Raw genomic sequence first — 144,179 nt, 5'->3', positions numbered from 1 at the left:
GCTTAATCATTTCTAAATTTAGAGCCTTGATCATATAAAACCTCCCTGGAGTATGAGTTGCTCTTGTTCCAACATGCAATGGCATGAACTTGCTGAAGTTTAATTTTCAATTACATGACATGCATTAATATTGTTAACAGTAGTTGATTTTGCAGTTAGACTTGATGACCTGCAGCCATCTTGTAAGAGTTGATGACTTTACTATCAAAATTGATGAGCAAAAGAAACTTGTGGATGATACACTTTTATAATGCATTGCCCATGTCTGATACTTGAGAAAACATAGAAAAGTAATAAATACGAATTCTCATTGCGATTAGAGCTACTTATAATTGATTAGGGATATAAATAGAAAATATCAGTCATGTAAGTATGATGACCTACATTAAATCCAAGAATTTAGAACATAACCTGTGTCAACAATTTTATCTTTTTTTTTGCTGGTTTCTATTTACTTGGCCAATAAACAAACTTAAAGTGAATGAATTTCTTGTTGTTATTGGGAACAAAAGAGATACACATCTACAATAATCAATTTGTAAAGCAATACATTGAGTCTTCTTAATTTTTTTATTTAAATTTCTTTCCTTACTTTCTTGATTAGTTCATAAATAAGAATTCATTAATTTTGGATGATGAATCAAAAATGTGGTGATTCCTGTTCTATCAAAGTTGTACAATATTTGGGATTTTTCCTCAATTTCTGCAGGCAAAAAAAAAAAAACCTCGAACTTGTCAAACTTTTTGATGCTCAAAACTACCTTGTGTTTCTGCAATTTCACCCATTTTGTATATCATTTCACATTTGTTGAAATGTAAAAATATTGATTCAAATTTTGAATTCATTAACTCATAATTTAGGAATTGTGAGGAAAAGTTTCCTGTAACTTTGTTCTAAACAACGATTTTTATTGTAATTGAAAACTCAGAAATTTGTTGAGTCTGAAGTTCTTGGTATCATCAAGTAGTTCTTTTGCTTCTATTCAAAAGTATGTTGTATATAACGATTGCTTCATTTAAAAATGTTCCAAATTTAATTGAATTTGGGCAATTTTGTTGTGCGAATGTGAATTATTATCTAATATGCCACAAGTGCAAGTGCCCTACGTATGTGAATTACAGTGGTATAAACACAACCCTCTCTACCACCAGTCTTTGAGAACGGATTGTGGAGATGTATTATGCCTTCACTCAAAACAAATTGTTTTCCATCAAATCGAGGTACAGATCTTCTCCAAGTCTCCTCAGTAATGGAGCAGCAGGAGGGGCATGTGCATGGCTAGACCATGCGCTTTGTCTGCATTCAAGACAGGTCTTCCAATGAGTGCGAAGAGGAAGAAGAAGCAACACATATAAAGACATCGTCTGAGATAGATATAGGGAGGAGATGGAATAGGCAGAACTGAGGTGATGCTCCATAAGGAAGCCACAAAGGATACATCGAGAAACCTCAAAATCAAGAAATTTGGATTGTCCTTAGAAAATCTGGTAAGTGAAGTGGCCTTAGTTGAAGTTCAAGAATTGTGTAGTCAACCATTTATTACCAATTTTTTATAGAAAAAATTTAAAAAAAACCCCAAGATTATACTTTCTATGCAACTTACCCCCAACCTAACTTTTTATCTCACTTTTTTTTTTTCCAAAATACAATTTCTATGCAAATACCGCCCAACCAAATAAAAAAAAATTAGAATGCCTAAACTACCTGCCCTTACTTTTACCTTACCCACACCTCTCTCTCCTTTATCCCACCAAAACAGGGGCTCCGACACTGTGAAAGTGCGGTCCGGCAGTAAGGCTCCGGCACTATGTAAAGTGTTGTCCGGCAGTTGCAAAGGCCGGTTCGGTAGTTGCAAAGGGCGGTTCGGCAGTTGCAAAGGGTTGTCTGACAGTAGATGTTACTGGATTCCAAGGCTCCGGCACTATGTAAAATGTGTTCTGACAGTATTCAGTTTTGCTCTGATAGTTGTCTAAGAGCAGTCTGGCACTTGTGCGCTCTGGCAATGTGATGGTGTACTCTGGCAATGTGCTACTGAGGTCCAAAAGTCAATCCAAAATGATTTTTGTGTACGGGAAGGGAATTTCCATCTAAAAAAAAATGAACTTTTTCCCTTGGGGGTAATTGCATAGAATGTTTGTTTTAGGGAAAAAACTGAGAGAAAAAGTTAGGTTGGGTAAGTTGCATAAAAAAGGGTGATCTTGGGATGTTTTGTAATTTTCACCTTTTTATAGTTAAACTAAACTTTAGTTCTACTTGTCGGTTTGTATTATCTTGGTCATTGTCAGTGTTAGAGATCTCATCAAGAACATTAAGAATTCAAATGAAAGGTGCCCATTTGTGATAATGTTATGTTGTTTAACCTTAACTACTGATTTGTAAATTATCATGTGTGTTTTGGCATTCCATTCTATAATACCTTAGTTTTTATGTTGAAAACGGGGTTATAGTGATTTGATATTTTCATTATTGCTTTAGATGATTGAAGTTTGTAACCTCTGTCCCTGTGCAGTCTATAATGTCTTCGTTTCGAATTTATTGAAATATGGAAAAAAAGTTGATGAAGGAAATCTTTTTAAAAATTTACCTCCATTTTGGATACTGATATACATTTTGAATAGCAGTGTGGGTTGAGTGATGGCCTTGACTGCTACTTCGGTTTTAAAGTGGCAATAAAAGGCACCGCTTGAACTTCAAATGGTCCCATAAAAAGCTCCCCCAGAGCGTGTTTTGGAACAGCATATATGTGAGGTGGTCTAACTTTGGCCAACAAAATGAATATGAATTAGAAAATCTCTTTTATGGAATTTCATTGACGCAAAAAATTCTAGACATGCCCATGAAATTGTATCCAAGACTATTCTAAAGAATCTGATTTTTAATTTGTCAAAAAATCAACTTTGATTGAACTTGAAGGATGCTTTGTGGGGGCTATCTATGCATTTCTGTTATTGATATTTAAAGGGAAGGTGTATCATGCAAGAAACACGTTTTGTGCAGGTAGATCGTGTTTATCCCTTTCATCAACTGTCGTTGGAATTCTCATGCAGCACCTTTAAATTTTGTGCTGCACCTTTAAATTTTGCTTGGTTTGAGCGTTGGAAGTTTTATGATAGTTTTAATAACTTACTTTTATCTCCAGTAGAAATCCAAAATTTAAAATATATCATACATCAATTAGATCTATATGCACCTCAAAATCTTGAAAATATATGGTCTAATAATATGATACAAAAATGCACTATCTCCAGGTCAAGAGGATCAGTTTGATGGTTTTTCTGACATGAGAAAACTCTCTTCTAGAGGATATTTGAGGTGCACTTTACTTCAATGGTATAAGCTTGACCTCTTACGTAAATTTTTTCCTTGAAAATAATTCTTTCTTTCTCTTTTTTTTATGGCCACAAAACATGTGTCTCCTCATACATCCAACATCGATCTTAGATATGGGAGTGGTGCTACAATTATGCCAAAAAATAGATGGTGGAAAAATAAATTAAAAGAAAATTTATTTTATTTTTGAAGAATTAAAATTTTCAAAGTCAAAATTAGAATGACAATTGAGATTAACAAATCTAAAAATTTTGGATCCGAAATCAGTCTTAAAGATGGGTTTTGAAGGGGACCGCACATCTACATGTGAGTCGTCTGACTCACCAAACACTTTGCCTTTTTTGTATTTCTTTCTCTTTTAGTTTTCTTAAATAATAAAAAATATAAACTTTTCTTATACTTTTTGGTAATTAAATTGAAAAAAAACTAACTTTGAATTAATGATAGTTTTAATATTTTTATATTTTACGGTGAAGTCCCATTTTGCTATCAATTTTTTTTATTTTTCCTCAAAATTCCTCAACACTTGAAGTACCAGAACCCTTTCGAAATTCTTTTAATAAGTTAGTTTAACACAACGTACACAACGACCAACTTGCCAACAATAATATTGGTCGGACACTATAAGTGCATTGGCCTTTGACAAGCTTTTTGTCCAAAAGTCTATCTTTCTCTCTAACAGACTTTTGGTAAAAAAAACTTGCTAGTCGTTGGTCCACATGACCAACAATATTGCAAAAAAATTGGTCAAATACTTCAAGTATTGGACCTACTTCTCAAAAGAATTTTGGATGTTGCATGTATTTCAAGTATTGTACAAGGGTATTTTTGAGCAAAAACAAAGCAAACTAACAACAGAACGCAAAGGGAATTTAACATAAAAATGAAATCATTGGAATTAGTTGTAATATTAAGAAATGGGATTTTTACGTTCACCCAAAATCCATTTTATTTTCAATCCAAAGTATTGGGCCTTGATAGTCTCGACCATAGTAGCTACAAATATGAATAAATAAATTTATAGATACTCCCTAATTTGTACTTTCTAGGAATCCTCCTTCCCTACCTTTTTTATACCACACTATTATTCTCAACACTATTTTTCTTTGCAACCAACCCTTGGGTAAAAAAGTTGATCTATTGGAACAAAAATATCCCATTTAAACCCATGTTTCTAAAACATGACGGCCAACATGTCTTGGTCTGGTACAAAAAATGTGTTGGACTGACTAGTGTCGGACGGCACAAGTTGAATATAGAGAAAATCCGGCACAAAAAATGTGTATGTTCGGCTTTGTACAAGTCATGTCGGTCTGGTGCAAAAATGTACCGGACCGGCACAAGTTGAATATAAAGCCGGTGAGGCACAAAATATGTGTAGAACCGGCTCTGTACAAGTTGTGTAGGTCCTGCATAACCAACTTAGAGAGAATGCGAAACGTAGCCAAAACTAGGGTATTTTGGGAAAAACAAGAAAGAAAAGAAGAGTCAACTTTTGTATTTTGCAGGTGGTTGGAAACAAAAACAATATTTGATTAATAGTGTGGCACCAACAATAGTGGGGGAATGCTTAGAGGTACAAATTAGAGGGTATCTATAATTTTTTAAAAAACTTAATTTCAAAATTATATTTATGTACATAAATTTTTAGAGCAACAAAAAAGATGGATCTATTGTTATTAGTGATTTAAGAGGTGCTTTGCATTCTAGATCCAAGTCAAGGGACTCATAGCACAAGGATTGACAGTCGATTTCTCCCATTTCGAACATTGACCTAGTAAGAATTGAAAAGAGGTTTTAGATCATATTTGCCCTAAACCCTTTATCATTTAGGGCATATTTGTTTCGCATGACAATATTTTTTTGGAAATATTTTTACGTGAAAGAATTCCCTCATGTGATTTTCTGTGGGATTTTCATACCAATTGGTTTCAATACATCTTTTCACCCCAATTAACAGTTAATTAATGTGAAAATATTCCCATACCTAATCACACACAAAATAAAATTCATGAGAAAATATTTTTTTAGAAAATATTTTGACACGAACCAAATGTGTCCTTACTGTTACCGGCCTTACCTTCTTTCTAGATCCCTAAATTTGCTATTTTTTAAAGTAACATATATCTCTTTTATATAATTTTCACTCTTACCATAATAACAATTGCCCACCCCACTTGATGCACTAAAACCCCATCAAGTTCTTTTTAGTAATACGGGCCCTTTCTAATTTAATACCACGATCTTTGTAAGTACAATTTATTTATTTATTTTCAACAAATAGGTCTGTAAGTACAATGTAACACGTAGAATTGAATAAATGTTCATAACATGCAAAACTATGAATAAGTTCTTCATATGACTTAATATATTTATTCCAAAATATATGTAGAGTAAAATATTCACACGATGCAAGGGTATTTACAAATGACAAAATTCATATTAGGTGGAAACCTTAAACTATTGAAGTAAGGTGGACCTCAAAAATCCTCTATAAGCGAGCATTTTGGTTTTGAGAAAACCTCTAATTGACCATCTTAACTTCGAGATATATAGATATGAAGAAAAGAAGAATTTTATGTCCTAAAAATGATGCATCTTGTATCAAATAATCCGGACTATCAATTTTCAAGATTTTTTTATTGTTTATAGATTAGTTCATTACGTACAATTTTTAGGATTTTGAATTTCACAACTAAGGATGAAAAGAGATTTTCAAGCCAACATAAAAGTTACTCATTCCTAGGCAAAATTTAGATGTGCGCCTTAGTCCTACAGTATATGAAAGACGCTTGTATAACCTTCACGCAGTAAGAAATCCTCACATTATTGCTATTAATAATGGAGCGACTAAGGAAGTTATCTATATTCTTATGCCAATGCAAAGATCTAAACAAGTCCTACAACATCTTTTTCCACAAAGAGATATAATAAAGGGTTTAATATTTTTTTATATAAAAAGATTCTAAGGAAATCTTTACAAATGCGAAGAAACAAGCAAAGAAACCTTAACAAAAAGGGAAATGTATACAAAAATGGCTAGAATTAGAAAACCCCTTAAAGAGATAGGACCTATAAAAATTAGAACATTTATACAAACTGAAAAGACTTTCGTATGCACCAATAAAGGGTGAAATTTTTTATTTTAAGTTTTTCCAACTTCGTCATTCAAGTGTCTCAATGATAATTATCCTCAATATATTTAATTTATTTAGTTTTTATCAAGATATCTAATTGTAAATTTTAAACACAGATCAAGAAGATCTATAAATGTATGAAAATCTTGAAAATTGATGATAATATATTGCAATATGCACTATATTTGAGACTTGAAAACGTCATTTTTCTCATATCTATACATCTCGATATTCAGATGATCAATGAGATGTTTTTTCAAAGTCCAAACAGCTTTTTTTTAGGCCTTTTTGAAGTGTACCTTAATTCTACATTGTAAGGTGTACATTTTAAGGAATCGACTTTATGTAAAGTTTTTTTTCATTTAATAAAAATACATACGAAGAAGTACATTTTTGTACATAATTTGCACCAGGTTGATTCTTTACATTGTTCATGATTATCAATGTTGTGTTTGAATAACATGATTTCCATGCAATATTTTCAAAATTTCTTACACAAAACAAAATGTTAAGTACTTAATAATTTACTTGAATTTTATTAAATTAAATATTTCAAAAATTAATTAAAAAAAAAAATTTCTATGTCTTCCTTACTTTTTAAAAAATTGTTTTAGATAATTTTTGTATTTTATGAATAATATTTAGACGTTCCAAATTATGATATCTATGTTGTAACTTCATTATTAATTTATGTTTTTTTGTGCCTCATAGAAATTTATGATTTATTTTTATTTCAAAAAATTTCAATTAATTGAAGATAATTATGTTGCTCCATAAAAAGGAAGCCAATGTCTTTTGAAATTTGATTTGAAGTGCAAAACATTATGCTAAAACATGATTTATGGCTTATTTATAGTTTTTCATTAGGGATTTTAATTTTTTTTAAGAATTATATCCATTCATTTTTTTTCTTCTCACATGTATTCGTGTTTTTCTTTCTATTTATAATTTCAGATAATAAAATCTATTTTAAAAAAATTTAACCTTCTAAGTGATGAACTTTTAAGGCTTTTAAATTTCACTTGTGAACCAATTTTCGAGTTCTTTCAAATAAAATTTAATATATAAAATGTTTCAATCTATCAAAATGGTTTATGACTAATTTCTACAAACATCATTACATTATTTTAATTGTTGAGTTCTTTTAAAAAACTCTACTGACTCTTTTTTACCAAAAAAAGGCAAAGAAAGTCATATTTTTTGCATTTATTTTATTATTTAAATAATACTATAGACTTACTTATTAATATTTTTAAAAGCATTTTCATACAATGAGACCATTCACCTATTACACAAAGAGGTCATAAAAGGCCGTAATTATTGAAGGTAAAGCTGTACCTTATAGGGAATAGTTGAAATTAGGGGGCCGAATAAAATACTTAACCCAAAAAAAAAAGGGAATGATTGAATACTACCCAAAAAAATAGAGAAGATACCAAATGAATACTTACCCAAAACATGGGGGCAATACCATATAACAGATATATGACATTTGGGAGATGAATGAATACTTACCCTAAAAAAGGGGGATGAATGAATACCAACCAAAAAAAAAAAAAAGGAGAAAAGTAAATGAATACTTACCAAAAAAAATTGGTAATGAATGAATTTCACCATGATTAACCCTAGAGAAAGATCAGTCATCTCTGCTAAACCGTAGTAAACCATGGTAAATTGCTCTTTTCTCCTCATGTTTCCATTACCCCTTCTCTCTCTACCTTTTACTCTTTCTCTCTCTTCCTACTTAATCTCTTCAAAACTCTCGGAACAAGTGGACTCCTCCCTTCTTTCATAGAGACAGCGAAATGCGTTTTATGTTTTCCAACCTTCCGGATGATATGAAGAACAGATCCTTGCGGCATTGCCTGTGAAGTCCATCTTTATATTCTAGGTGGTATGCAAATCACGGGAAAGGTCATTCTCCTCTCACTACTTTTCTATGAACCACCAATCTCTACATTGAGGTATTTCTCAATCTTTGTCCATTATGTAGATGATGAGCCTCAAATAGTTAGTGTGGATACTCACAGATATACCAATCCGTAGTCCTATGACACAATGGGATCAAGATATAAGAAGGGTAGTTGAAAATAATGGCATTATGTGCTGTACTTTAGATCAAGATCTGGACAATGGTTGTTGCTTTTCCATTGGAAATGCTCTAATGCAAAAGAATATCATTCCATAAAAAGCACCGCTTCAAGTGCATTACTTTGCATTTGTTTTTACCCCATTAAGCAGAACTTTAAGTTATTGGTAAAGTCCATGTGTCATTCCATTTATTGGGATGATCCTTTTTCTAACGCCTGTTACATATTTGATTCATCAATGGGGAGATGGAGGTCACCAAGAAATCTAACAAAACTTGAACCCTATGAGTTGTCGATGCTAATTTGCATTGGCACCAATTGCTATGGAGGTCTTTTAGACCGAAAAAAAAAAAGGGTGTTTTCGAGCTTGTTTTGACATAGAGAGAGAGAGAGAGTGAGAGAGTGAGAGGAATGCAGATCGGTCCACATTCTACTAGGAATAGGGCTTAGGCTTGTGTTGTTACCAATTGATCTTAGCAATATTATATCCTCATTATTAGAGCCTTTTTCCAATGATTTGGAGTTGGTTAGTTTGTCATTCCGCTCTATCAAAAGCCATACCCTCAGTGAGGTCATTAGTCCCCATAGCTCTTCTCATTGCTTTCAACTATGCCCTTTTGATCTTAACCATGACCCTTTTTAGCATATTTGAACCAACTTGCACCTCTTATTTTAGCGTACTAGAACCAACACACACATCTTAGTGTTATACAGAGCCTACACCGCATATGCCCTGCCACCTAAGCCTACTTTTTCTCATCTTGTCACCTATTGGGGCTTTAGCAATGTGACATCCCAATTTTAATTCCTGCAGTTGAGCTATCCAAAAAAGAATAGAAAATTCATACTCAATTAAGGCTTGTGGATGACTACTATTACAAAATCCAAGAGAGGGATGGTGGGCTCCGTCTAATACAAGTGACAAGAGATGTGCAAGCACAAGCATAGATTTGGGTTAAGTGGGTGAATGCGATGAAAGCTGATTTGAAGCAGTTGGATTTCAACAATTTGGAGCAGCTACGGCTGGGGTTCATGGATTTTCATTGTATTGGATCTTTGGATTGGTGACACACTATTTTTGGGCATCCACGTTACAAAAGAGGTAGTTTTGAGGAATTCATGTAGCTAGGACTTACATATAGAATATGATGTAAAGAGTAGTCAGTTAGGCAAAAGGGTAATTGATGCTAATGTCCACTGCATTTCAATGATCGGCCAACTCTATTCACTTACAAGATGAAAATGAAGGTAAAGTTTTGGTAGTAACTATGGTGGGGTTATTGATCCTTTTGTATTTTTTGTTCTAGTGATTTTATGGAAGTATTGGGTGTATCACTTGTTTAGGTCTCAACTTTTGTTGTAATTAATTGGGCTTCAATGGTTAGTAGTCGATATTTACAACGCTACAACTCAAGTTTGTGCAATTCCTACCGCTGAACTACTCAATAAAAAAACCTTTTTTGCAACAAATAAGTGCCTTTTGTTTAGTTTGGTTTCTTTTTTATTTGAAATGTTGAACTCTTTGTTGGTGTTTGCCCAACATGTATATTAATTTAATAGTTCTATTAATTCCTTCCATATTTTAGTGAGGATTGACTATTTTGAATTTGTCAAAAAGTGTTATTTGTAAATTTTTAGTTTTTGTCGATGATGCAATACTATATATATGATTCATCAAGGTTGGTCAATCAAGTTTTGTATTGCTTGTGATGAAGTCTACATAAATGCAGCCTATTTTTATGAAAACTATGTTTCTGAAGTGAATTAATGGTACCTTTCCTGCGTGGAGAGAGATGGATTGATTCATTATATTGTCAAATTTCTCAAATTAATGACTAAGCAACTCACATTAGATTGCAGTTAAGTTTAATTCATAAATGAAGAAAAAAATTTACGTTAAGTTTAATTCATGTTTCCATTATTGCTTTAGATGACTGAAGTTCTCAACCCCTATCCTCGTGTAGTTTGCAACATCTTCGTTTGGAATTTATTAAAATATGGAAAACAATAGATAAAGGATATCCATTTAAAAAAGGACATGGTTGGCATGAGGCCAAGCCCGCATAAGTACAAATGCAAGCTTGGCAATAAATATATTTTTTAAATATAATTTGATGCTAATTTTCAGAGAAGATATAATCTTTAACATGGAGATTATGAATATTAAAAAATAAAATAAATTTAAAAACAAAAAATAATAATTATATTAATAAAATATTTGGACCATCAGTTATAATTGTTTTTAGATGGACCACTTATTTGCATCCATCTTTAAGATGAATGTTTTATACCTTTGGAACGCATATTGTAGAAATGCCATCCTGCCCGCATGAAATAATTGTTCTTTAAAAAATTACCTCATTTTGGATACAAATATACAATTTGGATAATCGGCCACTTCACTCGCATTCGGCCTTAAAAAAACCCAAAATTTTCTTAAAATCTATTTTTCTTGGGTTTTTTTTTAAAGATTGGTACTAAATTATAGTTTTTTATTATTTAATCTAAAATATGTAAATAGTGAGAACTTGTCCCTTGTCTGGATGTTCATTTGTTATTAATTTTACTTCACAGTCTAATCATCTTCCCTATCTCAATTATCGAAATGAATATATAAATATGTGACAATAAATACCCAATTTGACACTAAAGTTATTTCTTGTGCCATCTCAACAAATTCAAAATATATAAAAAAGTCATCCGAGGCTTTATTAGTTTTGATAGGGCTGCAGCCCTATCAAATCGTTTTTCTTTATTACGTATGCCAGCCTCAAAATTTCCGTTAAGATTTTCATAGCAAAGTTTGAACGTAGAGAGAGAGTTTTTGGTTTATCGAGTAAAAGGTAAGAAATTACTGGATGAATATTTGAAAGGTGAAGTTTAGGGCACTTGAAGCTGCACCTTTAAATTTTGCTTGCTTTCAGAGTTCGAAATCTTATGATAGTTTTAATAACTTACTTTTATATGTAGTACAAATGTAAAATTTAAAATATATTAACACCAATTGGATCTATGTGTACCTAAAAATAATGGAAATATATGGTCAACATGATACAAGATGCGCTATTTTTGAAAAAAGAAACTTGTTTTTCTCTTCAAAACCATATATCTCTAGGTCATGATGATCAATTTAATTGTTTTTCCAACATGAGAAGACTCTTCTAGAGGATCTTTGAGGTGCACATTACTTCAAGGGTTTAAGGTTGACCCATTATGCAAATTTTTTCGTTGAAAATAATACTCTGAAAGATTATTATATGCTCCAGGCTTCTTTCTGTCTCTTTTTATCTTAAGGATACGAAACAGGTGCGTCTTCTCATACATCCAACATCCATCTTAGAGATGGGAGGGGCGCTTCCACTATACCTCAAAATAGATGGTCAAAAAATAAATTAAAAATGAAATTTCTCATTTTTTACGGATTAAAAATTTTAAATTCAAAATTAGAAGATAATTGGGAATAACAAATCTAAAAATTTGGATCCAAAATCTACTTTGAAGATGGATTTTGAAGGGGACTGCATATCTACATGGTGAGTCGTCTGACTCACCAAACATCTTTCCTTTTTGTATTTCTTTCTCCTTTGGTTTTCTTAAATAATAAAAAAGTTAAATGTTTTTAATTGTTTTCAGGTAATTATTGTGAAAAAAACTAATTTTGAATTGAAGATAGTTTTAATATTTTTATATTGCTATATTTTTATATTTTACGGTGAAATCCCATTTTGCTATCAATTTTTTATTTTTTTCTAAAAATTCCTCCAACACTTAAACTATGAGAACCCGTTCGAAATTCCTTTAAGAAGTTCGTTTGACATAATGTACACGAGGACCAACTTCTCTACAATAATATTAGTTTGACCCTACATGTGCATTAGCCTCTGACAAGTTTTTTGTCCAAAAGTTTGTTTTTATCTCTGACGGACTTTTGGTAAAAAAACAAACTCGCTAGAGATTGGTCCAACTCTTAGATCACATGAACAACATTATTGTAGAGAAATCTGTCAAATACTTCAAGTATTGAACTTATTTCTCAAAAGAATTTTGGATGTTGTATGTATTTCAAGAATTCGGACTATCAATTTTCAATATTTTTGAAGTGTTTATAGATTTGCTCGGTATTTACAATTTTTAAGAATTTGAATTTCACAACCAGGGATGAAAAGAGATTTTATGGACAACATAAAATTTAGCAATCTCCATGCAAAATTTAAAGGTGCACCTTAGTTCTGCAATATATGAAAGACACATGTATAAACTTCACTAAGTAAGAAATCCTCAAATTATCGCTATTAATAATGGAGTGACCAAGGAAGTTGTCTATACTCTATGCCAACACAAATATCTAAACAAGTCATGCAACATATTTTTCCACAAAGAGATGTTATAAAGGGTTTAATATATTTTTTATATAATATGATGCTGAGGAAATCTTTACAAATGCGAAGATACATGCAAAGAAACCTTAACAAAGAGGGAAATGTGACAAAAATGGTTAGAATTAGAAGCCCCCAAAAGAGATAGGACCTATAAAAATTAGAGCATTTATAGAAACTGAAAAGGCTTTGTATACACCTATAAAGGATGAGATATTTTATTTTAAGTTTTTCCAACTTTATCATTCAACTTTCTAAATGATAATTATCCTCAATAGATTTAATTTAATTATTTTTTTATCAAGATATCTAATTGTAAATTTTAAACACAGATCAAGAAGATCTATAAAGGTATAAAAATCTTGAAAATTGATGATAATATATAGTAATATGCACTATATTTGGGACTTGAAATCTTGGTTTTTCTTAAATCCATACATCTCAATATTCAAATGATCAATGAGATGTTTTTCCAACCTCAAAACAACTCTCTTTTGAGGGCTTTTTGAGGTGTACCTTAATTGTACATTTTAAGGTGTACATTTTAAGGTATCAGCTTTATATAAAAACAAATTCATTCAATAAACATTCATGGTATGGAGAAATACATATTTGTACTTAATCTGCACCATCTTGATTCTGTACATTATTCGCGATTGTCGATGATGTGCTTGATAACATGATTACTGTGCAACATTTTCAAAATTTTTACTTAATAATTTACTTTACTTTTTGTAAATTAAATATTTTAAAAATTAATTAAGAAAAGTTTTTTCTATGTCTTCCGTTCTTTTTAAAAAGTATTTATGACATGTTTTGTATTTTATGAATAATATTTAGATGTTTAAAACTATGATATCTATTTTTTATCATCTTAATTTTTAATTTATGTTTTTTTGTGCCTCATAGAAATTTGTGATTTATTTTTATTTTAAAAATTTTCAATTAATTGAAGATAATTATGCTGACTACAAAAAAGGAAGCCATTTTTTTTTTTGAAAGTATGATTTGAAGTCCAAAAAATTATGCTTAAATAAGATTTATGACAGATTTATAGTTTTTAATTATGGATTTTTATTTTTATTAAGAATTTTATCCATTCATTTTTTCTTCACACATGTCTTCGTGCTTTTCTTTCTAATTATAATTTTAGACAATAAAATCTACTTTAAAGTTTTTAAAACTTATAAATTATGAACTAAGGATTTTAAATTTCACTCTTGAACCAACTTTTTAGATCTTTCAAATAAAATTTAATATATAAAATATGTTAATGTATAAAAATGGTTTATGACTAATTTCTACAAACATCCTTACATTATTTGAATTGTTGAGTTCTTTTAAAAAACTTTGCTCACTCTTTTTGATCAAAAGGGTTTTCATACTTATTAATATTTTTAAACATACAATGAGACCATTCACTTGTTATACAAGGATGTCATAAAGGGTTTAATATTATAGATTTACTTATTAATATTAACCCTAGAGAGAGATCAGTCATCACTGCTAAACCCTAGCAAACCTTGGCAAATTACTGTTTTCTCCTCACTTTTCCTTTACCCCTTCTCTCTCTACCTTCCACTCTATCTCTCTCTTTTTACTTAATCTCTTCAAAACTCTTGGAACAAGTGGACTCCTCCCTTTTTTCATAGAGAGAAAGAAATATGTTTTAAGTTTCGTAACCTTCCAAATGATATGAAGAACAGATCCTTGTTGCATTGCCTATGAAGTCCATCTTTATATTCAAGGCGGTATGTAAATCATGGGAAAGGTCATTCTCCTATCACTACTTTTCTATGAACTACCGATCTCTACTTTGAGGTATTTCCGTATCTTTGTCCATTACGTAGACGACGAGCCTCAAATTGTTAGTGAGGATGCTCAAGGAAATACCAATCCCTAGTCCTATGACAAAATGGAGACTAAGAATCAAGATATCAGACGGATAGCTGGAAATAATGGCATTGTGTGTTGCACTTCATCTAGATCTGTTGTTGCTATGCCATTGGAAATGCCCTAATGCAAAAGAATATCATTCCACAAATAACACCACTTCAAGTGCATTACTTTGCATTTTCTTAGACCGCATTGACACAAAACTTTATGATATTGGTAAAGTCAATTTGTCATTCCATTTATTGGGATGATGCTTTTTCTAGGCCCTGTTACATATTTGAATCACTAATGGAGAGACGAAGGTCACCAAGAAATCTAACAAAACTTGAACTCTATGAGCTATCGATGTTAGTTTGCATTGGTACCAATTCCTAAGGAGGTCTTTTAGATAGAAAAAACAGGTGTTTTCAAGCTTGTTTTGACATAGAGAGAGAGAGAGAGAGAGAGAGAGAGAGAGAGAGAGAAAGAGTGTGAGTGAGTGAGAGGAATATAGATCGGTCCATATTCTACTCGGAATAAGGCTTAGGCTTGCGTTGTTACCAATTGATCATAGCAATGTTATATCCTCATTATTAGAGTCTTTTTCCAACTATTTGGGATTGGTTAGTCTGTCATTCCACTCTATCAACGACCATACCCTCAGTGAGGTCATTAGTCCCCATAGCTTTTATCATTGCTTTCAACTGCCCTTTTGATCCTAACCGTAGCCCTTTCTTTGCATACTTGAACCAATTCATACCTCCTATTTTAGCATACTAGAAGCACTTCACACATCCTAACAAGTGTTATACTGAGCCTATACTGCGCATGCCCTACCACCTAAGTCTTCTTTTTCTCATCTTGTCACCAGTTGGGGCCGTCAGCAATGTGACATCCCAATTTTAACTCACGCAGTTGAACTATTCAAAAAAGAAAAGAAATTTCATTGTCCATTGAGGCTTGTGGATGACTGCTATTACAAAATCCAAGAGAAGGATGATGGGCTCTATCTAATACAAGTAACAAGAGATATGCAAGCACAAGCATAGATTTGGATTCGAGAATAAGTAGGTGTGATGAAAGCTGATTTGAAGCAGTTGCATTTCAATAATTTGGATCTTTGGATTGGTGACACATTCTTTTTTGGGCATCCACGTTACAAAAGAGGTAGTATTGAGGAGTTCATGTAGCTGGTACTTACATATAGAATATGATGTAAAGAGTGGTCAGTTAGGCAAAAGGGTAATTGATGTTGATGTCCGCTGCATTTCAATGATTGACCAACTCTATTCACTTCCAACATGAAAATGAAGGTACACTTTTGGTAGTTACTATGGTGGGGTTATTGATTCTTTAATATTATTTGTTCTAGTGATTAAGTTCATGGAAGTATTGGGTATGTTGCTTCTTTAAGTCTCGACTTTTATTGTAATGAATTGGGCTTGAATGGTTAGTAGTCGATATTTGCAATGCTATATCTCGAGTATAAAAAAAACCTTGTCGTAACAAATAATTGTCTTTTGTTTTGTTTCGTTTCTTTTTTATTTGAAATGTTGAACTCTTTGGAGGTTTTTGCCCATCTTGTATGTTAATTTAATAGTTCTATCAATTGCTTCCATTTTTTAGTGAGGATTGACTATTATGAAATTTTCAACAAATATTATTTGTAAATTTTTAGTTTATGTTGGTTATGCTATACTATATATTTGATTCATCATGGTTGGTCGATCAAGTTTTTTATTGCTTGTGGTGAAGTCTATATAAATGCAGTACTCCCAGGTTTTAAAAATTGGGTCGGTCACCGAGATTGTCAATCTGGAAAGTTAGGTTTGATCGTCGGATTGGCGGTCCGGATTGGAGAATCGGCCAGATCACTCGCATTTTTCTTATAGTTTGTAGTCCATATTGGAGAATCAATTTGGATTGGAGAATCCAAATTGGCGGTCCGGATTGTCAACCTGAAAACTTTCTTAAAATCTATTTTTCTTGGGTTTTTTTAAAAAATTGGTACTGAATTATAGTTTTTTATTATTTAATATAAGTTAGGCAAATAGTGAGAACTTATTGTCTATTAATTTCATTTCACAGTCTAATTCATCTTCCCTATCCCAATTATCGAAATGTATAAATAAATATGTGGCAATAAATAACCAATTTGACACTAAAGCTATTTCTTGTGCCATCTCAACAAATTCAAAATATATAAAAAAACTCATCCCTACTAATTTTGTTAGCGCGGCAGCTCTATCAAACCGATTTTCTTTATTACATATGTCAGCCTCAAAAGTTCCGTTAAGATTCTCATAGCAAAGTTGGAACGTAGAGAGAGAGTCTGTTTTTCTTCAACGTAGAGCGATAAACTTTTTGGTTTACTAGTGTAAAAGGCAAAACTTTTTTTTTTTTGATAAATGTAAAAGGCCAAACTTTACTCGATGAATATTTGAAGGGCAGTTGAATCTGCACCTTTAAATTTTGCTTGGTTTGAGCGTTGGAATTCTTATCATAGTTTTAATAACGTATGATGCAGAGAAAAAAAAAAAGTTATTATTGTTACTTTTTTCGAGTTTAGTTGGAATTCTTATAATAGTTTTAATAACTTATGATGGAGAGAAAAAAAAAATAAGTTATTATTGCTTATCTTTTAACTCAAGAATAGGAGGTGTCTAGGGATAATTAGGTGAGCATTATTTGTGTGTGAATTGATATTCATCAATTGGTTGGTTAATTTAGGAGTATACATAGGATAAGATTAAATAAGTGAGATCCACCCGTTCAATAATAAGGTAACGTTTTGCCTCTAGGGGAGGCTTTGGATAAAACGTGCACTATCTAACCAATTTTTGCAGTACGTGATGTTAAGAAATAGGGATAAGAAAGAAAATAGGTTAAGAGAGAGAAAATAGGGAGAAGAGATAAAATAGGAAAGTGTTTATCTTCTTTTTTTTAATTTATTTAAGGGAGATTTCCTTTTTAATTTATTTAAGGGAGATTTCCTTTCATTGCAATGAGTGAATGAGTTTAATAGAATTTGGTCTCGAGATTGTTTTTGGGGTGGATTCCCTTGCAGACCTTTGAGATGGGATATATTCTCTCAACCTTTTTTTTTTTTTTATTGTTGTTATTCCCGTCTTATTTTATCTGTGCATCAACTTAGTTTTATCTATAGTAGAAATCTAAAAATTTAAAATATATTATACATCAATTGGATCTATATGTACCTAAAAATCTTGAAAATATATGGTCAAATAACATGATACAAGATGCACTATTTTTAAAAATTGAAACTCGTTTTTCTCTTCAAAACCATATATCTCCACTTCATGATGATCAATTTGATGGTCTTTCCAACATGAGCCGATTCTCTTCTAGAGGATCTTTGAGGTGCACTTCAATGGTATAAGGTCGATACCTTATGCAAATGTTTCTGTTAAAAATAATAAGCTGAAAGATTATTATATGCTCCAGGCCTTTAAACATGTGCGTCTTCTCAACATCCAACATCTATCTTTGAAATGGGAGTGGCACTTCTACTATACCTCAAAATAGATGGTGGAAAAATAAATTAAAAAAGAATTTTTTTATTTTTTGTGAGTTGAAATTTCAAATTCAAAATTAGAATGATAGTTGAGAATAACAAATCTAAAAAAATTTGGATCCAAAATCTATATTTTATATTTTTATATTTTACGGTGAAGTCCCATTTTGTTATCAACTTTTCTATTTTTTCTCAAACTTCCTCCAACACTTAAATTGTGAGAACCCTTTTGAACTTCCTTTAAGAAGTTCGTTTGACACAATGTATATGAGGAGCAACTTCTCTACTTCTCTACAATATACAAGTGCATTGGTCCAAAGGTCTATCTTTCTCTCTGACAGACTACATACAAGTACATTGGTCCAAAGGTCTGTCTTTCTCTCTGACAGACTTTTGGTAAAAACATCTTGCTAGAGGTTGGTCCAACTCTTAGATCACATGACCAACAATATTGTAGAGAAATTGATCAAATACTTCAAGTATTGGACTTATTTCTCAAAAGAATTTTGGCTGTTGTATGTATTTCAAGTATCGTACCATGAGTAGTTTTGAGCAAAAATAAAGAAAACTAACAACAGTACAAAAAAGGACTCTAACATAAAAATGAAATCATTGGGATATGTTGTTATATTAAGAAATGGAATTTTTACGTTCACGCAAAATCTATTTTATTTTTAATCCAAAGTTTTAAGCCTTGATAGTCTCGACCATAGTGGCCAAGAATATGAATAAATTAATTAATAGCTTACCTAATTTATACTTTCTAGGCATCCTCCTTCCCTATATTTTTTATATCACTCTATTATCTCCAACACTATTTTCTTTGTAGTCAATGCCTAAGTTGAAAAGTTAGTTTATTTGGACAAAAATACCTCTTTTTAACCCATTTTTTTAAACAAGACAGCGAACATGTCTTGGTCCAACGTAAAAACTGTGTCGGACTGACGGGCACAAGTTGAATATAGAATAGAATTAGCACAAAAAATGTGTCGGTTCGGTAATGTACAACTCACGTTGGTCTGGTGCAAAAATGTACCAGACTATCACAAGCTAAATATAGAGCCATTCAGACACAAAATATGTGTAGGACCGGCTCGGTACAACTTGTGCTGGTCCAACACAACCGACTTAGAGTGAGCGCGAAACATGGCCAAAAAGAAGGTATTTTGATAAAAAAAAAACGAAGATGAGAGAGAGACAACTTTTGCATTTGGGGGGTGTTGCAAAAAAAAAAAAAAAACAATATTTGCTAATAGTGTGGCACCAACAATGTTGGGGAATGCTTAGAAGGTAAAAATTAGAGGGTTCATAATTTTCTCAAAAAAATTAATTTTAAAATTATATTTATTGAATCTACTGCACAAATTTTTAGAGCTACAAAAAGATGGATCTTTTGTTATTAGTGATTTAAGATGTGCTTTACATTCTAGATCTAAGTCAAGGGACTCATAGGAGACTTATCCTTTTTCGAATGTTAACCTAGTAAGAATTGAAAAGAAATTTTAGTAACGTATTCACCCAAAACCCTTTATCAATTAGGGTATATTTGTTTAGCGTGAAAATATTAATTCCCTCATGTAGTTAGGTATGGGATTTTCATATGAATTAGTTTTAGTACATCTTTTCACCCTAATTGGTAGTTAATTAGGGTGAAAATATTCTTACACTTAACCACACAAAAAAAATTTATGCGAAAATATGTTTTCAAAAAATATTTTTATATAAACCAAATGTGCCCATAATGTTACCAGCCTTACATTCTTTCTAGATCCCTAAATTTATTATTTTTTAAAGTAACATACATTTCTTTAGTAATAGGGTCCCTTTCTATTTTAATACCGTGACCACTCTGTGAGTACAATTTATTTATTTATTTTTGACAAATAACTCTATAAGTACAATTTAACATATGCAGAATTGAATAAATGTTTATAATATACAAAACGATGAATAAGTTCTTCATATGACTTAATATACTTATTACCCAATATATGTAATGTACTTATTACACAATATATGTGGAATAAAATAGTCACACTATGGAAGGGCATTTACAAAGGAAAAAGTTCATATAAGGTGTAAACCTTATACAATTGAAGTAAGGTGCACCTCAAAAATCCTGTATAAGAGGGTGTTTTGATGTTGGGAAAATCTCCAATTGAGTATTTTAACTTTGAGATATATAGATACGACGAAATAAAGAGTTTCATGTCTTAAAAATAGTGCATCATGTAAAGAATAATTTGGACTTTCAATTTTCAATATATGTTAAGTGTTTATAGATTTGCTTAATATGTAAAATTGTTAGGATTTTGAATTTCACAACCAAGGAGGAAAAGAGATTTTACGGCCAATATAAACTTTAGTCATCTTAAAGCAAAAATTAAAGGTCCACTTTAGTTTGGCAGTATATGAAAGAAGCATGTATAAACTTCATCTAGTAAGAAATCCTCAAATTATCGCTATCAATAATGAAGCGACTGAGGAAGTTGTCTATACTCTATGGTAACGCAAAGATCTAAACGAGTCCTGCTATATAATTTTCCACAAAGAGATGTTATAAAGGGTTTAATCGTTTTCTTATTAAAAAAGATCCTAAGGAAATCTTTACAAATGCGAATAAACAAGTAAATAAACCCTTACAAAAAGAAAAATGTGTACAAAAATGGCTAGAATAAGAAATCCCCAAAAGAGATGAGACCTATAAAAATTAAAAAATTTATAGAAACTGAAAAGCCTCTTGTATTCCCATTTAAAGGGTGAGATTTTTTCTTTTAAGTTTTTCTAACTTTATCATTCAACTGTCCCAATGATGATTATCCTCAATAGATTTTATTCATTTATTTTTTATTTAGATATCTAATTGTAAATTTTAAAACTCAGATTAAGAAGATCTATAAATGTATAAAAATCTTTAAAGTTGATTATATTACAATGTGGGACTTGAAAACTTTGTTTTTTTATATCCATACATCTCGATATTCAGATGATCGATGAGATATTTTTCCAATCTCAAAACAACTTTCTTTTGAGGGCTTTTTGAGGTGTACCTTAATTGTGTATTTTAAGGTGTACATTTTAAGGTATCGACTTTATATGAAGTTTTTTTCATTGAATAAACATACATGGTATGGAGAAGTACATTTTTGTATTTAATCTGCACGATCTTGATTCTGTACATTATTCATGATTATCGATATTGTGCTTGAATAATATGATTACTGTGCAACATTCTCAAAATTTCTACTTAATAATTTACTTTAATTTTTGTAAATTAAATATCTCAAAAATTAATTAAGAAAAGTTTTTTCTATGTCGTCTTTTTTCTTTAAAAAATTATTTATGACAATTTTTATTTGTGCTTTTTGTGCCTCAAAGAAATTTATGATTTATTTTTTATTTTAAAAATTTTCAATTATGCTTACTATATAAAGGAAGCCTTTTTTTTTTTTTTTTAATTATGAGTTGAATTGCAAAAAATTATGCTTAAACAAGGTTTATGACTGATTTATAATTTTCAATTAAGGATTTTCAATTTTATTAAGAATTATATCCATTCATTTTTTCTTCTCACATATCTTCGTGCTTTGCTTTCTAATTATAATTTTAGACAATAAAATCTATTTTAATGTTTTTTAAACTTCTAAAAGTCCATTCATTTTTTCTTCTCACATGTCTTCGTGCTTTGCTTTCTATTTATACTTTTAGATAATAAAATAAATTTTAAAGTTTTTAAAAATTCTAAAATATGGACTAAGGCTTTTAAATTTCACTCATGAACCAACTTTTTAGTTCTTTCAAACAAAATTTAATATATAAAATATTTCAATCTATCAAAATGGTTTATGACTAATATCTACAAACATCCTTACATTATTTGAATTGCTCAATCTTTTCAAACAAAAGTAGGCAGAGAAAGTCATATATTCGGCATTTATTTTATTATTAAAAGAATATTATAGATTCACTTACTAATATTTTTAAAAGGGTTTTCATGCAATGATACCATTCACCTATTACACAAGGAGGTCATAACTGGACGTAATTATTGAAGGTAAAACTTAATCATATAGGGAATAGTTTAAATTAGGGGGCTGAATGAATACTCACCAAAAAAAAATAGGGGTGAATACTTACCAAAAAAAAGTGGAATGAATGGATACTTATCAGGAAAATGGGGCAATAGACATTAGGGGGATGAATGAATACTTACCTAAAAAACAGGATGATGAATGAATACTTACCAAAGTAAAAAGAGAAAATAAATGAATATTTACCAAATAATTGCAAATTGCTTTCTTGTCCTCGCATCTCTTCTCTTCACTTTTCCATTATCCCATCTCTCTCGACCTTCCACTCTTTCTCTCTCTCCCTACTTAATCTCTTCAAAACTCTTGCAAAGCCTTTTGAACCTGTTTTCAAAGCTTGCTAAAGTGCCAATGTTGCAAAGTTGGCACCAATTTTGCAAAAATAACGGCCAAAAATAAATTTCATGGAACAAGTAAACCTCACGGCCAAAGCAAAATACTCCGATATAGTAGTTTGCAAACCTCTTCCAGCAACGATATCAACGTCTGTTGCGCTCCGGTATACTTAATTCTCTTGTGAAGACGGTTGGTCTCTCGATCATAGAAGCGACATTGAGCATTGTGGGCGCACACATGATTATTACGGCCGTTACTTTTGCGGAACCCAATACTTATCACATGACTATTGGATGCAAGTTGTGCGCCATTAACGGTTCAGATTTCAAGAGTCGCAGCCCTTTACTATTAACATCACATAAGATGAGGAAATTCATATGGGTCATGAATTTCCTTAAGCGTCTTACATGAAGTGTAAGTCAAGGAATGAAAAAAGAAAAACAAGTTAGATTAGAATAACCAAGGTCCTGGTGACATGTTACCAAACTGACACGGCACGGCACATGTTACCAAGGTAGCGGTCGAATATATAACAGATAAACTAGAATGAGATAAAAACATGTACATCATGCTTTATCATTAAAGATAGGTTTGAATATATATGAATACAGTATAAGATGACGGCCTTGAATTTTCTCTCTCTAATTGCTTTCACTTTTAAATTTGCTTTCTACTCTCCCCAATGATTCTGTCAGAGAGAGAGACTCTGGAGTTTATCCAAAATTTTGGTCTTTTTTTTTTTTTAAACAAAATTTACAGTATGCTAGGTAAAATTTGCATTTATCAAAACCAAAACTTGTTGGAAAAAATATATATATAAACTCATGAAGAAATATAATGGCAAAACAATATGGAAGATGAACTTGGATTGCTCTGATACCATTGGTAACGAAAATTGATGGAGCGTGAGACCAACCCGAGATCGGATAAGAGGTGCCGTGAGGCTGGTGATCACAGAGCCCGGATTTTATATCCCTTCACTTTTAGAGAGAGAAGAATAGTACGCAACTGTATGCTTTTTCTGTGTTATATATTTTCATCCTCCCTTTGGCATCCCTTTTATAGGGAGAAGTATGGGTAACTGTTGTAGTTCTCCAACAGGTCTCTGAGAAAACGAAGGTTTATGTACATATGGATATATTGAATTCTCACAAATGTAGGCTAAGACCATAAAGCCTCATAGCCATACAAGGCCTCATAGCCATACATGTCAATATATTGAATTCTCACAAATGTAGGCTAAGACCATAAAGCCTCATAGCCATACAAGGCCTCATAGCCATACATGTCAATATATTGAATTCTCACAAATGTAGGCTAAGACCATAAAGCCTCATATAGCCATACAAGGCCTCATAGCCATATGTGTCAACAATTTCAAGGTTGAAATCCTTTATGATAATTTTAATAACTTACTTTTATCTCTAGGAGAAATCTAAAAATTTAAAATATATTACACATCAATTAGATCTATAGGCACCAGAAAATCTTGAAAATATACAGTATGATAACTTGTTACAAGATGCACTAATTTTATAATTTGAAACTTGTTTTTTTCTTCATAATCATATATCTCCTAGTCAAGATAATCAATTTAATGGTTTTTCCAACATGAAAATACTTTCTTCTAGAGGAACTTTGAGGTGCACTTTACTTCAATGGTATAATGTTGACTGCTTATGTAAAACTTTTCCTTGAAAATAAGAAACTAAATGATTATTATATGCTCCAAGATATCTCTTTTTTTTATGGATACAAAACATGTTCATTTCCTCCTACATCCAACATCAATCATAAAGATGGGAGTGGGGCTTCGACTATACCTCAAAATAGACGGTGAAAAAATAAATTTAAAATTATTTTTTATTTTTAAAAATAAAAATTTTCAGATTCAAAATTAGAATGACAATTGAGATTAACAAATCTAAAAACTATGAATCCGAAATCTATCTTAAAGATGGGTTTTCAAGGGGACCGCACATCTACATGTGAGTCGTCTGACTCACCAAATACTTTGCCTTTTCGTATTTCTTTCTCTTTTGGTTTTTTTATATAATAAAATAAAAGAACTTTTTTAATTATTTTCTGGAAATTATTGTAATAAAAACTATTTTTTGAATTAAAGATAGTTTTAATATTTTTGTATTTTATGGTGAAGTCCTTTTTTGCTATCAATTTTTTTATTTTTTATTAAAATTCCTTCAACACTTGAAGTAGTTGAACCCTTTTAAAATTATTTTAAGAAGTTAGTTTGGCGCAATGTACAGGAGGACCGACTTCTCTATAATAATATTAGTCAGACACTACAAGTTTAAAACTGGCCTCTAACAAGTTTTTTTGTCCAAAAGTATGTCTATCTTTCTCTCTAACCGACTTTTGGTAAAAAAGACTTGCTAGAGGTTGGTCCAACACTTGGATCACATGACCAAACATTATTATAGAGAAATTGGTCAACTGCTCAAGTATTCCACATACATCTCAAAAGAATTTTGGATGTTGTATGTATTCAAGCATTGTACCAAGGGTATTTTTGGGCAAAAATAATGAAAATTAACAACATAACACAAAGGGATCCTAACGTAGACGTTTACCCAAACCCATTTTATTTTCAATCTAAAGTTTTGGGCTTTGATAGTCTCAACCATAGTGGCCATGAATATGAATAAATAAATTTATAGATACTCCCTAATTTAGATACTCCCTAATTTGTACTTTCGAGGCATCCTCTTTTCCTATAGTTTTGACTCTACACTTTTAACCCAACACTGCTTTTCTTTGCAACCAACACCCAAGTAAAAAAACAAATTTATTTGGACAAAAATTACTTATTCTAACTCATGTTTCCAAAACATGATGCCTAACATGTCTCCGTCCGGCATAAAAAATGTGTCGGACAGACTTGTGCTAGACCAGCCCAACTTCAATGTAGAGTAATTTTAAAATAAAATAACTACATACCTTCAAGTGACAAGGCTTTTCTAGAAGAATCTCACTCTAAAGCTTGTTCTACTATGCACATGAAGGAGTATCATTTGAAAATTTATGAAAAATATGACAACTTGCCTCAAAAGATGAATATGTTCCTTTAGCTTCATAAACTGGTGAGTAATTTTACATAAAAATAATTACAAAAGGTAAGGTATGAGATCAGCCCACTAGTTGATAGCTACAGTAAATAACCAACGGCCCGAATTGAATATGAACCGATCTAATGGTCACTATTGTATTTTGTTTTTGAATTTTAATATTTTTTTTACAAATCCAATTCACTTCAAATTGTGATCGTCTACTCTTGACAATAGGGGAACCTAATAAAAATATTTAAAAAATAATTTATAAAATAAAATTGATCAAAATACCCTTAAAATATTGATTAATTTATTTTTATTAAATAATTTTTAAATATTTGTATTAGTGTGCCTTGATGAGAAGAATGGATGACCATTAGATTGGCTGAAATTTTATCTTGGCCTATGGACTTATACTATTCCATTAGCTAGTGGATTGACATGATCTTTTCCCATTACAACAATATGAACATAGAGAACAATAAAAAACAATACATACAAGAAAATAAAAAATAAAAATTAATAGAAAAATTTCATGATAACATATTCAAATAATATAAAACAATTCATTAATGAAAGAAGTATAAAATATAAACCGAGGATGCTGAAGAAAATAGTTAAACCCTATGTAAATCTACTTTACATATATGGGCGATTGGAGATGCTTGCTCTCTAGAATTCTTGGATTCTTATCTCCATTCATACTTCACAATTCACATATAATGAAAGTGCCCCATAAGTTTTAACATGTTAAAAAAAAGAAAATTATTTATTCCCTTGGATGACACAAATGGAAATTTTAGAAAAAATATTTCTTAAATTTGCTCTATGCGTGGGTAATCTTCTCTCTTTATACTTGTATTCTTTCAAAGTAATTTACTATATTCAATTATATATAAGATAAATAAATGTATCGTCTTTATTTAAACTTAAAAGGAATACCTAGATGTTCTCCCAAAGTCTGTCTCCCTTAAGTCTATTTACTTCCTTGATTTTCTTTCTATTTTTCTCTCTCTTCCCCATGTACTTTCTCTCTCTCTACCCATGTACTTTCTCTCTCAATATCCTCTCCACATCTCTCTTGCCCATGTACTTTCTCTCTCTCTTCCCATGTACTTTCTCTCTCAATATCCTCTCCACATCTCTCTTGCCCTTAAAGATAAGGATTAGGTTTCTCTCTCTCCATTACAAATGGAAAGCTATCTATCCCCGTTATTCTCCCTCTCTCTCCCTACTATATATAAAATATTTCTCAAAATGGTTTATGACTAATTTCTACAAACATCTTTATATACTTTGAGATGTTGAGTTCTTTTAAGAACTATGCTGACTCAGAGAAAGTCATGTTTTCTTTATTTATTTTATTATTTAAATAAAATAGACTTATTTATTATTATTTTTAAAATGGTTTTCATAGAACGAGACTATACGCCTATTACACAAGGAAGTCACAATTACTTATAACCTTCAAATGTGAAGCTTGATAGTTTGGGTTTCATACGAAGTTCGAAAAATATTTTGAATTTTGAGCTGGGTCAATAGAATAAATGCACTCACTCAATTTCACATCCAATGGTCAATATTAATTGTGATTACCTTATGCAAATGGTCACATGTGCTTTTGGGTTTTCATTTAATTTTACCCTAAGGACTTTTTGGTCATTTATTTAATTAGATTTTTCATTTTATTTTTATAATTTCAACACATTTAAGGTGACAGGATATGCCACATGTCATAAAAAAAAAAGAGAAAAATTTCAGATAAGGTTGACACCTTCAAATGTAGAAATAAGGTGCACATCTAAAATCCTTAAGAAAATGGATTTTGTAATATTGATAAATTATATAATGGATCATCTCAATAACAAGATGTATAAATATGGGGAAAAAAATGAGATTTGAAGTCCTGAAAACAATACATCTAGTATAATATAATGTCTGGACTATCCACTTTCAAGATTTTCATATATTTAAATGTTAGCTTGATTTGAAATATTTTTGGAGTTAAAGCTATTAGAGACCAAAATAGATTTTTGTACCATCTTTAAAATTTTCTAATACCAAATTACCTCTCATAACAAAGTCTCAAGGTGCACATTACTTGGATTGTTTAAGGTTGCAACGATAAGCAAACATCACCCAAAAATTAAAAATTATAAACATTTTGGCATGATATGACGAGTGAGACCATCTCAACCGTCCATCCATAGAGCCAAGTTACATGTGGTTTACACGTGGATATGCCATTTCGTGGGTGTCACCCATGTAAAGCAGTCACATAAATAAATGGTCACAATTATGTAAGATCAGAGCTTCACCATATAGGGAATAGTTGACATTATCCTAAATGGATGCAAACATTACTTTGATTGTTCAAGGTTGCACATAAACCAAACTACATCCAAAAATTAAAAACTAAAATTTTTTTGAGTGAGACCATCTTAGCTGTCCATCCATATTACCCAGTGATCTATAGTTACACGTGGATAAGCTCTTCGCGTACATATGGTGTTGCCCCCTACAAATTTTTTGCATAAATAAAGGGCCACAATTATTCAAGGTAAATGTGTTACCATATAGGGAATAGTTGGCACGGGGGATGAATGAATACTTACCCTAAAAAAAAAGGGATGAATGAATACTTACTCGAGAAAAAAAAAAAGTGATGAATAAGTACTTACCAAAAGAAAAAGAAGGGGATGAATGAGTACTTACCCAAAAAAAAAGCAATGAATAAAGTTATTCTTTATAAACCCTAGAGAGAGATCTCTGTAAACCCTAGGTCATGCAAACTATAGAAAATTGACTCTTCTCCTCACTTTGCTATTACTTGTTCTTTCTCTGCCTCCTGCTCTCTCTCCCTTCCTACATAATCTCTTCAAAACTTTTGAAGTGGACTCCTCCCTTCTTTCCTAGAGAGAGAGAAATGTGTTCTAGGGTTTGCAACCTTCAAGATGATATGAAGAACAGATCTTGCTGCATTGCCTGTAAAGTCTATCTTTAGATTGAAGGCGGTATGTAAATCATGGGAAATATTATTATCCTCTCACTACTTTTCTTTGAACTACCAATCTCTACTCTGAGATATTTCTCTATTGTTGTCCATGATGTAGATGATGAGTCCCAAATGGACTGTGTCGATGCTCATGGAATTACCAATCCCTCAGCCTATAACGAAATAGAGCTTAAGAATCAAGATATAAGCTGGGCGGCTGGCAATAATGGCATTGTGTGGTACAATTTAGGTCTAGATCTAGACAATAGTGGTTGCTTTGCCACTGGAAACCCCCTAAAGCGAAAGAATTTTATTCCACAAAAAACACCACTTCAAGTGCCCTACTTTGGATCTTTCTTTGACCCCATTACACAGAACTTCCAAATATTGGTAGAGTCCATGTATCAATCTATTTATTGGGATGTTTATTATTCTAGCACATGTTACATATTTGATTCTTCAATGGAGAGATGGAGATCACCAGGAAATCTAACAAAACTTAAACTCTATGAGCTATCGTTGTCAGTTTGCATTAGCACCAGTTGCTATGGAGGCCTTTTAAATGGGAAAAAAAGGTATTTTCTAACATGTTTTGACATGGAGTGAGAGGAATGCATAACAATCCTTATTCCACTAGGAATCGGGCTCAGGCTTGAGTTGTTAGTAGTTAATGTTAGCAATGTTACATCATCATCGTTCAAGCCTTTTTTCAACTACTTGGGGTTGGTTAGTCATCCTTTCTGGTCTATCATGGGTCATTTCCTCAGTCACTTTGGGCATACCCCTAGCCGCGTTATAGCCTACTTGAACCAACTTACACCTCCTAACAAATGTTGTACTGGATCTACACTGCACATGCCCAGCCACCTAAGTCTACTTTTTCTCGTCTTTTCACCTATTGGAGCTGTTAGCAATGTGACATCTCAATTTTAATTCTTGTAGTTCAACTATCCAAAAAAAATAAAAAAAAAGATGCATAGTCCATTAAGGCTTGTGGATGATTGCTATTACAAAATCCAAGAGAGGGATGGTGGGCTTTGTCTAATGCCAGTAACAAGAGATGTGCAAGCACAATCACAAATTTGGATTAAAGAATAAGTAGGTGAATGTAATGAAAGCTGATTTGAAGCAGTTGGATTAGAACAATTTGAAGAAGGTAGTGCTGGGGATCAAGGTACTTTCATTGTATCAAATCTTTGGATTGGTGACACTATTTTTTAGCATCCATGTTACAAAAGAGGTACTTTTGAGGAGTTCATGTAGCCGGGACTTGCCTATTGAATATGATATAAAGAGGGGTCAGTTAGGCAAAAGGGTAATTGATGCTTATGTACGTTGCATTTCAATGATCGACCAACCCTATTCACTTCCAAGACAAAAGGGAAGGGAAACTTTAGGTAGTCACTATGGTGGTGTTACTCATTGCTCTTTTAATAGTTTTTGTTCTGGTGACTAAGTTAATAAAAAAGTTATGTGTGTCCCTAGTGTAAGTCTCAACCTTTGTTGTGACGAATTGGGTTTGGGCTTGGGCTTGAATGGTTAGTAGTTGACATTTGCAATGCTACATCTCACGTTTGTACGATTCTTACTATTGAACTACTCAATTAAAAAACCTTTGTTGTAACAACTAAGTGCCTTTTGTTTGGTTTGGTTTCATTTCTTTGAAATGTTGGATTCTTTGGAGGTTTTTGCCTATCTTGCATGTTACTTTATTGGTTCTATTAATTGCTCCCATATTTTAGAGAGGACTGTCAATTTTGAAGTTTTCAAAAAATGTTTTTTGTAAAATTTTATAGTTTATGTTGGTTATACATTTGATTCATCACGGTTGGTCGATCAAGTTATTTATTGCTCATGGTGAAGTTACCTAACTGTAGTCTATCTTTATGAATGACTAAGTAGCTCACATTATATTACAGTTAAGTTTAATTCATAAATGAAGAAAAAAAATGTATGTACATCAATAAAATGTGGTTATAAGGTTTATGTTGTAATCTACTTTTAGAACATACAACTTTTCACTAAGATTTTCGTCTTGAAGATTTCCTTAAGATCTATGTCCTATACTTTATATGGATTCTCCTCAGTTAACGCTTTTGACCTAATTTGTTTGTACCCTAATAATGAATTTGGTGACCAGTGTTTTGTTTGGATTCTTCTTTTGCCAGTTAAAACACGTGTTGTAGAAAATAATGAATTTGATGACTAGTTTTATATTTGTTTTCTTTATTTGCCAATTAAAAAGCATGTGTTGTACATTGTTAGAAGGTACAAACTTTCACATTTGGGTGATCCAAAGCTTATTACATAGATCTGTGCAAGATCTATGCCTTTACATTGTATAGATTTGGTTAAGGCTTTTGAGCAAATCATAGTTGGAACCTGATAAGAAATTTATTGACTAGTTCTAGGTATGATTCTTTATTTTCTCTAGTTTCCAAAAAGGGTATTCCCTATTTATTTCCCTAGTTTGATTAGTATTCTTCTTTGATTTCTTGATATTAAGTTTTTTTTTTGTAATAGGATTTTTGGTTCACTAATTATTTAAGGCTACCTAATACCCTAACCTTTAAAGCATGATTTAGGTGCAATGTGATAATATTCTCTTCTCTTCTTCCAAAACGGCTAAACTCTTCTCGTTGAGGTCCTAAACTGAAGGGCAGCGAATCACCACCACACTATAATGAATACATCAGTAAAATTCTTAAAAGTACCTCCCTGTATACATATATTTCTTTGTAATTTTAATATTATGCCTAAAGACTTCCCTCGATTCTTTCGAAAAGCGGAAGTGCTCCTCTTTGGTATCCAAAAAGAAGATCGTGCCAAAGCAAATATGATAACCTTGTTTAGGTAGAAAGTATAGGAATGCTTAGAGTTCCAAATACGGCTAGGAGTAGGGTTATCAAATGCTATAAATTAATGTATTGGTCCCAAGACCAGCAAATGAAGTTCAAAAGTTGAATAAACAGTGGTTTCTTTAAACTTAGGTGGTGTACTCTAACAATGGGTTGTTAATTCCTCATAATCTTATATTGTTGATTCTGCGAAGAATCCCTAATTTTGTATGGTGTTGATTCTGCAAGAAACCCTTAATTTCATGTGGTGGTGACAATATAAAATTTTAGGTTATCTTCGTTGTTCTTGTACATTATTGATTCTATAAAAGCCTAGGTCATCTACTCCTTCATGTTGCTGATTCCAAAAGACTCTAACATTGTTTGGTTATGAGTCTATATAATTATAGAGGCTCCTCTTTCAAATAGCCATTACATCAGCAATCCCCCTGCTCTTTCCACCCTTATAAACCATAGTCTCTTACTCTAATCACCTCACCGTCAGGTGCATGTTGACCACATGAGTTTACACAAGTTCTCATGAGATCCATCTTCATAGTCTATAGTGGGAAGATGTTGTGATCCCATTTAAGAAGGAAGTGGCATGTAGAAATGCTTGTCGCTTCCCCAACTTCATATAGTAAATGTTGCACACCAGTTTGTAGCATTCTATATTTGGCAAAAATCATGTTTGCTTCCCCTCGTGAACTCTTGTTGCTCATCCGATACGCTATCATAACACTTTGAGAGGGATAAGCAAGGATAGTGGACCGCTAAGATTCGTTGCTGCATGAGGGAGCATCATATGCTTACCAAGCTTAATCATTTCTAAATTTAGAGCCTTGATCGTATCAAGCCTCCCTTGAGAACGAGTTGCTCGTGTTGCAACATGCAGTGGCATAAACTTGCTGAAGTTTAATTTTCAATTACATGACATGCATTAATATTGTTAACAGTAGTTGATTTTGTTGTTAGACTTGATGACATGCAGCCATCTTCAAAGAGTTGGTGACTTTACTGTCAAAATTGATGAGCATAAGAAACTTGTCGATGATATACTTTTATAATGCATTGGCCATGTCTGATACTTGAGAAAACATAGAAAAGTAATAAATACAAATTCTCATTGCGATTAGAGCTACTTATTATTGATTAGGGATATAAATAGAAAAATATCAGTCATGTAAGTATGCTGACCTCTATTAAGTCCAAGAATTTAGAACATAACCTGTGTCAACAATTTTTTCCTTCTTTTTTGCTGGTTTCTATTTACTTGGCCAATAAACAAACTTGAAGTGAATGAATTTCTTGTTCTTATTGGGAACAAAAGAGATTCACATCTACGGTGATCAATTTGTAAAGCAATACATTGAGTCTTCTTAATTTTGTGATTTAAATTTCTTTCCTTATTTTTTTGATTAGTTCATAAATAAGAATTCATTAATTTTGGGTGATGAATCAGACTTGTAGTGATTCCTGTTCTATCAAAGTTGTAAAATATTTGAGATTTTTCCTCAATTGCTGGAGGCAAAAAAAAAAAGCTCCAACTTGTCAAACTTTTTGATGTTGAAAACTATCTTGTGTTTCTGCAATGTCATCCATTTTGTATATCATTTCACATTTGTTGAAATATGATATTGATTCAAAATTTGAATTGATTACCTCATAATTTTAGGAATCGTGAGGGAAAGTTTCATGTAACTTTGTTCTAAACAACGCTTTTTTTGTAATTGAAAACTCAGAAATTTGTCGAGTCTGAAGTTCTTGGTATCAACAAGTAGTTCTTTTGCTTCTATTCAAAAGTATGTTGTATATAACGATTGTTTCATTTTAAAATGTTCAAAATTTGATTGAATTTGGGCAATTTTCTTGTGTGCATGTGAATTATTATCTAATATCCCACAAGTGCAAGTGCCCTACGCATGTGAATTGCATAGGTATAAACACAACCCTCTCTACCACCTGTCTTTGAGGATGGATTGTGGAGATATATTGTGTCTTCACTCAAAACAAATTTGTTTCCATAAAATGGAGGTAACGATCTTCTCCAAGTCTCCTCAGTAATGGAGCAGCAGTAGGGGCATGTGCATGGCTATACCATGCACTTTGTCTGCATTCAAGCCCATGACAGGTCTCCCATTGAGCGCACAGAGGAAAGAAGAAGCAACATAAATAAAGACATCCTCAAAGATAGATCAAGGTGCTAGGGAGGAGATGGAATGGGCAGAACTGAGGTGATGTTCCATAAGGAAGCCACAATGGATACATCGAAAATCCTCAAAATCAATAAATTTGGACTGTCCTTAAAAAAATCTGGTAAGTGAACTGGCGTTAGTTGAAGTTCAAGAATTATGTAGTCAACCATTTATTATAAGTTTTTTATAGGGAAAATTACAAAAAAAACTCCAAAACTACACTTTATACAATTTACCCCCAACCTAACTATTTCTTTCACTTTTTGTTTTCCCAAAATACACTTTCTATGCAAATACCCCCCAACTAAATAAAAAATTAAAAAAATACCTAAACTACCCTCCCTTACTTTTACCTTACCCACACCTCTCTCTCCTCTGTCCCACCAAAATAGGGGCTCCGGTACTGTGTAAATGTCGTCCGGCGGTAGGGCTCCCATACTATGTAAAGTGCGATCCGGCAATTGCAAAGGGCGGTCCGGCAGTTGGTGTTACTGGATTTCAGGGCTCCGATATTATGTAAAGAGAGTTCCGGTAGTACTCAGTTTCGGTCGGGTAGTTATCTTAGGACGGTCCGACGCTTGTGTGCTCTGGCAATGTGAGGGTGTGCTCCAGCAATGTGCTACTGGGATCCAAAAGTCAACGTCAAATCTGGCCAAAATGATTTTTCTATACGAAAGGGCATTTCCATCTAAAAAAAATGAACTTTTCTCTTGGAGGGTATTTGCGTAGAAAGTTTGTTTTGGGTAAAAAAGTGAGAGAAAAAATTAGGTTGGGGGTAAATTGCATAAAAAATGTGGTCTTCAGGTTTTTTGATAATTTTTCCTTTTTTATAGTTAAACAAAACTTTAGTTGTACTTGTCGGTTTGTATTATCTTGGTCATTGCCAATGTTAGAGCTCTCATCAAGAACAATAAGAATTGAAATGAAAGGTGCCCATTTGTGATAATGCTATGTTGTGTAACCTTAACTACAGATTTGTATGTGTTTTGGCATTCCATTCTATAATACCTTAGTTTTTATGAAAACTAGGTTATAGTGATTTGATGTTTCCATATTTGCTTTAGATGACGGAAGTTTGTAACCTCTGTCCCTGTGCAGGTTGTAATGTCTTTGTTTCGAATTTACTGAAATATGGAAAACAGTTTAAAAGGAAATCGTTTAAAATTTTACCCCCATTTTGAATACTTATATACATTTTGAATAACAGTATGGGTTGAGTGATGGCCTTGACTGCTACTTGGGTTTTAAAGTGGCACTAAAAGGAACGGCATGAACTTTAAATGGTCCCTTACAAAGCTGCCCCAAAGCATGTTTGGGCATAGCATGTATGTGAGGCGGTCTAACTTTGGCCAACAAAATGAATATGAATTGGAAAATCTCTTTTATGGACTTTCATTTACTCAAAAAATTCTAGAAATACCCATGGAATTTTATCCAAGACTGTTCTAAAGAATCAGATTCTTACTTTGTCAAAAATTCAATTGATTGAACTTTAAGGCTGATTTTGTGAGGGTTATATATGGATTTCTGTTATTGATATTTAAAGGGAAAGTGTACCATGCAGGAAACATGTTTTGTGTAGGTAGATGGTGTTTATCCCTTTCATCAACTGTCGCCAATAAGGAATTGGGAGATTGGCCGTATCTCACATGGAATGTTAGCAATGTCCATTTATGGAACTGTAGGTCACTTCAAATATTCATCACAGGTTGACACAATGTACAAGAGGACCAACTTCCCTACAATAATATTAGTCTACCGCTACAAGTGAGTTGGCCTCTTACAAGCTTTTCGTCCAAAAGTCTGTCTTTCTATCCGATAGACTTTTGGTATAAAAAAAAATAAAAATAAAAAAATAAAAATAAAAAAATAAAAAAACTGAAGCCCAAGTTCCAAAGGAGTGGTGGCAAACTTGCAACCTGTGAGACCTGCCCGTAGATTGAACATTCATTTGATCTTGATCCTTGTGGAGTGGAAAAGGCACTGTACTGGATCTGCAAGGACTTCCTGATAATACCCATAAATGGGCACCCGCTCTTTTCTTCTTCTTTTTCTTTTCCTCCCTCACAAGGAAGCATTCTCCCGTCTTTTCACTCCGGGCTCTTTCTATGACGAGGAAGAAGAGATAGCAGAGAGAAAGATGGAGGATTTGGATGATTCGATGTCGCGCTAGCGCGAAAGCCGTTGCGCGGTTCTTGCTGGGGAAGTTCCCGTTTTGGTGCTTCAGATTACATGATCAAGCCGAAGAGCATCCGGGTCCCCGACAATTAGAAAATATCTTGGTCCAATTCGTCTGAGTGGTTGGTCCAACACTTAGATCACATGACCAACATTATTGCAAAGAAATAGGTCAAATACTTCAAGTATTGGACCAACTTCTCAAAAGAATTTTACATGTTGCATGTATTTCAAGTGTAGTACCAAGGGTATTTTTTAGCAAAAATAAAGCAAACTAACAACATAGCACAAAGGGATTTTAACATAAAAATGAAATCATTGGAATTAGTTGTTAAATTAAGAAATGGGATTTTTATGTTCATCCAAAATCCATTTTATTTTCAATCCAAAGTGTTGGGCCTTGATAATCTCGACCATAGTAGCCACGAATATGAATAAATAAATTTATAGATACTCCCTAATTTGTAGTTTCTTGAAATCCTCCTTCTCTACTTTTTTTATTCCACATTATTATCCCCAACGCTATTTTTCTTTGCAACCAACCTTTAAGTAAAAAAATTGATTTATTTGGAAAAAAATACCCCATTTATCCCTTGTTTCTAAAACATGACGGCCAACATATCTTGGTCTGGCATAAAAAAATGTGTTGGATTGACTTGTGCCGGACCAGCACAAGTTGAGCAGATACGGCACAAAAAATGTGTATGTTGGGCTCTGTACAAGTCACATCAGTCTGGCGCAAAAATGTACCGGGCCGGCATAAGTTGAATATAGAGCCAGTCAGGCACAAAATATGTGTAGCGGCTCTGTACAAGTTGTGCCAGTCCAGCACAACCGACTTGAACCAACTTGCACCTCTTAACAAGTATTGTATTGAGCCTACACTGCACATGCCCAGCCACCTAAGTCTACTTTTTCTCATCTTGTTATCTATTGGGGCGGTTAACAATGTGACATCCCAATTTTAATTCCTACAGTTGAACTATCCAATAAAAGAATAGAAAATTCATAGTCCATTAAGGCTTGTGGATGACAGCTATTACAAAATCAAAGAGAGGGATGGTGGGCTCTGTCTAATCCAAGTAACAAGAGATGTGCAAGTACATGCATGGGTTTGGATTAGAGAGTAAGTGGGTGCATGTGATGAAAGCTGATTTGAAGCAATTGGACTTCAACAATTTGGAGCAGTTGCGGTTGGGGTTCAAGGATTTTCATTGTATTAGATCTTTGGATTGGTGACACTATTTTTGAGCATCCACGTTACAAAAGAGGTAGTTTTGAGGAGTTACATATAAAATATGATGTAAAGAGTGGTTAGTTAGGCAAAAGGGTAATTGACGCTGACGTCCACTGCATTTCAATGATCAACCAAACCTATTCACTTGCAAGATGAAAATCAAGGTAAACTTTTGGTAGTTACTATGATGGGGTTACTGATCTTTTAGTATTTTTTGTTCTAGTGATTAAGTTCATAAAAGTGTTGGATGTGTCGCTTGAATAGTTAGTAGTTGATATTTGCAACGCTACATCTCAAGTTTGTGTGATTCCTACTGCTGAACTACTCAATAAAAAAACCTTTGTTGTAACAAACAAGTGCCTTTTATTTGGTTTGGTTTCTTTTTTCTTTGAAATGTTGAACTCTTTGGAGGTTTTTACCCATCTTTTATGTTAATATAATTGTTCTATCAATTCCTTCCATATTTTAGTGAGGATTAACTATTTTGAAATTGTCAAAAAATTTTATTTGTAAATTTTTAGTTTATGTTGGTTATGCAATAATATATATTTGATTCATCAAGGTTGGTCGATCAAGTTTTTTATTGCTTGTGGTGAAGTCTACATAAATTCAATCTATCATTATGAAATCTATGTTTCTGAAGTGAATTAATGGAACTTTCCCTACGTGGAGAGAGATGGATTGATTCATTATATCCTCAAATTTCTCATATTAATGACTAAGCAGCTCATATTAGATTACAGTTAAGTTTAATTCATAAATAAATAAATAAAATTAAGTTAACTTTAATTCATGTCTCCATTATTGCTTTAGATGACAGAAGTTTTCAACACCTATCCTTGTGTAGTTTGCAACTTCTTCGTTTGGAATTTATTAAAATATGGAAAGTAGTAGATAAAGGACATCCATTTAAAAAAAGACGGGGTTAGCATGTGGCCAAGCCCGCACAAATACAAATGCAAGCTTGGCAATAAATATATTTTTTAAATATAATTTAATGCGAACTTTCAGAGAATATATAATCTTTAACATGGAAATCATGAATATGAAAAAATATAAAATAATTTTAAAAACAAGAAATAATAATTATATTAAGAAAATATTTGGACCATTAGTTATAATTGTTTTAAGAAGGATGTTTTATACCTTTGGATACATATTGTAGAAATGCGGTCCAGCCCGCATAAAATAATTGTTCTTTAAAAAATTACCTCAATTTGGATATTAATATACATTTTGGATAATAGTGGGGTTGAGTGATGGCCTGCTAATCGGATTTTATAGTTTCACTTAAAGGAACAATATGAAGTTGGAAAATCTCTTTTAGGGCTCATTTAAATAGGAGGAAAATAGGATTCTTAGATATTTAGGAAATCTATGGATTTTCAATATCAAGGATTTTTATCACGGATTCTTCAAATCTCTTGTTTGGATAAACTATAAAAAATTCCTTGCAGGGAAAGGTTTCTACACTTCCCCTACAGCATAGAAGATCTATGCCTCCCCTAATATCCAGCCGTCCAATTTTGATCAAGAGAGCCACTCACCGTTTGATATTGGATTCGACATCTCAAAGTATTTTGTTTTTAGCTTTTTTTACACAAATTGTATGAATATAAAATTTGGTAAATGCTATCTCATTGGGGCGCAACTATAAAAAATATTAAAAATAATTTTTCGATAAAATATAATGACCAAAATACCCTTTGAATCTTTGGGGGGTATTTTGGTAATTTTATTTTATTGAAAATAATTTTTTTTTTTTTTCACTATTGCGAATTTAATATAGGATTGGACGTCCAAAATTTGGTGTCAACATAGTTTATATAAAAAAATTAAAAATAAAATAGTGTAGAGACGTGACATTGTGATTGGGGCAATCTTAGCACTCCATTCAGAGTGGACGGTTGGATAAGACGAAGTATATAAGTTTTATGCTATAGGAGAAGCATATAAAGCTTGCCTTTCCTTGCAATCACTTCTGTCCATTGTTTGGTAACAAAACTTGATACAATTTCTCTCTCTAAAATTTTTACATACTTTCTCTCTTTAAAACTCAAAATTTGGGATAGTGTATCTATGAAAATTTTGAAATAGTTTCTCTCTCTAAAATTTGATATGGTTTGTCTTTCTAAAATTTAATATACTTTCAATCCAAAATTTAAAATTTGAAATTGTCTAAAAATTTTGAAATAATTTATCTCTCTAAAATTTTTAGGTGCTTTACTCTCTCCAAAATTTAATATAGTTTCTCTTTCCAAAAGTTTAAGATACTCTATCTCTAAAACTTAAAACTTGACATAGTTCTCCTCTTCAATAATTTTGAGATAGTTTCTCTCTCTAAACATTTTTAAGTAGTTTCTCTCTCTAAAATATGATATAATTTTTCTCTCAAATTTTAAGATACTTTCTCTTTCTAAAAGCTAAAATTTGAGATAATTTCTCTCTAAAAATTTTGCGATAGTTTTTTTTTCTAGAAATTTTATATACTTTTTTTTTTCTAAAAATTTTTATGTACTTTCTCTCTCTAAAATTGGATATAGTTACTCTCTTAAATTTTAAGATGCTTTCTCTATCTAAAACTTCAAGTTTGAAATAGTTTCTCTCTCTAAAATTTTGAAATATTTTCTCTCTTTAAAATTTGATATAGTGTCTATCTAAACTTTGATATATTTTCTCTCTCTAAAGTTTAAAATTTGAGATACTTTCTCTCTCTAAAACTTAAATTTTGAGAAAGTTTCTCTATTTAAAAATTTCATGTACTTTCTCTATTTAAAATTTGATTAGTTTATCTCTCGAAAATTTTAATATATTTTTTCTCTCTAAAACATAAATTTTACGATAGTTTCTCTCTCCAAAAATTTGCAGATAGTTTCTCTAAATAAATTTAGGTAGTTTTTCTCTCTAAAAGTTGATATAATTTCTATTTTTAAAATTTTAATATATTTTCTCTTTCTAAAATTCAAAATTCGAGATAGTTTATTACTAGAACTCAAAATTCGAGATAGTTTCTCTATCTTAAAAACGAAATATTTCTCTCAATAAATTTTTTTGCCCGTTTCTCTTTTTAAAATTTATAAGAGTTTCTCTCTAAAAGTTTAAAATACTTTCTCTCTCAATAGTTTTAAGAATAATTCTCTCTCTCTAAAACATAAGATTTGATATAGCTTCTCTCTCTAAAAATTTTTGAGATGGTTTCTATTTCCAAAAAATTTTAGTTATTCTCTCTAAAATTTGATATAGTTTCTCTCTCTAAAAATTAAAATATAAGATTGTTTCTCTCTCTAAAAATTTTGAAGTAGTTTTTCTCTCTAAAAAATTGAGATAGTTTCTCTCTCTAAAAATTTTCATGTACTTTTTCTCTCGAAAATATGATAGTTTCTCTCTAAAACTTAAAATTTGATATAGTTTCTCTCTCTAAAATTTTGAGATAGTTTCTCTTTCTCTCTCTAAAATTTTAACATACTTTCTCTTTCTAAAATTTTAACATACTTTCTCTCTCTAAGAGTTAAAATTTGAGATAATTTCTCTATCTAAAATTTCGAGATAGTTCATCTCTCTAAAAAAATTTGGCACTTTCTCTCTTTAAAAATTTAACATACTTTTTCTCTCTCTAAAATTTTAACATATTTTCTCTCTCTAAAAATTAAAATTTTAGATAATTTTTCTCTCTAAAAATTTTGAGATAGTTCCTCTTTAAAAAATTTAAGTACTTTCTCTCTCTAAAATTTTCATACCTACCAAATGCCCCTTATGTTTTGGGTCAAGGGAGCCAAGAATCCCATGGGCCTTGGAAATGCAAAAAACAGGTTTTAGTGTAGAAATGAAATCATAGAAAAATAGGTCGTATTTTTATAATTTTGATTTTCCTGATTTTATGTATCCTAGTTATTAAACAATCCTAACAGTGGATTTTAACAATATCCAAGATAGCAGGAATCCATACCTGAAAATCCATGTACCCAAACAGGCCCTTATGGATTTTCACTTACTCAAACAATTCTGGGAATGGCCGTGAGATTTTAGCGAAGGCCATGTTCTTAAGAATCTGATTTTGTGAGGGTTATCTATGGATTTCTATTATTGATATTCAAAGGGAAGGTGTACCGTGCAGGTAACTCTTTTTGTGCAGGTTGATGGTGTTTATCCATCAACGGTCATCAAGACATTGGCTGTATCTCGGCAGGAATGTCGCCAATGTGCATTTATAGAGCTGTAGGACACCTCAATCATTCATCGCAGATGGGAAGGGTACACTATACAACATACTATGCATGATGAGTACAATTTCTCATCGGATGGGATGCTTTACTTCCAGGTTTTAAAAATTGGGCCGGTCACCCGGATCGTCAATCTGAAAAATCAAGTTTGATCGTCAGATCGTCAGTCCGGATTGGAGAATCGTCCGGATCACCTGGATTCGGCCTTTAAAAAAACGGTAAAATTCCTAAAAATCTAGTTTTTGGGGTTTTTTTATTTTAAATATTAGTACTGAGTTATAGTTTTTATTATGGAAAAAGTTTATGTAAAGATGCTACCTTATAATTTAGAACTACGGATGCCCCTCAAAAATCCGTCGGAAAAGGTCGTTTTAATATTGAAAAACTATTTGCTTGATCATCTAAACATCGAGATGTATGATTACAAAAAATAAAAGGTTTTAAGTCTCAAAAATAGTGTATTTTACAATATATTATCTACACCGTCTATTTTCAAGATTTTCATATTTTATACATCTACTTGATTTTAACCATTTTTTAAATTTAAAATTTTATAATTAGATATAAATATAGATTTTAAGATAATCCTAATAACATTTTACATCAAAATTATATACCATGATAAAATTTGAAGGGCACCGTACCTCTACACCTGCGGACGTGTCCATATGAAAACTGCACCCTTTTATTAATTTATATAAAATATGTAAATAGTGAGAACTTGTCTCTTGTATGAATGTTCATTGTTTACTAATCACTTCACAATCTAATTCATCTTCCCTATCTCAATTATTTAAGTAGATAAATAAATATGTGACAATAAATACTCAACTTGAGACTGAAATTATTTCTTGTATCATTTCAATCATTTCAAAATATTTAAAAACCTTATCTGAGGCTTTACTAATTTTGATAGGGTTGCAGCTCTATCAAACCGTTTTTCTTTATTACATATGCCAACCTCTAAAGTTCAGTTAAGATTCTAATAGCAAAGTAAGGAGGGTTTTTGCTCAACGTAGAGAGAGAAACTTTTTCGTTTAGTGTAAAGGGAAAGGTTTTTTATATTTCCCATATAGCATAAAAGACATATTTTTCCACTCCCATCCAGCCATCCAATTTAGATCAAGTGAACCACACACCGTTTGATCTAGATCCGATACTTCAGAGTATTTTAATTTTAATGTTATCTACAAATTAGATAAATATGAAATTTGGTATATATCATCCTCTCAAAAGACAAAACTTTACTGAATGAATATTCGAAGGGATAAACTTTAGAAATTGATGACGAAGTTTACAGAGCTTGAAGCCGAACCTTTAAAATTTGCTTGGTTTGAACGTTGGAATTCTTATGATAGTTTTAATAACTTACTTTTATCTCTAGTAGAAATCTAAAAATTTAAACTATATTACACATCAATTAGATCTACATACAAGATGCACTAATTTTAAAAATTGAAAATTCGTTTTTATCTTCATATCCATATATCTTCTGATCAAGATAATTGATTTGATTTTTTCCAACGTGAGAATACTCTCTTCTAGAGGATCTTTGAGGTGCACTTTACTTTAATGGTATAAGGTTAACCCCTTACGTAAATTTTTTCCTTCAAAATAAGAAACTGAATGATTATTATATGCTCCAAGCTTCTTTCAATCTCTTTTTTTTAGGGATACAAAACATGTGTGTTTCCTCATACATGCAGCATCGATCTTAAAGATGGGAGTGACATCGATCGTAAAGATGGAGTGACGCTTCCACTAATCCTCAAAATAGATGGTGGAAAAATAAATTAAAAAATATTTTTTAATTTTTTTTAAAAAAAAATGTAAAATTCAATTTAGAATGACAATTGAGATTAACCAATCTAAAAAATATGGATCTGAAATCTATCTTAAAGATGGGTTTTAAAGGGGACCGCACATCTACATGTTAGTGGTCTGACTCACCAAACACTTTGCTTTTTTGTATTTCCTTCTCTTTTGGTCTTTTTAGATAATAAAAAAGATAAACTTTTTTAATTATTTTGGAGAAATTATTGGGAAAAAAATTATTTTTGAATTACAGATAGTTTTAATATTTTTATATTTTGTATTTAATAGTAAAATCCCTTTTTGCAATCAATTTTTTTATTTTTTCGTAAAATTCCTCCAACACTTGAAGTACCACAACCCTTTTGAAATTCTTTTAAGAAGTTAGTTTGACACAATGTACAGGAGGACACACTTCTCTACAACAATAGTGATCTGACAGTACAAGTACAAAACTAGCCTCTAACAAGGTTTTTGTCCAAAAGTATGTCTATCTTTATCTCTGACCGACTTTTGGTAAAAAGAAACTTGTTAGAGGTTGGTCCAACACTTGGATCACATGACAAAACATTATTATAGAGAAATTGGTCAACTAAAGTATTCGACCTACTTCTAAAAAGATTTTTGGATGTTATATGTATTCAAGTATTGTACCAAGGGTATGTTTGAGCAAACATAATGAAAACTAACAACATAACACAAAGGGATCCTGACGTAAAAATGAAATTATTAGGATTAGTTGTTATATTAAGAAATAGGATTTCTACATTCACCCAAAATCCATTTTATTTTCAATCCAAAGTTTTGGGCTTCGATTGTCTCAACCATAGTGGCTATGAATATGAATAAATAAATTTATGGATACTCCGTAATTTGTACTTTCAAGCCATCTTCTTTTTTTATATTTTTTATACTACACTATTAACCCCAACACTGTTTTTCTTTGCAACCAACCCTCAAGTAAAAAAACTAATTTATTTGGACAAAAATTACCCATGTTAACCCATGTTTCCAAAACATGATGCTCAACATGTCTCCGTCCGGCATAAAAAATGTGTCAGACTGACATTTTCCAGACCGGCCCAAGTTCAATATAGAGCGAATCCGGCACAAAAAAATGTGTTGGTTTGGCTTTATACAAGTTATGTCGGTCGAGTGCAACTATGTGTAGGATCGGCACAAATATGTGTCGGATCGTCACAAGTTGAATATACAGTTGATCAAACACAAAATATGTGTAGGACCAACTATGTACATCCGACTTCGAGAGAAAGTGGGGAACATGACCAAAAAGAGGGTATTTTGGTAAAAAAAAAGATAACTTTTCTATTTGGAGGGTAGTTGCAAAAAAAAAAAAAACACACACACACACATACACATACACACACACACACACATATATATATATATATATATATATATATATATATATATATATATATATATATATATATATATATATATATATATATATATATATATATATATATATATTAGGGTAATAGTGTGGCACCAACAATGTCTTAGAAGGTACAAATTAAGAGGTATCTATAATTTTCTCAAAAGAATTAATTTTCAAAATTATATTTAAATTGAATCTACTGCAACAAAAAATTACCGATGGATCTATTGTTATTAGTGATTAATGATGTATTTTACATTCTAGATCCTATTATAGGGACTCATAGTAGACTTCTGCCTTTTCGAATATTAATCTAGTAAGAGTGGAACATTAAATATGTCATTATGGCGACTACTTTTGCATGTGCTATTGAAAAGAGATCTTAATATCATATTTTCCCTAAATCCCTTATCATTTAGGCCATATTTATTTCGCGTGAAAATACCTTTTGGGAAATATTCTAGGGACACATAGCACAGGAACTCATAGTAGACTTCTGCCTTTTCGAATATTAACCTAGTAAGAGTGGAACACTAAACGTGTCATTATGGCTACTACTTTTGCATGTGCTATTGAAAAGAGATCTTAATATCATATTTTCCCTAAACCCCTTATCATTTAGGGCATATTTATTTCGCGTGAAAATACTTCTTGGGAAATATTTTACCTGAATGAATTTCCTCGTATGTTTAGATGTGGGATTTTCACACTAATTGATTTCAGTATGTCTTTTCACACCAATTGGCAGCTAACTAGTGTGAAAATGTTCCCACATCCAACCACAATTTTTTTTTGTCAAGTGAAAGTATTTTTTCGAAAATTATTTTCGCACGAACCAAATGTGCCCTTAATGTCACTCGCCGTACATTCTCTCTACATCCCTAAATTTTCTATTTTTTAAAGTAACACACATCTCTTTTGCATAATGACAAGTGCCCACCCCACTTGATACACTAAAACCCCATCATGTTCTTTCTAGTAATAGGGTCCCTTTCTATTTTTATATCGTGATCACTCTGTAAGTACAATTTAATATATATATATATATATATATATATATATATATATATATATATATATATATATATATATATATATATATATATATATATATATATATATATATATATATATATATATATATATATATAGAATTGAATAAATGTTCATAATAAGTTCTTGATATGACTTAATATACTAATTAAAAAATCTATATAACATAAAATATTCACACTACGCAAGGGTATTAACAAAGGAAAAAGTTCTTACTAGGTGTAAACCTTATACAATTCAGGTAATGTACACCTCAAAAATCCTCTATAAGAGAGTGTTTTAATGTTGAGAAATCCTCCAATTGACCATCTTGACTTTGAGATATATAGATATGAAGAAAAAAAGAATTTTAAGTCCTAAAAATAGTGCATCTTGTAACAAACAATCCAGACTATCAATTTTCAAATTTTTTTATAGATCTACTCAATATGTATAATTTTTAGGATTTTGAATTTCACAACTAGGGGTGAAAAGTGATTTTCAAGCCAACATAAAATTTACTCATCTCTAGGCAAAATTTAGAGGTGCACTTTAGTTCTACAATATATGAAAGACACTTGTATAAACTTCACACAGTAAGAAATCCTCAAATTATCGCTATTAATAATGGAGTGACTGAGGAAGTTGTCTATACTCTATTCTAACGCAAAGTTCTAACAAGTCCTACAATATATTTTTCCACTAAGAGATGTTATAAATTCATTTTTTTATGTAAAAAAAATACTTAGCGAATCTTTACAAATGCGAAGAAACAAACTAAGAAACTTTAACAAAAAAGGGAAATGTGTAGAAAAATGGCTTGAATTGAAAAGCGAGGACCCATAAAAACTAAAACATTTATAAAAACTAAAAAGGCTTTTTTATACACCTATAAAGGGTGAGATTTCTCTTTTAAGTTTTCAAACCTTTATCATTCAACTATCTTAGTGATAATTATCTTCAATAGATTTAATTTATTTATTATTTATCTGGATATCTAATTGTAAATTTTAAAACTGAGATAAAAAAGATCTATAAATGTTTGAAAATCTTGAAAATTGACAATATTACTTAGTAATATGCACTATATTTAAGACTTAAAATCTTTCTTTTTTCTATATCCATACATCTTGATATTTAGATGCTCAATGCGATGTTTTTCTAACTTCAAAACAACCACTTTTTAGATGCTCAATGCGATGTTTTTCTAACTTCAAAACAACCACTTTTTGAGGTTACCTTAATTGTACATTTTTAAGGTTGCGATGTTTTTCTATCTTCAAAACAAGCACTTTTTGAGGTTCACCTTAATTGTACATTTTAAGGTATCGACTTTATATAAAGCTTTTTCATTTAATAAAAATATATAGTACAGAGAAGTACACTTTTGTACTTATTGTGCACCCTCTTGATTCTTTACGCAAGTCATGATTGTCGATGTTGTGCTTGAATAACATGATCTCTATGCAACATTTTCAAAATTTCTTTGACAAAACTAAACGTTAAGTACTTAATATTTTACTTCAATTTTAGTAAATTAAATATTTAAAAAATTAATTACGAAATGTTTTTTCTGTCTTCCTTTCTTACACTTTCCAGATCCTTGCAGCCTCACCAAAATAGTGTAAAACTTACCTATTTTGGGTGAGTTTGGCATAGGGAGATCTAAAAGCGTCTGAATGGGCTGAAAATTGATATACATGGGTTTTGAACTTTCTGAATCCAATTAAAGTGGTCTGGTGTTTATCTGAAACGTGAAAATTAGGACTCTAGTTATGAGGTCTTTTTCAGGATGATAGAAGATGAATTTTCAAACTGGATATCAATCAGACATATCTTAAACTTGTCGGATCGGGCTGAAATTTGGCGAGGATCCTTAAGGCACCCCAAGCCACCATCCTATAAGTTTTGGGGTCATTCTGCTACTTTTCCAAAAACGACTTTATTTGATCAATGCTTCTGTAGTCCGTATGCATTTTTAGTACCGACGAGACCAGATTACGATTGACTTCTTCCTTATTTGTACCGAGGTCTAAGTCAGTCAAAAGTAGCCTATAACATAGATTTCAATAACCGTTTCTACAAAATTGGGTGGTTGTAGAAGTTGTCAAGAGCCAACAGCTCACACCCCACCATCCCCATCCATTGATAGACAGAAATGATGGATGTTGGGTCAATTTATATTGTTTCATACATATAGAATATTTTCCCTTTTTCTCATAGCGAAACAACAATGAACCTAAATCTAAGGGCCATGTCAAATACAAAAACCCTCACAATAAAAAAAATGATAAGTTTTTTCATACTTCATTAAAAAATATTATCATCTTTTTTTATTATCCTGCAGGACTGTTTGGATGGTGTGTGAAAATACTAAAAGGATATTCTATCGTTCCAAAATTGTCATGCCCTTCCAAAAGGTTTTCCTGTATCCCTCCCATCAGCAAAAATCCTCTTCCATAAAAAGTGCAGACCCTGCAACCCGAGCTTCTAGCTTACAAAATTTAGCTCTAAAATGAAGCATTTTGATCTCCCAATTTCAACTGCGGGCCTAGTGTTCCCACCTGAAAATCCTCAGCAGGCCCTGAAGGGGCACTCTTTGCTATTCTCTCACTCAACAAAAAGGGATTTACAGGTGGAGGAGATACTAAACTTTTTCCTCCGTGGATTCTCTCCACTCAAGCTCTGAAGGCCCACCATGAATGGCTTCATTAAAGCTCAAACCAATCTCTTTACAATGCTTTGAATGTAAAATCAGGCTTTGATTCTTCTCAAGACACTGCCCTAGAATCTCAGACATAGCCACAAGATAAATGGAAACTTTAACTCATTTTGCCCATTCATGTGACATGTCACAATGCAATATTTTTTACCCCATTGTTGTGATTAAGGATATGAGTTCACCTCTAGGGTTTTCTGGTGCTTCAGACTGTGATCGTTCATTTTGACCTCTGGAGTTGTTAAAGAAATCATTGGTTCTAAATAGAGAAAGATGAGCTCTCAAGACACTGGTTTTAGAGAGAGAAAGAGGAACACTCAAGCCACTAGTTCTAAAGAGAGTAAGATGAGCTCTCGAGACACTGGTTTTAGAGAGAGAGAGAGGAACACTCAAGATACTTTTTCTAGAGAGAGAAAGAGGAGTTATCGTAGTTTCACTTAGGCAAAGAATTACCTTATGGGCATGTCCCTCTATGGCTCCCTACTTTACTTGATTCTCTCACTAGCAGAAGTAGTTCAAAGAGAGAGAGTAGACTTGGAGTTTTGAAAATGAGTTTAACTGTGAGTCATAAGGTTCATTCGGTGCCGGTTGTTGGGTCACGGGGTAGGGTTTGCATAGGGTGAGAGAGCCGCACTTTCATAAATAAATAAATTGAGTCCGACTTGAATTTTTTTTACGATAACTTTTACCTTGATACTGCGGTATTTTTTATTTTAATCTAAAACTCTAGCAAAATCTTGCAATTGTTCAAACGATTCAACAAGATTTTTGGATTGCAACTTAAAAATATTGCAATTTTGGGTACATCCAAATTGGCATTAAGATATACTTTCCAATGCCCAAAAGTAAAGTGTGAGTCGACCGACTCACCTGTACATATGCATCCCCCTTCAAAATCCAACTTAAAGATGGATCTATCCCAAAAATTTAAGATTTATTAGTTTGAATTATAATGATAATTATGAATTTGGAATTTCTTACTTTTGGAAAAACAAATTTTAACTTTTTGAATATTTGTTTTTCACCAATCATATTGACAAATAGTGGAAGCATCTTTTTTTTTTACGTCCATGTCCCCTCTATTTCACCAGTCAATACCCGAGGCGACACATGTTTTGGTGAGTTGACTAATTCACCAAAATTGTGTCCTCTCCCAAAATGTCCCCTATGATGTCTTTTATTTTTTAAAAAAATGCCCTCACTTTGAACTTTTAATATTCGAAAGCATGTACTTCGCTTCAAAGCAAAATTTTAAAAATATTAATTCGGAACTTCAAGATATGAGATCATTTCTTCACTCTATAACCAAGATCCGAAGTAATTCTTTACTCCTAACCTTGAAGGTCCGAGGTAGGGATTCAAGCTGGGACTTATAAAGCCTTATTTTCTAATGCGTGGGGTATGAACATAAGGCAACGTAAGTCTATTGTTTGACTTATAAAGCCTTATATTTTAACTTGGGAAGTCTGTCAAAATACTCCTATGAGATTAGCTATTTAACATTTTACCCATATAGTCAACGATGTTCTAGAAAATGTCGGGCGGTGCCAAGGCCTAGACAGCCGCCTGCCTAGGTTTCTGGCCCAAGTGGAAGAACATGGATGGGAGATGCTCCAAACAAATATACAAAAAATGCATATTAAGGAATTCTTAATACATTTATTTATGTTTGTTTATTCTCAAAATTCTTGGTAGAGAACACGGTCCCCGCCTTTGTTTTCGAGCGTAAACTCGTCGAATAAGTAGGTAAAAAATAAGGTCCCATCAAATTACAATCTAGGCGAGAATCAGACCACAAGACCTTCTCTTGTTTGGACCGCTGGCAGAGTTGGCTTCCAATGCACTTTAATCTAAAGTTCGAGAGAAATTTAGAACTCGGGGTAAGGAAAAGTGGGAGGTTTGTGTAAAAGCCTTAAAAATAGAGAAAAGAAAGTAAATGGAAGGCAAATAAAGGAAGACAGGGGAAGAAGTACCTGAGGCTGGACCCTAGGCCCGATGCGTGGAGTTGGTGTCGGCTCAAAGTCAGTAATTGCATGGCTTTTCTCGGCCATTTGGGTTTCTACCATGCAAAGTGAGTATGGGTGGAAGGCGGTCTGAAAAGTCAGATTATTCGGACCACCTTCGGTTTGGATAGGGTTTAGTTTAGGTCCTAAGTCTTAGTACTTGGTGTTCGGTGGCTGTGGTTTTGGGTTGAATACGGTCTGGGGTGAAAGCGGCAGAGCTTCGACATTTTTGAGTGAAAAGACGGATCTTTTGGCTTAAAGAGAGGTCTCTTATTGATAGGCAAACCTTAAAATCATTGTTGAAGTCTGAAATTGAATCTAGGTCATTCAAATACTGACGTGGTTGGCAATTCCTCCAACGAGTTTGTCATACGCATTATGATAGCATTAATTACGGTCCATGTAATTAGTGCTTAAGCAACCTGTGATCTTGTGGTATGGTGCGATGTTGGAGACGGAGTATTAGAGATCCAACGACATTGGTAATGGCATTGACGTCATTGGGACTCTCATTCTCTGAAAACTGCCATGTTTCATGCTCTGGGCATTTTTCTATATGATGACTGGCCAATCAAGTTCTGATGGAGTTTGGAATGGTGTTGGCACAGTTTCCACCTGCGTCACGACCATTGGCCATGCGAAACCCAATATCAGGTTGATGTGACGGTTCATTCGATGAAACAGAAGGCGACGAGGCTGTCAGTGTCATTTCCTTACTGACACTTGACGTGTTAGTCCGCACATCGTTAGTCCGCACATCAAGGTTGCCATTGGCTGATTTGACATGTCAAAGCCCAATGTCATTGCCAATGGTGTTAATACACCTGACAACTTCATTGCTTGCTTTTTCTCCCAGTTGGCCTCAATATCCCTAGGCATGTGCTGTTATGTGTTGTGCGGCCTGTTTTTTAATTTCTAATAGCTATTTCTTCAACGGTATGGTTCCAGTCTATTTGATTTAGTTTTCAATGGTGTTCTTCAATGCTTGAGACTCAATCACGTGATCTGGGTGTTTAGGGTGTGGTTTGTGGTCAGTTAAGGTTTGTTATGATGAGTTTAGGCTTCAAGGTATCCTACCCGGGGAATTTTAGTCTCCCACGATTTCCTCGATCAAGATTTGGGTGTCTAAAGTTGCCCCTCTTTGTCGCTTATATCATACACGCACAGTGCGAGATAGGCCGGCAAAGAAGTAGACGCCCGAGACACGGAGCTAGCTGGTAAGGTGTGAGCAGTGTGAAACAACGTTGTTTCTTAGAAACCTAACATCAGTCGTCCTATGGCACATGTAGTCTTCAGGACTGGAAGGTGAGCTTAGCCCATCGTTCGAGGCGATCACTACACCCTCCGTTTGTCGGCTGAGGTCGTGGTGCAAAAATTTCGAGAAAAGAACAGTTTTCCAAAGTTGGAGGTGGATTAAATGAGAAGGCGGAGAAATTATGTTTGAGTGAGTTGTAAGCAACCTCGTGCCCAGGATGCTTTCCTAAGCTTTAAAGCTTAGGTGTTTTAGGATTGAGGTATTTTCCTTTTTCTCTTCATTCGGGTTTATGATGATATAGCGTTTTTCTTCATGGCATTTAGACTCCGGCAGCCTTTTGTGTATTTTGTTCCGCATTACCGGGGGTTGACCCGACTCCTGTGTTTTTTAAAACATTTCCGGGAGGATTTTGGAACCAGAGAGGGGTTTTTGAAACTGATATTGACGTTGGGTTACGATTTGAACCAAAAAAATTAAATTAATGTTTTTTGGAAATCACACACAAATTTTTAGAAATTCTCAAATCGGGTTGCCCTGTACCTGGGTTTTTAGAAAAAGTAGAAATTCTCGACTCTTTGTAAGAAATTTTTTATAAATTCACGACTCATAATATTTGGTGAAGTTTCCACATTGACGGCATTGACATATGCACCAACGAAGTTGGGACTTTTGTTCTGAATTGTAGGGGTATTTTGGTCTTTTTCTCTTATGTTATTGGCAACATCCCTTTAGGGAATCAGCCTCCCCTGGTTCAAAGCACTTAGATTCAGTCCTTATCTGACACTTTGGGTTCCCCATCTGATGGGACATGACCTTGCCCTTGACATGGTTGGTAATCCGTTGACGACATTGTCAACTTCGTCTGGTACTTCATATTTTAAGTGATAAAATGACGTCCTTGGAATCGCAGAACACCCATTTCCAAGGACTTCTAACTCTAAAAGCTCCATCTTTTTGGCCTCTTATTTTTTGTTTTATGCATCCGAAATCCATTTGGGACATCGTCGTACTATCGTCTTGGCTTGTGAATAGGACATCCCGTGCTTTATTGAGTACCAACCATTTCCATACGAGGCACCTAACCAAGTTGCTCACGACTTGGTGGCCGGCGAATGACCTCAATGGGTCTGGGGCTATCCTCTTATTCTGACTTGGTCCTGGGAGTGGCACAACTCTACATAAGATTGGGTGGAGTTGGCCACTTCTTGTTCTGTCCTTTCGATGATAGGAGTGTTTCGTGTGATAACCTCCCACATCTACTTTAATCTTCTGGAAGCATTGGCTGAGCGGTTTAATCCGCTCACCAACACTTTATTTCTCTTAACTGGCGAAGTCACACTCACCTTGGAGGAGCCGGCTCGCCGTCGATATTTATCTTGAATTATGGAATCCCTAATTTTAAGGGATTGGTTTCCTCTAATTTAGGCTTCCTATTTATTTGGGTAGAGCCTATTATTTAGGATCTAAGTTTATGGATGAGTCCTACTTGGATTAGGATAAAGCCTTAAGTCCACATGGATAGGGATAAAGTTCTTTGTTGATAAAGTTAGGAAAGTTGAGATTGGTTTGATGGTATTTGTTTTGGGGGCTTTATTCTCTTTATAAAAGGATGATTTTTTAGAGAGAAAAAGTATGTGCGGAAAAGTAGGTCATACATAGATGCACTTTTGGGTTTGTCCTCTCTTGTAGATAGAGAAAGTGCATAGAGAAAAATAAAATGAAACTTTTGGGGGGTTTTGTAGAGAGAGAAAATTGTAGAAAAGAAGGCTTTGTGGGAGATTGAGTCTCTGGTTCTCAAGTAAGTTGCCTTGTAATTTTTCTTTTTTTAGTAAAAAACATCGATCGTCTTCGCCCATGGATGTAATCACAATTATGACGAACCACGTAAATCCTGGTGTTCTTTTTTTGTTATTTATTTCCTGCTTTATTTTTGTTGCTTGTTTGTGTCAATTATTTTTCTCGTATTTTATTTGCCAAAAATCAACCCATTGGGTTTAGAGCTTCCGCGCACAACAAGTGGTATCAAAGCCCGGTTTGGGGTTGTCGATATGATAGTAAAAGTTTTGAATGACAAATTCGAGGTAGAGAAATTTGATGGAAAAAATAATTTTGGAATTTGAAAAATCAATGTTCGGGATTTGCTAGTGCAACAAGGTTTGCATAAAGCTCTGAAAAGAAAGTCGAAGAAACCAGAATCCATATCTGATGAGGACTGAGAAGACTTGGATATTAGGGCTATGAGCACTATTCGATTGTGCTTATCCAGTGAAGGGCTATCTAATATCGTCAATGAGGATTCGGCATCAAATCTTTAGTCGAAGCATGAGAGTTTGTATATGATGAAGTCCCTCACAAATGGACTGTTTTTTAAACAAAAATTGTACACCAGCGGATGAATGAAAGTACAGATATCCATGAACACCATAATTATTTTAATAAAATTATTTGTTAATTATTGAATATTGGTGTTAATATGGGTGATGAGGATAAGGCTATAATTTTTTTATTCTCACTCCCTCATTCGTATGAGCATCTAGTCACAACATTGCTCTATGGAAAAGATACCATGGAGATGAAGGATGTGACTTCGACACTTCTCTCTAACGATTTGAGAAAGAGACAAGATAATGCTCAACCACATGTTGATGGTTTAGTGGCTAGAGGGAGATCTGTTGAAAGAAGTGGAAAGAGAGAAGAAAAGTAGGGCTGGTCTAGATCCAAATCCAGATCAAGAAAAAGTAATATTTATTGCTATTACTGCAAGAAAGAAGGGCATGTTAAAATAATTGTTGGAAACTAAAAGAGAAAGAAAGACGAGCTTCTAAAGAAGCCAATATAGTTGATACAAGCTCAGTAAGTATAATAGATAATGTGTTGTCGATCTCGACAAATTGTGACAACTCTAAAGATTCATGAGTTCTTGATTTAGGATGTTCCTATCGTATGTGCCCTCGTCGGGATTGGTTCACTACATATAAGAGCATTAATGGTGGATCAGTTTTGAAGGGGAATGATGCAGCTTGCAAGACCATTGGTGTTGGGACAATTGCTATCAAGATGTATGATGGAGTTGTCATAACCTTGATTGATGTTAGACACATTCCAGATTTGAAGAAAAATCTTATTTCTCTAGGAACTTTAAACTCCAGTGGCTGCAAAGTTGTTGGAGAAGGTGAAGTTCTGAAGTTTCTTAAAGGTGCTCTGGTTGTGATGAAAGGCAAGAAGATCAAACTGAATTTATATGTACTGCTTGGGAATACTATCACAGATAGAGCCACAATTTTTGTATCAGATGATGGTGATTCTGACATGACTCAGTTGTGGCATTTGCCATTGGGCCACATGGGTGAGAAAGGTTTGGTGAAACTTAGCAAACGCAAATTGATCAATGGCATGAAGAAGTGCAAGTTGGACTTATGTGAGAGCATTGTGTTTATGGTAACCAGTGTCGGGCGCAATTTCGTACGTCAGAACATACCACAAAAGGTATTCTTGACAATAGTTATTCAGATGTTTAGGACCCTGCATCAGTTGTCTCAAAAGGTGGATCTCTATACTTTATTTCCTTCATAGATTATTTCTCTAAGAAGGTGTGGATTTACACATTGATGAAAAAGGTAGATGTATTTAACACATTCAAGCAGTGGAAAGTAATGGTCGAAAGACAGACTAGAAATAACGTCAAGTTCTTGAAGACTGATAACGGTGGATAGTACACTTCAGTGGAGTTTGTGAATTTTTGCAAGAGAGAAGGAATTGTTCGTCACTTCACCACACCAAAGACGCCGCAACAGAATGGAGTTGCTGAGCGCAAGAACATGGCACTTCTAGAGAAAGCCCGCAGCATGTTGAGTAATATTGGTTTGTCAAAGAACTTTTGGGCTGAGGCGGTCAATACGGCATGTTACCTCATCAACAAGTCTCCATCTACAACAATAGATTACAAAACTCCAGAAGATGTATGGTTTGGTAAACCTGCTCCTTATTCTCATTTAAGAATTTTTTGTTGTCCTGCTTATGTTCATGTGAAGGATGATAAGTTAAGTCCAAGGTCAAAGAACTGTATTTTCCTTGGTTATGCGAATAGGGTTAAGGGCTATAAAATGTGATGCCCAGATCCTAAGATGTTTAAGTTTATTGTTAGTTGTGATATTAAATTCGATGAGTCTGCCATGTTTAAGCACATTTAGAAGGGTGCAGAAAAGGAAAATTGTAGCAGTAGTGATGAAGTTGAGGTGGAGTTTACAACTCCAGAAAATACACCAAATTATGTACCAAAAATTCCCTATGGGAGAGTGGAGGAAGATTTTGACCATGAGGAGGTCGTTGAATCTACTCCACTTGAGGAAGATCCTTAGTTTAGAAAGGGAAAGAGAATAAAAAAGTTAGTTGTGCAGTACGATTTTGAGGACATGGTGGCTTATGCCACAAGCCAAGAGTCATCCACTTTTAAGAAAGCTACACAGGATAGTAATAGTAGCAGGTGGAGTGAAGCCATGGATGACGAAATAGAATATCTTCAAAACAATCGTAATTGGGATCTCGTGAAGTTGCCTAAGGGCAAGAGAGTCATTGGTTATAAATGAGTTTATAAGAATAAAGATGGATTACCTGAGACTAATGGTGATCGATTTAAGACGCGTTTGGTTGCAAAAGGCTATGCGCAGAAAGAAGATGTTAACTATAATGAGATTTTCTCTCCTGTTGTGAAGCACACTTCTATTTGGGTTTTACTAGCCATGGTTGCATTTTTTGATTTAGAGTTAGAGCAGTTTGATGTCAAGACTGCATTCCTTCATAAAGAGTTAGAAGAACATATTTATATGACTCAACCAAAAGGGTTTGTTGCTATAAGAAAGGAGGACCATGTCTGCAAGTTGAAAAAGTCGTTGTACGGTCTAAAGCAGTCTCCTAGACAGTGGTACAAACATTTTGATACATTCATGATTGGACACGGGTATGTCAGAAGTAAGTATGACAATTGTATCTATTTTAAAAAATTGATTGATGGTTCATTCATCTATTTATTGCTTTATGTGGATAATAAGCTTATTGCTATAAATAATTATTTAGAAATCAGTAAATTGAAGACTCAGCTTGCTAGAGAATTTGAAATGAAAGACTTACGTTCAATAAAGAAAATTTTGCGTATGGAGATTTGTAGAGATCGAAAGTTGGGTAGATTGTGGCTATCTCAAAAGAAATACAGTGAGAAGGTCCTCACTAGATTCAAGATGAAAAATTCAAAGCCCATGGGTACTCCTCTTGCTGCACATTTCAGATTGTCGACAACATTATCTCCAAGTTCAAATGCTGAAAAAGAATACATGGCACATGTTCCCGAAGCGAGTGCAGTTGGAAGTCTTATGTATGCAATGGTTTGCACTCATACAGATATTTCTCATGCTGTTAGTGTTGTTAGTAAGTATATGGCTAATCCAGAAAATGAGCATTGGCATGCAGTAAAATGAATTATGTGTTACCTAAGGGGTATATCAGATGTGGGTCTAATTTTTTATAGAGATAGTAAGTTTGGTGACAAGGTTGTTGGTTATGTTGATGCTGACTTTGCAGGTGATTTAGACTGTAGGAGATCTACGTTTACACTTGCAGGATCTCCAATCAGTTGAAGGTCGACGCTACAAACCGTTGTTACCTTGTTTACAACTAAAGCAGAATACATAGTTGTTATTGAGGCAGTAAAAGAAGTCATTTGGCTTAGACGACTTGTAAACGATTTGGGATTATGACAGGATATGACTGTAATTTATTGTGACAGTCAGAGTGCAATAGATTTGGCTAAGAACCAAGTATATCATGCAAGGACGAAGCATATTGATGTCAGATACCATTTTATTCATGAGATCATAGCTGAAGGTGATATCTTGTTACTAAAGATTGATACTAAGAAGAATGTTGCAGATATGTTGACAAAGCCGGTTCCATTACAGAAGTTTAAACTATGCTTCGACTTGACTAATGTGTTGCCCAAGTGAGCGCCTGTGGAGGCGCGTGTGAAGAAGACGATTGATGAGAATTTCTTTTGAAATTCAAGTTAAGGTGGAGATGTTGAATTCTTGAATCCCTAATTTTAAGGGGTTGGTTTCATCTAATTTTGGTTTCCTATTTATTTGGGTAGAGCCTATTATTTAGGATCTAAGTTTATGGATAAGTCATACTTGGATTAGGATAGAGGCTTAGGTCTACATGGATAAGGATAAAGTTCATTGTTGATAAAGTTAGGAAAGTTGAGATTGGTTTGATACTTGTTTTTTGGGCTTTATTTTCTCTATAAAAATATGATTTTCTAGTGAAAGAAAGTATGTGTGGAAAAGTAGGCTATGCATAGGTACACTTTTGGGTTTGTCCTCTCTTGTAGAGAGAGAAAGTGCGTAGAGAAAAATAGAAGGAAACTTTTTGGGGTTTTGCAAAGAGAGAAAATTGTAGAGAAGAAGGCTTTGTGAGAAATTGAGTCTCCGGTTATCAAGTGAGTTGCCTTGTAATTTTCTTTCTTTGATTTAGTAAAAAGCATCCATAGTCTTCGCCCGTGATGTAGTTACAATTATGACGAACTACATAAATCTTGGTATTCCTTTTCTGTTATTTATTTCCTGCTTTATTTTTGTTGTTTGTTTTTGTCAATTATTTTCTCGTACTTTGTTTGCCAAAAATCAACCCATTAGGTTTAGAGCTTCTGCGCACAACAGTTGCATCTCGAGGAGGAGCCGGCTCACATGTCAGGTCTCCTGCTCGCCGAGAGCATCTATCACCCCTGATTGAGAATGATGATCACACACCCATGTGTTGTCGTTTCCTTGATATCAAATTTCCTCCTCAGGTCGAGTGGATCGACCTAGACGCTTTAGTCTAAGCCCAAGCAGAGGCTTCTCCCGAGCTTAGGGTTCAGACTTTCTACTTTTGTCTAGTCGACCTTATCATGTTTTTAATAGGTCGTAGGACCATCTCATCTTCTCTTATCCTCTCCGCAACTACGTTTTGGGATAGTGGCGAGACTACTAGCGTACTGGAGCATCTTCTGAGGCCTCTATGGCCGGGTTGCTTAGAGAAGTCGGGATCATAAGGGGGAATAATACTTTTCCTCCAGGTGCGTTTTCTTATCTTTTCATTCGTATGCTTTTTGTACGTTCTTTCCTTTTTTTGGCATGTATATTTATTTTCTTATTTTGTTTCGGCCAGGTCAGAGCTTATTGCGTTTTCTTCTCTTTTCATTCGTATGATTTGTGTACCTTCTTTCCTTTTTTGGCATGTATATGCATTTAGTTTCTTATTTTGTTTCGGCCAAGTCTGAGCTTATGAGCATATCGCGGTAGTCTGACCCAACAAGTCTGGCCTACTGTGGTTGAAGCAAGGGGTCTAGCTTATAAGAATGACGGGGCCAGACCCTTTCCCCTTGACGATTAACAAAATGCATCAGACCAGTGATTAAAGAAAGCAGCGAGTCGCAACGGACTCGCCCGAGTCGGCACGGGAATCGGTCCCCCAGTGTCGATTCCACTGAAACACGCTGGATCAAAGAACTGATGATTCTGTATGGTAAATTGTCGCATTGCATCATGAATCGCCCGGTTCTTTGCCGCATGACATCATCACCTGATTTGCTGCATGGATGACGAGGCCCCTTGACGAATATCAGAATGCATCAGACCAGTGATTAAAAAATCGGCAAGGCACAACAAACTCGCCCGAGTTGACATGAGAATCGGTCCCCCCGTTTCGATTCCACTGAAACACGCTGGATCGAAGAACCGAAGATTCTATACAGTAAATAGTCGCATTGCATCATGAATCGCCCCGTTTTTCAGTGGATTTTAATAATTTTTTTGGATTTTTTTAAAGCTTAATCCGAACAATTTCGTCCAATTTTCAATCTGAATCACCGATTCACAGATCCAGATCTGTTTTCGAGATGCCCGATCCGACGCAGCGATCTATTTTTTAAACCACTGCATCAGACATTCTTACCTAGTTTAACTTGTGCATCCGGGGTTTGGAGGATGGCTTTTTTTATCCTCGTCTCCCGTGGGCGTTCGCACCTGACCTTGGCGTGCTCGAGTTTGTGTGAGGGTTATTTCCCTCATAGGGTTCTTCGGTAGCTCAGGTTCAATCAGGGGTACTTTGCCAATCAGAGTAACTTTGATTAGCGCCATTTCTACCCCATACGGGGTTATTCACATGGTCTCCTCCAATCCGCAACCATAGAGTTGGAGGAACCGATCGACGTCCTGTAGGGAACGTCTTACGAAGACTGATATTCCAAGGCCGAAACCCTCCCATACGTCGAGCCCCTTTTGCGAATCAGGATCCTTCTTCGATCGAGGAGGCAAGTGGAATGATGGCCTGAGCGACCGCTTGGCTCAAGCACCACGGTGGAGTTTCCGGTGCTTCTTTTTCGACCTGCGAGGAGGGAAGCAGCTTTTGCTTCCCTTTTCTTCAATTTTTTAGTTTGTATTTCTTTAGTTTGATTTCAAGCCCTGTACTTGTCCTTACGGACTTTTCATTTCAATGAGGAAGTAAGTGTGTTTGTGTGACTCATTCCTTTGCTCTTTGAATTTGTATTTACCCTGTGGATTGTTTGTTTCTGTGGCCAGTGGGGTGTGCTTAGTGTTCCTAAGAAACCCAGCTTGAATCGGGGTTTTCAGTGACCAACGCAATTGTCAATGACGCTGGAGAGTTCGATACTGTCGTCCGTTCGTCTTGTGCTTTTGGTCACTGGTTTGTTCCCAGTGTGCCTGAGGTGCCCCTGAGGTGTTCTTAGTGTGTTTGAGGAACCTAGGGCAGAGCAGGGGGCGGAATTGTCAATGGCGTTGGTGCCAACGCCATCGACCATCTCGTCGGGGTTTTCTGCTACTGCCTACTCTGTATTGATGCCCACTGATTGTTGTGTTGTCGGTGAGCGTTGAAGGGACGAGGGCCAATGTTGCTGGTGCTCCGTTTGGTCACCAGTTCGTCCGTCTTCCCCAACTTTTAAACTTCCTTCTTCTTTCACCACCTTTTCTCTCTTGAATCCCAAGAGTCATTTTCGATTTTTTTTGGGGTCTATATTTCCCTCTTTCTCTCTCCTATTCTTGCGTATCGTGAGAGACCGAGGACACCGGAAAAGTATCGGTCGGAAAAAACGCCGCCCGACGCCGGGAAATTTGCTGAGATTGGTCTGTGATGGCGGGGTGAGCAATGGTCGCTCGAAGGTCCGCAGATCGGCAGCGGATTGCGTGAAGACAAGGTTTGCCGAAAAGTCCCATTTGATCGGGGAATTTCAAATCTATCTCCGATCTCCGTTATTTCTCAATTTTTTTTTTTTTTTTTTTGTAGATGGGGCTTTTCCGGTAATGGCAAAACTATTCCGGGCAAAAGCCTTAATTTTTTTGTCGTTTCTGGGTCATTTTGGGCTCGGTTAGGCCGGATTTCGAGTGTTTCGGGCAGCCCGAGACGTGCGACTGGGTTGCTGACTTCGGGGTCGCCCATTTCATGTCCGCATGTCTTTTTGTGTTTAAGGGCTCTTTGGGGGGACAAGTGACCGGTTTTTGGTAGAGGTTGATCGAGCATTTGGATCGTGATTCAAGTATTTCAAGTATCGGATCTACTTCTCATAAGAATTTTGGATGTTATATGTATTTCAAGTATCTTATCTTACCTAGGGTATTTTTGAAAAAAATAAAGTAAAGTTCAAAAAAAAAAGTGCCCAAACTCGAGAAACCATAGTGGCCATTAATATGAATAAATAAAAAAAACTAAGAAAAATTATAGGTATCCCTAATTTGTACTTTTCAGGCAACTTCTTTCTTTATACGTTTAATACCACAAAGTTAACCCCAACACTAATTTTCTTTGGGTGCGGTTTGTATAGAGCCTAGACTCTAAACAATCAAATTAGAGCCTACCTTCAAATAGTATCAAGAAATGCGGTTTCAATATTGAAAATCTTAATGATAGCCTTAAAATATTTTGCATCTTTATTTATAAAGTTCAAAGCTTCAAAAATGGCATAGATTGACATATCTATGAAAACTTGAAAATCTTGAAAATTGATGGTCCAAAAATGCGTTACAAAATACACTATTTCCAAAACTTGAAGTCTACTTTTTTCTCATGTGCATGTATCTTGATGTCGAGATGATCAATTTGAGGATATTTGACCATCAAAACAACTTCTTCTAATAAAATTTTTGAGGTAGGCTCAAATTTGATTGTTTAGAGCCGAGGCTCTTTATAAACTTTTCCTATTTTCTTTATAACCATTCTCCAAGTAAAAAGGTTATTTTTTTTGGATAAAAAATGCCCCATTTTAACCCATGTTTCCAAAACATGACTCCAAACATGTCTCGGATTGGCAAAAAAAATGTATTGGGCTGACTTGTGCCGGACCAACACAAGTTGAATATAGAGCGGACCGGGCACAAAAAATATGTCGGTTCGGCCAAAAAAGTGTCAAACTGACACAAGTTGAATATAGAGCCGGTCAGGCAGAAAAAATGTGTTGGATCAGCTTTGTACAAGTTGTGCTGGTCCAGAACAACCGACTCCGAGAGAAAGTGGAAAACATGGCTAAAAAAGAGGGTATTTTTGTAGGAGCAAAAGTCAACTTTTGTATTTGGGTGTGGTTGCAAAAAAAAAAAAGGTTAATAATGTATCATCAAAAGTATTGAGGGAATGCCTAGAAGACACTTAAATGTTTCATGCTCCTGGGGACTCTTTGTATATCAATAACAACATTTTAAAAATATTGGCACTACAGAAAACATGCCATCTTAATCTTCTTTTTTTCTCTCCCCAAAATCTTATTCGACTCTTTTAGGTTATTTTTCCTAGGGTTTTACGAAATAATTATCTTAGGCTTAGGATTTAGGTTTACCGAGGCTTAAATTTTACTTTCATGCTAAGAGACCTAGAAATATAACAATTTCGAAAGAGATGTCTATGGTGGCCCCTCTTTGACGTGCTTTGTTTTTCAAGGAACAAACGGGCATCAAAGAAAAGGACACCTGTAATAGCTCTTGAACCTTTTTTTAGAATTTCCTTAATATTGAATGGTTAGAGGACAATGGTTTTTACTAGAACTTCCTTGAGATGTTGTCATCTTGCTCAGTATCCTGCTCGGTCATCTAGGACCACTTTTGCCTAGAGGGTTGACCTGGACACACTTAGGATGCTTTCCTCGATGGACTGCCCATGGACTCTAGGCATTTTTACCATGCCATCTAATCTTAGGCTTCGTTTTTAGATTTAATTTTGAAATTTGAACTTACCTTGTTCTTCCACAGATCCTTTTTCCTTTTTTTTTTAGAAATCTATAAATTCTATCAAGGATTTTGAATGCTTCTATTAGTCTTTTATAAGGGATTTTCTAGCTCATTATTTCAAGAGTTTAGAGAGGGCAAAAAATGCATTAACATCATCCGTGAGCTTCTCAACTCTTTTGTTTTAGAAATACTTTATAAATTTTGAAAATAGGGAGAAATTTTTGAAATAGAACCCGCTACAGAGCTTATAACTTTAACAAAAGGAATTTAGATTTTTGAAAGCATATATTGTAGATTTTGAAATCACCCAAATTGAAATTACCCTTGAGATGAAAATTAAATACTCAAAAAAATTTGAAAAAAGAAAAGAAAAAAATCTCTAACAGTTTAAGCTCATAGAACCATGGACCCTTCTAAGCAATTTTATATCATATGCAGCAATAGACATACACATTGGACCATTTAATGTCGTACGGGAATAGACAAATTTCTGATATTGATACACTCAACTCTTCTAAGTCATACGCGGATAGGCAGATTTCTGAGACAGAGATGACCGACCATTTTATGTAGAACGGTGATAAACACATTTTGAGTTTTGAAAATGATTTGTAGTTTAGGTTTATGTTGTGGAGTATATTTTTGAGGAAGGTTTTTGCTTTAAAGATACTCATTTAGACTCATGCGACCTTAAAGCATTTTTTGAAAACTGGAACAAAGAATTTGGAATTGTATTTTGAGAACTTATTTTTAAAAGCGTTCCCTCCTTTTTGCCAACTCTCTTTCTAAAACTCAATTTTGATGAAAAACCACTGTTTGAGAGAACTTTTGAAAATGATGAATATGGAATAGGTTAGTTAGGGCAAACTTTGTAATTTCTAGCGAGGCAAGCATGCCCCCATCAGAAGAATATGCTTATCAACGCAATTTACGTCACTGTCTTTAGTGCCCCTAGCGACATGATTTGCATACAGATTCCAAACACCTATTCTCTTGAGAATCTAATACATAAGCATGTTATAGGGTGTTTTTGACATGCGTATAAGGATGGAGCCAGTTGTAACCTGGTTTTTGGGTACCAAAAATACCTGTGGACTAAAGAAGCATTATATAAATAAGCTTATTATTAGGTGAACTTGAAAAGGTATCGGATCGGCCTTTAAAAGCATGTGAGGGCATCATTTGACCCCCTAAGGATACCCACAAAATTTCGTCTCAATCGAACAAAGGTAAGGCAAATCAAGATGAAATTTATTTCACGAAGCCTGTTCTTCGTCTCAATCGAACAAAGGTAAGGCAAATCAGGATGAAATTTACTTCACGAAGCCAGTTCCTATCATACTGAAAATGTACCTCATAATTAGAGCCCTATTATCAAGACTTTTGATGAGTGTCAAACCACCACCATTTGATAAAGAATGCCCCAAAACCCCTAGATACCACTTTTCGACTCATTTGGACCTAGACCATTGTGGGCCTAACTTGCCATAAATGGGTGGGTTTTACACTATTTTGGTGTGCCCTTGGTCGGGCCTGGATTTACCTAGCTCGGGCTCCCTCGGGGACCCAGGCTTGATGAAGCCCCTCTCGAACAACTACTTGACTCACGTATGCATGTGCGCCTCGTATACCACATGCGAAAAAGAATTTTCAACGATGAAAGGATTTTAAAGCAATAAGGAGGTGGACTCGAACACCTACCTCACCACGGTTGAGACCTTGGGATACCCCCGGGCTACTGCCCTCTTAGATCAATAACAAAAGCTCTTCGGTTGTGTAGCAACATGATTTGAATTTGGCCCCCTTTGAAATGAACACTTCACCTGGACTCTCACGAAAAGAGTGCTAATAAAATTCACTTATGATAAGCTCCTCTTTGATGTACTTATAGGTTAATGGTTCTAGTTTTGGGATTAGAGTGATAGGAAAAATAGGTAAAAGAGAGAATAAAGAAGAGGATGAGAGTAGGTTGATGAGAGCTTGATTTAGAGATAAGAAGAAGAAGAATAAGAAAAAGAAGAAGAGATAAAAGGAGTGAAGAGATGACTTGAAAATTGGGCAGCCACCCGCCATAACCTCTCCTAAGAGGTATTGCTGGAGACAAGGGAAAGCATCAGGCACAAACCCTTGGTACCTGGAGGATTTGAAAAGTGGAGTTATGGGACTGAGCCTGTTAGCATATTACTAACCCAAAAAGCCCCCTAAAAGTGATATTGGGAGAGAAGAGAAGAGAATGAAAGAGATGGCAATCCCTCACAACTCGAACACTATATAACCGCAGTTAGAGTGGTGTAAGGGTTAGAACTTTAAGAAAATATCTCTCAGGATGACCCAGCTCGAGTGATTGAGCGCAAGAGAATCAGTGTCTCTTGCGACTCAACAACACTGTGTGAGCTGATGTTTAGAGTAGCAGTCCAAGAATTAGAACCCTAACATACTATCTCAAGAAGACCCCGAATTGAGTGCTTAAGGGTGAAAAAAGTAGTGCGTAAGAGAGAGAATAAAGAAATAATGAAATAAAAACAAAATAAAATGAGTGAGAGATCAAGATATGAGTTAGAGAGAGAGGGAAATATTAGAGTGAGAGAGAAACGAGATAAAAGGGAGTAAAATAAGATAGACCCGCCTATGGTGCAAGTCCAGGTATCTTGGGTTGTAGGTTACAGTAACAGAGGGTGATGAGAGATGAGAGAGAGATGGACCCGTCTATGGTGCGGCTCCAGGCTTCTTAGGGGATAGGTTGGGGTGAGAGAGGGTGAGAGGAGATGAGAATGTAGAGTGGGAGAGATGGATCCACCTAAGGTGCAGGTCCGGCCTTTGGGTGAGGCTAGAGAGTGAGAGAGGAATAGGAAAAGCAGAGAGATGGATGGACCCACCTTAGGTGCGGGTCTGGGACTTTGGACAAGAGGAGAAGAGAGTGAGCAAGAGAGAAGGAGAAAGCGAGAGGAGTGGACACACCTATGGTGCTGGTTCGTGACCCGAACAAGAGTGAGATAGAGAGAGTAAAGGAAAAAGAGAGAGAGGGAAGTTGGGCCAACCCTAGGTGCGGGTCCGTGGCTTTCCAAGTGTGAGAGAGTGAAAGTGAACAAAGAGATAGGAGTGAGAGCAGAAGTGAGGGGGAAGCTCGGACCTGCCCTAGGTCCGAGAGAGAGAGAGAGAAGAGGGGGATGAGGCTCGGACCCGCCTTGGGTTCGAGCAGAGAGAGAAAGAGAGAGAGAAGATTGTAAGGGAAGAGCATGTGAAAAAGGATTTTGATTGTTCTCTTTTATTAAAAAAACCAATCATCTTCGCTTATGTCAGATTTCAGAACTCGAGAAATGGCATATTACTTTGAATCCTGGCTATCTATAAAATAAATGGTATTAGCACCCTCCAATATTGCTTATCTAATTTGGCTGATATTCACGGAAGCTTGACAAAACTAACTAAGATAATAACCTCTTCTAGAGATCCAATTTTTCAGTCTTTGGCATCTCCGTATGTTATCAATGTATTTCGCATCGTTAATCTACATATAGCAATTTCTCATATTGTTCACTCTTTAAAACATAATTACATATGTGCAATAATGCTGGAAGTCCTCTTTTGTTGGCTTCAACATCAAACTCTGCTTCTCTTTTCCCTGTTAGAAGACCAGTAGAGCACCGATTTTTCACATCGATTCAACAAATAACTATTGAGTTATTTATTTGATAATGTCAGGCATGTACATCTTTTTCATATAGTCCACTTCATTTTCCATAAGTCTTTCATCATATACATGTACTAGAGTTTTGATTCAAAAATAGAAAATATAAATTTCTAATGAAATAATATGTATTGTGTATAAATAAATGGCTACCTCAAAGCATGTACTTTTTATATCATTTTTATTTCTATGCACTTCATGATTTATATAGTTATGAACATCAAAAACGACAATTATTCTATATAGGGAAAAGTTTATATAAGGTTGCAACCTTAAAATGTAGACTTACAGATGCACCTCAAAAATCTATCGGAAACGTTGTTCTAGTGTTGAAAAGCCCTCTAATTGATCATCTCGACATCGAGACATATGAATATTAAAAGAAAAAAATTTTGAGTCCCATAAATAGTGCATCTTGCAACACGTAATCTAGACCATCCATTTTCAAGATTTTCATATGTTTATAGGTTTGCTTGATTTTAACTATTTTTGGAGTTTAAAATTTTCTAATTAGATATGAAAATAGATTTTAAGATAGTCCTAAGAATTGTTTACCAAAAAATTACATGTTATTATAAAATTTGGAGGTGCGTGTGGATTGTTTAAGGTTGCAACCAGGGTTTGAAAACTCGGCGAGTCCAACCGGACTCACCCGGTTCGACTCGAGAATCAGCAGTCCCCGTGCCGGTTCCACCACAAAATTGGGAATCGCCCGTGTCTAGAGAGAACCGGGCGATTCCCAATAGTGAATCGCCGAGTCTCGCCATTGACTCGCCCAAGAAAACGGGCTGTACAGTGTTCTTCACTGATTTCATCTTTTTTTGGTCATTTCTTATCATTTTTCATATTTTTCAGCTTATAATCGAATCTTGCAGGCTTTAATTCAAATTTTTCTACCATTTCAGTCAATAAAAGGTAGTAAAAATCACCGATTTTGATCAAAAAAATTTGAATCGAAGAGTGAGTTTTAGGGTTTCCGCCATATCATTGATTTCAAGCGAAAGAGGGCATCATTTTTTGTAAAACTTCTGAGTGATTGATTGTAAGAGTGTTGTTCATAAGTTTTTGTTCATAATTTGTAATTATTTTGGAGGAATACATATCAATTTTAAATTTGAAGGCACAGGTGCACGAAAAGCAGGTAAGAAACAGTGTTTTTTTTTTTTTTGGCCATTCTATCAAATTCACTCAATATTTTACAAATAATGCGTTAAATTTATAGGGTTTTGATTCGTTATCATGTTGTTTACCATCACATGTATTCAATTTGGTTTTATTTATTCAATTCGAGCTTGATTTTTGAGAAAAAAATACTGATGTCTGTGAAGAAAAAATGGACTGCTGGTTTTTTTTTTTTTCCATCATTCTATCAATTTACTCAATATTTTGCAAAGAATGTGTTAAGTTTATAGGGTTTTGAATCTTTATAATCTTGTTTATCATCACATGTATTCAATTTGATCTGATGTATTCAATTTGAGCTTGATTTTTTAGATTGAATGACTGATGTCTGTGAAGAACTACGTTTTTTTTTTTTTCCCTCAATTCAATCGATTTTATTTTATTTTTTAATAATAATGTATTAATATTATAGGGCTTTGATTCCTTATAGTGTTGTTTCTCAAAATATGTATTCAATTTGATGTAATTTATTTGATTTGAGGCGAATTTTTGAGTTGGAATGACTGATGTTAGGTGGGTCTGTGAAGAACTACCTTTTTTTTTTTTTTTTTTTTTTTTTTTTTTAAATTCATGATCAATTTTTTTGAAAAATCGTGATTTTCCAAAAAATTGTGAAAATCATAACCAGGTTTTGATTATCATGAGGAATTAAACAATATTTTTAATTTTTTTGTTAAATTTTTAGTTAAAAAAATTGCATGTTGATAGATTATTTATGCAAAAAAATATATGTTATTATAGTTTTAATGCAAAACTGTATTTTTTAATTTGTTGTTAATACAAAAAAATACATTAAACTGTATTATATTTTTAATGCAGTTTTGCATTAAAATAGTATTTTTAATTTTTAAAATTTTTATTGTAAAAAGTACATGTTGTTAAACTATATTATCATGAGGAATTAAAGTGAATATCATTATAAAAAAATCGTGGCATGTATGATAATTATATTATCTGATATTTTTCAATTTTATTATTAAATTTTTAATGCAAAAAATGTATGTTCTTGATAATTGAGTTGTAGCTATGTTTGGAGCTTGCATTTTTTATTATATTATCTTGCATATTTCAATTGAGTTGAGATTATGCGTACTATATCATTGTAAATTTTATTTATGGCATTGTGAATGACTATATCATTGTAAATGTTTTTTGTGTCAAATATACGTATAGTGGCATTATGGATGACTATATTAATGTAATTTTTTTTTTAATTCTAAGTGTGACTTATACAGACTTTTTTTTATCTATAATGTTGCATAAATATATATTTTTTCTCAGTAGAAGCTAATTCATGTTTGTCGAAATGAAGATTTGTGATAAGTCCATATGTATTGGCATTGTGAATTACTATACCATTGTAAATATATTTTTTATTGATATTATATCAATGTAAATTTTTTGTTCTATAGATAGTGGCTGATATAGGTTATTTTTATCTATAATGTTGCATAAATAAATTATTTTTCCCAGTAGGAACTAAAATATTTTTGTCAATAAAAGTATTTTGCATTAACTACAAATATAACTTCATGAACTACTCCTACATATTATCACTACACATGGTGATTATTTTTCATGTTGAACTGTTAGGTTAATTTTTAACCTTTTACATATTAAAGTTGAACTATGGCAAGATCTGTGGAAGACCCTGCATGACAACATGGCGTCAGACTTGATCCCAACAAAAAAGATAAAATTATTTGTAATTACTGCCAAAGAGTGATAAGTAGTGTGGTAAATAGGTTCAAGCAACACTTGGCAGGAGTTAAAGGAGATGTTTCTGCGTGCAATAGTATCCCTAATAATGTAAAAAAGCAGATGGCGGCATTTCTCAAGGTTACCAAAGGTAAAAAAATTACAAAGCAGAGGATGGATGAGGAGATAGCTAATTTATATACGCCATCAAACGGGAATGATCCAGAAGAGCAACATAATAATGACTTGGAGATGGCCACAAGAATGAGTTTATAAGAAACATATCAGAGGGAACGCGGGTTTAGAATGCCTGGTGGTTATGACATGGGCATGCATGGTGGGCCTAGCTCAGACATGCATGGCGAGCCCAGCTCGAGCATGTATGGCGGGCCCAGCTCAAATATGTATAGAGGGGTTGGTGGCAATATGTATCAAGAGGAATCAGACGTTGAAGAAATTGTTTCTAGTTTATCTGGGAGTTTCAATATTGCAGGTCATGGTCATATAGACCCATTTCTCTCAAAGCCTAAGTTAGAACAGATGACCCTCAAAGGCATAGTGAAAGGTACGAGAAACATGTTGCGCAGATATGTTGGTAAATGGTTCTACGATAAAGGGATCTCCTTTGATGCAGCCAATAGCCCATATTTTCCACCTATGGTCAACGCAATCCAGAGAGCCGGGCCCGGGGTAAAACCCCCGACGGCATATGAGCTCAGTGGGCCAATATTGGATGAAGAGGTGGAGGAAGTTAGAAAGTGAATTGAAGAATATAAACAGAGTTGGCCAAGAACAGGCATTATTCTCATGAGTGATGGTTGATTGAATAAAGTTAGCAAAAAGGAGTTTGTAAACTTCTTGACCCATTCCCCAAAAGGTACAGCTTTTTTGTTTAGCAAAGACGTATCAAAGACGAAGAAGGATGCAAACTTCTACGTACGACTACATGATCAGATAGTGGAGGAGGTGGGAGATCAGCATATAGTCCAGTTTATTACGGATAATGCGCATACATGTGTTTCTACGGGCAGCAAGTTAATGGATAAGAGGAAGCATCTAGTATGGACCCCGTGTGCTGCACACAACATCGATCTTATGTTAGAGGAGATCGGTGAAATCAAAATTATGAAGGAGACTCTACAGGAAGCAAGGCTGGTGTCAAGATTTATATATAACCATTCTAAAATTTTATTTTTGTTCAAAGAACAGTCTAAGAAAAAAGAGATAATCAGACCTGCTATAACTCGCTTTGTGACAGATTTCTTAGCTATAGACTCCATTCAAGAATTTGAAGGTACAATAAAGAGATTGTTTACCAATGAAGAGTGGTTAAATGACCACCTCTCGAAGTTCAGTACCGGGCTAAAAGTGGACAGTATAGTCTCAAATAGGAGGTTCTAGTCTCGATGTTCCAATATCATAGAGGTCGTTGCCCCCTTTGTCACAGTGTTAAGAATGGTGGATGTTGACAAGAAAGCTACCATGGGTATCCTTTATAAAGGTATCGAGAGGGCCAAATCAGCTATTGAGGAGAAGTCTAGTTTTGCTAGTAAAGTGATCGAGATTATAGAAAGAAAGTGGAATATCAAATTTGGAAGTCCAATTCATTATGCAGGTAAATATATATTTATATCATTAAAATATTTCATTCTAAATTATTTTTTTATGAAATTTTAAATGAAATTTCTCTATTTATATATTTTCCAGGTTACTACTTCAACCCAAAATTTTTCTATTTGACACCTGAACATCCCCACAAGATTATGGAAGGGGTCAGATACATTATTGCCAAGTTGGAGAGAAGCTATCAAAACCAGGTAGCAACAATACAAGAGGTATTATTTAATATTTGGGTAAGAACTTGATTGAGTTGTTATATTTGTGAGGAATAATGCAACTAAAACGAAATATTTTGTTTTATCTTGCTATGTATAGGGATGCTATAGGATCCTTCGGAAGTAGACTTGCCAAGAATTCACAAACTAAGATGGATCCAGGTTATCCCCTAACTAATATTTTGTTCATTCATATATTTAATCTTATGAATTGTTCTTGTCGTTACAATGTTTTTTACATTTTAATCCAGCTGAATGGTGGGAGATATATGGTTGTGATGCACCTCACCTAAAGAGGATAAAAATCAAGGCGCTATCCCAGACATATTTTGCTACTGCCTGTGAGCGAAACTAGAATACGTTCCAATGGTTGCACACTACTATGATGAGTCGACTTACTTCGGAGAAGCTTCATAAACTAGTCTACGTTCATTACAACTTAAACCTCCGAGAGTGACAAATAAGAAGGAAGCTTGAAGACTATGAGCCGATAGACTTGGATACAATATTTGTCACAGACACAGCAGAACAATGGGCAGTAGAAGAAGAGAAGTCAGTATTGCACAAGAGAGCGTTCCTTGAGGCTATCGGTGAGGAAGATCTTGAAGAAGGTGATGAGTAGCATGAAAGAGGAAACAACTCGCTAACATATCCACAATTGGTCAGAGATGTCGGTGAAATTGCACCTAATGAGGGATAGTGGGAAGGGGGTCTAAGGGAAAATGAGAGAGATGATGATTCTGAGGCCACCCAATCCCAGCCAAATTATTCACATATCGAGTCTCAACAACAAGAGGGTAGGGATGAGCACGATAGTGTAGGTGAGCATGAAGGATGGACAAGCTTCGGGGATTTTGGATTAAGACCACAACAAAACACTAACACTCGGAGATTTGGGTATAGTTAGGTGCCCACTAATTTGGATGATTCGGTTTTAGAACGAGTCAATGAATTGTCATGTGAATTCAATCAATGGCACCAGCTTAACTAAGATGAAGAACGACGTCGTCTGTCATTTCATTTTTAGATCGTATATTACGAATTGTATGCTTTATTATAGTCCATGTATGATGATATATTTAATCCATGATAATTCTATGTTTATCCTTTTGTGTGATGTAAATTAAATGGTAAATAATAGTTCATGCAGGGAAAGAACATATTAATATTCGCATATTCATGCAAAGAAATGAAAATTCTTAATGGAGTACCCTCATTTCTTATTGAATTTCTAAAAATAACATTTATAATGAATGTTAATAATTTTTTCGGATTTTTTTTAAGGTTTAATCTGATCGATTTAGCCGATTCCGGATCGTCGATTCGCCGATCCAGATGGATTTTTGAGATGCTCGATCCGGGTCTCCGATTCGCTTTTTAAACTATTGATTGCAACCTTATAGAAACCGCAACCTTATATATATGACTTGTTCCCTCTTATGTAACAGTTTGGGCCCGTGTTAGTGGACGTGAAAGGCATCATCATTCAGATATTCTCAAAGGCCAAATCATGGTACGATGGTTGCATTAGCTGCTCGAAGGTGATGCCTCTTGAAGCAATGGATGCCTTTGAATGTCCTTCATGCCACACTTCTAATGACAAGCCAAAAAATGAGTGCACCAAGTAATTGTATCTTTATTTACTATACTTATTCTTCTTAAACATATATTCTTGACCTTCTTTCAAATTGTAGACCCATGGCAGTTATTATTTTGAGGGACAACGAAAGCTATGCTCTTAGATGACTATGTTCAATAAACAAATAGAGTAATTAATCGGCGTATCTGCCGACGAAGTGGAGCTAGTTTTGGCTGCGGTATAAACTACCTCGTATATATCTTTTACATTTTGTATCAAAAGACCATTATCACTATAACTATTTATATGAGACTTCTATTAAACCATGAGCAGAGAGATCAAACGGTCGAGATCTTTCTTCATAGGATGAAAAACAATATATTTATTGCATCATAGTTTTCGAACTTGGGCGAGTCGACTCGGCCTTGGCTGAGTTCCTCAGCCTCGCCGACTGCCAAGGCCAAGGGCCCCCAAGTCCATGGTACAGTACCTGACGGTCTACTGAGTGAACAAGAATCGCTGAAAAAACGGCAGACTCAGTTCAAAAAACATGAAACTCGCCCGATTTTTCCATATTGGCAAATAAAACTCGTTTTCCATATTTGAAAACTTTCGTAAACTGAAAATTTGAAATTTGAGAGTGCTTTTCCATTTTTTGAACATTTCCGTGTTTTTAACAGCAATATTATCTTTACGATAAGATTTGGGTTCATAAACACCCAAATTGAACAACAATTATTCGTGAAATTATCAAGGTTTTAGGGTTCTTCATGCATAAAAAAAAATCTGCCAATCTCTTCCATTCCCTCTTATTTATCCGCTAAATTGATTGATTATGGGTTCATTTTCAATCTATTGAAGTTATCTATAAAAGCTCTATGTTGATTCTCGTGTTTATCAAGTTTAATCACCTTAAATTTACGGTTTTAGGGTTCTTTGCTCAATTTTTCTTTTTTTTTGCCGAACTTCAATGTTTTGAAGCTTTTGACAGAAGCTTCAAGAGCCCTATACCGATCAATGGCTTTCTTTTGCCATTATCGACTGATTTCGTGCATCAAAGAGGTAACATCATTAGTTTGTAAAAACATCACCAATTCTATTATTTCTCTCTAATGACTCCATAGTTTTTTATGATTTTTAGTTTTGAAATTATCTTCAAAAGGCCTATACAGATTCGTGGTGTTTTTGTTCCAATATTGACTGATTTCGTGCGTCATAGAGCTAATATCGATGAACAATCAAAAAATTGTAAATTTTAATATTTTTCTCTAATTTATCAACAATAATGTTCTAATTGTGATTATTATTTTAAGATATTGAAATAACTTGAAAGCCCCTCTATTGCTTTGTGTTTTTTTGCTTCAATAAATGTCACTTTTGCTAGAGTGCGCTAACATTTTTATCTCTTTTGTGGTTTTCAGACCTCACGATATGTAAGATTTTTTTTTTTTTAAGAGTTATAAAAAGAGGAGCTCCAAAGAAAATAGTAATTGTGAAAAAATGAGGGGTCGTTTTTTTAGAATTCACGAGATGTAAGATTTTTTTTTTTTAAGAATTAAGATAAAAAAGAGTTCCAAAAAAAAATTGTAGCCCCCTTCCCTAATTGAACTCAATACCTCTTATAGACTCACGCAACATACTTTTTTTTTTTTTTAAGTGAGTTATAGAAAAAAGTGCTCCAAAATAAATCCAAGCCATTAAGAATTATAGAGTTAAAAAATATATATTTTTACTAGAGTCATAGAAAAAGAACTCTAAAATAAAGCCAAGTAGATACCAAGGGTACTAACCAATTTGCCACACATAACTGTAGTACAATTGTGGCTGGCATTTTATATAGAGCTAGTCTTTATTTTCTCTAAAGAAAAAATAACCATGGTAACAATGGTGGCCTGCATTTTATGTAGAGCTAGTCTTTATAAAGCAAAAAAAGCCAAGTAAAGACCATGGGTACTAACGAATTTGCCACACATAACCATAGTAACAATCGTGGCCGGCATTTTATATAGAGCTAGTCTTTATTTGCTCTAAAGAAAAAATAATCATAGTAACAATGGTGGCCTACATTTTACGTTTTATATATTGCTATCTTTATTTGCTCTACAGAAAAAATAACCGTAGTAACAATGGTGGCCTCCATTTTATGTAGAGCTAGTCTTTTATAAAGCAAAAAAATAGTTTGGTGGCCGGCATTTTATATAGAGCTAGTCTTTATTTGCTCTAAAGAAAAAAAAATCATGGTAACAATGGTGGCCAGCATTTTATGTAGAGCTAGTCTTTATTTGCTCTAAACAAAAAATAATCGTAGTAACAATGGTGCCCTCCATTTTATGTAGAGCTAGTCTTTTATAAAGCAAAAAAGTAGTTTGGGGGTATTGGATCCCATGATTGCGGGTACAAGATAAGGATCGGCATACTAACACAAAATCAGTGCTTAATTTATAATTAAATTATGCTGCTTGTTTTATATATACACTTACTTTGCATGATTTTTTGTTTAAAAAATAAGAGCTTGACTCGCAGAGTACTTCGCCTCGGCCAGGGCCGAGTACCTTGATCGAGTCGATGTTTTGAACCTTGCATTGCATTATCAAAATTTGTGCACTAGCGAAGATACAGCACTGCAACCAAGTCACCTGGTTCAACTACTTATTTTAGAAGAAGATACATCAGAAGACAACTCTACATAGGAAAGTGTTGTCTCTTCGTGTAAAAAGAGGCCTTGGAACTTTATGATCTGTACATTCTTGTATATATTTAATCACTGTAAATTCTTGTATATATATTTTTCTAGCCTAGACAACATAAGTGTCTGCTTAGATGATCCATGTATTCATACCTAGATATCAGTTTCCTAGACCTATAGACTTTTTCATTTATTTCTTCATATAAACTCTTCTACACATTTGGTTAAATGTTTGCAGACATCTAATTTTAGCCTTATTTAGATAAACTTATGATTATTGCAACTTCCTATCGATTGTGAAAATTTGAGGTAAATTAGCCTAATATCACTTTTTTTAAATAAACATTCTTTTTAAATAATTATATATTATTTTTTCTAGTGTTGTATCACCTGATGTAGATATTCTTTTGTGAATTTCTTGAAGCTCGTGGTAGTTGGTGCTTTTGAACATCAAATATGCGACATAGTTGCCAGCATTTTTTCATAAAACTTTCAGATTTTATTTGTATAGATGTTTATATATGTTGATTCCCTACTTGCATGTATTTGTTCATTTATTGATCACTACATTACAAAAGCAGTCCACACACAAAACTTTTGTTTTCCACTTATGATTAATTTGTTTTGCATTAAGAAGGGCTCCTATGTTAAATCTGAAGCTGGATGATGTAAATGGGTTTCTTTCAACCTTGTGCTATGGTTATCTGTTAATTTAGGAGATGGACCCATTCACAATATCATGCCTCTACACTATTTTTTTTCTACAACACATTTTGAGACCAAACATTGGGCGTCCACTCCTCTCATAAACAACATCAGTGAAAAATATAAAAAAAATATTTTCAATAAAATAAAATAACCAAAATGTCCAACAAATTTTAGGGGCATTTTGATCATTGTATATCATCGAAAATACTTTTTAATATTTGTTTTAGGTGCTCCTTATTGAGATGATGGCACATACCAAATTTTATATTCATATAATTTGTAAAAAAACTTAAAAATAAAATATTATGAGGTATCGGACCTAGATCAAATGGTTAATGGCTTACTTGATCTAAATTGGACGGTTGTATACAATGTATATATATCTTCTATACAATAGGGTAAGTACATAACCTTTCCCTTAATTTTTATCAATTTATAGATATGTTGCACCATCAACTTAGAAATTACATCATAGGTAAATATTGGGATGATATTGTTTGAATCTCTCCCTCTCTCTCTCAACGAGGATCTTTCTCTCTCTCCCTATAAATATTCAATTGTGTATGTATGTTGCTATATCATAAATTATTATTAAATGTTCATTGAATGGCTTTTTTTTTATATATAGATTATGCAAACTTATCACATTTAGTTTAGTAATCTCGGATCCTATGGCTCTAAAACTTGTAAATGTTTGAGCCTATGTGAGGCCAGAGAATTTCATATGTTGAATGCATTATGTGTTGATATTGCTACTTGAACTTTAAATGAGAATACGACTTACCCTTTTTGTGATTTCAGTCGATGTTATACCACATTCAATCTAATCAATTATAGCTTTTCACGTATACTGCTATTATGCCGATATGTGACATCCATTGAGTAACTATTTTCTGGCAAATTTGATTTTCTTCTACTTCTTAACGGTGGCCAATATTCATCTCCATATGAATGTGGTATGCACTGATGGTAGTGAAATGAAGTTTTGATTGCTTAGTGAAATGTGGTATACGTTGATGTTATTCAATTCTCTATCTTGTTATGTTAACTAGTTAATCTGTAAGAAATATTCAGATTAGTATGCTCTATGTCTGCGTAGCTGGTCTACGATCTCTCGTTTCAGAACACAAAATATAACTTAAAGGTTAATTTCAGTGACTTTATTCCACTGCTAAAAACTTTCTTGAGTTACATGTTAATAACAGGAACTCTGAGAGGCTGAGGAATGGCCTAAAAGCGGAGTTCATACCTTTAACATGGGGTAAAAGAAAGTTGGCCTTTCAAACCAAAACCAAAATTACAGTTAACAAGCAAGATATTTTCGAACTCAAGGCAGGAGATATTTCTTCAGAAGTAAGTCTAGATACTCCTCGTTCATCCACCTCTGAACCTATGTTTTCAAAACAAGAACATCTTTTTGAAATTACCTATACTCCTGAGAAATTTTTTAAAACTCAATCTCAGTTGATCAATCCTTATCATGTTTATGATAAATCAAGCTTAAACTGGACTAAAAGGATTAAGAAACTTTGTGGAAAGAAAAACCCTGAGTCCATAAAAGAGTATGTCCAAGCCTCTTCTTTTGATCAACATCATATCCCAGCCACCCAGTCTAAACAATATGTTACAATAACCTACCACAACATCTTTTCCCTTTATGGTTAAAAGAAGGATATACCCATATCCATTTTGGAGCCATAAAATTGGCCTTAACCTTTCATGGCAGAAAAGGGATGGAAGCAGTAACAAGAATTGTTTTGTTAGATACAAGATTTCTTGAATACCAACATGCTTGTATAGGCACCATTCAAACAACCTTAAATGCAGGCACCATCTTTGTTACCTTCTTCCCAAATTTCAATATCCCTATAAAAGACCCCAATCTGAGTTCAGCATTCAAAGTCCAGTTACAAATAACTGGAACTAAACAAATTGAGACCTCTTCAGTAGCCACTCTCCACTACCAAATGGTCTATCGTTTACAAAACCATGCATTCGATATTGTTACACCTTTGACCCCTGAAACAGAAAACACTGCTTTGTTCATTAAAGTTGATAACAATTCTCAACCAGTTTGCCATTATGTCCCCAGACAAATATGCAGGGAAAGACAGATTGAATTAATACCCTCCACTTGGGTTACAAACTATGAGAATTTACAAGCTCAAAGCTAACCAGTGTTAAAAACTGAGTCCAGAATGACTAGATTGACAAATGGTCAAGTCCAAGTTGATTTCCTACCCTCCAGTCAGGAAAATCAGACCAGAGATATTTTTCCAACTCATTTCCAAGGAATGCTCGAAAAGGTTCCAATTCTTGCCTTTAACAAACTAGGCCAACCCGTTTATGAACAGAAAACCATAAATGGCCATAATTGGTTTGACTACTGCAACTGTGATTTTTGTCTTCAAACTGATGATGAAATGGAAATAAAGAAGAAGAAAGCACCAAAGAAAAAATCTTCTTCACAATCCTTGCACCAGAGATACCAGGATGGAGATCCTACAGTTGATCTCTTAGGAGAAAGTTCAGGTAAGTGGGATTATTATGTGACTTATGGTACTTCTCCCAAATCAGTCCCACAATCTTCTCCTATCATTTCCACTTGATGGGATGATAAAGATGATGATTCCAATTCCAAAGTACAAGACAGTTGTTTCATGTTTGACCCTTCCAATTCAAATTATGCAGATAGTTTTTCTCCTCTTCGTGATTCTGAAAAAATACAAGAAAATGAAAAGCATGTTTGGAAAATAAAAACCCCTCCCGCAAGAGACTCATCTGGTACTTCTAAATAGATTTCATCTGCTGAAGCAAGCCTAAACTGGCAAGCTGAGAATGCTAAGTTTCAAAATTTGGCATTACTGCGACTAGAAACTATCCAAAATTCTATGAAAGCTCTGTTGGAAACTACCCAGAACACTTTTTCGTCTCACACCCAAGGGTTGACATGCATAATTATAGAATTGAAAGAAAAAATTCAGCTGTTACATGAAGAACTTTTACAAATATTGTATTGTGTAAAAGACATGCATGAACAATCTTATTTGTTGTCCGTCAAAGGGAAAGAAAAAGCATTTTTGGAGAAACAATTACAAAGCCTTGAAAAGGACTATTGGATGAAATCCCAATATCAATCTCCATACCAAACCTCATATCAACCTTTGCCAACCTTTTCTCCTCAACCAAGTTATCCAACCTTGAGAAACCTAGATCATTTTCCACCAACAAGAACTTTGTATCCCCCTACTAGAATTATTCACTCTAGACCTTTTGGACTAAGATCCTATAATCCTTATGAAGATGAAAGAAGATTTCCAAAAGAAATGTTTTTCCCCAATTAAGAAAACCACAACCTAGACCAGAACCTAGTCCTTCCCAAACCAAAAAACCAAACCAGACATCTCCTACAGATAAGCCTCCCAAACAAGAAACCCAGATGTTCCAACCCTCAGAAATTGATTCTGATATAGTTGCCTCATCCACTTCTCGTTCCATATAGCTACCAGAACCCGAACCTCTTGGTGATATGAGCACCTTCTTAAAGACTCTTACCAAACCCTCTGAGATAAACCTTCATTCTGAAACCCAGTCTTCCTCTGACTCATTATCAGAAACTTCTACACCTACAACATTGTCTGAAACTTCTGATCTTCTGTACATGATGAACCAACCAGAAGCTGACCCTCCAGAAGAACCTATGGAACCAGACCTAGATCCCATACCTACAGAAGAATTTAAACTTCCCAATATTCCACTCCCAACCTATGGAGATTCCTCAAAAGGCTTTACTATAGATGACATCCCTCCTTCGAAATGGATAGACAGATTCAAAGAGATCCAAGGATAGATGTATGATGAAATATTAAATCATGCAAATACTTTGACCAACACAATTGCGAAAGTCATTGTTGGTTTTCGTGGAAGACTATTTGACTGGTATGTCAGCCTTGGAGAATACAGGCAAACTCAATTAAGAAAAAGTCAGTCCATCATTGAATTTTTCAGCTATCTCATTGCTGAATTCACAGGAACAGTCAGACATGAACAAATTACTGCAAGAGAAGAATTTTTCCAACTTAAATGCTGTTCTTTCAAACGGCATGATCTGAAAAACATTTTATGGAAATGAACAAAAGATACCATAAGATTGGAGGAATCGATGATGTTAATCTCAAGCAATATTATTTAGAATCTATTCCTCCTACTTTGGGCAAAGAAGCCACCAAGACAATGGAAAACCAAGGACTCACAATTCAAACTGTTAGTTTTGGAGAAATTTATCAGTTTGTTTTACATGCTTTAGAACGGTTATGTTACCAAGTAGAATTTGTCAAGCAAGTGGAGAAAAACAAGTTTCTTCTTGGCAAATCGTGTGACAAACCGTATTTGAAGATTAAATGTGACACTGAGAAGCATTGTACATGTCCTTCTCTTAGAAGAAAAGCAAAACAAAAATATGGCCATACCATGGACCAAAAGAAGAAGAAGAAAAAATTCAAAACTTATAAATTTGTTCGACGATCCAAATTTCGAAAGCATCGAACCAAAGGAGACCGATGTTATGTTTGCAGTCAAAAAGGATATTTTGCAAAGAATTGTCCCAACCAACAGAAAAAGAAGAAGCTCATCCATCTTCTTTCACAGGTACTAGACGAATCTGTTAAGGATGATTTGGAATCGGAATTTTCGCTGGATGATGAACACAATGATGAGACTTTGATCTCAATCTCCTATACAGTGGACTCTGAGCTTAATGAAATCTCAAATTCAGTCATACTTGAGGTATTTTGTCCTTGTCTTTGACCTGTTCTAAGGTTAAAGGTTGATCTAGACTGGCTATCCATGGGAGTGTGAGGTTTCTATAGTGCAGTCCTTTGGAAGTCCAGTGCAATTTGACCTGGTGTAGTACATCAAATCCTATCAGGAGGTCTTTGTTGGGTAAAAATGATCCTAAGAGTCTATGTTGGATGACAACTTTTGGGAAAACTTTTATGAGAAGAGGTTTGCTGATCTGGGTGATGGTAAACTTTTCTCCATTGGCAGCTCTGAAGGACTGGGTGCAGTTTTCCTAGAATTGTTTAGGTAGCAGATCCGGTTTTAATATGCTTGCAGATGCGCCAGTGTCAAAAAAGGCAAGGAGGGTAAGTGGTTTGGAATAGTGTTCATGCAAGAGTTGAACCATGGCTATTGGGGTTGGTTGAGAGAGTGAATAGGAGTCAGCAGGTATTTGGTCAAGAGGTTCAGGGGAATATTTAGGGGGACAAAATACCTCAGGTATGACTGAATTTGAGATTTCATTAAGCTCAGAGTCCATTGTATAGGAGATTGAGATCAAAGTCTCATCATTGTGTTCATCATTCAGCGAAAATACCGATTCCAAATCATCATTAACAGATTCGTCTGGTACCTGTGAAAGAAGATGGATGAGCTTCTTCTTTTTCTGTTGGTTGGGACAATTCTTTGCAAGATGTCCTTTTTTACCGCAAACATAACATCGGTCTCCTTTGGTTCGATGCTTTCGAAATTTGGATCGTCGAACAAATTTATAAGTTTTGAATTTTTTCTTCTTCTTCTTGTGGTCCATGGTATGGCCATATTTCTGTTTTGCTTTTCTTCCAAGAGAAGGACATGTACAATGCTTCTCAGTGTCACATTTAATCTTTAAATTTGGCTTGTCACATGATTTGCCAAGAAGATACTTGTTTTTCTCCATTTGCTTGACAAATTCTACTTGGTTACATAACCGTTCTAAAGCATGTAAAACAAACTGATAAATTTCTCCAAAACTAACAGTTTGAATTGTGAGTCCTTGGTTTTCCATTGTCTTGGTGGCTTCTTTGCCCAAAGTAGGAGGAATAGATTCTAAATAATATTGCTTGAGATTAACATCATCGATTCCTCCAATCTTATGGTATCTTTTGTTCATTTCCATAAAATGTTTTTCCAGATCATGCCGTTTGAAAGAACAACATTTAAGTTGGAAAAATTCTTCTCTTGCAGTAATTTGTTCATGTCTGACTGTTCCTGTGAATTCAGCAATGAGATAGCTGAAAAATTCAATGATGGACTGACTTTTTCTTAATTGAGTTTGCCTGTATTCTCCAAGGCTGACATACCAGTCAAATAGTCTTCCACGAAAACGAACAATGACTTTTGCAATTGTGTTGGTCAAAGTATTTGCAAGATTTAACATTTCAGCATGCATCCATCCTTGGATCTCTTTGAATCTGTCTATCCATTTCGAAGGAGGGATGTCATCTATAGTAAAGCCTTTTGAGGAATCTCCATGGGTTGGGAGTGGAATATTGGGAAGTCTAAATTCTTCTGTAGGTATGGGATCTAGGTCTGGTTCCATAGGTTCTTCTGGAGGGTCAGCTTCTGGTTGGTTCATCATGTACAGAGGATCAGAAGTATCAGAAGTTTCAGACAATGTTGTAGGTGTAGAAGTTTCTGATAATGAGTCAGAGGAAGACTAGGTTTCAGAATGAAGGTTTATCTCAGAGGGTTTGGTAAGATTCTTTAAGAAGGTGCTCATATCACCAAGAGGTTCGGGTTCCGGTAGCTGTATGGAACGAGAAGTGGATGAGGCAACTATATCAGAATCAATTTCTGAGGGTTGGAACATCTGGGTTTCTTGTTTGGGAGGCTTATCTGTAGGAGATGTCTGGTTTGGTTTTTTGGTTTGGGAAGGACTAGGTTCTGGTCTAGGTTGTGGTTTTCTTAATTGGGGAAAGAACATTTCTTTTGGAAATCTTCTTTCAACTTCATAAGGATTATAGGATCTTAGTCCAAAAGGTCTAGGGTGAATAATTCTAGCAGGGGGATACAAAGTTCTTGTTAGTGGAAAATGATCTGGGTTTCCCAAGGTTGGATAACTTGGTTGAGGAGAAAAGGTTGGCAAAGGTTGATATGGGGTTTGGTATGGAGATTGATATTAGGATTTCATTCAATAGTCATTTTCAAAGCTTTGTAATTGTTTTTCCAAAAATGCTTTTTCTTTCCCTTTGACGGACAATAAATAAGATTGTTCATGTATGTCTTTTACACAATACAATATTTGCAAAAGTTCTTCATTTAACAGCTGAATTTTTTCTTTCAATTATATAATTATGCGTGTCAACCCTTGGGTGTGAGACGAAAAAGTGTTCTAGGTAGTTTCCAACTGGGCTTTCATAGAATTTTGGGTAGTTTCTAGTCGCAGTAATGCCAAATTTTGAAACTTAGCATTCTCAGCTTGCCAGTTTAGGCTTGCTTCAATAGATGAAATCTGTTTAGAAGTACTAGAAGAGTCTCTTGCCAGAGGGGTTTTTATTTTCCAAACATGATTTTCATTTTCTTGTATTTTTTCAAAATCACAAAGAGGAGAAAAACTATCTGCATAATTTGAGCTGGAAGGGTCAAATATTAAACAGTTGTTTTGTACTTTGGAATTGGAATCATCATCTTTATCATCCCATCCAGTGGAAATGATAGGAGAAGATTGTGGGACTGATTTGGGAGAAGTACCATAAGTCACATAATAATCACACTTCCTGAACTTTCTCCTAAGAGATCAACTGTAGGATCTCCATCCTGGTATCTCTGGTGCAAGGATTGTGAAGAAGATTTTTTCTTTGGTGCTTTCTTCTTCTTTATTTCCATTTCATCATCAGTTTGAAGGCAAGAATCACAGTTGCAGCAGTCAAACCAATTATGGCCATCTATGGTTTTCTGTTCATAAACAGGTTGGCCTAGTTTGTTAAAGGCAAGAATTGGAACCTTTTCGAGCATTCCTTGGAAATGAGTTGGAAAAATATCTCTGGTCTGATTTTCCTGACTGGAGGGTAGGAAATCAACTTGGACCTGACCATTTGTCAAGCTCTAACACTGGTTGGCTTTGAGCTTGTAAATTCTCATAATTTGTAACCCAAGTGGAGGGTATTAATTCAATCTGTCTTTCCCTGCATATTTGTCTGGGGACATAATGGCAAACTGGCTGAGAATTGTTATCAACTTTAATGAACAAAGCAGTGTTGTCTGTTTCAGGGGTCAAAGGTGTAACAATATCGATTGCATGGTTTTGTAAATGATAGACCATTTGGTAGTGGAGAGTGGCTACTGAAGAGGTCTCAATTTGTTTAGTTCCAGTTATTTGTAACTAAACTTTGAATGCTGAACTCAGATTGGGGTCTTTTATAGGGATATTGAAATTTAGGAAGAAGGTAACAAAGATGGTGCCTGCATTTAAGGTTGTTTGAATGGTGCCTATACAAGCATGTTGGTATTCAAGAAATCTTGTATCTAACAAAGCAATTCTTGTTACTGCTTCCATCCTTTTTCTGCCATGAAAGGTTAAGGCCAATTTTATGGCTCCAAAATGGATATGGGTATATCCTTCTTTTAACCATAAAGGGAAAAGATGTTTTGGTAGGTTTATTGTAACATATTGTTCAGACTGGGTGGCTGGGATATGATGTTGATCAAAAGAAGAGGCTTGGACATACTCTTTTATGGACTCAGGGTTTTTCTTTCCACAAAGTTTCTTAATCCTTTTAGTCCAGTTTAAGCTTGATTTATCATAAACATGATAAGGATTGATCAATTGAGATTGAGTTTTAGAAAATTTCTCAGGAGTATAGGTCATTTCAAAAAGATGTTCTTGTTTTGAAAACATAGGTTCAGAGGTGGATGAACGAGGAGTATCTAGACTTACTTCTGAAGAAATATCTCCTGCCATGAGTTCGAAAATATCTTGCTTGTTAACTGTAATTTTGGTTTTGGTTTGAAAGGCCAACTTTCTTTTACCCCATGTTAAAGGTATGATCTCCGCTTTTAGGCCATTCCTCAGCCTCTCAGAGTTCCTGTTATTAACATGTAACTCAAGAAAGTTTTTAGCAGTGGAATAAAGTCACTGAAATTAACCTTTAAGTTATATTTTGTGTTCTGATACGAGAGATCGTAGACCAGCTACGCAGACGTAGAGCATACTAATCTGAATATTTCTTACAGATTAACCAGTTAATGTGGTTTTGATGCTAGCGAAATGTGGTATGCGCTGATATTATTGAAATGAGGAATTGATTGTTTTGATGTTAGGCGTTAGTGGTATGCACTAATGTTCATTAAATGAGGTTTTGATTGTCTCGTATCGTCATCGCAATATGATTTATTGCTCCTACACACATTTTCCAAATTCGTAGGTGTCAATCTAATTGCCTAAAAGTATAGGCATCAAACGATGTGCGGAGCACGTGCCCCGCTAGGATTATTTGATTATTTAACTTTTTTTGATGATTTCTAAATATTTGTAGCTGTTTTTTTTTTTAAAAAGGTATGATTTTCAATAAATTACTTTAAATGAAAGGAAAAATTAAATATGGATTTCTGTTACTATCAAAATACCTAAAACTTTCCATTATTACTCATATTTATGTTTCCTTTTTATTCCGAACTTTTTTTTTTTTTTTAAATACCCAATTGTACTTTTCGGTTTTTCAAGAACCAAAATGGATTTGAATTTGATTTTTAAAAAACCGAAATGGTCTCGGATTTGGTTTTCGAAAAACCGAATAGCAGAGCCTCGATTCTCTAAGCATTTTTTTGTATTCTCTCTTTCATCGTTCACACAACATATTTCGATATTCTCTCTCTTCATCGTTCACACAACATATTTCGATATTCTCTCTCTTTACCTCCGATTTATGTTTCGATAGTACTTTCCGTGTCATGTCAATCCATGTAAGCTCCCTTGTAATGGTTTTTGGGGGTGGCTTTGGTGGAGTCGGCGGGCTTGGAGGCCTGTGCATGTGCCCATCCAATCCATGGTAACCTAGAACTAGTGAACCATGGAGGCTAGAATGGATCTTATTGACGCCATTAGAAGAAAACTTGGTAGAATTGGGGTCTTCTTTCCATAAACAAAACATGAGACAGAGCTTCACGTATGCAACGGAAGCAAATTAAAACTAGATTTCTCCATGATGGGCAGAAACGCTAGCATATTTAGGGTTTCTCCCTCTCCTTGTCAGAAAACGATTAGGACAACTTTTCAGAGGAACGCGGTTATCTGTGATGTTTTTGGCTTCGCTGCTTGTTAATTTTTCTGATATGAACTTTGCCGTTAATGTGACAGGAGAGCCGGGTTTTTTTTTTTGTTTTTTTTGTTTTTAATTTACAATGTAGAGCTGAATCATTTGGAGATAATTAGCAAAAACCAGACAAAACTAACTGGTGGATGTTGGGTTTTGGAGAGAGAAAGAAACTAGTTAGGCATGTTTGGGTTTTGAACGATTAATCTTGAGAGAGACTTTTAGTTGGGCAAGTGAGTTTCGAACATTCTTGAGAAAGAGAGACCCCATGATCTAGAAACTAAAAGGGCAAAGCATAGAGAGAGAATCATTGAGGAGAGAGCAGTAGAGAAAGAATACGATTCGAGCACAACGGATCATTAAAACCAGAGATGTGAGCTGCTCTTTTAAAAACCAAAACCCTAAATTCAAGAATGAAACAAGAGAGAATGCCAAAATTTGAGTGTGACACGTAGATAATTCAGCCCTTGTCGGTTTTTCAAAAACCCAATTTGGACCCATTTTAATTTTTGAAAAATAAAAAAATAGGCAATTCCGTTATTTTTTTTTAATCATTATGCAATCCAAATAAAAAAAGTGATATATGAGTAAGAATGGAAATTTTTAAATATTTTGATAATAAAAGAAAATAAAACAAATATTTACTTAATTTTTCCTAAATGAAATGAAAGCAAAGCTATGTACAAAACTTCTAATCAATTTATTTCCTATAACATTGTAATAATAACAAAAAGTTGCAGTTTCTATAAGGTTGCAACCTTAAACAATCCAATTAAGGTGCACTTTAAAATTTTATTATAATATATAATTTTATTGTAAAAAATACTTAGTATTATCTTAAAATCTATTTTCATACCTAATTAAAAAAATTTAAATTTAAAAAATGTTTAAAATCAAGTAGATCTATAAATATATGAAAATCTTGAAAATTGACTGTCTAGATAATATATTGCAAAATGTATTATTTTCGAGACTCAAAAACTTTTTTTTTTATATTCATGACATTGAGATGATCGATTAGAGGGTTTTTTAAACATTAAAATAATATTTCTGATAGATTTTTGAGGTGCATATGTGATTCTACATTTCAAAGTTGCAATTTTATATAAATTTTCCCGTAACAAAATATACTAGATTTAATTCCACTGAAAAGATGAATTATCCGTGATGACCAATACATCGGAGCAGGCCCTTATAAATGATAATTGAATAGGTATGGTTATCAAGTAATCAAACTCTCGAACATATGCATGCCTATATCTCATATCTTTGTAGGCTTTACAATGTATAATATTTACAAAGCAGCTGGAGTGCAGAAACAGGGCGCCCTAAGAACCATTACTGATCTATCGAAGCCGCCCACCACTCTCAAATTGAGAGAAAGAGAAGAGAGAGAGAGCTTTTCGTTCTGAAAGTTTTTATGACTCATCGCCATCATGGTTCAAAACAAGCATCAGAAATCCAAACCGAAAAAACAGCCAAAAGTAAGTCCTCTTTTTATTAAGTTGTATGTGTGTATATATAGCTACTTGTACTTTTTTCTTGGCGTTAATTGCCTGCAATTTTGTTATCTTTCCAAGTATCTTCACATCCCTTACAGAAAGGGTCATACTTCTCGAGAGGTAATTGCGATGCATTTTGTAAATTGAATTAATTGGGTTATACTCCTCTTACTTCTGAACCCTGTTTAGCTATACCCCACTTTGACTCAGCCGAGGCACGAGGCCGTGGTCGACACCGAGGCCTGAGCCTAAAAATTGCTTTTGAATTCAGTGTTGATTTGGTTAACAATGGTAACTATCAATCTCACAAGAAAGAAAGAGTTAACTGACATAATGTCCATGGTTTATATGTTTGAAATAATGAATGCTAGTTGCAATTATTCATGACCATGACTTATGTCCTAAGAGTAATTAGAAGTGCTTTCTCTGTCTATCATGGGATCTGAACTTCCCTAAAATAGGAATAAAATTATTGAGATTTGCGTTAGAATATTTGAAAGGCGGTTTATCAGTTGCAGAATTGCGTTTTATACAAACTATAGGTACTTGCGGGAATTATGGGGATATCCAAGTTGGTTGGTTGTGAACATGGCATCTGAAGTATCACTCTTATTTCAACGGGAATCCTCCAAATCTGAAGATGGATTTAAGGATTCTCCTTCCTTACTCTTGAATTGAGAAAGAATTTTTGAAAATTCAAGGGATAGTTAGAATAAATTTAGAGAACTTTTACAAGATTTTAAATAGAAAGAGAAGTTCACAGGCAAGTGATTCAAATCATGTGTCTTAATCGGTAGCTTTCTGGTGCGTCGAGAAGTAAAAGGAATTTTTTTTTTCAATCATTGGTGAGGATGACTATGGGGCTGTGGCAGAATACTACCTGTCACTGACTTGAGTTTGTGCTCTTTCTATGGAGATCAGAAACGTTAAGAGAAGTTGAGTGCAGCAGTTTTCTGAAAATAAATTTCAATGCACATAGGTTTTAATTGGATCTTTCATGAAATGACCAATTATATTGGGGTGGATTGTCATGTCATATGGCCAATATGTAAAAGGTACACTCAAAACTCCTTTTTTTTCTTTGAAAATACAACAAGCACTTTACATGAAGAGTGATTACCTTATTGATAATTTGATCTTGAAAGAGTGGGCAAAGTCAGTTTAGCCTGTGAGCCAGCTTGATCGCTTAATCAACTCGGGGGGAAGCATTATTGAAACTCATTCAGTGTATATATTTTTTGTTTTGGGCAATTGTTTTCCTTCTACTTTTACATTTCCTTCCACAGCCTTAACTGAACAGGATATGTATGTCTAGTTTCATATAACGAGCTAATTGTTTCTCTCTTGAACTGATTTTACAAATAATTTGTCCACGCTGTTTGTGATTGTTAGGATTACTTGTTGGCTAGAGGTGGTACGAGCAGAGCAGAGGGGAGAATGTTCAAATTTTCTCCCTCTCCTTTTGCAATTTAACTGTATGAAAGTGCAAGTCCAGTCTATCCTGTCTTGAATTTTGTCTCTATTGTAAAAATATGAGAGGGTTTCTCATCCATGCATGATATAATTGATCTACGATTTCATGGTATTGACATTTGTTTGTTAGAATGGAGATAATGGGAGATGTCTGAAAATTGCGGCTGCACAATGGAAACACTCACTTATTTGTTAATATCCCACGAAATACAAATGATTTTGAGATGAAATTTTTTAGTACACAATCTAGACTCAAAGGCCTATTAATCGATATTTCACTAAAATCTGATGTAGCATCATCAAGAAGGAGCACACCTAAGTTCCCTATTTTTTGCTGCCTGCGAAACAATCATCATCATCATTTTAGCCTTTTCTCAATTAATTGGGGTTGGTTATATGAATCCCGATTATCCATTTTGCTCTATTAAAGGCCATATCTTCAGTGAGGCCATAAGTCCCCATATCCCTGCAAAACAAATACAAAAAATAACCCCAAGTTTTAGAGCGAGAAACTGACATAGCATGCTGTTGGGCAGTATGAAATCTTTCTGAAGTTTCAAGCCCACATAGAAGGAGGTTCAAGGCAGATTCTATGTCGACGTAAGGTACTATCCAGGGGTTACACTGTCCTTATGCTCATAAAGTGGGTTCACCGCAACAATAGATGACTTTTAGGAAGTCCCTTTTCCTTCTTTATTTGTCTTGGATACAAAAGACAACTAGTACCTTCTTGCTTCTCCCAAGACAAGTAGTACCTTCTTTATTTGTCTTGGATACAAAAGACAAGTAGTACCTTCTTGCTTCATGCCAGTGACGCTTGGCCAACATAACCTACCTGCCTCTCATTATACTAGCAATCATTGACTCTTTCGAATGGGATAACCAGTTCTGGATCAGCCACTTTGGCAGGGATCTTTTCTTGTTTTGAGGACCAAAATGTGAAGGAGCTCAAGTGCTTGTGTGTTGGGAGTTGAGTTTGCCTTTGATTTCACCAATAGGAGCTTTTAGAGGTGGGAGCAGACTTATGTGCAAAATTCCACTTTTATATATATCGAACAGAAGAATAGTTCTCGCTCTCAAAGGTGGGAGGAGGAAGTCTCTACTGTATAAGCTATAATAAATGAAAAGTGGAAATTCCTACCAAAATGCCCTAAAAAGTCTTTCATCCTAGTGGGAGTAGCACCATTGTTGTTTATATACTTATCTTGGAATTCAAACGGTGTGTTATGTCCTACGTCTGGCAGTGGGAGCTGCTTCCCTCTGTGAAACCTGCTTATTAACGACACAATGCTTACGTGCACTTCAAAAGGGGCAATAACTACTCTGATGGGGGCAGAATTATTTGCTATTTGTGTAGAACCAAATGGAGTCATACTGAGCACTCCCACCTCTAAGACCGTGACTTTGTACTTGTAACCCCGATTTGGGCGAATGCCCACTCGTGGGAAAGCTATCGGCAGATCTACAGTGTTAACACCATCTGGGGTAGTTTTCCCTATAAGAAAAGCACAAGGAGGCCTCTAAAGACCATAAAAAATTTTCATTGTTCGCTGTGAGAAAAAAAAACAAATAACACATAATACCTAGTATCTCTAGGGTGGCTGCTGGTCCGAACCATTCCACAATTAGTTGCAAACCAAGCAAATGAAAGGCGCATTTAACATAAGGAAACAGGTGTATGTTGATGGATCTCAATTCTTTGTTACTCAGACTTTCACTGAGGGCTTGCACTTATCTAGTTTTTGACCATTCAGAAAATCAATGGTCCTTTTATATGTTTATGTATGGCTCAATTGGAGTTTATTGATTTTGATCTTCTGTTGCTTTTGAGAGCATATCATGTGTGAGACATTTTAAAGTCTTACATTAAAGGTGTAAATTTTCAATAGTTGTCGGTGTAACAGGTTGTTAAAAATCAGTTATGTCAATTACAACTTAATTGTTAAAAATCAGTTATGTCAATTACAACTTAATTAGTCAGCATAAATGTTTTATTACTTTGTACATTAGTCTACTACTTTCTATGCATTGGAAAAAGAAGACCATTCTTCATGTATAGAGAATATGTATCCACATTTAATTGTACTGGTTATTTTTATATGATTATGTTGGTTTGGACCACTTACAGTAATTGTTTCGTGGGCAGGTCGTGAAGCATGGCAAACACACTGATCTTACTCATTTCAAATCTCAGCTAGATGCACTTGGTCTGAAGATTATTCAAGTGACTTCTGATGGGAATTGTTTATTTCGGTATGTTTTTGTGAGATGTTTGTTGCGTACTTAACACCGATAAAGAAATCGAACAAGATGTTTGTGGTACTTTGTCTAATTGACAAGGTTGACTTCCTTTGACTGAGGACTCCCTTCTCCACGTTGTCAGAGCTCTTGCAGATCAATTAGAAGGCAATGAAGAAGAGCATCACAAGTATCGAGTTTTGGTGGTTGACCACATAACTGTATGGACTGTATCTCAATATTTTTTTTGAATGTTAAACTTAAGACTGTTATGTCATTTTTTTGATAACTCTTGCTGTATGCTCATTGGGATGGGAAATCAGAGTTAATTGATACGTTTTAGTTTTAATGGTCTTTTGAGTTCCTATTGTATGTTGTCCTCTTGAGTAGAATGTCGGACTAGAATTCTTGTAACCAACCCCAAATAGTTGGGAAAAGGCTATGATGATGATGATGATGATTGTATGTTGCCCTCTTGCAATTGCTGCCATGTAATGATTAGCCACCAAATTTTTCTTGTTTATTTTTTTCCACAGTTGTTGAATAATATTGGAGAAAGAAAATGCTAAGATGCATTTGGGATGCAAAAATTAGGATTTATTCTGAAAAGGAATGTGGTCATGGAGGATAAAATGACCCCTGTGAAGAGAGGACTCCCTCCCTACTCTATCCTGAGCCACGGTGGCACCATGCATTTAGCTTCTCTAAGCACATCATTGTAAGACATTGAGAACTCCTCTCTGACATTATTTGATATCTATTGATTTTTTGCCTACAATTCCATCTAGCAAGGTTGATTGAACTACCCTCTACAACTTCCATTTTACCTTTGCATCAATGGAGCACAAGTGCCTACCAGCTGTGCAAGGCTCCTAAGGCTTCTGCCATAACCATCTTTAGTAAAACCCTGTACCACGTACATGCTTGGATTCCCAAAGAATTTCCATTACATTTAAGCTTGAACATCTTAGAGGGTTCTCCAACAGCTGATGAAAATATTTTGATGAGTCAGGGTCAATAGAATCATGGAGTCCATGTTGCAATGTGTCTGTAGTAACTTGTACATAGGCTTTAAAAGACCATTTCAACAGTCTTTTTCAGATGTCCCAACCCTTTTCATTCAATGTTTTGAACCCGAACTTTCCCTTGGACTCATCAGGTCCCTAAGGCGAGTAGGCTCTGAGTTCTGAGTCATCTCGCCAAGTCTTATCGTTTGGAACTCACATATTTCTCAAAAATATTCACTATTCTTTTTAAGACTTGGGCAGACTCACATAAAATCAGTACAGACTTGGACGTATTTGTATAAGACATGGATCAATTTGGTGAGTTTCATCATTTTCTTTAGTGGGGAGAGCTTGGGGTTGTTTTGGAATTGGCACCTTGCCAGTTTTAGTTGATTTGGGCAAATCGGAGTCCAACTAGCCAACTTATTAGATTCCTTTTAGGGGAGAATGGCCTGGTCATTAAGCTTGATTGGAAAAAAGTTTATGACTCTGTTGATTGAAGTCTCCTTGACGAGATTCAATCTCGTATGGGATTCAGAAGTAATGGAGATCCTAGGTCATGGGATGCAGCTCTAAACTCTATTTCTCTGTCCTTATCAACAGCTCCCTGCTGGGCTTCTTCTCTACATTTAGAGACCTTGACAGGGAGACCCTCTCTCCCCTTTTTCTTTCAACCTTATTGGGGTACTTTTCACCAAATCCATTATCAGACTCTTTGATCGTGGAACCCTCAAGGGTTTCCAAACCGCCCCTTTTAGACCCATCCTTACCCACCTCCTCTATGCCGATGACACCCTTGTTTTCTTAGATGCCGAGACCCCCCAGGTTGATAGTCTCTAGATCTTCCTTAAGTGTTTTGAAGCGGCCATTGACATGACGGTTAATCTCTCTAAGACCAAAATGTTAGGTATTAGGGTTAACAACGCTGACATTACCTTCCTTGCCCAGTGTCTTAGGTTCGATGTTGATTCCCTCCCCTCTACATACTTGGGCCTTCCTCTTTTTTGGGTGAGTCAGTGGGGAGAGGGCCCCTACCCTGGTAAGAATTGAGCCTAGGATGTAGCATTTCAAATCATCAAGCGGTAACCAATTAAGCATGTGCCTTCCTCTTTGTTTAGGGAAACTCAGGAAACAACTATGGGACAACCTAATAGAAAAATTCACTTGGAAGTTTGCTAGTTGGGATTCGTATAGGGATAGAATCATCCTCACTAATGCCACCCTCGCCAACATCCCCATTTATCAGATGTCCATTTTCAAAATCCTTGTCTCAGTGGTTAATCGCCTAGAGAAATTCATGAGAGACTTTCTTTGGTGTGGTACCTCTGAAGACTTCAAATTCCATCTAGTTTCTTGGGAAATGATCTACTACCCTAAAACATTTGGTGTCATGCTCTTCTTGGTAAATGTTGATTGCATTTCACTTACCCCCACCCTCTCCTTTGGAAATCCATTGTCCTAGCTAAATATGGACTCGATGACAATGGATGGTTACCCCGTTCCCCTATCTTTTGAGCTTATGTAGCATGGAAATCTGTCTCCTCTACAAAATCCTATTTCCTCGACCAAACTAGATTCAAATTTGGAAATGGCCACAAAATAAGATTCTGGAAAGATCTTTGGTTAGGAGACCAACCTTTCTACCACATTTTCCTCCCTCTGTTTCTCCTTGCATCTGATCAAGATGTCCTCATTACCCAATACATTGAGCGTAGAGGTAGCTCTCTCACCTGGACTCCCATTTTTAAAAGGAACCTCCTTGACCCTGACTGTCATGTCCTAAGCTCCCTCCTTCAGCTCCTAAATCCTATTTCCCCACCATTCCCACCCCCCCCCGCCCCCTCTTCCCCCTCCCCTTCCCCTTTCCACGGAGGATTCTTTAATTTGGGCTCCAAACCTTTGGCAGCTTCTTTATATGCTTGCCTCCTCCCTAACTTAAATCCTTTCCCTCTCCTAAACAAAATATGTTCCATGCCAATTCCTCCTAAGGTCCAGGCCTTCCTGTGGACTCTTTGCCAATGAAAGGTTCTTACTTTGGACCAACTCCAGAAGAGGGGCTTCTCCCCTCCTAACTGTTGCATTCTATGCTTTCAAGATGAGGACAATATACCTCATCTCTTCATCCATTGGCCCTTTCCACTACCCTTTGGTCCAATATCCTTCAACACTTTGACCTGCTTTGGGCTACTCCTCAAGACAGCCCTGACCTTTTTCGAGCTTTCTTTTCGCCACCTTTCCCCGCTAATGCCACAAAGCTTTGGCGTATAGCTTTTACAACTGTGCTTTGGATGGTTTGGCTTGAGAGAAATGCAAGTACCTTTAGAGGAATAGCAAAATCTCTCCCCTTTATCGAAAAATCTCTAATTTCTCTATTCTCCGTTTGGGTCTCTATTATCCCTCCCTTCTCTAGTATTCCAGTTTCGTTTTTATGTGGTAGTTGGCTTATTTCAATTTACAAACCTATGTTCCTTGTATTAAAGTCTTTTGGAGTAAGCCCCCTGAGGGTACCCTCACGCTTAATGCGGACGGTTCATCCTTTGGTGACCCTGGCCTCTCAAGTTATGGTGGTACCCTCGCTAATTTGGAAGGCATTTTCTGCACCTTTTCGGGCCCCTTAGGAGTTATAGATTCCACCCTTTGCAGAAACAAGGGCCTTGTTGGAAGGACTCAAGAAATGCGCACCACATGCCACAAAATTCTCAGCTGTTCAAATAGAGTGTAATCACTAAGTGTGATTAGATGGGCCTCCAAGCAAACATCTCCACCATGGAGACTGACTTCCCTCTTCAGTTATATCCATTTTCTATGCATTAACCTCCCTCAAGTAACTTTCAAGCATATCTTAAGGGCTGCAAACTCAAACGCAGACAGCCTTGCTAAGGAAGGAGTTCACAATTCCTTTCCTGCCATCCACTTTTTCAACCAAGTACGCTAGTTCTTCTCTTGCCCAATCCTCTTTCTATTATCTCACCCTCTTTCGCCTTCTCTCCTCTTGTTTTCTCTCCTCTATCTTGCTCCCCTTCTCATCTTCTCGAATCTTCGTATTCCACAAAAAAAAGGAAAAAAGGAGGTGGGAAGAAAAAAAAAAAGAAGAAGAAGAAACTGAAGTTTTTTAAAAAATAAAACAGAAGAGAAAAAAAAAGAAAAGAAAGAAAAACAAATTCATATGCTTTTATTTCTGCTGTTGACAGCCTTTGCTTCTATACTCACTTTTTTCCCTCTTCTGACTTCTCCTCTTCTCCTCCCCCACTCTTTCTCCTTTATCATCAATCCCTCTGCTCTTTAACCTCTCTCTCGCTCTCTCTCTGTCTCTCTCTCTATTCTCCTCGCGCCTTAACCTCGCACTCTCTCTTGCTTTACCTGCTCTTTACTCTCCTGAACCCTCTATTCTTATACTTCCTTCCATCTCTCTTATTTATCCTCTATCCACCTTTTGTCTTAAGTTTTTCTCTTTCCACCACCCTCTGCTCTCTATTCTTGACACTAGTCTCACTCTTTCAGAAAACCCCCACCCTTCTTTTCTCACTCTAACTCTCCCTTCATTATTGTTCTCCCTTCTAGTTTCCATCACATCTTGGCACCTTGGGTTTCTTTCTAGCCCATCTCACATTGTAGTAGAGGTCAGAGGGACAGTTCGTGTCATATACTCTCTTCTTTCTACTTGCCCCTGTTAGCATGGGTTGAAGGGGCAACTCACGCGCATCTTTTGGCGACAGAATACAATCCAACTTGGTGATGTCTGTCCCGGTAGCAGGGATCTCCTACTGGCCTCTGGCAACATGGGTCGAAGGAGCAGCCCGCACTCATATTTTGGTGACTGTTTACAATCCAACTAGGTGGACATACTTTGCGGATATTCAAGATCAGTGCCTTCCATATTTTGTTGACAATTTTAGGTTTTGAGCTTTTGGTGAATATGTATTTTATTTCTTCCTCTCTAGTTTTGCCTCTTCTCTACCTTCTCTCTTGTATTCTGAGCACCCATCTTGTGGGTTGCCAATTTTTACCACTTCAGTGGCAATGTAACTACAATTTCTTTATACAAGTCAAATAGTCGCAAAAAAAAAAAAAAAATAGCCAAGTTATTAGACATTATTCTCATGTGACAATAACGAGGACTAGTGACCCAATGGGTCAAGTGAGTGACTCTATCTTTGCCCATGACTCCTTGAATATGTTGAGGAAGTAATCCTAGATCTTGTTTTTAGAGGGATAATAGATGAGGAAGAACAAACGCTTCCTTACACTGAGATGTCGTCTTGACTTCTCTTGACCTTCATTTAATGCTTCTGAGTTTCTTTGTAATTTTATTTTAGTAATAAAATTTTCCCTTTATGATAAGAAAATGGGATGAAAGGGTGATCCTACGAGATGGTTCAGAATTAACCAGGTGAGCATTGAGCCCTCACCATCATCCCCACTTAGTATCTCTAAGGAAAGATTAAATTGAACTCCACACTCTCGTTATGGCTTATGTTAGGGAATGATTTGTTTTTCATGGCAAGACAAGAAAATATCTTAACTTCTAAACCTTTGGATCCATTTTATCCCTTGCAAACAGCTGACTCCCATCTATGCCTTGATCTACACACTCCTAATTCTTTAGGAGCTAGAGCTAGTTGAACCCTTAGTTACCCAGAGCAGGAATGTGAATGGGAATGGGAGCAAGAGCCATAGAACTATATTGTTCTTCAAATGGTTGAAGGTGGTTGTGTGTAGAGAAGGGCTAACAGCTGTAACACACACATTTTACGGAAATATAACTTCTAATAAATTAATTCAATTCATGAATATTACTTTTTAAATATAAAAAGATTTGTATGATATTTCTTATTTATGGTTGCTTCCTTTCCATATGAGGATAGTTTGGGACTAAGTTTTTCTGTTCTTTAAGAAGGCACAAATAAATTTTTTTTCGTAAGTGTGTTTCCTGACAAATTTATAACTGCCATATAATTTCTCTTTGCCAATGTTTTATTGATAGGAAGCGGCTTTGTAGGCTCCCGTCATTGTCTATTACTTTCCTCGTATCTCCATGATTGGCCTTCCATTTCCATCAAGCTATCCCTTTTTTTATAAGTATTTCTTGGTTATTTGTCATACAAGAGGCGATCTATACAAGGGATAGGTAATGGACAAAGATAACAGGGCTCTAATGACGTCTTTTTTTTATTGATTATTAGATGAGAAAAGCTTGAGATGCTGCTAATTCACACAACAATGTTTGGGGAAAAAGAATAAACTCTTGGGAAAAGTGGAACATCGACCATTTCATTTCCATCTCATATGTTTTATATTGGTAGAATTTACTAAAGCTGCCTTAGGACTTTTTCAATGTATGCCTAATTGCTTATATGGGCTGCACACAAATATGGCCTAAAAAGATAGTACGTAACTGTACGTAATGGACATATATGATCTCATGTGTCATGTCTGTTTGCACTCCTCAAGTTGATTCATGAATGTCATGAATGCTCAACTTGCTAATAAGTTCTCATAAGCTTCCTCATTGAACTCCTTAGAAATGTCAGTGAGTTATTTAGATGTTCTTATTTTCGAAATGGAGATAATCTTTGAAGTTATTTTATGTAATAGTTAACTCCAATTTGTTTAATGCGCTTGTGGAATATTAGGGTGGTTGCTATGTGGCTCGTAGCTTGAGTGTCACAATACAGAGAGATAGGATCCTAAAGAGGAAAGTTGATGTAAGAAAATAGAGAAAAGAGGGAAAAAAACAATTCGATAACCATCAAAATCATCAGATTTGAGTGGACCTGGCTTTTCTTGCACAAACAAGACACCCGTAAAACCTAGATAGGGTTTGTTGTTTCTATTCACATCCTGTTTTTACTGTTCACACCCTAAATGTGTTAGAAACCCTAACGGCCCAAGCCCTTTTATAATATTATAACAAAAAAGACTAAAAGTATCCAACTTAAGTTAAAACATTGTAAAAGTACCCCATAAGTCCCTTCACTTGAAAAGAGAATTTGAAATGACTCTTTTACCCCTAGTAAAACTAGTAATTGATAAGTATTTTGACCACTTTTCTAAATATCTCCTAAAATCTCAAAAATATTATAAAAAATCCTAGAATCCTTAAAATAACTTAAAAACGCTAAAAATGAGCTCTAAAACTAAAACAAAAACATACATCCTTTGAAATTGAGTCAAAATTAAATATAAAAATAATTTTTCCCTCCATCACCCACATTTGGCTGGAGAAAACCCGTCCTCAAGTTTTAAAATGTGCTAAGATGAAATTTGCATTAGTCTCGCGACCTTCTTCAATCCGATTATTGTAAACAAAATCCTGGAAATTGTGGTTTATCAAAACACATTGATTGTGCATTGGAACCAAGTCTTTGCAATCAGTTGATATATCCATAAACACTTTCGAGACCCCTCGAGGTAAGGGTTATTATATGTCGATAAAATAACCATGATATGTATACTTGTTTTAGTCACATTAACTAGCTGATATTGCATGAATACAACCCTTAGATGCCGGGATCTTCTAGGGGGGAGGGGGTGGCTTTTGCTCGGGAACCTTTGATCTCACTTCATAACACAAGATCTTGATTCCAAGTGATTCCTCGATATTTGGGATCTTGATTCAGGAATCAGGGAACTCAATCCCATGTAATGGGATCTAGATCCCTATGCTCAAAATCAATGTTCCATGATTAAGCGGAAGTCTGATTTACTAACTTGGAATCGAGTATCCTCTTCTTTGGGATCAAGTTTCACCGCTACATTTTTTGATTTGTATATAATGGAGTGTGGATCTCCAATTTTATTAACTTATAAACTTTTTGAATATCATGATTTTCTATATATTTTGTAATTCACAACTTTACACCTTGTAAATTGTGACTTGTATCTAGTTTCAAAGAAAGGCAACAAGAGTTAGGAGAGAGAAGTAGTTGGATGGAAACAAATTTAGCATGCTGCAGTTCTAGTGAGGAATGAGGTCGTAATCAATATTCTCAACTTCCTTGGGCCTAGTTCATTAGGTCCTGTCCACCTCCTTAAGGAGTTCCATCGCTTGAGTGTTGGTCAACCAAATCAAGCCGCTCATGAGTTACCTTATGGGTGATGGGATAACTTGTATACTTGGGAAATGTGAGGTCTCTTTTGTGTATATCTCATTAAGCCCCTAGCAATCCTAGAAGGAGGAGAGTTATTGGGAATTATACATGGCAATGTCTTTCGATTTTTCTTGTTGTTCAATGGAATTTGCTCCCTAATTATAATGCAGTGGATAACTGAACTTTAGGAACCTCAATCCCAAACTCAGTGACGCACAATCCCATTAAGTAAGGAATTCACCCCTTTGTAGATATGAAACATGCTCCCAAATAGTCAGGGATTCCGATCCCTATACCTGAGCATGTACAGGACTCATTCCCCCGACCACCGATCTTTGATCCTACCTCGCTCCACGGGCTCACTTCCTATCCCAGAGCTTTTGTCGCTCCTGTTCCCGTTAACTATGATAACCATTAAACTTGCTGAAATTGCCTTGGTTTAGCCCTAGAACAAACCAAGGGAGCATCTTCAAAATGATCATCTCCAACCCCTAGTTGACTAACCAAGTCAACAACTTCCTCTTCTAAAACTTCTTCATCTTCATCTTAACGATTGTCACCTTCTTTGTTTACTCCCGGTACTTGATAAAAAATTGGATTACTACCTTATTCATTTGAAAACTCATCAAAGCTTTGTGGAGAGTCCCAATCGATGACTTGCTGATTTTGGAGGCAAATAGTTGAGAAATCTTCGGGGTTTAACCAATCTGCCTCGTTTACTACTCAGGGTGTAATCATGCTGTGGCGGATCACCAAAGCCTCCCCATGGTTTCTAAATGTAAGTTCTAGGCCTTCTTCATCAACTAGGTCATCATCAAGGTTTAAAAAGCTAGGCGGTAGCACCAGGTCGACTGCCTAGAACATCAGGCACCCTGTAGTACAAATTATGTAGATATATACCTATATGTGTTGTCCATATATTTGTGTCAAATTTGTAATTTACTGCATTTTAAAATATTTTATAATATGTTTTTATAAACAAACATATGACATGTTGAGAATAAACTTGTTCAAAATTTCAAAATTCAAACCAAACATCATCATCATCATTTTAGCCTTTTCTCATTTAATTGGGGTCGGTTACATGGATTCTGATTCCCCATTCTGCTCTATTAAAGGCCATATCCTCAGTGAGGCCATAATTGCCCATATCTTTTCGGACCACTTCCAACCACGTCCTTTCGGGACTGCCCCTTGCCCTTTTCAATCCTTCCACTTAAACTAACTCGCACCTCCTAACAAATACTATACTTGGTCGGTGTCATTCATGGCCAGCTCACCTAAATCTACTTTATCTCATTTAACGCCTATTGGTGCCACGGCTAAATTCTCTCGAATAAACTCATTTCGAATTCTATTCGAATTCTATTCGAATTCTATTCGAATTCTATTCTTGTCTTGCCACTCATCCATCTCAACATCCTCATATCTGCATCTATGGCTATATATTTTTTTGTCCGTCCAACATTCCTCCCCATAGAACAAAGATGGTCTCATCGCTGTCTTATAAAGCTTGCCCTTCAGCCTCATTGGTATGTGGCGATCACATAAAATTCCTGTTGCACATCTCCACTTTTCCCTTCTAGCTCTAATTCTGTGTGCAACATCTTCGTCGATCTTTTCATTTCCTTGGATTAGCGATCCAAGATATCAAAAGTGTGGTCTTTTTTGTACTTCTTGACCGTCAATGTTAACTGCTTCCTCGTCTCTATTCTTATTATTACTAAACTTGCACTCCATTTCTCTGTCTTGTTCGAACTAATTTTAAAACCTTTGGGTTCTAGAGAATCCCTCCAAAGTTCTTTGTATTGATGCCGTGTCAGGTCTCAGGAATCAAAATAATGTCATCTGCGAACAACATGCACCACGATACCTCATCCTGTAGGTGCCTAGTTAAGTCGTCTATAATTAAGATAAAGAGGTACGGGCTCAATGCTGACCCTTGATGTAGACCTATTGTCATTGAAAACTCACTCTTCTAACCACTAGTTATTCATACACTAGTTAGTGCTCCATCGTACATATCTCTCACCAAGTCAATGTAGCATTTCTTTTCTGCCAGTTGCCAAATCAAATGTTGAGTTACTTTATCATAAGCTTTCTCTAGATCAATAAAGACCATAGGGAGGTTTTTTCCTTTCACCTTAAACGTCTCAATTAGTTACCTAAGTAGGAAAATAGCCTCCGTTGTTGACCTTCTAGGCATAAAACCAAATTGGTTTTCAGATACACTTGTTTCATGCCTTAGTCGTTGCTCAATGACTCTCTCTCAGAGCTTCATAGTATGGCTCATAAACTTGATCCCTCGATAATTTGCACAATTCTGTATGTCTCATTTGTTCTTGTAAATAGGTACCACAATACTTTTCCTTAGACTGACATTTTCTTTGTTCTCGACACCTTGTTGAATAGCCCCGTTAGCCAAGCAATGCCAATTTCCCCCATGCACTTTCAAACCTCTTTCGAATACCATCTGGTCCTAAAGCCTTTCCTATCTTGATCCTTTTCAAAGCTTCTTTCACTTTCGACATCTTAATCCTACGAATGTATCTATGATCTCTGTCATCACTTGTACCAACAGCCCCTTCTACCATTATGTTCCCATTGTGTTCATCATTTAATAATTTTTTAAAATAGACTCTTCACCTTTTGTTAACCTTGTCATCCTTCATCATAACCCTTTGATCCTCACTCTTAATGCATTTAATATGGTTTAGATCCCTACGCTTTTTTTCTCTTATTTTTACTAATTTGAAGATATCTTTTTCACCTTCTCTTGTCCCCAATTTATTGTATATATTATCATATGCCTTAAGTTTAGCTTTACTTACTATTTGTTAAGCATTTTTCTTAGCATTTTTATGTTCTTCTAAGTTTTGATCGTTTCTATTGCATTGCCAAGTTTTATAACATGATTGTTTTTCGTTAATGACCTTCTGGACCTCATCATTCCATCACCAAGTTTCCTTATTGAGGTTTCTTTTCCATCTAGATTCTCCTAAAACTTCTTTTGCCTATTTCTTGATACATTTAACCATCACATTCCATATTACATTGACATCATGTTCAGAGTTCTATTTTCCTTCTTCAACTAATTTATCCTTAAATAAGTCTATTTTATCATTTTTTAAATCCCACCACCTAGTTCTTGGATGCCCATTACTTTCACCCCTTCTCCTCCATGCCTTTATGCAGACGTTCAAGACCACGAGCCTATGTTGGGTTGTCAAACTCTCTCCTGGGATAACCTTGCAGTCTTTACATGATGGTCGATCTATTTTCTAAACTATGAAGAGGTCTATCTGGTTTTTTTGTGTTCTACTTTTATAGGTTATTAAATGTTCATCTCGCTTTTTAAAGTAAGTGTTTGCTATTGCTAAGTTGTAGGCCTAACAAAATCCATAATAGTCTCGCCCATCTCATTTCTTTTCCTAAACCCATATCCCTCATGTACCCTTTCATATCCTCTACTATCCTTCTCTACATGACCATTTAGGTCCCCTCCTAAAAAGGTGCTCTCTCCATTTGGTATGTCTTGGACTATTCCATCTATGTCATCCTAAAATTGTCTCTTAATTCTATCATCTAATCCTACTTGTGGTACATAAGCGCTGAATACGTTAATTATCTCTTCTCCTACTACAAGTTTAATTAATAAGAGCCTATCACTTATTCTTTTGATATTAACAACTTTATCATTTAAATCTTTATTCACTATTATGCCTACATCATTTTTATTATTATCATTTCATGTATACCATTGTTTATGCCCATATATTTCTTTAGCTTCCGGGGAACGCCCTAGCTAACCCTTGCTCATTTCTCACTTTACTCGAATCCGATACAACGTATCGTTTTTGGGGAACGCCCTAGGTACCCTTTGCTCATTTCTCAGTATACTCGGATTCCAGTATAGTGTGTCGCTTTTGGAGAATGCCCTAGCATAAGCAGATATTATAGGTTTATCGGTCTTCATGATGAGTTTTGACAAAATTTTATGTTGGCTGCCTACTTAACACAACCATACCCCTTTACCTGGGCATGAGATGGATTAAGAGAAAGTTTAAGGTTATCACCCTTTTTAGACCATTCAAAATCAAAATTCAAACCATACAAAATTTTAAGAAGTTTAAAAGTCTACTATGTGTAGACACTCCATTTTAAAACTGACAAATTTCATGATTTTCCTACCTTAGACAACCCTTAGGACCATATTATTCCATAAGATCCCTAAACTATAAAGCACCGTAATCCATGGTCCCCATCTTGTGATCCAATATCTTGGCAAATCTAGTGGTTTTTAGTAATTATCTATTCTACCCCCTTTTCGGTCTAATATAAAAACATTTACATGCCTCTTTTAGTGTTAGAAGTGTATGCAATCGGAGAGATAGAGAGAGCCCAGAGAGAAAAACCTTAGGTCAGAGAGAAAACCCTTAGGCCATTAAACCTTAACCAGCAACCTTCAAACTTCAAACTTTAGATCCAAGATAATTATTCAACTAAGCCAAGGCTTGGTCAATAGCAAAGAGAGATATGGAAGATCCACGACGGAAATTACAGCCGCAGTCCTGATACGGGTGAGGCCTCGAAAACTCGGGTTCGCAGGGTCGACTAGCTCGGCCAAGTATGTTTCTATCCCTTATCTAGTTCTTTATTTTATTTCTATTAGATTTAGGTCTATTTCATTGATTTTACTTTAATATTTCGTGCTTGTGATCAATGCTGGCGCTGCCACTGATCTGAGAGCAGATTTGCTCATTTATGAGGAGATCTGATCTTAGATCAAAATTTGAATTGTCCCCACTCTCTATCACTTTTAAGTACAAGTTTATGGGTCGGATCCGAGGGATCTTCCTTTGAATATCTCTCTGATCTTCATCGTGAACGGTTTGGCACCCACTTGTTCAGATCCAAGAGATCTTCCTTTGAAGATCTCTTCGTTGGGCGCCAAATTGTTCACAAAAAAGATTAGAGAGATTTTCAGAGGAAGATCCCTCGTATCCGAACCACAAGCTTGTTTTAAAAGTGATAGAGCGTGGGGTCAATTCGAATTCTGATCTAAGATTAGATCAACTCAGCAATGAGCAGATCTGCTCGCAGATCAGTGGTAGAGCCAACGTTGATCACAAGCATGAAATATTGAAGTAACATCGATGAAATAGACCAAGATCTAATAAAAAATTAGAGAAGGGATATAAACATACCTAGCCGGGCTAGTTGGCCCTGCGAACTTGAGGCCTCGCCTGTATCAGGACCACGGCTGTAATTTTCGCTGTGGATCCTTTGTCTCTCTTTTATATTGACCAAGCCTTCTTGGTTGAATGATTATCCTGGATCTAAAGTTTGAAAGTTGCAGGCTAGGGTTTAATGGCCTCAGGTTTTTCTCTCTTGGCTCTCGCTATCTCTCAAATTTCCTTGGGCTCTCTCTATCTATCAGATTTCGTGGCATACACGTCTAATATTAAAAGAGGCATGTAAATGTTTTTTTATAGACTGAAATGGTGTAGAATGGATATTTACTAAAAACCACCAGATTTGTCAAGGTACTAGATCACAGGATGGGGATCATGGATTACGATGTTTTATGGTTGAAGGATCTTATGGAATAGTATGGTCCTAAGGGTTGTCTAAGGTAGGAAAATCATGAAATTTGCTAGTTTTAAAATGGCGTGTCTACACTATGTATTAATAACGGTCCCCAACTCTCCATATTCTATAATAAGAGAAAATTTTAGGAAGCTTCTTCAAAACACAAAAATATTTTTGATTCTCAGAAATAGGTATAGTTAAGAAATTGAGGGGTTATGGAAGTGTTTTTTTAATTTTGGGGGTTGAAAATAACCCCCATAACATATTTAAACCTTTTTGGGGGTCAAAATTACCTCCTTTGTCCTTTTGGGGATCTTTAAAAATAAAACAAAGTCCCACATCCCTAGGCCCCTGTCCAGGTACAGCCGCCTAGAATGGGATGCCCAAGTTTAGGCGTGCGGTCAGAGGTATCTTAGGCGCGTAGGCGGATTTTTCTTTTTAAACCTTGCTCACTGTAGATGTGATGACCTTCAAAAGAGTGCTTTTTGTCTTAATTCTAAAACCTCTCAGAAAGATTATCGAGCTTGCAATTTGAGCACGCGATGTGACATACCTGTTCCCTGAACATTTGTAGCACTTGATGTTGCTACTTGCACCCATTTCAGGTCGCCCAACTCTCGAAAGAACTCCTTTTTGGTCTTGGGCAACTTGCTGGATGGTCGTTCCAACAGTGCAAGACATCGTACCAGCACATGTCACGCTGCCTTTTCTTCCAAATTCACCACCACGGGCAGTTGCCCTGTTTCCCTTATCTCTCACGCCCACACCCACACCCACACCCACACCCACACTCCACCTATTTGAGCGTCATTTTGCTGAGTTTTAACCCTCGTTGCAAGTTTATAGGCCGCATCAAGGGTCCAATACCACTGTAAAACTTCCATATCTTGAATTGATTAGTGCAGTCCGTCACATCCATGGCAATGGACTGCTCCTACCACTCGATCACAACACTACAGGCAATCACAATGTGAAACTAACCTATCTCCTTGGCGAAAAACATGCCTCTTTAGATATATATAGGCTGTAAATAATTTTCAGGGAGATATTTTTTCCTTTATCGTTGTCCTCATCTTCTCCACGACATGATTTTAAGTCTTCACATTCTTTCTCGCCTTGCTCTCAGCTGTTACCACCATACCGAAGCAGTTTTCTTCAACTTAATGGCAATAATTTTGACCTTTGTATTATTTAACGAGTCTATAAAGTCGTCAGGTTGCAACTTTCCTTCAAAATTAGGATTATCAACTTTTAGATCTATGGATTTTGAGTGCGTCCTATACCTCTGATCATATTCCTCTTCACTCAACTCCTCCCCCGGAGCATGATCATGAAAAGCTTTATACTCAACATTGTCTTGGATGGACAAAAGTTCATCTTGCTCACGATCGATGCCTGAAAGTTGTAAGTTCTTGAAGTTGTTTTCTTAGATCCTCTATCTCTTGATCTTGCTCATCACGAGGTGGATCCATTTGAATACCCCTGCCTCGACCTCTTCTTGCTGCCATAGGTTCACCGAAATCATAAACCCAAGGCCGACAACCAATAAAACTTGGTTGCAACTTGGCAAAACTTAGCATAAAATCAGCAAACCCTAGACTTGGTTGTAGATCCCTAGTTTTGTTGTTGAAGAAAACCTTGGCTCTAATACCAATTTGAGGTAGGAAAATGGAGAACATTTCAATAACCATCAAAACAGTCCAAATGCACAAACAAGAGACCGGTAAACCTTAGATAGGGCTTCTTGTTACTATTTGTAGCCTATTTTTACTATTCACTCCCAAAATACGTTAGAACAACATCCTAGGCCCTTTTATAACATTATAATAAAAAAAGATCAAAACTACCCCTATTTAAGTTAAAACATTATGAAAATACCCTGTAAGTCCCTTCACTTAAAAGAAAATTCGTAATAACACTTTTACCCGTAATAAAACAAGTAATTTTATTAGTCTTCTAACCACTTTTATAAATATCTCCTAAAATCCTGTTTCTCAAAAGAATATCTCCTAAAATCCAAAAAAATATAAAAAATCTTAGATCCCTAAAGAAACTTAAAAACCCTAGAACTTAAATTAAAATATACATCCTTTAAAATTGAATAAAATTTAAAATAAAAATTATATTGCCCGCCTTCAAAAACCTGTATTGTTAAGAAGTGCCTTCAACTATTCTAAGTCATCCATGGTTTAAAAAAATGGATCAGTGGCCTAGATTGACTACCCTAAAAACTGTGTTGGATTGGTGGATCGACAATCCGGATCAGAGAATCGGCCGGATCAGCAAGATCTATTATTAAAAAATCCAGAAAATCAATATAATTTCTTAAAAAACCAGTGTTTTAGGTTTCCAAAAAAAATAATGATGTTGCATTATAATTCTTCATTATTTTACTAAAAATACATAAATATTAAGAACCTATCTCATGTTTGAGTGTTTGTTATCCATTACATTCATTTTATGGTTAAAATGATATTTAAAATGCATCTCATGGCAATAAAATGGATCTCTCTAATTCAAAATTTTATAATGAAAAAAAGAAAGGAATCATACAATAGTTTCAGACCTTTTGATTTGATAGAGAGAAAAAAAGCTATGACCCTCACAATGAGCTATTGTGTTTTATTAAACCAAAATGCCAATCGGGGAAAAAGGTATGACCCTCCATTTCTGCTTTCTTACCACACATGTTTTCGCTATTCTAGAGGTTCTTTTTTTTTTTTTTTTTTTGCAACAATCTCAAATTTTATATTGGTTAAATCATTTCCAAAGTCTTGCCACATGGTTACAATTACAAAAAGAAATCCTCTTCACTACATGAGATTTAGGAAGGAAAAAGTATATGTTGCCAAATAGATAGATCTAAGGTGTAGTAATTAATACGGACAGAAATATAAAGTTTGGAAAGAAGTTAACCGGTCCTCAAAACAAATATAGAATTTGGAAAGAAGAATATGCAATCACATTTTCATGATTTTTTTTTGAGAAGCCACATTTTCATTTCCGTGAAATTGGAATGAGGAAAGTGGATAGAGAAACTAGAAAACAGATTTTCAAGGGGGTGTATGTACTGAAGGTGCCCTATGAATTAGTATTATTGTTTCTTTTTCAGATGTCCCATGGATTATATTTATTAACCCCAAAATCTTTCATCCGGTAGAGTGAAGGAGCGAGAGAAAATTGTCCCACATTAGGGACTTCAAGGAGCAAAAGCCTCTATAAAAAGCTTAAGGCTCATGTACTATAGCATTAGCTTTCCCACTTACACTATGGCATGCTTACGCCTGGTTGGTTGGGGCCATCCAATGGTTGAGGCCCTCAAATCATGAGTTGGTGAAATAGTGAGATTGAGAAATAGTAAGATACAAAATATGGGGTGGGCCACCTCCCCTTTAAAAAAAATTAAAAAATTGCACATAAAAAAATTCCTCTTTGAAAAAAGCTCAAAAAATCGTAAGTAAATAACAAAATTTCGTCAAAAATTCAGTATGGGGCTGGTTAGCCATTTCAGGACAGAATCGACAGGTTCTGTTCAGACAGAGGTGGGCCACCTCCCCTTTAAAAAAAAATAAAAAATTGCACATAAAAAAATTCCTCTTTCAAAAAAACTCAAAAAATCGTAAGTAAATAACAAAATTTTGTCAAAAATTTAGTATGGGGCTGGTTGGCCATTTCAGGACAGAATCGACAGGTTCTGTTCAGACAGAATTAGCCAGCCGGTTCTGTAGGAGAATCAGCCGGTTTTGTCGGAGAACCAGCCAGTTCAAGGGGGGGACGCGGCCAGTTCTTGAACCGGACTGTCTCCAACAATTCCTGATCCGGATTGGGCAATTTCAATCTGGATCGGCGATTTTTAAAACCAAAACTCATCTAAAGTTGATGCCACATCTCAATGCTTTGCTTTTGCACATGAGTGGGTTATAAGATTTTGTTTGTTTTTGCTACGCTAGGTCACTAGATTGTTGTGATTAGAGCAATAGCCAGTGGTGGATTGCCCATCTACATTTGTTTCAGTCTGCATTAGTATATGTACATAAGTCCATGGAAACACTGTGGAGCATGAATATCCCCTTTCCTGGGGAGAGTTTTAAGTAATGTAGGATGTAATTAACTCCCTCAGAATGGCTGGTACATGGAGCATGCATGAATGGGTTACTAGGCTAATTGCAAAAATGAAGCTCGACAAGTTAGAGTCATATATATTTGGTGATCCCATAAAAACTGACTAATCAGTGTCCTCTGATAAAATAGTAGTTCTATAGTAAATTCCAAAAGTTATATTTTAAGAGTAGAATATCATATATATTCGGTGACTCCCTAAAAGCTGACTAATCAATGTCCTCTGATATAATAGTAATTATATAGTAAATTCTAAAAGTTGGATTTTAAGAGTAGAATATCGTAATGGTACTTATTGAATCTGTGATAACTAGGCTTTAATATCACATGAAGCTGTGAAGTAACATTCTCAAGATGCTATGTCTTCATGCATCTGTCGTGATTAGTAAAATGAATGTAGACAATATCATTTCCTATTCAGCAATCATATGATTTTAACATGGTTTTAATTTTTTAATTATATAAATGTTAAGAATGTTCCATGAATTTGTTAGTAATTGTGAATGCTGTGTACCCCATTCAAAAATTCATAAACTAACTGACCTGGTCCTCAGTCTACATCCTGTGAGTTGAGGTATCAGTACTTGGAATCAATACAGCTTTTTATACTTATGACCTGCAGTTTTTTTGAAATAAGTGATTGAGATATGTCTCATCGATGTTCATTTGTTGATGGTTGGAAGCTAATTCTGTTATACTTAAATTGTGGCCTTAATGTTTTGATTAATGTTTTTTTGTTCTATCTTTCTGGGCTTTCTGGTTTTCATTAGTTTCTTCATGTTTGTTTTGAAGTTGAAGTTTATATTCTTTGGTGATCCCTATAGGTTTATATTTGTCTTGCTTCGGTATATTGTTGTGCTTCATTTTGAGAGGAGTATTAAGAGATCTTCTCGTTGACCATTTAATGTTTTATAGCAGTGGCCTCAATTTCTGTAAATACTTTGTGTTAGCAAAACTAAGTTTATAGTTATTCTTAACAGAAGCACCGAGAAGAATTTGAGCCATTTATCGAAGACGATGTTCCTTTTGATGAGTATTGCCAGTCCATGAAACAAGATAGCACATGGGCAGGCCATATGGAACTTCAGGTGGCTTCCCTTGTCACACATTGTAATATCTGCATACATCGTGTAAGTCCCATGGTGATTTCTTTATGGGTTATGTTCTCATTTTCTTTATTAACATTGAAGAGAGAATGGGGAACCATTTTAACCGAATGAGTTTTACTTGGTTTCTATGTTTTTATTTTAGTTGTTGCACTTGTTATAGTTTTGTATAAGCATCGTCTCCTTACTATGGACTGAAGGGAACCTGGCTCATGTTGGTTTAATGATTTACATAGAGCATACGGGCAATCTATTTATTTCCTTGCTTCTTAACTGAATGGATTTTACTTGAATGGTTTCTATATTTTAATTTTAGTTATTGTACCTGTTATAGTTTTTTATAAGCATCATCTCATCATTATGGACTGAAGGGAACCTGGTTCATGTTGGTTTAATGATTTTGACATAGAGCATATGGGCAATCGATCTATATCCAACTATTCAGGAAATAGTTGTATAGCTCATGGCTGTGAAAATTGATGGTGATGTACAAGCCCATTTTGGGGAACAGAAAGCTAGTCATAAGCTACAAGCTTTTACCCAGAATAATACATGTACTTAATCACACGATAATTCATCATTATAAAGAAAATGATAGGGAAAATATCTTTGTATACTCTGTTTTGGTGTACCATTTCCCTATAGACTCAGGGTTTTAAAAATTTTCTGGTGCCATAGGTTTTCTTTAAAATAATCTCCCCCTGAACCCATTTTAACCCTTTTGACTGCTCATTTTTTTGCCCAAACAAAAGATAAAAAGACACCTTTATCTGTCTACTAAACCTCTTTCTCTGTATCTCTTTATTTCTCTCTCTCTCTCTATAATGTCTCTCTCTAGAGAAAGGTTTAGTAGATAGATGGAGGTATCGGTTTATTTTAAAGAGAGAGAGTTTTAGTTTAGAGAGAGATCGAGACGTCATAGAGAGAGAAATAACTACATTTTATAGAGAGCTTTGCTAGACTGATAGAGGTGTCTTTCTAGTTTGTTTTCGCCAAAAACGAGTAGTCAAAAGGGGTAAATTGGGCCCAGGGGGTTAGAAGATATGCTTTTTAGAAAACCTATGCCGTCAGAAAGTTTTTAAAAACTAGGTCTATGGGTAAATGGTACACCAAAAGAGGGTGTACAGAGATATGTTTCCAAAATGATATTTCATGAATGCAGTGTTTATGAATTAATCGATCCTTCCCTGTGGAAGAATTTGAAGGGTATCTCTTATTCTGAAGTGAATCCTCAATTAGACCTTGTGATGCCTTTGTGCTAAATCCCCCACCTCTATCCTGCAGTACGGAATTTACAGTTTTCCCCAACGATTAACTAATTTCCATGGAAAATTAACTTTCTCATTCTATGTCATTCATAGAGTTTCTCTCAATCATCAACACTTCTAGTCATGGTTCAAAAAGTCGGTGCTTGGGAGGCCTCACTGCCTAACATTGGGCCTTTATAGCCCAGTGCAGGGCAGTGACCCTGGGCTGGCGCCGAAGATGCTGATGAGGGCAGAAAATGTCCTCACCAAAGGGCAAAGATGTAATTCCCCCCTTTGAAAAGGGGGAAGTAGTATTTGGGGGCATGTTTGCTCCCCAAACTCTATTTGTGCCCCAAAACTACATTTAGCTCAAAATCAATTTTTTTAAAAGATCGAATTCAAATTGAATTCGAAGTTTTGGATTTCTTTCGTAATCAAAAGGAATTTGACCCAAAATTTTATGGGGATTAATCAGGAATTGAGCTTGGGTCAAGGCGGTAGTAGCTGGGTTTTCATAGCACTACATCTCAAGTTCCATTCCTATGTAACCTTGCTAAAAGGAAAAAAAAAAAAAATTTTTCGGGATTAAAGTGGTTGCAAATGAGAGCTTTGGCAATCGAAAGTGACTAATTCAAGCCTAATTCGACCGGTTTTTGAAAGGTTAATGAATTTAATTGTTTATGTTTAGGATTTCGTATTTTTTGTAAGTATTGTGTTATTTTATGCTTTTTTTTTAATCATTTTATTGTGCTTATTTTGAAGTTTGGTGTTACATATATGATGAAATTTCATGAGTGTTTTTTTATGGTTTGCTATTTTTGTGATTTTATTTATGTTTGACTTTGTTTCTAATTTAGAATGCAAATTTGAAAATTTATAATATGTTTATGGTTATGTTTGACTTTGTTTCCAATTTATAATGCAAATTTGTTAATACACTCTATGGCGATGTTTCTAATATGTTTATAGTTATGTTTGACTTTGTTTCCAATTTATAATGCAAATTTGGTAATACACTCTATGGTTTGGCTTTGTTTCTAATATATAATGCAAAATTGAAATATTACTCTATGTTTGGCTATACAATGCAAAGTTGAAATTTATAATATACTTTTGGCTATGTTGAGCTTTGTTTCTAATTTATTATTCAAATTTGAAAATATTACTCTATCTTGGCTATGTTTCTGATTAATAATGCAAATTTGAAAAATTATAGTATATTTTTGGCTGTATTTGATTGCTTTTGGCTTTGTTTCTAATTTGTGATGCAAATTTAGCAATAATGAAAGTCCCCCCTTTCACACTCCCACCCCCCAACCAAAAAAAATAAAAATAAATAAAAGATGGGCTTCCCTTGTCTTCTTGAACATTGCTTCCAGTACAACACATTCTAAATGTGCTCCATTGGATGCTAAGTAATGCTATAGTCCCACTATGGAGCCGCATCTGCTGCGCTACCTCTGATCCAAAATCTATGGTTTTTAACTCCAAACAGATTCAAATTTTCTATTAGATGTCAAAGATTGGTTCTTCCACTGAATATTAATATTTGTTTGCTTGACTGATAGTTCACTGCATATTCAGAGAGATAGGGCTTTTGATTCAAGCCTAGCTCTGATGCCATTTTAGAATTCTGAATTCTCATTTATAGATTATGTTATTGTAGGGATTTATCCCTGATATAAAATGTATAAATGATGCAAAAACCCAAGTACCTTACACAAAGGACTGTGTAAAGATAGATGTATGCATGTCAACAGTGTACACCCATTTTTGACAAGTTTACTTGGGTCCTAACTTATGATAGTGGTCCATGGAACCAATCTGGGTTTAGGGCTTGCCCAACACTTGTAGTGAATGAGCATTAATGAACCCGTTATCATTGAGCGCCTTGGTTAGGTGCCTCGATCTTACCCTCCGGGTCGGGTTGACCTGGTGGCGCGGTTCCGGGTTCGAGATGGACCCGGGACCTGAGATCGCTCTCTCGAGAACGGTGTGAAGAAGACATGGGCAGGAATACCAACTGATGAGAGAGGAATTAGGGTTGCAGGGACTCACCTTGTGTGGGTCCGTGACGCGGTCGGGCTTCTCGCGTGGGTGCCCTCTTAGATCACGAAGAATGCCCCCTGGCCTGTGGCCGGTTTAGATTCACCTCCCTTGACGTGTTTTCTTCTTTCCTACAAAACACACACACATTAGAGTACAGATAAGTGGGTCTGAGGACCCCACCTTGTCATAGGGTGAACGCACACATGCGTGTGTGCTTTTTAAAAAAATCACATAAAAGAGCCCATGTCAATTGGACAGCCTCACGGCGTCTCTTTGACTAGGGACTTTTGATAAGATCTTATGGTAAGGAAAGAAAGAAAGGGGTGAGAGAGGAAATGACAGAGAAAAGGAAGAAGGGTTTGAAGGTTAGTATTTCTTTCAACTAGTCCTTCAGAGAAAAGTGGGACGGAGGTTGGCTTGGATTTCACCCAACTTTCAGAGGCAATGAATGGAAATTTTTGTGGAGAGAAGAAGAAGAAGAATGAGAGAAATGATGAAGGTCAGCTTGGCTCTCGTTGAACCTTTAAAAAAAAAAAGAATGAAGCCGTTTGGCCCGACGGCTAGACGGGCGTAGTGACCAGACTAGCGCGACAACTGGTCTGGCGCAGCAGCTAGACTGGCACGGTAACTGGACCAGCACAACGGCTAAACTACTCGACGACAAGACTGGCGCGACAACTAATATGGCACAGTGACTGGTCTTGCGCAGTAGCTAGACGAGCACGGTAACTAGATGGGCACACGGCTAAACTACTCCACAAGATTGGTCCTGGCATGGTGACTAGTCTGGCACGACAGCTAAACAGGCACGGTAACTTGTCCGGCACAACGGCTAAATTGCTCGACGTCAAAACTAGCACGGCAGTGCAAGGCTCAACCAGCTCTCTAGTCAAATAAGAAAAAAGAGAAAGGAGAGAAAGGAAATCGTGCTTACCAGTGTGTGCTGCTGTGCAAGGCAGAAAGTGAGAAGGAAGAAAGATAGCGCTCCGTAGTGTTACTGCTGTGCACGACAGAGAGAAGAGAGATGAGAGGTGGAGAACGTCACATTCGGCAGTGTGCACTGCCGTGCACAACAGTCAGAGAGAAAAGAAACTATCACGCTCGGCAGTATGCACTATCGGGCGCAACAGACAGAGAGAAGTGAACGTCATGCTCGACATTATGCCCTGTCGTGCGCAACAGACAGGGGAGAGAGCGTCACGTTCGGCATTTGCTCTGCCATGCGCAACAGATTGAGAGAGAGAAGAAAATCACGCCCGGCATTTGCACTGCCGTGCGCAATGAACAGAGAGGGAGAAGAACGTAACACTCGACAGTATGCACTGCCGCGCGCAACAGATTGAGAGAGAGAAGAAAATCACACTCGGCATTTGCATTGTCATGCGCAACGAACAGAGAGGGAAGAGAATGTCGCGCTCGACAGTATGTACTGTCGCACGCGATAGACTGAGAGAGAGAAGAAAATCATGCCCGGCAATTGCACTGCCGTGCACAACGAATAGAGAGGGAAGAGAACGTCGCGCTCGGCAGTATGCACTGCTGCACGCAACAGACTGAGAGGAACATGAGACAAGCAAGAAGCAAAGAGAAAAAAAAAGAGAAGAGAAAGGAAGGGAAAGAAGAAAGAGAGAAAAGGAAAGAGATAAAAAAAAAAAAAAAAAGGAAAGAAGAAAGAGAGAAAAGAAAAGAAGAGAGAGAAAGGAAAGAAGAGAGAGAAAGGAGAGAGAAAGAAGATTACCTTACGCCCTGGAGTACCATCGAAACCCTTCTCTCTCCTCTCTCCCTCTCTAAGACGTGTCCAAAATCTCAAGCAAAAAGTAGAATTTTTATTGATGAAAACTTGGGTCCTTTTACATGAGGTGCGTGCTTGTTTATATAGAAGTCGGGCCCAAACATGGGTGTGCAATTAAAAGTTGACCTAATTGTTAAAAATTAACAATTAAGTGAATTAAAGAAATTCTAAGAAAATGGGGCAAAGTGACAGTTTTGCCCCAGCACCAACAATCCACGAAATTCCAATTGAGTCCCTGCTGTGCCCAAGAACTCTTGCGATCTTCTCGGGTTGGTTCGGGGTCTTTCCGGTCTCTATTCAGCCGAAAGATGATGTTTTTTCTTGATCGGCTCGGGAAGACGGTTGTTTTGATACCATTTTCGAGCACGGATTAGGTCTTTGGGCCATGATCACGAAATGCGAAAATCATGATAAACATGCGATCGTTTTTTAAAGACTACGGCCATTTCTCGGGGTTTTTTGATGATTTTTTCTTTGAATATCAACGAGCAAGTTGTCGCGAGCGTTTGGCGACGAATGTGGCTTGATTTGGTGCCCCGATGACCATTTTCCATTTTTGATCTTTTGGCTGGAATTTGGTGGCCAGAAAGTGAAGCAACTTCGTACTCGTCGTGCGTCGAATCTGACCGTCCATCACGAGCGAGGTTTGGCTCCGATGAAGCCTTGAACCTTGTGCTCATAATGGGTCTGATTTCGAGTCGATCCGACGTGCGAGCGTCATGATGCGGCCACTCGATCGAGATGCGCTCCTGATGGAAAACCTGCAACCTTGTCTTGAATCGCGATCTTTTCTCTTGTTCTTCTCCCACCTCAGGCATGACATGGGTCGTGCCACATATCAAAATGCTCGGGTCGACACGATGAACGTGCCCATAAAATTTGAGCTTGATCTGGCTAGGGATGAGAGAGATATGACCTTTCAAAGTTGAGCCCGAAACCCATGAACACAGTTTCCAGGGTGCATGGTAATAGCGTGTGACCTATCCATTTCGGGTAATTTGGCCATAACTGGGTCCAGGAACGTCTGATCAAGCCGAAACTTGTCGCTATGGGTTTTCGGATATTCTGGATACAATGGCGGTGGTCCCACGGTTTTTGACGCTCTGGTGATAGGGCTGTAGTTATAAAGTCCATTTCAGGGCGATAGAGGTTGATTTTCTCGAAATTATTCTGCGTCTGCTTTGTTTTAAACTCGTCGGATTGCGATGAAACTCAGCAGGTGTTCTTAGGAGACCTTTATCAACATTCTTAAACCTTCTTGGGCCATTCTGAGACTGTTGGAAATTTCGCTCTTGGATCAGGGCTTATTATCCTATGGCTTCCATAGTTCACAGGCATTTTGGTACCTGCGGACCTCGGTCGCAAATTGCTTTTCTCTTTATTCGCAATGGAGATACAAGTGTTAAAAAATACCCTTAAACACGCCTATGTAGTGGCCCTAGTCTTTTATTCCAATATTGTAACCCTTGGAAATAATTTGATGCAAGATATTTTATCAAATTTCCTTTTGTCGGAAACTGTGTTCTACAAAGGAATTTCTTTAATTCTATGTTTTGCATATTGGATCCTCTAAGTGTTTATTGTGGGGTTTATGTGTCTCCATATCTTATATATGGGGTTGCGGCTTCCATAAAACAATGTAAAGTTATGTTGTTTTGGAAGCTGTGGCTTCCCATGGCTTCCAAAATAGCGCAACACTTTTCATTAATTAACATGGGAAGTGCTCCACTACCAACACAGCGCAGCACTTCCCATTAACAAACATAGGAAGTGCTACACTAATGGAAACACGACCTCCAGTAATCAGGCATGCCCTTGAAGAACTTGCAAACTTGGCGTGCTTATCTACTTAATCGGGACATTTTTATTTTCATATATTCCAAATTCTTCCTAAACCTCTTAATTTGTTCCTTGTCTCTTGCAACCTAGACATGAAGAAAGCTAGTTGTCACTTAACTACAAGTCATTAGGCATGAGATGATACTAGCTTTATGTGATAGATTGCTCTAGATATAATTCATGTAGAACTTCACTGTATTGATAGCATAGTTGCTAAAAGGCTGACTTCAATCATCTATGTCTTTGAGTGGTAAAAACTCTCTTATTTCATCTACTCTTTTTCAGTTGCTAAAATCTCTTAACTGTTGAACATGTAGCTAGCTTGTTTGTCACACAGTACTTTAATTATTAAGGATTGCTCGTACCTTGCTTCAATGCAGGTCATGTCTCCTCGCTGGTACATACGAAATTTCTCAAGTTCTAGAACTCATATGGTTCATCTGTAAGTATCTGAGACTCGGTTCCAATTTGATAATTAGATTTTGCGACTGTAGGAGTTTTCTACTTGTGGACTATAATGATTCATCTCTGAGACCTTCAAGTCTTAAATGGATTTTAATACAAAGTTTTGAAATTCAAGTTGTTTCTTAACTGTTGTAAAATGCCAAATTCATTTAATATAGCTTCATTTCTTTCTTTCTAATTTTTAGTTGGGTTTTTGCGTTTCAAATTATATTGTTGAAATAATATGTTAAAACGGATATATTTACTCCATCTTGAAGTTGCATTTGCATTGAGTCGCGATGCATCCATTGCATGTCGGTTTACCAATGGTATGGTTGAGTATTTATGGATGGAACTTCTAATTTTATTGGAAACATTTGTTATTGCTTAACTTCTATGCATATTCCAGTTTAAAGATGCCCTTTGCCCACAGAAAAGACTGTCTGGAGTACAGCCGCCCATGAGACAGGCCGGTCTGTGGCCTTTCAGGCCGGGCTAGGCCCACCCTTGTACCGGCCCAAGCTTCTAGTCCACACATTTGCACTATGCATTCTGTAGTCTATGGACTTTAGTTTTATATAATGTAAGCTTTACATATTAAATATGTAATCCATGAACTATAATTATAGGCAATGCGCTTTGACTTTTCTCTCAAGAACTACCATTAAAAAGAAAAGGAAAAACAACTCAAATACCACATTCGATCACTATTTTGTGATTTCCTATGGATCAACGCCTCTCTTTAGTTGATCTAGGACTAATGAGAGTACTCAATAGTCAAGATTAAACAATGAGAACTTCTTCTTTCACCCCACCCTCCTCTCTAGACCACCCTCGCTCTCCTCTCGAACTCTGTCTACCGATCAACCTCTCTCACTCTCTCTCTATACTAATCCACTCCCTTCTCACACAAAATAGCTACCTCTCTCTCTTCTCTCTCTCTCTCCATCAAACCAACTCTCCTCCCCCCCCTCCAGCCCCAAAAAACAGAAGAAAAACTCTCTCTCCACAATTGGCCTCTTTTTCTCTCTCCAACCCAGCTCCATCCGCTTATTGATGATTGATTGTTTGATGGGTTTTGTTTAATTTTCTGTTCTTTCTTTTATTTAGATTTGTTTTATGTGGTGATGGGGTTTGTTTGATCGGCCATGCTCTAGTTAATTATGGTTTGTTTTTCTCAGTCATGGTGGATTTGATTGATATTATCTATAATTTGAGGCCCTGGTTTACTCTTTTAGGGGTTTCATTTTTCAGAACTTAGGGTTATGCTTCTTATGGGGATTGGTATACTATTGATTGTTCATTATCCTGAAATGAATGACCTTAATTTTCTTCTTTTTTTTTAAACTTTGTGCCTTTTTTTATTTTTTGGATTTTTTATGCACGTGTCCTTTGTGTGCTGATTAAATCCATTGATTTCCTTTTCGTTTCTTATTTTTTCGTTTCTTTTTTGGTTTTGACATAAAAACTTGAAGATAAAAGAATCATGCAGCTCTCTCTTTCTCTCTCTGGCTTTGGTATCAGTTGGCTTTAATTTTGTATATTATGTTCTTCTTGATGATAGCGTATCTCAAGATTTGATTTGGCGGGTGTTGGAAAAGAAAAGAGTCTCCAAACACTACATAGACTTGGTGAGAGATATGTACGATGGAGCGCTAACTAGTGTACAAACAACTAGTGGAGAGATGAGTGAGTTTTCATTAACAAAGGGGATCAGCATTGAGCCCGTACCTCTCTGTCTAAGTTACGGACGACTTAATTAGGCACCTACAGGATGTGGTATCGTGGTGCATGTTGTTTGCAAATGACATAGTTTTAACCTATGAGACTCGAAACGACTTCAATACAAAATTAGGACTTTGGAGGGATGCTCTAGAATCCAAAAGTTTTAAAATTAGCTGGACTAAGACAAAGCATATAGAATACAAGTTTAGTAATAATAGGAGTAGAGATGAAGAAGTATTTAATATTGATGGCTAGGAAGTACAAAAAAGACCACACTTTAGATATCTTGGGTTAATCCAAGAAAATGGAGAGATTGAGGAAGATATCGCATACAGAATTAGAGTTGGGTGGGCGAAGTGTGAGAAAAATCAGGGATTCTTATATTTTTTGCTGAGCGTCAGTTAAACTTTCCCAGCACAGTTCCGACATGCTTTCGTAACTCTTCAATTGCTTTCAGAGGGTAGATCCATTGATCATGAAATTTGGAGAAAAGGATTCAGAGAGGAACACGATGGTTTAAGTCTCGCTTCAAATGGACCACATATGAGAGAGATCTTGTCCATCCAAATTACCATGTATCTGCTGGGAATCGCGTCAGCAAAACTAGTATATTGCGGATGAAACCGCTTTCTTATCAATGGTTATCATGATGCCGCACCTTCAAAGGGTGATAGGGCATCGAGGTAGGAATCCAATGGTCCAGGTCCCATGAGAAAGTTCCTCATATCTAGAGAGAAATCTCAATTTTGGTGATAGGGGGTCATCTTGGCTTTAATATACGGTGCATAAAGTTTGTTTATAGTGATATTAGTATAAATTCTCAATTTTATCAATTGTTCAAATGCTTCATTTGATTAATCTATATTTTCCAGGAAAACTAAGGGGTTTTAATGTTTTATTGTGTAGGTTTTTGTAAAAGATAGGATTTTCTAATGTTAATACAAATTTAAAATTTGCAATATGTTGTGTCTTTTTTGATGTAAGATACTGAGGTGGTGAGTGGTGAATATTTTTGGATTTTTCCTAATTTTCAGTTTTTTATTTTCTTCTCAAAATTTTCAATCTATTTGTAGTTTTTATTTTTGTTATTTTTTTAAATTTTGACCAGTCTAACTGGTGCCCCAACCAGTACAACCATTCCGACAGAACTAATGCCTCCTTTGGCTTTATTTCCGGTCTGGTCATAACAACATCAGTCAATGATCATACTTGGCAGCCAACGAAATCTTGGATTTTGGTGGTCCTGGTATACTCCATACCTTTCTATTGGTGGATTTTTCTGTGAAAGCCAAGTTAATTCTTCATAGAATGAATTTACTGAGAAATCCTCCCTATCCTATATTCCCTTTTTGGCGCAAGCTAATGTTGTTAACCATCCTATTTCTCCCTCCTTTAACAGGTGTCGAAGATCGGGGTTCCATGCTGCCTGGTAGTCTGAGCCTTCTACAGTCTTTCTTACTATGTCTTGGTGATTTGTGTCCTGGAAATCTATCATTGATTGGGTCTGAACTCAGCCATGCACCATACTAGAACCTTGTCCTGCTCTCCTCACCTACCAGACGCCCTTGGAGTCTGGTCCTCGAGTTAAATTTTTGGTGGACAAAATTTATCCCACTCTAGGCCCACTAGGCTAGTCCACTGCTATTCACCAGCTTTACTAACTACCCCAACTCGTCAATCCATAATTGTTGCTATCACCCTTTTCCAACTGTTTCAAGCTGTCCACATACTCCACCACTTTCAGAGAAGGGCATGGTTGGTTTTTTTTTGAACTTTTATATATCTTCAGCTAATGAGATATGGGAGTGTTGGCTTACATCTTGCTAGTTAAAATGTTCCACAGTGTCCTAGTGATTTTAAAATCCTTACACTGACACAGTTAATCACACATTCTTCAAGGACGTTTTGGAAATTCCACTTCTGCTCTTAACTTTGGAGGCTGCACTACAGTGTATACCTGCAATGAATTCTAGCCCACCCCTGTCATGGGCCATTGCCTAAGCATGCAGTCAGTTGGAGTCATAAGACAGCATTTATGGGATTGAATGAGGTGTTTCTTACAAGCATTGCTGGTGGACTGACTTTTACTTGGGCTTATTTTTTTCTCTTCTGGGAGCACTAGAAGGATGTGCAGAGGATTCAACATATCCTTTCCATTCAATAAGAACTGATGTTGAATAAGTTATAGAGACCTAGATACATAAATTTCAGTAAATCTTACCCATTACTTGGGCTAATAGAACACTCTTGGAGCGTCCTTCACTTTTTATGATTTTAGTATGCCTTTTTTTTTTTAAGTTATATCTGTTTTTGAAATCTACTCCATAGTCCTTTTTGTAAAGGCTATTTATGCACTTACGAACAATTTGTTCTGAAGATTTATTGGCACCGAGTTCCATTGACAGATCATATCATGATGGAGAGCACTATAACAGTGTTCGACTAAAAGATGATGGCTGCCATGGTCCTGCTAGACCAATTGTTATTGAGGTTCCTTCAGTTACCAAACTTAGTTTGAATTGAAATTCATTTCATTCTGCTGTAAGCTTATAAAACACTGTTTTACTTTGGTAACTGTCGTGCTAGGTGGATGCTGACCTTTCTGCAAAATCCTTGAAGGAGAAAACTGCTAGTGCCAAGTTTAAATCTTCCTATAATAGCAAGATCATTGATCCTGCATCAGTTAAACTGGTCTCCTTAGGAACTGGTTGCGAAAATATCAATAAAGTGGAACAGGTAATGAAAACTTCATCTTTGGCTATGCTTGAAACAGTATTAAAATTGTGAGAATAGAGGCAAAATACATTGAATCTTCAATGACGTTGCTCTTGTTAGCATTTTTTTTTTTTTGGTAACTGAACTTTCTTTTTGTTTATAGTTTGACCTTTAAACTCGTTGATTCTAAGTTTCACAAGATATAACTTATTCCGATGATCGCATGCATGGTGTCTTGTGCAGATCCTTAATGAAGTTGGTGGGGACATTGATGCTGCAATAGAATTCTTGATAGCAGAACAGGGTGTAGAAGAAAATATGATGTCGATTGACAAACCTTGTACAGGTGAGTTCCTTAATTGTATAGGTTAGTTGTAACTTCTGCTTTGTTTTGTCACCACTTGATGATAAACAAATCAAGGACTCTAGAAATGTAGTTGGATTCTGGTGCATGACAAAATCATTCTTATTTTAAATTCTGGATTAATTTCAAAGACAGAGATTTTAATTTTAATTTAGGGTTCATTTTTAGTATTTTTAAAGTTTTTTATTGATTTTAGGGTTTTCTTAGTTTTTTAGGATTTCAAGAGCTATTTGGAAGTGAATTACCCATTTATTAGGATTAAAAATGTCATTACAAATTTTATCTTAATTAGGACATATATTTCAAGTAGAATTTGGATTTCTTGGATTCTAAGTAAGGTCTTTTACTATAAATAGGGATCTATGTAGAGATTCTAGAAGAGAGATTTAAGTTATCGTTTAGAAACATTGCTTCCTTTAATTCCTGTGAATTCTGTACCACCATTGAAGTTAGGCTTGTTAGCTTCTTTTTATTTCTTTTAAGAAATCGTCCTTTTTTTTTTTAATTGAAAGAAATTTGTATCATCTGGAATCAGAGGTTCTCTCCTGAAATGCTCGTCGATGCCCTGCAATTTTGTGTGATGCCAGTTAGAGGATGACATGTTGGTCGTGGTCAAGGTTGTGGAGTTGTGTTAACACAAGAGTTTGAGAATCTGATGAGGAGAGCCGAGGAATTGGTGCTTCTACTGAAGCTCCCCATGCTCTCTGAACAAGGGGGTTTTTGTCATTCGTGACAATTATGGATTTGAGGCTAAGGATTTTACCCATTCTTTAACTAGGGGAGAGAGAACTCTACATTACATGATCCTTTGGTTCAAACTATAGAAGGATCAGATTGAGATATATTTTTTTATTTTCAGATTGAATGATCCATTCTTGATCTCGTGGGTAATCCTATTTTTAATTAAGAGCCACATTAGAAAACCTTGATTCTAGATGGGCCAATCTTTTATGAAGAACTTTGGAATGAGCTTAAGAAATTGGGGCCATTTCTCTGGGGGATAGTGAGGGGAGATTAGATTTTAAAAAGGATGAGGAAACCCTAGTTGTCAAGATGAACTAGGAAACCCTAGATGGTGAGGTGAACCACAAATACTCTAGGGCCTCTATCTGTTGTGAAAGCCATGGACAAAAACCTTGGGTTTGATGTAGGCTTGGAGGCCATGGGTTATTCTGATTTTCATGTGGAATAGTCGTGAGGGATACTCAAGATTGATTGGAAGTCCTAAAATTGCTAAGGTTAACGGTGAGGAAGAAGTTTTATGTGCATATTCAGATAGAGTTGATCCAATTATGTTTGCATCAATTTTTCAACATATATATCAAGATCTGTTCCTAGAGAAAATGTCCCTACTACCGGCGACCTATTGATTCCAAGATCAAGCCTCAATGGCAATTTGCAATGTTTGGGTGGAAGAAGACCATAGGTTTAACAAAGGATTCATTCTAGGACACTTAAAAACTCTAATATGGGTTTTTCTCCAACCAGGGAAATTTGATGCGCGACAAAATCCTCTTATTTTTTAATTTTTTTAATTTCAAAGGATGTATATTTTAATTTAATTTTAGGGTTTATTTTTAGTATTTTAAAGTTTTCAATGGATTTTAGGATTTTGTTTTCTTGTTTTTTAGGATTTTAGGTATTTAAAAAAGTAGCTAGTGTTTTTATAGAATTACATATTTTATCAGGGGTAAAAATGTCATTACAAATTTTGTTTTAATTAGGACTTAAGGCCAGTTTGGATGTACCCAAAATTGCAATATTTACAAATGACAAGAAAAAAAGATTGAGATAGCAACTGGGAACTGTTTGGATAACCTCATTAGATTTTATTTCCCGACAAAACAGATTGTGACGCTAAGCTAAATTTGCCCAAAAACGTGAGCGAAAAAAATTTCAGTTAGACTCAAATTTTTTTTTCGCTTCCCTCTTCGCGCCTTTCTCCGAAACCTTCCCGCTCTGAGTCGCACTTACAAAAGCCTCTCTCCCACTCTCAAGCAGGTCTCAGTTGTTTCCTTCTGTCATCTTCAACTATGCAGATTTTTTTTCGCTTCCCTTATCGCGCCTTTCCCCAAACCTTCCCGCTCTGATTTGCACTTACAAAAACCTCTCTCCCACTCTCAAGCAAGTCTCAGTTGTTTCCTTCTCTCATCTTCAACTATACAGATTTTTTTACGCTTTCCTTTTCCTGCCTTTCCCAAATCTTCTCGCTCTGAGTCGCACTTACAAAAGCCTCTCTCCCACTCTCAAGCAGGTCTCAGCTGTTTCGTTCTCTCATCTTCAACTATGCTGATTTTTGTTCGCTTCCCTCTTCGTGCCTTTCCCCCAGACCTTCCTGCTCTGAGTCACACTTACAAAAGCCTCTCTCCCACTCTCATGCAGGTCTCAGTTGTTTCCTTCTCTCATCTTCAACTATTCATTTTTCGCGCCTTTCACCAAACCTTCCCGCTCTGAGTCACACTTACAAAAGCCTCTCTCCCACTCTCAAGCAGGTCTCACAGCTCTTTCCTTCTCTCATCTTCAACTATGCAGATCTCATCTCTCAGTACTAGTTCGACTTTTTCTCCTCTAAAAAAAGAACCTTTCCATCTTTCTCTCTCTAGAAAGCTGCGCCCCTAATTTCACAGAGCTTTTCCATCTATTTCGACGGGGTTGCTGGAGAGCGGTTGATAGTGGAGTTTTTCTCTGTAGCATAGAGTTTCTCTATCTAAATTTAATGGAGTGGTTTTCTGAGTATGCAGAGGGAGATGTTTTACAACCTCAAAACATTTGCAAAGGAAGGTTTGTAAAGGATGTCTCACCTCGTTTGCCCATGCATCAAGTTACTCTCTCTCTAATAATAGTATTGAACTTCTCCTTGGTCTTGCTTTCTGGGTTCTTCTCATTCTCTCTGTCGCCTACATTTATAGGAATAAACTGCAGATTCAGATAATAGGAATAAACTGCAAATCCAGAGATAGAGGAATCAATATAATTAAATTCTAAAATTGTGTAAATTGGATTTGGGATTTATTATCGATTTCTTTAAAATTTCATATTTCGAGTTATTTTTCTGCCATTTTCGACTGCTCTACGGAGATCAAGAATATGCAAGAAATAAAATTGCAACGCATACATTCAGACATATCTGGCAAATAAAATTTTCTTCTCATATTTTAATAGACATCCAAACAGTCTACCAACATAATAAAATAAAACGATAATGTTTCTCAATTGTGGAGGAAAAAATTTGCATGTTTTTTCAATGTGAATATTTTTTTCTTTGACATCCAAACTGGGCCTTATATTTCAACTAGAACTAGGATTTCTATGGATTTCTTGAATTCGAAGACTTTTATTATAAATAAGGGTCTATATAGAGAACTTAGAAGAGAGATTTGAATTATTGTTTAGAAACATTGTTTCTTTTAATTCTTGTGAATTCTGTAGAGCCGTTGAAGTTAAGCTTGTTAGCTTCTTTTTAATTTTGAATCAGTTCATTAGTTTTTTAGAAATCTTTGTGTTTTTTGTTTTGTACGAACGTGCATCTGATTGTTGCAATTACGATATAGCAATGGATAGTAACTATCCATCTTGATGGGCATTCTGTTTTATATGTCCAGTCTTCATAAATATGGTAAAAGAGTATTCTGTAGTATATGCCCAGTCTTCATAAATATGGTAAAAGAAAATTAGTTAAAGGTTAAGAAAATAACTATGCTAGATTAGATTGTAGCAGTCAAGAATCTACATTATGCATGTCCCATACATGTTTCAGTTCCCATGATTCTTGATATATGAAGGCAAGTCACTTATGATTCTGCTGTGAAAGACGGGCACAGTATTTTGAGACACTGAAGGAGGTTTGGACTTGGGCACAGACTAGTCTGACTTGGCTGGGCACGTCTGCTTGAGTCCCCAAAAATAAGAGAAAGAAAAATCAGAAAAAATGCCAAACAATGGGAAAACCTGTGAAAACTGAGGAAATGAAAAAATAGAAAACATTTCTGTGTATGGAGAAAAATTAGAAACTTTTATAGATTCTGAGGTTTTTAAATGGTTTTGGTATGTTTCACTATTTGCCATGCAGTCAATAGTCCAAATTGGAGTACATAGCAGTAGTCACATTTGTGACCATATCTGAATATGAATGACTCAAACTACAGGCAATATGAATGGGAAGGAGGATTTCATCATCCCGATTATGGTTATCTCAACTATAGTTCAGGAATGTCTGTAATTGGATCAGTTCTGTTGGGTTTTTGTGGCATTTAAATGTATGTTAGCTCCTGTATTGCCCCATGTAGGCACTCATACTGTTAATGAGAACACATAAAGGTTTCCCAGTTTGAGTGTGGTGCGGATTGGTCCATGAGGGATTAATGGGCTTTATGGCCGAGAGGGCCTTTGAGGGATGGCATGAGTGCCATTGACTAGCTTGGTTTGCGGTCTAGATAATTAGCTGATTGAGTTAAAAAAAAACCTAGGGGCTTGGGGCTCTTGAGAGGTGTGAGGCCTGATACACCATGTCGATGAGGGTCTGCGTGTTATCCCTTATCAACGTTAGAGTGAGCCCTATGCTTAGCAGCCAGGAGGAACACATAATTCTGCATGAGTGTTTTCGAGAAACTTCATAATAAAAAAATCACACAGGAAAACAATGAAATTTAGGAAACATAAAGGTTGTAAATCAATTATCAGTCAGATGGACCCTCAAAATCTGCAAAATTGAAACCCCCCAGTGTTTTTGTAGTGAGTCTTCAGGGTCTACTTAATTTGAGGCTCTCCAGTACCTTTTTTTACTCCAAATGTGCATTTTGAATTCTCTTAGATTCATGAAATTGGTGAGTTATTTGCAAAACTTGTTTAAACCAATATAGAAGGCTGCAAAACTGCCATATTGATATTTTAGGGGGCATAATACTGCCTGCTGGCTGAAAAATACCAACTATTGTTATTATTTTCTCCAATTAGCAGCCGTTAACAAATTTGTTGGAGTTGCTGAGCCCTAGCTCACTTGGCCTGGATTCAGGGACTTGGGCGAGTCCAATCAGGAACTGTCAGGGTTCCTACAAGGATCTAGGCGTTTCTATACCAGAGCTTGTTTCCTCTGGTTTAGGATCCTTCTAATCCTTGCGAGAGTCAGTGCTAGTCAACATGTTTTTGTCAGTGATTCAAAACGCGGACCGCCCAGCGCCCTGGCAGTCCAGAAGGCTGGGGTGCATCACCCAGGCCTAGGCGGCCAATCTGAGCGGCAGTCTAGGCGGCCGCCCAGCCTAGCGCCTGTGCTCCACCTAGGCGGGCGCCTGCCCAGAGGCGGAATTTTTTTCTTTTTTTGTATTGATTTTTTTAAAAAATATAAAGGGTTAGAATTATGGTTTTAAGTTCATTTGAAACCTAAAACTTATTGGAGCTCAGTTTAGAGAGAGAAAGCCTCCAAAAAACTAGTTTTTGGTGATTTCATTAGGATCAAAGGGTTTCTCAAAGTCGACAAAAATTGATCAAAAATCACCCATTGATATTAAATTTAATTTTTAATGTTTTATAAATCTATTGAGGGGTTTTTTAGAAGATTTTGAGTCCTTAGAGCATCTTTGAGGTGTAAGTTTGAAGATTGAGCAATCAAACTCGAAGTAAGTGTCCTAAATACCTAATTTTTATTTTTTATACTATATATCATTTTTTTATTCAAATGGGCATCCTTTTTGGATTCGACTAGGCCGCCCAGGTTCTGGGCGCCCACCTAGGTGCTGGGCTGCCTGACCCCCCAGGCCACCTAGGACCCGCCTAGCGCTTTTTGAAACATTGGTTTTTGTATACTATTCTAACAAGAAACACATTATAGCATGCTAAAACTGGGATAAGACTTTTTCCATATTCTACTCTCTCTACTTCTCTTTTGGAAGTGTGATAGGTTACATAGATCCTGACTGTTGCAGCCTTGAGATGAATCCCTAATTAATGGATGCTTTTATGGCATCAACAATCAGCAGACAATCAATGTAGTACCTAGAAGATTCTCCCTACCTTGTACCTGGAATTCTTCCTACACATGGCAGTTGAAGGACAATTGGTAGAATCCAATTCTCTCAACATCACGACTGCAATGAATATACGTAAGAGGAGAATTCACTTGTGCTTCTATTTGAGGTGTTATTTATCTGCAAAATATTTTCAATGTCTCCTCCAACCCAAAACTGTATCTGAAGCATCATCTGCTTCTGTCATTGGGTTCCAGTTGTTCATTTTTTTTTTGATAGAAATTAACTTAGCATTAAATGAAAATAAAATACATGAGTTTGTCAATACTGCAAAGACTTCCACTACATGTCCTCAACAGCATCGTGGTCCCTGAGAGGAGGACCTGCAAAGACTTCCACTACATAGACTCACACTGCAGCGGAGAGGGCTTACAGTAAAGTGGGGGCTTATATTTGTGCCCAATTACAAAAGCGGACAAAAGGATAGATTTGAATTTTAGCCCTTTTCTCGCGTTATAACAGGAGTAGAGAATAGAGGTAAACATAAAACAGTTAGGGCTAGTAATGAAGCCCTTTTACACAGATTAAACATCCTGTTAGATAAGTTGTCTAGCCGCTTCTTTAGCGAGTGCGTCTGTCGCTGCGTTTTCGATTCTTCGAGTGTGCCTCCAAGTAACTTCCAATTCCCTGCATAAGTGATCTATCTCGTAAAAAATATGGCCCAAGTACCAAGGTGGGTTTCAGTTGTTCATTAGTAAGCACTTTTGGAGCATGCCCCACAAAAGCCTGATGGTTATGCCCCATAGAGTTCAAACTAAGTTTCGAGGTGCCATAGTTGTTGTTCCTTTAAAGCAGTGGTTTAAAAAACGGATCGGTGTCCCTGAACAAGCACCCCAAAAACCCATCCGGATCGGTGAATCGGTGATCCAGATCGGAAATCGGTCGGATTAAGCTTTAAAAACATCTAAAAAAATTATTAAAATTCATTACAAATGTTGTTTCTTAATAATCCAATAAGAAATCGGGGTACTACATTATTAATTTTCATTTTTTACATCAATATGTGAATATTGAGTTTTTTTTCTCTGTATGAACTTATTTTAACAAAAATACTTGTTGTATTTTTGACAAAAATAAGAAATGAGTTTTTTTGACAAAAATATGAACTTATTTTAACAAAAATAACAAATGAGTTTTTTTGACAAAATTACTTGTATTTTTTTTTATAAGAACTTTATATTTTTTTGACAAATAACTTTTTATTTTTTATTTTTTTGAAACAAACCTTTTTTTTTTTTTGACAAGAAAAAGAACTGATAAGAACCTTTCATTTTTTTATACGAAACTTTTTATTTTTTAGATAAGAAAAAAAAATTGACAAAAAGCGAAATTGATAAAAGCCTTTTATTTTTATTTTTTAGAAAAAGCCTTTAATTTTTTTTATAAGAAAAAACTTTGACAAAAATTTTCATGTTTTTTATACGAAACTTTTTATTTTATTGATAAGAAAAAAATTTGACAAAAAGCGAAATTGATAAAAACCTTTTATTTTTATTTTTTACAAAAAGCCTTTAATTTTTGTGATAAGAAAATAACTTGACAAAAAAAAAGAGAAAAAAAAAACAGTTCCTCAACGAGAGGAATCGAACCCCCCTCCTTCGTCCCATTGAGCGCGCGCAATAACCGGTATAGCACTTGCAACTTAGTGTTTATAAAGCCGTTAACAAAATATATAATATATGAATATTTTAAGGTATTACTTTTTCACATAGTCCCACATCGAAGAGAGAGAAGCAAATTTATATGAATAAATAGTTCTTTGTACTCATCGTTCGTAGCGCATGTGAAGCAATGAGATTATGCGAAGCGTGTGGATCATGAGCACACGTGCATGAAAGAACTTAGAGGCCCGCGAAGCAGGCGGACCCGTGGGCTCCCGGTCTCTAACGAATTTTGCCTCTAAATTCCCCAAATTTTAGAAGAATGCCCTTTGACTGTAGAAGATTGGGTGGGTCCTGATGGGCGGGTCTTGATGTCATGACACGAAGAACCGGGTGATTTACTGTGCAAAATCGCTGGTTCTCTCTAGAACCGGGCGATTCCCAGCTTTACAAAAGAACTGATACGGGATGATCGATTTCCGATTCGAATTGGCCAATTCCGTACCGACTCGGCGATTTTTAAAACACTGCTTTAAAGTGTATGCCTTTCATATCCTTTCTAGCTTGATCACAAAACAAGGTCAAAAAGAGAAAACAGAAATAAGAAAAGAAGAAAGAAAAACCTTCTATGTGTACAGAGTAATAAGCAAATATAGTCTGGTAATAGATGATATGGAATTCCATATCAATTTTAGGTTCAAGTATTTCTCCTTTAAGTTGGTATCCTTTTCTGGATTTTGAATGGACACCTCGTCGGGTTTTTGTTCAAGTCCTTCACTGAAAAGGTTTTGAAGGTGCTTAGCTTTAGCATATCATTGTGCTTTTCATACTGTAAACAGTACTAGAGCATTTGCAGCAAGGTGAGATCTGTGACAATCCTTCAGATCCTTCTGAATTTGGCAACAGTGAACAGTCAAAGAAAGCAAACCACGCCAGCAATGGTGAGGACATCAGAGCTGGTGAGCTGCTCCCAATCCAACATGTGGTCAGCCCCTCCAGTCCCAGCAAGGTTTCCACTGTGAATGTGAGACACCTGACTGTTATTTTTTCCTTTTTGGTTTGTATCCACTTTCCCTTGATTTAGAATGAACGCTTCTTCTCTCTGACCTTTTTCAATGCAGAATATTGCAAGAAACAAGCTATGCCCTTGTGGTTCGAAGAAAAAGTACAAGAACTGTTGTGGAACATCCACAGAGAAATATCGTGTGAAAATTATCAGGTATTTTTCTTAGCATACTTTTCGTGTTTGTATTGCATTGCTCGATGGATGCCATAAGGCAACTTCTTTTTTGGAGCTTGACTGCATCTCCTTGTAGGTAGATGAATTTTGTGAAATTCTACCATTCATGCCTTTGAGCTATGTGCAATAATTTTTTCATTTATATTCTATAAATATGTTAATGCCAACAAAGGCAAAGACAAAATGGGGGTTTAGTGCTATAACTTATGGATTTTTCAGACAGCACATTCTACTGAAACTTTCATGTTACATGTGGTTCAAAGATGAATGATGATGTGGTTCAAAGAACCGAGTGATATTTTTTCTGATGCATAACAGTAACCAGAGAACTATAAAAACTAATGGGAGGAAGGGACGGGCACCCGGTGAAAAGACAGCAACTTGTTCAGATTCACTTTCTGTTGGGCCAAAAGAAGAGGCACATCCAGATCTTGGTGCACTTTGTATCTGATAAAAGCACCATCCAAGCTATAAATAGGAAATCAATTGGAGTTATTCAGACCATTTTTGATGGATCTAGCACAATGCCGCAAATCAAGTCAACACTGCTCAGAATGAGAACTGAGAATCCCCAATCTTCCATCGTAAGAGGAAGTTAACTTTCAGAAGATATCTTTATACATCAGGCACCACAAAAATAAGTCTCTCATGTCCTGTTTTGGGTCTCATTTCTGGCTGTATGAATGATACTTGCCAAGCTTGCAGCACAAGCTAGTGGTTATAATGTTATACATTTCCATCCTGTTTTTGTCGACATTGTCTTGTCATTTTGTTTGTGCATGAACATTAGTTCGCAGGAGGGAGAAATTGTAAATGCTTGTCGGATTGACACCTGAATCAGAGAGAGAATGAAAAAGGGGAGTCCTATCATTCGAATTGAAACATTATATTAGATCTCATTTTGTGCCCTTTCCAATAATGGGGGTGTTCTGGCCATTCATCTTGTGTGATAATGAAGTGCTTCTCCATTTTATACGCGTGGAATAAAACATCTAAGAAAAATGTTTTGATAGGGCTGCAGCCCTATCAAAACAACTAAAAGTTTACCCTAAAATTCACCGAAAATTACAGTTTTGGCATTGGTAAACCTTCAAATCGATCGTCTTGGCTTTTGACTGTTATGGTCGTAAAAAAAAAAAAGATTTTGAGCCTAAAAATAGGGCATTATCTAGACCTTCAATTTCGTTCTAAAAATAAGTGTTCATTTATCCACAAGATTTGTATTATATTTGAACTTCAAATTTTATAATCGATGTTGGAAATTGATTTTAGAGTCAGATATTTACAATGTGATTTCCAGATGAGGATCCCAAGTGAGGCCTTATTAGACTAGGCTTTATAGAAACTGCTTCCTTAAGGAGCATCACCCATTTCCTTTAGGTGAAGATGGTTCCGCCAGGAAATGGCAAAAACGCCCCTGTTTATTTTTTTTTTGTTTTGTTAATCGTACTATCATTGGTTCGGAGAAGGGCCCTACCATGGTTGGTGAGCCTACTCTTTTCCAAATTGCCAACATGAAGCAAAAAACCTATTCTCGTTGTCTTTTCCCAATCACTATACACGTGTCCCGTTTTTCCTTTGAAACCGACAGCATTCTGCTATAACCAACTTCTGTTGCCATGAAACTACTAAATAGGTTGGCATTCTGCTATAACCAACTTCTGTTGCCATGGAACTACTAAGTAGGTTAGCATTTTGCTATAACCAACTTCTGTTGCCATGGAACTACTAAATAGGTTAAAGATAAGAGTATGGAACTACTAAATAGGTTGGAGATAGAGTTGAGAAGATGGTGGGTACCATATGCATATCAAGTAGATTTGAAGATAGAGTTGAGAAGATGGTGGGTACCATATGCATGTGAAGTACATAAATTTCTTGAGTTTCCCACTTGGGTGCCTTGGAAGTTGAAGATCTACTCCTGTTGGTCAATTATCTTTATTTGTGTGGCTGCTTCAATTTTAACTCTTGCTCACAAATTATCTTTGAGGTTAAATGAAGCCGAAATCTAGTTCCTTCCCATTTTAATTTTTTTGACATGGGGTTTTGTTAATGATTTTCTTGCAACCATTGTTTTTGTCTGTTGAAGATTATCGTATCACTGATGTGTCCGCATAGATGGATTTCCAATCAATCAAACGTTTTGGGTCGTTTTAATTAACCCCAAAAAAAAAAAATTGTTTTGAGTCCTTTTCGAAATTTAGTGGTTGGATTCGACCTAGTGTTATTTATGGTTTCCAAGAAACAGGAACTTTTTGGGACAACTTTATAATGGATACTTCCTTTTTGACCTTGTGGTTATGGCATAGGAAGCTAATGCCCTTCCAAACTCCAAATAAGATTTTATTTGCATTGAATGAAGGTTTAAGAGAACACTCCTATGAGAGAGGCCGGAATGGGGAGAGAGAGAGAACTGAACTTCGACAAACTTTTTCCATTGTCATGGCTCTGCTTATTCCCTGCGGCTCTTCTTTTCTTCCTCTCTTTAACCTTTGCTCCTCTCTCTCCCTGACCTTTCTAATGCTTCCAAGCCATGGGGAGGAATGGGATGAAATCAGAGGGTATTGGATGTTCTTCCTCTAGCCGTGAATCATGTGATGCTTCTCATCGGAAGGTCAGCGGTTTGAATGGTTCGAGGAATTCTAGATCCAGTCATAGTTCCAGAGCTCATCTGGGTCCTTAGGACAAGGCTTTCGGGAAGCAAGTTTCTAGTAACTCTAAAGGTTTTGTGCCTTCTTGGAATTGGAAGGAATTCTGTTTCGGGCCTGAACCGGTGGCTGAGGCTTTCCCTTCGACTCCGGTGTGTCGTTCCCCTACTGGCATTGTTGTTGTTGAAGTTCCGTCCAAAGCTACGGGCAGTTGAACCTCTCAGTTACAAAGAGCTATGGTTTGCTCTTTTAGTCCTCTGATTGAGGACCTCAATATGCATCATGACTAGGCCTTTAGAACTTGCGCCAGAGCGGTTTTCAACGTAGTTGCATCTCAGTATGGTAAACTTTTGGATATTAAGTGGTTTACCACTGCTGGTCTGGGCCTTGGTACCTTACGTATGAAAATTCAGCCTATTGTGGGTAGAAGTTTACCTATTGAGACCGACTGAGATGTTGTTGGAGGCGGGAGAGGATTTTTTTGGCTTATCTATCTAGGTTGAATCTAATCAGCCTCCGGTCCCTCGCATGGTTCAACTTCATCGGAATCCTCTATTCCTTGGGTGGTTTCTGGTCATTTTCAAGCTAACGGTAACAATAGCCACCATTGGACGGTAGTTTCCAAAAAGAGGAGGGCGCAGTCTCCCAGGCATCCGCCTCCTCAAAAGAGGTTTTCCCGACATGAATGGAGAAAGAAGATGATTGGCCATGTGAGTGCTAAGCTTGGCGGGATGCTTCCTAAGCATTTATTGCCAGGCTCCAATTCAAATTCAAATTGCAATAGTAGGCCGTTGGATCAGGTGGACCACTACGGTCTGCGCCTGGAACTTCATTTTCCCTTAACTGTATTAATGTATTGGGAGAATCATTGAAAAGGAACTATGGATGTTCCTTGAAAGGGATCAACATCCAGGTTGTCTCTTCGGCTCCAACTATAGCACCATCTACAAGGAGCCCTTTTGGTAAATCTCATCGGACGGACAACGTGTCTCCTCACAATTCTCATGATATCACGCAAAGGGTAGGTGTTCTTGGTTGTTGTGCCAGCGTGTCTTCTCTTGATGTGACGGAGGGGCCAGATCATGCATTTTCGGCTGCTTGAAAGATCGAGCTTGACTTGGGTGAATGGTCGGATGTGGACCTTGGGAGTCTTCGAGAGCCATTTGTCGATGATCTATTGATTCGTGCTAAGGTTAATGATGGAAAGGATTTTTTGAAGTGGCGCTTGATATCCCTATCCCTTTGGTTCCAACTGTTGATCTCCGAATGGTACCCCTTTCAGCACAATATTTCATTCCCTGGGCCCTCAGATGGGTTCCAGTCTTCTTTTCTTGGGTCTCCTCTCTTCCAGCCCTCTCCATCTTCTTTTCTTTAGAGTAAACAGTCTCAGTTCTTCAATGAGTCTCAGTTCTTCAATTGCTCCTTTGGTTACTATTATGGATGTTGAGGTTGAAAGGGATGTAGTTTTATCTAATCCAGTGGATATTCCAGAGAATGTTGTAAGGATGTCTCTTTCGACTTGGGAATATAGTCAGGTGTGGGGTCGGTTTACTTTCTCCATCCCTTCTATGGTGGCAACTTCTGAGCAGCGCCAAAATGGTTTGATGATAGCAGCTATTCCTAATATTCCCAAGGCTCCTCGAGTTTTGGTCACTGAGTCTTCGGATTCTTATGAAGAGGATCTTCCCCCGGATGCAAGCACTTGGTCACTCAAAGCTTATAAGAGGGGGCTGGTCCGTGATCGGGCAGCTAAACTCCTTGAAGGAATGAAGGCCAAATTTAAAGGTGAAATCCCCCTAGTGGAGAAAGGAATTTCTCGAATGACATCTTGGCTCCTTAGAACCTTAGGCTTAGAAGACGTTGTTCAAGACTTCAGAAGGAGGCTGTTGAGCTTGCAGAAGGTCTCTCTTTCAATCCCCATGCTTCTGGTGCTATATGCACCACTAAGAGGGGTAGGGGTTTTCGGTCTCCATGTTAGTGTTGTCATGGAATGTGTGTGGCTTGGGTGGGGCACAGAGGAGACAATTGCGCAGATTGATATTTAGTTGCAGACCTAACATGCTTGTTTTGCAGGAAACCAAGCTCACAACTATGGATGTCACTTTTTTAAGATCTTTTCGGGGCTCTAGCCCAGTAGACTTTGCTTTCTCTCCCTCTAATGGCCTCTCCAAAGGTCTTCGCTATATTTGGAACCCCTCTATAACTTCGGGGTATATTTTGGACCTTTGATTTCATTATATTTTTGTGGCCCTGATTGCTTTCTATAGTGCTTGACTAATGTTTATGGTGTGAATGCTCCGGGGGAGAAATATCAATTCGTAAATTTCCTTTCCAGTACTCCGACCAGGTCTGGGATTTCTTGGTGTGGTGTTGGGGATTTCAACATGGTTCAGGGACTGCACAAAGTGCTTTCTCAGTCTGTGCTCTCCCCAGCCATGTTCATGTTTGATGAGTATATAACTAGCCATAGTTTCCTTGACTATGATATTTTGGGTACAACCTTTACATGGTTCGACAACTCGACCAATGACCCGAAAATGTCCAAGTTGGACCATTTTCTGGTTCCTGATGTGTGGGCCGAGAAGTTCCCTAAAGCAGTGGTTAACGCTTTGCCTTTGATCACACTCCTATTTTACTTGTTTCCTGTAGGGTGGCTTCTAAGTCCCCCACCTTTTTGTTTTGAAATGATTTGGTTGGAGGATAACTCGTTGGCTAAAGTTGTGAATTCATCTTAGGCCACTTTCATGCCCCATCAATGGCGGGGCTTTCTTCTATCCAGTAAATTGAAACTACTGAAAAATAATATGAAGTTTTGGGGCATAACTAAATTCTGCAACCTGGTTGGGAATATTGGCAGGTTGGAACGAGAGATTTCTGATCTTAATTCTCTTTAGTAGTTGATGGGTGGCATCTCCCAGGACCAAGTGACGGCTAGAAGTGCTAAGAAAGTGGAGCTCGATAACTTTCTTCGGCTTCAAGAAATTTTCTGGTTCCAAAGGTCTAGATCTAAGTGGGTTAAAGAAAATGATAACAATACTAAGTACTTTCATGCGCTTGGTAACTCTCATTCATAATACTGATATGGATAATCCTTTGGAGGTTAGTAATGTTATAGTGCATTACTTTAAAGCGGCTTTTTCTTTGGAGTCTAGATTGTCTTTAGACTTCGGAGATGTGTCTTTCAAGACTTTATCTCAAGATTCGTCCTTGAGCCTGGATTCTCCTTTTACCCTTGAAGTGTTGGAAATCTGGCATATCAAGGACTAAATTCCAGTAGTCTCTCATTCAGTGGGAGCGATTGAGAGATTGAAATATTGACGTCTTGCCAAATGGAGCCTAGATTCTTTTACCCCGAGTGCGCATGAGGCATCGAGAGTTCTTGTGTTGAGAAAGCAATTTCTCGAGGATTTATGAGGGTCACCGCCTAGTCAGGATTTTATAGGTTAGCCTCATGTTTAGCTGCAATCGGTCAGGGCTTGAAGAATCCAAACGAGAAAAATAGAACCCAAGTACTTATTGAGTATTCGCTCTATATGGAATCTTCAAGACTTATGGGACATACGTGTATATCCTGACATGAGACCATTAGATAGCATGTATATTTTCATTTCGTACAGGAAACCACTCTTCCAAATTTTTTATCCGAGTTCGGAAGAGCCAGTGCATATGTGCTTTGAGAGGACCCCTATAATTGAGTTAGATCATGTCTCACAGGGTTACACCTGTAATCCATTGAGAGCCGAATGATCGAAAGTTTTGGCTCAGTGACTTTGATATAGCCAATTATGTAACTTTGCTTTAGACTGTGGAACATAGGTCTATTGGGTCAATCTGAAACTCGGTAGAACATCATTCGGGACTAGCCTAATGGAGTACTTCGATACCTATAGTTATTAGCCTGAGATCTCACTATACCTTTTATCCACTTTTATAATGATGAGAAAAACCTAATAATTGCTCAAAAATACTTTAAATATTTATTGTGAATTTTAGATAATTTTTTGAAATTTTATTTGCTAAAAAAATGAGAGTTTTCAAATTGTTTAACTCAATTTCTACTTTAGTCCTGACCTGGTAGTGCCATGTAGCATCTGAGTGGTCATAGGGTTACCACGTGGCACCCCATGCCTCACTCTAGGATCACCGCCCAGCTGGGCACTGATCCCTAAGCGGGGGACTAGATTGATATTTGGTTGCTTGTTTTATAAGGGGTTGTGTTATGGTGTCGTGTTATATATCGTTATATAATGTTATATAATGTTATAAATTAAGGCCCCCTTTCTATCACATATCTTAATTAATTCACACATGGGTCATGCATCGCATGTGTGAAGTTTAATTTATTTATTTATTTGATATTAAAGAGAAAATGCATTTTCAAATTTGAGTTGAAAAATATCTTCACACACATGTGTGAAGGGGACATTATCTTTAAATTGATTGGTTTGAAATTTAAGATCTACAAAGTGATTGGCTTTGATAAAGTAGAATATCTCCACATGAGTAAGTTTTTCCAATTACTTCTTTGCCCTTTAGCCTTTGAGGTTATCTACTCTAATATATTATCAAAAAAAAACTAATGGTATTTTTGTAAGGCTATATTAGATACAAATGGAAAAAAAACATGGGCCAAGGACAAAATGGTAAAGTGGCATAACTTAGGGTTAGGGTGAGTGATAATGGTGTGAAATCTCATCCCTTCATCCTAGAGATTGAATGATGATGGGTGACTAGGTACATTGGCCTCTTATATGCCTTTGGATTAGTGCCCATGTTATAAAAGCACATCATGAGATCTCAAACCCTAAGTATCTCAACTCTTAAACCATTTTGAAAAATTGTCGCTCCCCTCCTTCTTCTAAGGTTTTGTGAGAGAAAATTGAAGAGAAAAACCCTTTAGAGTTCCTCTAATGGTGATCTTGATGGTGGTCCTCTTTTCTTATGCTTAAGTCCATAGTGTGCATTTATCAAGGTAAACTCCATTGAATTTTCTTTTCTCATAAGATCATATTCTTGACATCTATAGTTGTCGGAGTTTTAAATTTAGAAAATTTTCATTGATCTTAAAATCTCCATTTGATCATCTTTTTCATCATGCTTATTCATAGTGTGGCCTTTCATGAGTTATAACCTATATACATGAGAATCCATAATCATGCATAGTATCATTTCATTACTTTGCTTTAAATCCATCAAATAATTTAGTCTTAGAGCGTCAATCAATTTCTATAACTTTTTTATCACGTTCTTATTTATGGGGGTTCATAATCTTTCCATACAATACTGTTTTGGTAGTTCGAGGGACCACCGTGTGTAGTTTGGATATAACTCTCTTGTTCTTTATCCGATTCGATTCAAACCTTTTACATTCTGTTTTAGATGATAATGCCAGTGTGTTGAGATCTTAAGAAGTGATTTTAAAGTGTGTAATTGCTTCCCATTTGGATTAGACACTCTTGACTTTTGTACAATCCGAAGGGACAAAGTTAAGTTCTTATAGGGTCCGATTGCGTAGCCCCGGCACAAGGGGTTCGAAACATGGCTTCCCTATTTTAATTTAGCATTCTAATTCTCAATTTAGATGATTTTATTCCTTGAAAATTTTTTTATATTAGTTGCATGATGTATTTAAGCTTTGAGACATAGTTTATGTAATTATGAAAGTGTAATTCATAAGCTAGTCTTTTTTTATATGTAATTGCCCTATAAGGAGTTGGTATTTGAGTTTATTTACAGTAATTATACAATGCTAGAAATGGTTGGAATTTTTATTTAAAGGATTGTAACTTATTCACTTAGCTTAGTTTTAGCAAGTGGCTTATTGAAGGTGTCAATTTTGCCTTGTTTTTTGGCTTGAAAATTTGCTCTAGTCTTTGTATCCACTATCATGAAGAAGTCAAAAAATCAGTCTTTTATTTGCCAAGGTACAAGGCCCCTGGTCTTGATGATTTTCCCTTGGCTTTCTTCCAAGATTTTTGGGAGGTTTTACAGGGCGACATTTTGCGCTGTTTCTATCAGTTTCATAATGACGGTATTGTTTACCTTGCTATTAATTCTACTTTCATTTCTCTGATCCCCAAAAGGACTTTTATTACCTCTCTTCAAGTTATTAGGCTTATCAGTCTTTTGTCAAACCTCTATAAAATTTTGGCCAAGGTATTGGCTAATCGTCTTCGTTTAGTCATCAACAAAGTGATGGAGGGCTCTCAAACAACTGTCATTAAATATCGTTATATTACGGATGGTGTCTTGCTTGCTCAAGCGACCATTCACACTACGGATATGCATGGCCTCAAAAGTCTCGTCCTGTGTTCAAAATTGACTTTCAAAAAACTTATCACCGTGTGAAGTGGGATTTTCTTGAAAAAATTATGATTCTTATAGGCTTCGTCGGGTCAAAATGAAGAACCCGAATTTTGGGCTACCTATCCTCTACCCATTTTTCTATTTTGATTAATGAGAAAGCTATTGGTTATTTTCGTGCTTCTAAAGGTCTAAGGAAAGATGACCCCTTATCCCCCTTCTTTTTTACTATTGTTACTGAGGCCTTTAGCAAGATGCTCCAAGGCTTGGTGGACTCCAATCAAATTAGAGGCTTGCCGGCTTAGCCTAATGGTTTGCTCATTAGTCACTTTCAATATGTTGATGATACCTTGATCCTCCTAGACGAGAATTGTTCATTAAGCTTTATGAATTGATATCGAGAGCTCGAGTTACTCTCGGTAAATCCAAACTCCACTACCGAAGTTCATAATTGGGCATCCTTGCTCGATTGCGATGTGGACGTGTTTCCTATGAAGAATCTAGGGCTGCCACTCCCGAATGGTAGTTCTCTTAGGTCTTTATGGGACCCCCTTATTTAGAGGGCTCAAGTCAAACTGGATGGATGGAAAGCTTGTTATTTATCCTTCGTTGGCAGAATGACTCTCATTAATGCAACTTTGTCTAACATATCTATCTATTATCTTTCCCTCTTTCAGGCTCCTGCAGCAGTTATTGCAACTTTGGAATGACTCACAATCAAAGAATAAATTCCATCTGGTCAAGTGGTACTCAGTGTGCCAGCCTAAAAATGTAGGGGGTTTGGTCATTTGTCGCATTAGGCTGTAAACGAAAGTGGTGGTGGATTGTCTACATTCATTGTGATCAGCTATGAGCTAAAGTGATTATTGGTAAATATGGACAAGATCCGGTTTGTCCTTTTGCAAGGAGATGTCCGAGATCGATTAAACTTTTAGTGGTGTGGCGAGCAATTCAGGGTGTGAGACCCCTTTTTCTGGCTTATTCCAGAAGGCTTGTTTGTGATGGTCGTTTGACAAGATTCTGGCAGGCAAAATGGTTGGGGGAGTTCTTCCTCAAGCTTCTTTACCCGAATCTATATCATAAGGCAAACAAGACGAGCCATGGTGGCTAATCTCATTTCTTTTGACAACGGTAGTCCGGCTTAGGATATCACTCTATCCACTAGAAGGGTGGATAGGACGGTGGATATACAGTTTGGGGCATTGCTGGAAAGTCTATGCTCCTTTTATTTCTATCCTTGAAAACAATATAGATTGATTTGGTGCTTGGAATCGCAACGTTGTTTTTCCACCAGATCCCTTTATAATGAGATTTGGAGGGATAGATATTTTGTAAACAAAAAGCATCTTCCTAAATTATGGAGGTGCAAGGCTCCTTCTCGTATCAAATCTTTCCTCTAGCTCTTGGCTTACAGAAGACTACTCACTATTGATCAACTCAGAAGAAAGGGGGTGATTATTACTAACGTATGCCTTTTATGCAAAGAGGATGAGGAGAATATTGACCATATTTTCCTCAAGTGCAAGTACGCTGCTGAGTTATGGGGTTGGCTCTTTAAATTGACAAATTGGAATGGGTTGTGGTCTCAGGACATCCACACTTTGCTTCATCAGCTTTAGAACCCTCCTTTTGCTTCCATTGGACTGAATTTGTGGAGCATCTTAGTTCCTGCTTTCCTTTGGAGTATCTGGAAAGAGCGTAACTTGAGAACCTTTGAAGGTAAATTGAGAGATGTCCCTTCTTTGCAGTCTATGATTCAGCGCACCATTGTCTCTTGGGCATATGTCTCACTCCCTCTTTCAGTTGTGTCAAGCCTTTCATTCCTTTTGAATTTTAAAGATATTATTATGCTCAAGAATCATAGCCTTACTATTCGCCGATTTTGGACTAAGCCTCCGGAAGGCTGGTTTAAACTTAACTTTGATGGCAGTGTTAGAGGTGCTCGGTCTGGCTTTGGGGGTCTTTTGCATGATCAATAAGGAAATGTTATCTGGTCATATTCAATGTGGAAATGTTATCTCGTCCCGTGGGATGAAATTCTATGGGCACTCAGAGGTCGTGAAACTTCTTTCATTCATGTTCATTGAGGTGCTAATTATGATGCAGATTCTTTAGCCAAACTGACGACTGCCCCTTAGATTGTCTTTATGACCTATTGTTTATTCTTCTTTTGCCCTTATGTTCCCTTGTTCCCCCTTCCCCCTTATTTTTCTTCTTTTTTGGAGAACGTGGGAATGTGGTCCTTTGTGGACCATGATAGGCAAATGCTATTTGGTAATATTCAGACTTGGCGACGTGCTAAATCAGTCAAGTTAAACAACCCATATTACCTAGGAATGGAACAAAACAATGATGGTTTATGAGTTATCCATTGATGAGGTCGGAGTTGCCCAAGAGCGTAAGCCAAGGGACTGTGTGATCATTATGTAAAGGCTGACCTTTACAGATGATGGCCAAAGCATCATCAGTGAACCATCACATGGCATGTGTATATAATAGTCGTATCATAAAAGCAAACTACCATTGAGGAGTAAGCGTGTACATGTGCAAGAGATTACCTCTATGTAACTGAGCTATGGATACATCCAATCTAAGTGACCATGGGTTCATATCTAGGGGAGAACATATAATCTATAGACTGGGATTGTGTCTCCTTATCGATTGGCTGACTTTGGTAGCTAAATCATGAACCCCTGTAATGGTCTGGGGCCATGGGAACTGTTTGGCCAGTTTGAGAAAGCAAGTATGGATTATAGTCCACAGTAGAAGATGATGTGCTTCAACGATATTATAATATCTAGACCTTTGACAAATCTGATTCCCATCAAAACCATTTGGATTTAATTATTTTGATGATTAATTATTTTTAGATTGGTTATTTGAATTTTTTTGAGTCTCTAGATATTTCAATTTTTTACAAAAGAGATTTATCAATTGAGAATATTCAATTATCAGTATTTAAATATTCAAAGAGAAATAAAGCATATTTTCCATATTCTAAAACTCATCTCTTATATTTTTATAAATCAAATATGATATGGAGGGCCCATGGGGGCTCACCATCGATCCTTATGGGATGTGTGTGTGGTGCCCACTTGGAGCCTCTAAATGATCATGCCACCCCTATCGGATATATTCTTTAGTGATCATATCTTGTTGACCAAGATAATTAAATAATATAAGTATTATGGAATCTATAAATATATAAGAAGATTGGATATCTAAAAAGGGTATATATAATTGTTTATACTCAAAATTGCGGGTAGGGGACTTCTCCCCGGCCTTGATTTCAGGTGCAAATAAATCGTTGAGTTTGTAGAGTATGGATCCCTTCAAATTATCCTCCGAGGGAGAATCAAATCTTAAGACCTTATTCTTTTCGAATCGCCGATAAAGTCAGCTTCCTTACTATCTTAACCTTAGAGCTCAACCAAGAAAGTTTTCGAAAGGGGTTTAAGTAAAAAGAGGGTTTTAAGAAAATTGATTTAGAAAGAGAATAAATAAAGAGAACAAAAGATAAACAACTAAACTAGGGAGATAAAATGCAAGAAAAATAAGAAAGTAAAAAGCATGGAGATAAATGAAGAAGGCTATTACATGCATAGCATAGAGAGAGAGAGAGAGAGAGGTCCTCGTTGA

General features: G+C 35.7%; 1 protein-coding gene and 1 long non-coding RNA gene across 5 annotated transcripts; one reads left to right on the top strand and one right to left on the bottom strand.

Moving 5' to 3' along the window:
• Window positions 1-21,732: 21,732 nt before the first annotated feature.
• Window positions 21,733-23,133, bottom strand: LOC148779158 (uncharacterized). The gene is made up of 2 exons (XR_016046914.1): window positions 22,895-23,133; window positions 21,733-22,772 (listed from the first exon to the last, which is right to left on the bottom strand). It is a non-coding gene; the product is annotated as an uncharacterized LOC148779158 (long non-coding RNA).
• A 64,468-nt stretch (window positions 23,134-87,601) lies between these two features.
• Window positions 87,602-132,525, top strand: LOC18440302 (SEC-C motif-containing protein / OTU-like cysteine protease family protein). Of its 4 annotated transcripts, none has more exons than XR_016047104.1 (11): window positions 87,602-87,909; window positions 91,547-91,653; window positions 91,784-91,859; window positions 110,428-110,577; window positions 117,861-117,922; window positions 122,055-122,139; window positions 122,236-122,385; window positions 122,608-122,710; window positions 131,256-131,373; window positions 131,471-131,568; window positions 131,908-132,525. XR_016047104.1 is itself a non-coding variant. In XM_011627306.3 (11 exons), exons 1-11 carry the CDS (start codon window positions 87,862-87,864, stop codon window positions 132,038-132,040), a joined length of 1,152 nt encoding a protein of 383 aa, XP_011625608.1. In that variant the 5' UTR covers window positions 87,602-87,861; the 3' UTR covers window positions 132,041-132,525. The 4 variants fall into 4 exon arrangements, 2 of the variants coding, with proteins under 2 accessions (XP_011625608.1, XP_020526628.1); XR_016047105.1 differs by having other exon boundaries at window positions 131,206-131,373; XM_011627306.3 differs by having other exon boundaries at window positions 131,234-131,373.
• The last annotated feature ends 11,654 nt before the right edge of the window (window positions 132,526-144,179 follow it).

This window comes from Amborella trichopoda, chromosome 13, assembly GCF_054954075.1.
Source record: "Amborella trichopoda isolate Santa Cruz 75 chromosome 13, AtrichopodaSantaCruz75HAP2 v2.0, whole genome shotgun sequence".
Classification (NCBI taxonomy): Eukaryota; Viridiplantae; Streptophyta; class Magnoliopsida; order Amborellales; family Amborellaceae; genus Amborella; species Amborella trichopoda.
This window is presented reverse-complemented; position numbering and strand designations above follow the sequence as displayed.

Bases quoted from the DNA above. Each gene is read 5' to 3' on its own strand.
- LOC18440302 (XM_020670969.2), top strand. From the start codon at position 87,862: ATGGTTCAAAACAAGCATCAGAAATCCAAACCGAAAAAACAGCCAAAA. The intron at 110,578-117,860 runs GTAAGTCCCATG...GCTTCAATGCAG, and splicing joins GTAATATCTGCATACATCGT to GTCATGTCTCCTCGCTGGTA. The intron at 122,711-131,188 runs GTGAGTTCCTTA...TACTGTAAACAG, and splicing joins GATTGACAAACCTTGTACAG to TACTAGAGCATTTGCAGCAA.